This window comes from Gavia stellata, chromosome 31 (genome assembly GCF_030936135.1).
Source record: "Gavia stellata isolate bGavSte3 chromosome 31, bGavSte3.hap2, whole genome shotgun sequence".
Classification (NCBI taxonomy): Eukaryota; Metazoa; Chordata; class Aves; order Gaviiformes; family Gaviidae; genus Gavia; species Gavia stellata.
In genome coordinates, this window is record NC_082624.1 from 3892076 (window position 1) to 4013971 (window position 121896).

Consider the following 121896-nt stretch of genomic DNA (forward strand, 5'->3'; position numbering starts at 1 on the left):
TCGCAACCACGGGTGGCTGCTGGTTTCATTTTCATTGAGGTAATTTCACATTCATCATCAGAGTGAGTCTTTAATGCAGCCCTGCTGACTCGCAGTGTCTTGGTGAGCGAAGGGCATTGACATCGATAAATAAAAGCCAGCGATGGTCCATTCAGAGGGTTTGTTAACACCGCCTTGGCTCTCTTCCCCTGGCCAGACCCAGATGCTGCGGGGAAGGCAGCAGGTCTCAGAGCAGCCTTTAAACTCACCCTGATCCATGTTTTAAATCAGGAGATGACTCAGCAGAGGCAAGAGCCTATTTTTATCTTCTTCCAAGCTTTCCATGTCAAGCTGAAATTTTATATTAATCCTTTCAGTGCTAGTCCCAAAATAACGTCGCCTTCTAACTGCGAAGCCATTCATACCAGAGGACCTGTGCCCTCCGGGAACCCTTCTGCTAAAAGCCAGCCTGGCTCTTCCCCACTAAGGAGGGCACATTTTGGCTGCAGTCAGCAAAGCAAACACTGCATCCAGGAAGCCGAACGGCGGCATCTGACCACAAGTTGTTCAAAGGAACCGCACAGGGCTGTGTTTATACACCTGAGAAAATCAGCCTTGAACCTGCAGTGCCAGAGGCTGTTAGACTGTCACATGTTCAGTGATAAGAAGAGCCAAGTGATGGTGTGATCCCGCTCCTGCTCCAGACAAGAAACTCCCTCCTGGAAATTCAGCTGTGGAAATAACTGTGATACAAGATATAAATTAAAATATATGTTGGCTGAAAAATGTATCCATGTGCTTTGAGAAATTGGGGAAAAGATTCAAGGCACCCTCAGTATATAACCCCCAAAGCCAATTTTTAATTTGCTTTTGTAGCTGTGTGAGGAGATACAACAACAGCAGCTCAGTCCCTTCGTGGAGTCCCAGGGTTTACATGTGGCAGGGGATGAGACTGGTGCCTCCGGGCAGCGGTTTGGCAGGAGGCGGCTCTGCTCTGCCAAGCCTGCGGGTCTTGCTGTTACAAACTCCTTTCCTAGGAGTTTGTAACATCCTAGCTTCGCCCCACGGAGATTTAACCTGGGTTGGGACTCTCCAAGGCTGAGCAGAAAGCTGGATTTTATGCAAGATCAATCATTTCAAACCTCGGACCTGCCGAGCCAGAGGCTTCTGCTCCAGTTTCTGCTCCAGTTTTGAAGCAGGCAGGTGCCTTGGTTTGGATACGGAGCCTGAGCTGAGCTCACAGTCTGCAACACCCTCACCCCTCTCCTTCGTCCCAGAGCTCCTTTTAAGTCCCGATTCAAGGGGAGGAAAGGGAGGAGGGAAGGGAAAGGGGTAGATCTTAGTTCAGACTCTGCATTTGCTGTTTAAAGTTTCTCCTTGCTTTTAGGAGCAGTCTGCGTTGGCAGGGGAAGGAAAAGCGTTTAACCCTTTCCACTGCCCAGTGGCTTTGTGCTCAGAGGCGGGGAAGCTGCATCAGGGAAGGTGAAGGGAGAAAGGATGAGGAAATCCACCCACTTGCCCTGAGCATCTCCCAAACCCCAAAGATAAAGCAGGCAAAGGGAGTGAAGACAGAAGTCTGAGCATCCCTCTGCCGCAGAGGGGAAACCGAGGCACCGAGCGACTGGATGGCTTGCCCAGGCTTGCCCAAGGAAGAGGCTGCGGTGCAGTGGGGAATTGAGCTCCGTTTTCATGAAGTTCACAGCCTGGACTGTCCGTAAGACCTTTTCCTCCCTCTTTTAAAGAGGAACACGGAATTTCTGAGACAAATCATTTGTTTATCCAGATAGGGGAAGGTCAAAATTATCAGGCGGCTTCAGATCCCTCCCAGGCACAAAAACAGACAAGAGGCAACAAAAAGCTGAATGTAAAACTGAATGCCGATGTTCAAAAATAACATATATATAGGCACGTACCCCATCACTTCCCCAGGGTGTGCTGAGGATCACAGTTAAAAGCAAGATGCTCTGGAAGGGGAGATTAGAGCCTCCTTCACCCCCCCAATCTCTTTTAAAGGTGGACGATGAGCAAACAGACACCGCATTAGCCAGGACATGAGTATTTCAAGGGTCTGAACCGTCGAGCGCCGCAGGGGCAGCCAGCTCGCGCGAGGTTAACCACTAACCGTGGCCGATAAGACTAGGTTTCCCCAGACAGCCGGCCGTTTATTACGGCTGTCCTCTGTGGGCAGTTTGGGCTCCAATCTCCCTTCTCCCGGCGGCGAGGGAGCGGGAGCCGAGCCACGGTCCTACTCAAACCCTTGCGCTCATTTTATTTTCCACTTGCAACAGAGCTGAGGAAGCAGGGGCGGAATTTGGTATCCCAAAACCACAGTGGGTCCCCTCTTCTCAATGTGCTTAAATTTACCCCTGATGCTTCTGTTGCGGTGCAGCCTCCCTGGCTCCCGGGGGGCTCCTGGTTCAGAGGGAACCACGGGGATGAGCAGGCTGCTGGCGATAAGGAGTGGGTGCCTGCCGGGAGGCCTGTCCCTGGGTGATAAACACACACCCCTCTCTCTCTGTGACCAGAGCCTGCCCTGCAAATCAGCCTTAAATGGAAACGATCGACATGCCAGCATGGCCGGGGTGGAAATTCTTGCTTGGCGGGTGAATGACGTATCTGCCGGGGCGTCCCACCCCTCGGGAGGGCTGGGGAGAGGGAGAGGGCGAGCATCGCCGACCTCGCTCAGTAGTTTAAATACCCGCGGGCCGGACACAAAGCCATCTTTGTCTGGAGCTGTGCAAAAACATTATCTCTGTGGTTTGTCAGTGCAGATAACTCTGTTAGATTTTATAAATGGGGAGACTGAGATGGACGGAGGAGGCACTGCGGCTTCGTAACAAGTGTTTGGCAGGAGGAACATGAGGTCTTGGGGTCTGGATGCTGAAGGTTGGCCTCCCGCTGCTGACATGTGTCTGAAAGCCCAGTATAAACTATGGGGCAAACTGGGAAGCTCCACTTCTGTGTCCCCCTTGCCCCACGTCCAGCCTCCTCCCATCCGAGTTTATGCACGGCAGTTCCCTGAAGGGCAACAGGCTGGTTTTTCGGAGAGTGAGCAGTCCGGGTCTTTCCCCATCCCACTGAATATGCACAGAATATGCAAATGCAGTGGACTAGCTTTTATTCTGACCTAACTGAAAAATTAATTGTTCTCTAAGGACCTGAATGACTTCAGCTGAAGTCAGTGGTATCTAGAGCACAGAACACATGGTTTTGGTTAAACAAAGGGCCCTGCATACTTTTGGGGCTTGTAATAGAAGTACCCACCCAGGAAACAACCAGGAATTCTTCTTCTCCTTTAAATCACACTTCAGCTTAATTATTTTTGGCAAAGACAGGCCCTAACTTCTGCAAGGAGAAAACCAGGTTTCCATTGCTCAGCATGGCTGGGCGCACAAGCGCTCACTCTACCATGAGTGTGGTCACCAAAGAGAAGATGCTTCCCAAATATCCACGTCTTGAGTGGGTTAGCCGTGGCTCTGCTGATCCCGTTGGACTGGAGGAGCCTCGCTGCCTTCCTCCAAGTCCTGGGGCTGACGATGACACCGACGAGCTGGTCAGCAGCCCTGTTGGCACCCAGCGTCTCAATACACTGAGCTTTGTACCTGGCGAGCAGCTTTTTTTTCCTGCAGCCCCACCTGAGCCCTGCCACCCACTTTCAGGCTCTTACCTGCGGTTGCCTCTGCCTTGGGCAGTGATAGAAAAGGATCCGTAGCTCACGAGTTATTCATCCGCAGCCTCCGGTGAGTCACAGCATTTCCGAGGGAGGGAGCCTGCTTGAAGCCTTGGGCTGTTGAATCCTGCTAACACGCACCAGGATTAGTTAGCTCCGAGTTCAGGGTTAGGAAAAGATTAACAAGTCACCACCTCTCTGCCTCGGTTTTGTTTTGTCCGAGTAATTTTTCTTACACGCTATCCAGATAACCTGACTGCAGAAGAGCTGGTTGTGTAATGGCAGAAAGTCCAAAGGTTTAACTTTTTAAATTTTTTTCCCTTTTAGCTCTAGTTTCCCCCCCCAAAAAAACCCCCAAACCCGAGGTGGAATTTCCCCGCTTTCCAGCTCAGAGGCGAAAAAGATGACTGTTTTGCAAGACAGGCGAGCGTTTTGGCCGAGCTGTGCCGTGCCTTTGCACCTTGCGCCACCGCGGCCCCCCCGGGAGCCCTGGCAGTGGCTGGGATTTCTCACCAGGGCGTATTTGTGTAACCCCCTTTTCCCTGGAAAACAAAACCCTGTGGCTTTGCTCGCTTGAGGTGGCTGCTGCGTGATGGGGAAAAAACGCAAGCCGGAGAAGCGAGAACGCTCTGGGAGAAGCATTCCTGATGGCTGCTATCTGATTTGGGGGCTTCGAAACCAATTTTGGCAGAGAAAAGAAAAAAAGAGAAAAAAAAAAAAGACGAGCTGCAAAATAAAAGTGCTGTGAAAGGCGAGTTCAGCTTCCCCGGCGAAGCGGGCTGCTCCCAAACCCCACGCTGAAACCCTGGTGTGGTTTCTCGGTGGTGGCAGGAGCACGAGGAGGTTTGGCAGAGCCCTGGGCCAGCCCTCCTTGTCCTCTTCCTCCTCCTCCTCCTCCTCCTCCGCCCACACCGGCTATATAAGCGCGGTCCGCCGCGTTGCTCCATACATTACCCCGTTCGCCGCGCTCGGGACAGGTCGTCCCGTGGTAGTGAAGCTGTTGCCGGGCCTGTACCGAGCCGTGCCCGGTGCCGCGCCCACCCCCGAGCCGTGCCCGGTGCCGCGGCCGCCGCGCTCCGCTCCCCTCCCGCGCAAGATGCGCTCGGCGCTGCGCGGCGCGCCCCGACGGGGCGGCCGCCGCCTCCTCCTGCTGCTGGCGGTCACGGTGCGTGGGGCCGGGTACCGGTCGTGGGGAGCGCGGGGGGGGCGCCGGGGGGGCCCGGGGACCCCCGTGGGTGCTGCCCGGTGCGGCCGCGGCATGCCCGGGCTTGCCGCGCCGTCGAGGGGCATGGTCCGCCGGGCTGGGAAAGGGTCCTGCGGGCGGGGGGTAGGGTGGGGAGGGGGCTGCGGGGGTGTTTGGGGGCTGCCCTGGGCTGGGGGTGCGGGCTCAGCCAGGCAGGGGGTCTGTGTGAATGGGGGGGCACCCCTGGGTGTAGCGGGGCTGGGGGCTCACCTGGGGGAGAGCAGGGGACTGGGGGGGGTCCCCTTTACCAGCGATAATGGGGGGGGGATTGGGGAGTAGGGGGGTCATATGGGTCAGAGGCTATGGGGGGGAAGCTGGAGCTATAGTGTGGGCTCACCTGGTCCAGGGGCCGTGGGGGGAGCAGCGGTTATGGGGGGGCTCCCCTGATCTGGGGGCTGCGAGGGGAGCAGGGGCTGTGGGGGCTCACCTGCTCCAGGGCATGGGGGGGCTGAGGCTCTGGGGGGTCTCACATGGCACAGGGGCTGTGGGGAGAGCTGAGGCTATAGGGGGCTCACCTGGGCACGTGTGGGTGGGGGGCTCACCTGGGCAGGGCCCATGGGTGGGGAGGGCGGCTATGGGGGCTCACCTGGGGATGTTTGCAGGGCACGGGGGATGTTTGCAGGGCACGAGGGGGGGGGTGTGGGCCTGAGGCAGTGGGGCAGGGTGGAAGCTGCAGCGTGGAGGTGGGACGGGAAGGGTGATCTCAGCCCTCCTGGGTGTGGGGCAGCGGGCAAGCGCGCAAGCGCTTGGCTGGGTGCATGGTGCGAGGGCCGTGGGGCTCGGAGGTGACGTGGGGCTGGAGGCTTGCCCTGTGGCGCTGCCTGTGCCGGAGGGGATTTCCGCTCCCTTCGCTTCCAAGCCTTGTTTGCCATTCGGCGTTGGGATCTCATGGCAATGCCAAGACTGCGCGGGGTGTTTGCAAGCATCAGGGTCGGATGCGGGCAGCTCTGGGCTGCCTGGTGCAGGAATGCTGCCTCTCCGACTTGCCCAAAGGATGTCCAAACCCTTAGCACTGCTGGCTTTTAGGACAGAAAATCCCACCTGCGCGTATCATATTTCCCCATGGATTGGGCGTTGCTATAGAGCTCGGAAATACCTAAAGTCTTATCTCACCTGAAGTCAGTGGGAGCCTGCCCTGAGCTTTATCGCGAGGCTGGCCTGCGATCCCTGCCGCCACGAGGGAGCCCAGCGCGGCCGCGGGACACGTGGTTGCTGCTCCCGCGCTGGAAAAGCTGTTGCTGAAATCAGCACTGCCCGTAACAGGTTTTAAGAGAGAATTGGCTCCAGTTCCGTCCCTATATTGTTTATGAGAGTTTATTTAGACTTGTCTTATAAAGTCAAGCCTTACTAAACCCGTCACCTAAAGCCACGCTCTTAACAGCGTCTTTCTTCTCACTTTTTTTTCCTTTTTAATAAAAGAAAAGGGGAGGGGGGAGCCGATCAGGACTAATGATGCCCCACGTGATAATCATACGATATTGTGGCTGCAGTTCCTTCCTCTGCTCACCAATGCTTGTTGCATCATGCCTGGACCTGGGCCACAGGCTCCCGAGGAAGAATGCCGCTGGATCTCTGCGTTTGCGGGAGCTCAAATTCCATCTGCGGAAAGTCTTGGGGGGAAACCCCTGCATTCGTCAGACCTGTGCCCTTGGAGCAGAGGCACGTCGGGTGTCTGCCTGGCGTCTCTTTTATCCCTGGTCCTTAACGCTGTTGGCTAAGAGCAGTATTAATGCTGCACGGATGTTCATTGATGGTCAGGAGTTCAGCGAGGGGTCTGTCTTCTGCTGTAGGGTCCAAATCCTTCCTGGGATCACTTCGGGAGAAAAACAAATTGGGGATGGAAGAAGGGAAAGGTCAAAGCTTGATGCTTCCCAGAGCTTTTTTCCAGACCTGATCATGCAGAAGGAAGAGGCTTTTAGCTGATGAGGGTATTGGGGATTCCTGAGCCTGGTAATTCCTCTGCCTTGAGGCAATGTTGCTTTCTTGGGATGTTTACTGTGGGTGAAAACTATTGAATAGAATACCATTGCGTCTCGCCCACGGCTCCCAGCCTGGTTTCTCCCCGTGCTTCGCAAGGCTGTTAGGTTAGTCAGGGGAGGCAGCCCTCGCCTGCCGAGGGCTCTGTGGTGGGCTGATGTACTTGAACTGCACTTGCTGGGGAAGGTGGTGTGGGCTGATAACCTTATCGTGCACTTGTGCAAGCTCTGCTGAGTCGCTTTTTCATGAAAAGCAATGAAATCCTGTGCCTAAGGGGCCTTTCCAAACAGCAGATAACGCTGTGTTGTTGCTCTGATCACCTTCATGGCCTGGCGGAGTTTGAATGGGGAAGAAAGACTTTTTTTTTTTATTCCCCCATGGGGACAGTGAGGTGGGGGACAGGTTGCCCAGTCTCGGTCCCTGAAGACTTTCAAGACCAGAGTGGGTAAAGCCCTGAGAGCTGCTTGTGGCAGGGAGGTAAAAGCAAGGCTTATCTCCTAAGCTGGATAGAAAAGCACTTTATAAACTTGCAAACCCTCCCAGCTGGAGAAAGCAGCAGGAGACGTGGAGCCAGAAGCTGTTGGAGGGATGTGGGTTTGATTCCTCCAGCTCAGGGTCTGGAGATGGCCCCATTCCCGGGCCGGACGGGGCTCGGGGGGTCTGTGCTGTGGTGGATCACCCTCTCCGTGGCCTGGCTGGTCTCAGCAGCGTTGTTTGTGGGTCTGCGTCACCCTCTGTGGCCCTGTGACCATTGGACCTGCTGCAGCCGGTTTAGGCGTTCACACCCTTCCTTGTACAAGCGCGGGAAGTGTCCGGGGAGGAGGAGGGGGGGGATCAGCTCTATAGATGGCCAGGCTGGCCCAGGGGACTGCATGCGTCTCTATTGTTTCAGCCTTTCAAGCAGCTTCTGACTCACAGAAGAAATATTTGCTTTTAAGAGGCAGGTTTCGTGCCCTGCGTATGGGAGGGAAAGGGGAAAGGGCCTCTGCCAGACCGTCAGTGCCGCGCGGCACGGCCGGGCATCCACCCAGCATGGCCGGGCATCGTTGCTCCCTGTATCCCAGGGCAGAGGGGCAGAGGCTTGGGGTAGGGACAGGTTTATATCCATTCATATCCACGGAGCGGCTGCGCCCTGTGCTGGTTGAGATGCCAAGGGCACTGTCCCCCTCGGGGACACGGGGTGCCCAAAGGTCCCCCAAACCCTGATGGGGTGAGTGGCTGTTGCTGTCGAGCATCGTCCCCCTGCAGCTGGAGCGACGCAGCCGGTACAGAAAGAGCTGAGCCAGCAGAAAGGTGTGCGGTGAGCTGACGGAAACGGGGGCCGTTGGCTTCCCGATCCGCAGCAAGATAAGGGGATAATGCGGAAACACCAGAGGCTGTGCTGTCCCCTGGGAGCCCGGAGCAGCCCGGGTGTTTCTTGCGGGCACAGGAGCCACGTACCAGCCTTGACACGGGGCTGGTTTCCTCCCCACAAACGCCCTCCCTGTTCCTCTTCCCTGCCCTTCCATTTTCTTTGGTGCTGTTGGTTCACGCGCTCAGAAATTGGGGAAGGAAAGAGGGCCTGATGTTATCCTAAGGAAGCATTAGTGAGCCTTTGCCTTGCTGATAACCTGGCACACGGGAATCCCTCTGCAAACCTCCTCCTTACGCTTTGCCAAGGAAATAACCACCCTGGTACGGGGAAAGTGCCTTTTGCTTGCATCAAGGGGAGGTTTGGCCAACAGGTCCAGCAGCTCTGAGCCATCCCAGCGCTCCTCTCCCACTTCGGCAGAGCAGCTCTTGCCCTTCTCTTTCTTCCCGTACTCTGTGGACTTGGGGTGGATTTTAACCCAGTTTTTTCTGTATTTTTAACAGGAGGCTGTATTGGGAACTGCTGCAGCAGCACTGTATAGGAGGGACAAGTTAGATCCCTTAGATCCAAGCAGGGGAGGGGAAGAGTTTTACCAAGTCCAAGACAGCGATCTCTATTGCAAGAAGTGCCCTGCGGGTAAGGTGGTCTCAAACGTCACACCACGTGCAGCCTTGCCCTGTTTCTGCCTGCAGAGCTGGCGTCTCCTTGCGAGGAGGCAGTGGGTGCTCTGGCTCTCCCCTGCTTCGCTGTCATGAGATCTAAGGACTCATTATGTGACTGTTTTCCTTTTGACGGTTCCTAATTTGCCTCTTAACTGCACTGACAGCGGAATCAACTCCCTTTCTGCAAAGACATCTCAGTCCTGTGCCATATGTTCACAGATACACCCTTTTTTCTCCTCCACCCCTTTGTGCAGGCACCTACGTTGCAGAGCACTGTAAAGAGCAAAATGGTTCCAGCAAGTGCTTGCCGTGTAAAGAAGATGAATACATCGAATACCCCAATGACTTTGCCAAGTGCCTTCGCTGCCGGACGTGTAGGGAAGGTATGAGCTGGTGTGTAAGAGGGTGATGCTGGCTGATAGCGCAGGCTGGGTTCAGTGGACTGGAGACCTCTCTATTTAAGAGCATGGTCACCTGCAGCATCCCCAAAGAGTGGCTCAGGGTGCGGGGAGCAGGCTGGGTCTGGAATTGGTGTAGTGGCTTTTGCCAGACCTACATCTATTCAATGCAGCATCCCTTGTGCAAAGCTCGGACATGAGACCTCCATCCAGGAAGGACCAGGAGGATTGGGCTCACGGCAGCCTTGTAGGCTGCTGGTGGAGCTTTGATGCGAGCATTGCTTTTCTCTTGGGCGTGCTGAGGTGTGGGGCAGGAAAGGGAAGGCTGAAACTCCACAGCAGAGAGTGACTTGGTCTTCCCCAGACTTGTGGGTCAGCGTGGGTCGTTATCCACGTTGACGAAGGAAGTGGGTGGAGGAGCGGACAGGCTGGGGTAGAGCCGTCTCTCCTCTCGCCCACAGATCAGGTGGAGCTGAGTCCCTGCCGAGCTGTCAGCGACACGCAGTGCACCTGCAGGAACGGCACCTTCTGCTCCCCGGACCACCCCTGCGAGATGTGCCAGAAGTGCCGGCCCCGGTGAGCTGGGCGACGCGGCGGGTCCTGCTGGGATCTGTGCTGGGAGCCCCAGCCGCTGAGCCTGCCCTGTCTCCCCCTTTCCCAGGTGTCCCAAGGACGAAGTGGAGCTGGCTCCCTGCACGCCGCACAGCGACCGCCGGTGCGGTCCTCCCACCGGCACCTTCTCCGACTCCTCTAGTAAGTGCTGGGCTGCTGGAGGAGGGGGGACGGGCTGAGGGATGGAGGCGTGAGCTGCTGCGGAGGAGACCAGGAGCAGCTCCCCCCACACCCTGTTTTATCTGCTTTAGACAACTTGATCGTGGGCATCGTGGTGGTGGTAGTCGTTGTGGTCCTGCTTGTGTTCATCTCCCTCTGGAAATGCCACTGCTGCCGCTCCCCAGGTGAGCACCGGGTATGGGGGACCCCCGGAGCGCTCGCCCCGGCTGGGAGTGCTGGGTGGGAAGAGGGACCTGCCTGGGGGAAGAGGGATCACAGCACTGTTTTCTTCTTCCAGGGGACAGGAGAGACCTGAGCGGGAAGTCCTGCACTGTGGTGGTGAGCTGCCGGGATGGTGGGGGGAGTGGTGGTTCCATTTGCAGCGCTGGGGTGAGGCCCCCCCCCTCGCTCCCCACATTGCCTGCAGCTCCTGGGAAGGCTGGAGGAGCAGGGGGATGAGTCTCATCTCTGCAGGGATGTGGTAGAGCTGGGCCAAGCAGAGGGGAGGGTCTCTGGTAGTGCCCTGCTGTATGTGGGGTGCTTGCGGCTCCCTCCCCAGTGCCGTTATCGCTTCCCTGGCAGCGGTGCGGCACATCCAGGGTCCCAGTGGGGACCCCGGATTAAAGGGAAGGCTGTGCTGTACCAGGGCCCCTTCAAGCTCAAATTGAGCAAGCGAGCCATGCCCTTGAAACCAGGGCAGGGTGGATGCCGCTGCCGTAGATGGCATCCCTGAGGGGGCCGGTGTGAGCCCTGCCCTCCCAGGACCACCCGACTCAGCTGCCTTCTGCTTCTCTCCTGCTGCAGGACTACCTGCTGCGGCAGCTGACGAGGTACCAGAGGGGGGGCCTGGGGACGCAGGACAACATCCGCAATGAGCGGTTCTCCCAGGATCAGCTGCTCCCCACGGCGTCGGGTTCGGTGACTCCCAGCGCTCCGGGGCTGGAGGTACATGAGCATGCCCCTCTGCTCCGTCGGGCTCGGCTGAGGTCCGATGCTTTCCTCTGCCTTCACCGAGCTGATCAGCTTGGGGGGGCTTCCAGTTTCTGCACAGAGATGGCGAGGGGTCTCTTCCTGTTTTGGGTTCAGGACTGCAAAATCTCATTGCAGTCAGCTGCCAGAGTCCTCTGCAGATTTAATGCTGATGCTGAGCAAACAGACACCTCTTCTCCCTGGCCGGGACCCACGAGGCAGGTCTCCCCTGCTCGTGGCCTGCTGTCATCCCAAAGCTAGGAAATGATGGGTGTCTGGGAGGGGTGTGGTATTCTCCTGCCCCAGCAGCCCCCGGAGAGAGGGAGAGGGTCTCCAACCCCCCCATTAATGGGGCTTGAGACAGCATTTGTTCTGGGGCTTGGGGGGTGCTATAGGACGTTGTCCTTCCAGGTGACGGTGCCGAGGACCTCGTATCCCGGTGTCAAACCCAGGAGGAATCTGGTTCCAGTGCAAGGAAAAGACCCCGTTATCCGTAAGTGTTGGGGCCCAAGGGATGTTCTGGGGGGCAGGGAGGGGGTGAGCCTGCTGGATGAGCTTTCCGGGCAAAATCCTTTCTGACCCAGGTGTCCGTGCTCTACCCGGTTCTCTGAGCTTTTCCCTCCTCCCCTCTAGTTTTGCGACGCTCTTTTGACATCTTTGCCCGAGAGGTGCCCTACAAGGACTGGAAGAGATACGGCCGAGCCCTTGATCTGCTGGAGAATGACATTGCCCTCGCAGAGATGAACGACAAGTATTCGCTGGAGCCCTTCTTCCAGATGCTCAACATGTGGCAGAACAGACAAGGGATGAACGCCTCTGTGAACACGCTGCTGGAGACCCTGCACCAGATCAATCTCGGAGGGATTGCAGAGGACATCTCCTCCAAGCTGGTCCAGCAGGGATCTTTCCAATACGAAGGGAGCTGAGGAGCAGGGCAGGCCCTGCATCTCACCACTTCAAGGTGAATCCATGAATACCTCTAAAAAACACTTGAGTTTTAGCTTTTTATAGCTCTCTTATGGCTCTTCTCTTTTTGAAGCCATTGTACAGTTCAGCTGAGCCCGGAGGAGTTGATCCTCTCATGAAGTACAAGCCTCGTGGCCCTCTCTGCCGAAGCTACAGGCTCGACGTCGGTGCTTCCTTACGAAATCCAAGCTGGTGCCTTGATTTCTCTGGGTCAATGCAAAGAGCCTAAAACTATCGCAAGCTGCCTCGGACTGTCTCACTTGGAAGCACTGGTACTATATGGACATCTTCAGGATTAGTGCAGAGAAGGGCTTTTGCAAGATGTAGGCATCCCTGTGGTTTTTAACTGGATCATCCTTTCTTGGGGGGGTTCCTGGCATCATGCAATGGCTTCTGCTTGTAGAAGCAAGCTTGATACTGTATGCTCGGTGGGCAAGCATTAACTGGGTTCTTGGGTTATTTTCTCAAAGCTGTTGACTGAATTGCATTTTAACTGGTAGTGGTTCTGCTTGCTGTTAGGAATCAGTTTGAAACTGGACTTTGAGGGGAGGGTGGGAATGATTTACTTGCTCTGTGATCACTGGGGTTGCCTGAGAAAAGGGTCAGTGTGGGGAGCGTGTGAGCTCCTCCTCGGAGCAGGATGGGGAACGTGGGCAGCAGACTATCAGGGTGCTAGAAACCTCCTTCTCCATGACCTTGGTCAAGTCTGTTAGTTCCCGTCCTCTTGGCCGTGGGGTGGCTTTGCTGTCCCTGCCTGTCTCCAGCCAGCATGGAAAGGTGAATGCACTGAGGTCCGAGCGTGACTGTGGGTACCTGCCATCCGTCCTCCAGCTGGATGGGTTGCTCCTCAAACACTTTGCCCCTTGCTCTGGCTCTCGCACATAGCTCAGGGACAACTTGGCTGGAAAAACTACTGCATTACTCGAGCTGGCTACATCTGCTGCCACCCCGGTACAGCTCAGCCCACCAGGACCTTCCCCAGGGCGGTGGGAGGGTGCGAGGGGCAGCGCCAGCCCCTCGCTGCAGCCAGGGCTGCCCTGTGCTGCAAAGGGCTTGTCCCTCCCGCTGCTGCCCCTTCTCACCAACACTTAAAAAATCCTGTCTATGAAACACAAGCAGAAAGTTTGTATTTATGTATTTATTTAGTAATTGTAAACGTGTACATATATTAACTTAAAAGCTAATATAAAAATAGTATTGTTTTTTTTTACTATGCATGATTGTGTGTTTTTATACAGAGCTCTGGCCCAGCCAGTTGCCTATTTCCAGTTTTTACATGTCTCTTTATGAAGGAAGAATAAACTTTTAAAAAAAAAAGCCTCCTATTTCTCATCTCTTTTTTTTTTTCCCCCCCTTGCTCTGCCATAACACTGGCAATGGTCTGTTCTAGGTTTCAGTGGGCACCAAAGGAGCAGGACCAGATGCTCAGCAGCCACTCTGCGTGGCACTGAGGACCCAACCGGTGGTGTTAGTGCTCTGCCACGCCAGCATCCTGCCGGGAACGGTCCCCACCAGCCATGCTTCTGCCAGGGAAAATCCCCAGCAGCAAACCTGGGCTCTGCCTTTACACCCACGCCCCGAGTTCCGTGCTCTCTGCAAAAGTAGGAGGCTGAAATCTCAGTCCCTCGATGGCGCAGGGGCTGCGACCCCGGGACCAAGCGATGCTGCTGACCCCTGTGATGAAGCCGCTGCTGTCGGGGGGCCGCAGTGCTCCCCGCTCCGGCTGCACCCAGCCAGGGCTCTGTGTGTTGCAATGGCTGCGTTGCAAATCCATGCAGTGCTTAGTGAGAAAAGGGCTCTGCTCACCCCAGAAAGGCCCCTTGAGCTGCCCCCCAGCCTTCGCGCTGCAGTGGGGTTTGTTGGGAACGCAGGTCTGGGGCGAGTGTTAAAAGCAGAAGCTTTCGGTGACCTGCCATGAGGCTTCACAGCCAAGGTCCTGTCCCGGGCAGCCCCAGGGTGCCTCCCAAGCATGCAAACCTGGGCAGGGAGCTCCTGCAGAGCCAGGCACATGCAGGATTTAGTGCCGGGACGCAGGGGCTCAGGTCCTGGCCTGGAGAAGACAAACAGGACTCAGAAGCTGCAGCGAGTGCCTGGATTTGAAAGGGCAAGAAACTTCATTGTCCTACCTGCTCGCTGGTGCTGCGAAGTGTGAAAACACCGAGTGTAAGCTCCCTGGAGCCGCAACCTTGCTCCTGCATCCGTGGCCGAGGATAAGCACGTGAAACGAATGACTCCAAGATGCTCTACCGAGGGCGGCTGGGAAGAGGAGTGATGTGGAGCAGGAGGGGACGCTGCTGGGAGCATCTCTGCCAGGAGCATCCCTCTGTGCTTGCTCCAGCAACAGCCTCTTTGCCAGGGATGGGCTCAAAGGAGCTTTCCCCTTGTTGGCTGGGGAAGGCGAGCAGAGGTTTGGGTCCCTCCTGCTCTCCTGCCCTGCCTGGCAGTCCCTCAAAGCCCTGGGGCCATGCTGCCTTCTCCTGCTGTGTTTGTGCGCCTACAAGGACACAGGTGGGACATACAAAGTTAGTCCGACGGTAAAGCCACCTCTCGTTGTACAAGGATTTTTTGATGGCTGGATCCTGCAACGCTTCTCCGCTGTCCCTGTCCATCGCGGGAGCGCTGGTGGGGCGGTGCGGGTGTCACCCCAAGCAGGGCACAAGGCTGCCCCGTGTCCAGCTGCCTCCTCTCAAACACACGGACCACGCTGGGCTTTTAAAATACCATTTATTACAATGGAGCCTTCCAGGCTAAAATCCCAAGCCGGGGGCCTGGGGTTGGTTTCTGGGGTGGCAGGTTGGGGGTGGGGGGGGTTGGGTGGTGTTTTTTGTTTGGTTTTTTTTTTTGCTTTAAGTTTTCTTCTTAAAAAAAGATGAAAAGTTAGAGGCAGGAAGGAGAGGGCTCCTGTCCCCTCCCGCTCCCCGAATTAGGACAGACCCAACTTGTGAGCAGAAGGAGGGATACTGCAATGCTTGGAGGCATTTGGGGACCGGGGTCCCCTGAACCCTGCCTGACCCTGCTGCAAGTCAAAGGGGGAGGCAGGACCCCCGCAGCGGCTCCGGCTGCCCGGGGTGGCGAGACGCCGTTGGACAAACAAACCATATCCCGCAGCTTCTGGTTCCAAATTAAAGTGGAAGCGGGATGGGTTTCTTCTTCTTCCTCATGCTGCTGATGTTCAAAAAAAAAAAAACAACCCCAAAACCCAAAATAAAACCACAACACAGCCCTCGTGCTCCTGTAAACAAGAGTTTCTCCTGCTGCTCAGTCTCTGCCAGTCCTGCAGCGCGCTGGCAGCCGCGGCGTGGGGAGAGCAGGGCTCCAGGAGCGCCCGGGGGCTGGCACCCCGCCCCGAGCCTCTCCGCAGGGACGGGCCCCTGCTCCCACCGTCTCCTCTGGGGCTTCAGCCGGTGGCGTCTGCTCTACACCTGACGCTGGGGCAGGTCATCCCACCCTTCCTCCTCCTCCTCCTCCTCCTCCCCTTCTCCTCCCAGGGATGCTGGAGCCAGGGCAAGGACGGGCTTTCAAACCACAGCCGAGGAGGAAGAGGAGGAGGAAGAGGAGGCTGTGGCTGCCGACGATGAAGGAGAGGAGGAAGGGGAGGAGGAGGCATTCCAGAAGAGCCATCGCCTCTTGGGCTGCCGTTTGAGGTGGAGGTAGTCTTCCTTCTCCCGCTCCTTCTTCGCCCGCTGGTAGTGATCCTCCTCCTTCAGGTACCACACCGGCGGCCAGCGATGCTTCTCGAAGTACTCCTGGTTCTCTGCAGGGAGAGGGGGGGGGTGAGGACAGCACTGGGACCCCCAGGACCCCCGTTATCCCACCCTGGCCCCCGCTCACCTCCCGACATGGCCTTCATGTCCCGGGGGAACTTGCGGCAGACGTTGTTGTAGTTGGTGCAGATGTGATGGAGGCACCAGTCAGCGAGCTGGTAGGCGCAGTGGAACTGGAAGAGATGGAGCCCGCGTCAGAGCCACCACGGCACGGACCACCGGGGAAGCAGGAGGGATTCACCCTATTCCTCCACGGACATCCAGGACCAGACCTGGTTGTCCTCTCCGCCAGGATAGCATCACCCCCCAGAGCTGCTGGACCCCTCTGCAGAGCATCACCCAGCACCTCGTGCATCCCCAGCCCTGCCAGCACAGGGTCCTGTCCCACCATGTCCTACCTGAGCCAGCTCCAGGAACACCAGCACATCCCCATCGATGTCCACCATCATCTGTGCCGCCTCCATCAGACCGGTGACGGTGTACTGCTCTGTGGGGGACACATGGGGTTACTGAGCAGCTGGGAGAGGGTGACAGTGGATACACCGAGCTGCCACCAAGCTTGGGGACAGGGACGGGGGACACACACCAGTGAGAGCCACCAGATGCGGCAGGCAGAGGCGGTTGGCGAGGATGATGAGCTTCATGTCGTCAAGGTCGGGGCTGGAGCTGAACTGCCCGGTGTAGAGGTACTCCAGCACCGCCCGCATGCAGCTCTTGCTGGTGTAAGGAAGTGCCACCTGCGAGACACGCACCGCCTGTCACCCCAGGACTGTCCCCAGCTGTCCCACCCTCCCAGGACAAATCCCGGGGCCCCTCCTCACCTCGTTGGTGGAGCTCTCCACGAAGGGGCCACCGAACATCGCGGCCATCCAGTCGCAGCTGGAGATGAGCAGGGGCTTGTGGGCACTGATAGCACCGTCATCCAGCACGAAGGTGACATCTGGGGACAAGCAGAGGCATGCTACTGGCACCGTCCCCATCTCCTGGGGCTCAGCCACCCCCTGCCACAAAATGTCTCGCACCGGGGACAGCAGAGGGAAGGGGATAGAGCCTGGCACATCCTGTAATTTGTCCTAAAGATCTCTATTCTTTTTTTCCCCAGCATCCCCCTCCGGCTCAGAGCAGCTCAGGGCAGGGCCTCGACGGGGCTCCGGCTCTTCCCAGGGATTTTCCCAAGTCATACCATGATACGTTTGCAAGCAAAGGGGAAAACCCAGGAAGCAAATGTCTCTCCCAAGCTTGAGTCCTTGGGAGAGCTGGGAAGGACTCTGGGGATCTCCCGCTCCCCTGCTCTGCTCTCCAGCCCAGACCAAGGCTTCTCCCCGAGGTGCGCCAGGGGCCAGCACGCATCTGTCCCCTGACAGCGGCAGCTTGACCACATCAAGGTCCATCCTCGTGAAACACGTTCAGCCGCAGGGAGGCTGGGACGCTGACAGCCCTGCCCCGGATGTCACCCTGCAGCATCGTGGCACAAGCCGGTGGCACGTGGTGCTCGGTGGAAAGCCAGGGAAGTCCTACCAAGGGCACATTGCTCCTCGTAAATCAGATGACCCTGTGAAAATCTGGGCCCGGGAGGGAAGGAAGTTGCCTTTGCTGCTCTCCCGTAAATAAACAGAGCTGTCAGGCGGGCTGGGGAGCCGGAAACCCTGGGGAAGGGCCATACACTCACACTTTCTGGGAAAAAAAAAAGCTATAAAAATCCCAGAAATGCAAAGTGTGACCAAAAACCCCAGGGCAGGCGAGCGAACGCCTGCTGATCTGCAGCACAGCCGCCCCAGTCACACACAGGACAAAGCCAGGAGCTCCGAGTCCCCCACCCACCCGGCAGAGCCCCCCCGCAAGGGAGAGAGGGTGCTGCGGATGGTCCTCCCCCTCGGCCTGGAGTCGTACCCGAGAAAGTCCCCTTGGCCAGGCATTCCTTCACCCGGTTGGTCCTCCGGACGTGGAAGGCTTTGGTGATCTCCTGGTTCATGAACGCCTCGTTGTTGAGGATGTTGGCCACCATCATCCGGAGGTCGAACACCTCCAGCAGCTCAGCGATGTGAGCAATGTGCATGAGGTCCCGCTCGTTCTCATCCAGCTCCCCTGTGTACAGGTACTTCAGCACGGCCCGGAAAGGACCCGGCTGGATGGAAGCATCCATCTTCACCACCACCATGAGCTTGGACTTGTAGGTCAGCGGGTCTTCTGCCATCTCCTCCTGGATGCTGGTGAAAGCCCGGCTCCAAGAGGAGAGGTCCCTTCCCCGCCGCAGCCCACGCTCCCCATTCTCGTAGCGGTTGCCCCGCAGGATCCCATCACTGGTGGAGGCTCTAAGGCACGGTTTTCGCTGGCCGGATCCGGCCTCCTCGGTGCTCTCGCAAATATCAAAGCTAGCAGCTCGGAGGAGGAAATCCCGCCCGTGGTGCCTCTCCTCTTGGTGCAGCATCCGCTCGGCGGCCGCGGTGACGGCCACCCCAAAGCCGTGCCCCCCGGCGCTCTGCTGGTCCTCCTCACTCAGGTCCATGAGGAACAGGTCGTAAAATTTGGAGGAGGAAGTGGAGAGGTAGATCTTGTGTGCGTAGATTTTGATCTTCTCTTGCAGCACCAGGATGACGTCCGCACACAGGGGGTCCTCCAAGAGGTGGGCTGGGCGCTCCTCGTTGTTGGAAGGGGGGTCCGGGACGATGATGATGGGTGGAGGGGGCTTGGGGGGCAGGAAGGGTGCTTGGAGCAGGGGTCGCTGCACGTTGCGGAGGTGGGACTTCCAGAACTGCAGGTGACGGCGGGAGATGAGGGCGGCACGGATGGCATTGTCAAAGACGTCCTTGATGCCAAACTGGGCCACCACGCTCGTCTCGTAATAGGGGATCCCCAGCTCCTTGGCTACCTCCCTCCCCTTCTCTGGGGGAAGGATCTCGTTAGGTTTGATTGGCCTGAAAAAGAGGGGAGATAATGAAGATACCTCTTCAGATGCATGGTAAAGAGAAAGCATTGGGCAAGCATGGACATCTCCAGGGCACAAAAGTCCCACCTGGCCAAGGGGCGCCGTGCCCGATTGACGGCCTCCAGGTCGGCGTATCGCAGGTCGAGCTGGCAGCCCACCAGGATGACAGGCGCGCGGGGACAGAAGTGCTTGATCTCTGGGTACCACATGGTCTTCACATGGTGCAGGGAGTTGGGGTTAGCGATGGAGAAGCACAAAACTACAACGTCGGACCTGCGAGGAGAGGAGGGTCAAGGTCCAGCTTAACGATGGAGCCAACCCCACCGTGCTTCGGCATTGCCCTCCCTCCCTGCCCAGGGCAGCATGAGGCTCTGCCTCTCCCCTACCTGCCATAGGCAAAGCGCCTGTCTTTGTGGTGGTCACCAAAGGTGTCCCAGAGCCGCAAGGACACGCTAACATCGTCTACCACATCCCGGGAGCGCTCCAGCACCTGCAGGAACAGAAACACCATCCAGCTTCTGAATCCTTGAGCCCTGCAAGAGCAGGGCTGTCCTCACCGCATGCAGGGCACGGAGGAGTAATTCGCAATTCCCCCGCAGGGAGGATGCATCTCCATCTCCTTGGGGTCCCCACGGGGCATCCGTGAGCCCAGCCCCCCTCGGCATCCCTGCCCTGCTCCCCGGCAGCTCTCACCTCCTGGCAGACGCGGTACTGGTCGATGGCCCACACCGTGGGCACGTGGGTGGCGAGGAGCTGGTACTGGGTCAGCGTGGCGTTGCAGGCACGGGCACAGATGAGCCGGGTCTTGCCCACCGCGTTGTCCCCGACCACAACACACTTGATAGTTTCTACGTTTGGCCTCTCATAATCCATGTCAGAATCCATTAATTGGGACCTGCAGGGGCAAGGGGGGGGGTCAGCAAATACAGCTGGGATGAGCTGGGGGGGGCTGTCTCCAGACAGGACGGGATGCCGAGGGGGGCGAAGCAACAAGATGATGCTGATACTCACGCTCGGAGCCGCCAGCCGGGAGCCCCAGTGCAGGCAGGGAGGGAAGGCAGCTGCCCACCCCTCCCCGGCTCACGCTCCCCGCCAGTCCCCTTTAAAATTTCATGTTCTCGTAGCAGCGTGCGTTGCTCTGCCGCGCGTCAGACACATGCCCTGCGTTAGATTCGGCCCTCCTCCCTCCCCGTCTCTCCGGCCCTGGCTCATGCTTGTTCATGTGAGATGAGGCTTTTTTTTTTTGCTTTTTTTTTTTTTCCCCTCCTCCTTTCCCCTTTCTCCCTCTCCAGCGTTTGCAAGCGAAGCTTCCAGATCCGCCCGACCGAGCGCACACCCGGGCACTGCCAGCCTCTCCAGCTGCCTGTCTCAGGGGAGCACCAGGTCTGTCCCTCGACACTGACCTGCCCCCCTTTTCCCACCCCGTTCCCGGAGCGGATATTTGCTCCCAGCTAAGAGTAGCAAAGGAGAAGAAATGCGTTATATTTCCAGGAGGCTCAGCAGCCATCGGGTTTGGGAAGGCTCCCAGGACCAGGCGTGACCTGAACGCTCCCGGGAGGGAGGTTGGTGCTATGGGTGCTGCGAAGCCGATGCGATCCGTGCCCTGTGAGCAGGTGTACCAGCCTTTGCCTGTTTGGAGCCCCGGAGGCTAAATCAGCCCGAATTAACTCATCACAGCACTAAGCCAGGGATTTACGTGATGTCCAGGGGGAAAAGCAGGGAGAAGATTGAGGGAAGGGGAGAAGGGGAAAAAAAAAAAAAAAACAAAACCCCAAATCCCAATTGCTCTGAACTTCCCAAAGCCGCAGATCTCTTTCCCCTTGTCACCCCCTCCTGGCACCAGCCTCCTGAGCTGCTATAATAAACCACCAGCGCAAAGGCTCCGTGAGCTAAAATACCCGGTAACGATGGCAACCGAGCCCTGCACGCGGGGACCACGGACGCAGCTCCCTAAACTAGCAGCCTGGCAAGGACTTTCCAATGTTAGCACCTCCCTCCCGTGCGCAAGCTCTCTGAGCACACCTGGCTCACACCAGGAGGAGACGGCATGTGAGGGGGCTCAGCACCCTGCAGGATTGGGCCACAAGCCTTGCGGGCAAGCGTAGGCAAAGGTGGGTGGCACAAATCCAGGTTGCTTTAGGTGCCAGCACTTAGACATCAGCGGGTCCCAAGGCAAAACTTCTCCGAGTAGTTGTTACTGCATGCCATGTCCCCTCCATCCTTCGGGATGCGGGGAATGCTGTCTGCTGCAGGCATTGCAAACCAGGAATAGCAACCTCCATGGGCTCTGCACAGCAAAAAGGAGTCAGGGCAGGATGTCTCCTTCCCCGTTAGCCCCTGGAAATTCGTTTCCATCTCACGCATCCCTCTCCACTGCCGTCCCCGGTCCCCTGCTCCTCCCGGGGATCGGCTTTGCTCTGTAGGGCCAGGAGATCTCCAGGGGGGTTGTTAGTGCCTGGGCGGCTTCGCTGTCGTTATTTTTAGGGCCAGCCGTGCTCCCAAGTCAGCCAAGCTCATTCAGTCGGTGGGGGGGAAGGCACATGGAGATGACAACTGCGGTTGGCAGTTTGGATGCTTGCCCCGCGTGGGGAGCACGGCCCGCACCCAGCCGAGCACCCGGGACTTGGGAGCCTGCTCAGAAAATCCGTGCCCCGAGGGAATTAAGGGATAGGTGCTAACGGGATCAGTGCCTGTGATGAGGAAAGGAAGAGGAGGACAGCAGCGGGCACAAAATGCAGGCTCCGAATAAAGCAGAAGCACATCGGGGAACTCCGGCAGCCCCGCTGGGGGTGGCTCACAGCCCCCCACCCATGAGACACCATCCCGGGAGGGGGCTGAGCCTCTTTGCAGGGACAATTTCAGCAGCACCAAGCTGCCACCTCCGCAGCCCCCCTCCCCGCCTTCCCCACCACCGCCTCTCCCCCGGGGACGGCTCCGAAACCCACCGGACAGCAAGAAATAGCCCGACATGCACAGACATCGGAGTTCCCCCCCCAGCAAAAGCCCTTCCCTGGGGAGCAGGGCTCCTCGGGCCAGCAGCCCCCCAGCCCCGCTCTCCCTGCCCGCTGCAGCCCCCCACCCAAACCACGGGCACCCAATTCACACCCCCCCCCCCCAAGGAGAACCCCCAAATTGCTCCTTCTGGGCTGCCCAGCCTGCGGTTGCCAAGGCAACTGCACCATCACCCCGGGAGCCGTCGCCTAGCAACTCCCAGGCTAAAAATCCTCCATCCCGCACCTCCCGAGGGGAGGAGAACCCCCAAACCGGGGGGAAACCGCCCCAAAACGGCGGCAATGCCCCCAAATAACGCGGCACCTCCCGTGACCCTCCCGGCGGCCGGGGGCTGGGGGCGAGCAGGGCCCGGGCGGCCCCGCGGAGGCAGCCGGGGCTGTGCAGGCCGCGGCGGGGAGGCGGTGCGGGAGCGGGGCCCCGAGCGGGGCTGCAGCACGGCCGGGCCCGGCCACGGCACCGGCACCGGGGGACGCGGCGGGCCGGGGGCACCGGCAGCGGGTGCGGGGCATTGCAGTGGGGTCGGGGGGGCTCGGAGCACCCAGATCGGGGGTGCGGGGCATTGCAAGGGGGGCAGGGGGGCTGGGAGCACCCAGATCGGGGGTGCGGGGCATTGCAAGGGGGGCAGAAGGGCTCGGAGCACCCAGATCGGGGGTGCGGGGCATTGCAAGGGGGGCAGAAGGGCTCGGAGCACCCAGATCGGGGGTGCGGGGCTTTGCAAGGGGGCTGAGGGTGCTTGGAGCACCCAGATCGGGGGTGCGGGGCTTTGCAAGGGGGGCAGGGGGGCTCAGAGCACCCAGATCGGGGGTGCGGGGCTTTGCAAGGGGGGCAGGGGGGCTCAGAGCACCCAGATCGGGGGTGCGGGGCATTGCAAGGGGGGCAGGGGGGCTCAGAGCACCCAGATCGGGGGTGTGGGGCATTGCAAGGGGGTCGGGGGGGCTCGGAGCACCCAGATCGGGGGTGCGGGGCTTTGCAAGGGGGTCAGGGGGGCTGGGAGCACCCAGGCCGGGGGTGCGGGGCACTGCGAGGCGGCGGCGGGTGCACCGCGAAGGGGCCGGGCCCTCGCCGGCAGCCGGGCCGGGCCGCGGGGCAGGATGCGCGGAGGCGGAGCGGGGCGCGGGGGTGGGCTCCCGGTACTTACACCAACACAGACGAAGCGGCGGCTCCCAGGGGCCGGGGCCCGGCTCGCCCCTCCGGACATGGCCACGGCGCAGGTTGCGCGGCTGGGCTCTGCGCGGTTCGGCGCCGCGCTGCGCGGCTCAGGGCCTGGGGCGCGGGGGCCCATATCGGCACCTCGGCCGCCCCGCTCTCCGCATCCGCGGCCCGCTGCGCTGCGTTGCGCGGAGCCCTGCGCGCTGCCCGTCGCTGCGCGGAGCCCTGCGCGGAGCCCTGCGCGGAGCGGCGCGCTGCAGTCGCGGCCGCCCCGCCTTTCATTCACAAAAAACAAGCGGCCCCGCCGAGGCCCCGCCCCCGCCCCCCCCGCCGCCGCCGCCCATTGGCTGAGAGAGACGGGAGGGGGGGGTACCCGGGGGGGGGGCTGCAGGCGGGCAGCGGGGCCGGGGCGCTTCGGAGGGGGACCCCATCCTGCCGTGCATGGGACCCCCCCATCCTGCTGCTAGCCCTCCCTCGCAGGGGTCTCCATCCTGCCCCCCAGTCCTGCCCCGCATGGGGGACCCCCATCCTGCCCCCCAGTCCTGCCCCGCATGGGGGACCCCCATCCTGCCCCCCGGTCCTGCCCTGGATGGGTCTCCATCCTGCCCCTAACCCTGCCCTGCATGGGACCCCCACCCTGCCCCTAACCCCCTCACCCTGCCCTCCATCATCTGCTGCATCCAGCCCTCATCCTCCCCCTGCATCTCACCTCCATCCTCCCTCTGCATCCCACCTTCCCCGCTCTCCCCCCCGCTCTGGGAAGGGGTGCACCCTCTGCCTGCCCCCTCCTCTGAGCACCGTTCCCCCTCCCCTTGTTGCAGGGGGGGCTGCACAGGGCTGCCAGCCCCCAGGGTCCCAGCCGGGCCACGTGCGGTGCTGGTGCCAGGCCAACAGCCCTGCTGAGGATGGGGCTGTGCCGGAGGAGACCCCTCGCGTGACCGCTCACAAGCCCCAGCCCCCCCCAGAGCACCCCCAGCCCCTTGCAGGGCTGGTTCTCCCGGGGGGGGGCAGAGCTGACCCATCATTCATCCCTGCTCTCTGAGCACAGGCCACACGCTGCGGTACTGCCTTTGAACCCCAGCCCGCAGTGCTCCTCGCAGCCCCCTCCTCACCCCATGGCCCCCCAGCGCTGCCCCCCAACCCTGCCAGCCCCGGGCATAAAAAAATTCAGAGTCATCTTTGCAGCGTGGCTGCCAGGAAGGCGTCCGGCACGCTGGCCCCGCTGCTCTGACCCCGTATATCCGCATCATGTGATGCCTCGCCATCCTCTCCCAAGGCTTTCGGCTGCCTTTCCCCCCCGCATCGCCTCCGCGGAGCCACGCTAAGCTCGGCCCCCCGCTCCCTTTCTGCTCGGATCAGGCCAGCCGGTAGCCCGCAGCGTGGCCGGCACTGATGCAACGCCGCGTCAGCCGGCGTCAAAACCTCAGCGCTCACCTCACCTCGCACCTTTGCATCACAGCCCTGGCAGCCGCCTGGCACGGCCCCCCCATCCCGGCCCCCCGGCATCGCCCCCCGCCTCACCTAACTCGCAGGACGGGGATCTCTCTCTCCATAGCAGAAGGAGACGGGGTCGCTTATTTGGGGAGGGGGGAGCCCTTTGGCTTTTGAGCCGGGCATAGGCAGCTCTCGGCGCTGCCTCCGTGCCCACACCGGGACCGCGAGCCAGCGGCGAAGCTCTCGGCTTCACGGCGAAGCTATTTATTCCCCTGCAACGGGAGCTGCAAGCAGCCGAGCTGCAGCTTTGAGCTTTCTTCTTCTTGGAGTGGGTCACGGGGAAGGAACACGTAAAGCTTGTTTGCCAGCCGCATGATTTGGCTTATTTGCTCTCTTGTAGCAGGTGCTTAATTGTGGCATAAAGAGTTCCTGGCAGCTTTCTGGGCAGCCGAATTCCCGCCTGCCCCCCTCCCTGCTAGGCAAAACAAAAGCACAATTGTCACTTGCGGTCGAAACACCCGGGCTGCGGTGCTCGCACGGGCCCCTTTCCCGGCAGGAGGCTTTGCCGGGAGGAGAGAGCTGGTGGTGGGAGGCACTGGATAGGGGAAGGGGCTCGGGAGCATCTACGGAGCATGTGGCTGCTGCTCACAGCCCCTCTCCTGCATAGGAGGAGAAACACAAGTCTCAGCCAACTCGCTGCATCCCACCGCTCCCCAGCGAGCCCACGCCGTGGCACAGCTGCAAGGCGATAGCTCCCCTCCCTCAGCACCGCTGCCTCTGGCAGGGATGTAATTAAAAGGCCGTTCACTCCCTGCTCCCATGTCTCTCTCCGATTTAAGCCCCTTGAACTCATTCCAGAAAGCTTCCATCTGCATGGCTCCGTAATCACCCTCGCTCCCAGGCAAAGAGCTCCAAACCCGACGGCTGAGCACTGGGGAGCTCACACCGCTGGCAGCAAGCACCCGTTTTCACCCCGTGGCATCCTCCTCCCTCCGTCTCCCCCTCCCCAGCAAGGAATGAAGAAGCTCTCCAGATACAGAGACACGAGTGGGCAATGCTCCGGCCGTGCCCTCCCCTGGAAACTTTATGACTCTCCAGGGGTTAATGCCTGGAGCGTTTCCATCCCTCCCAGGTGCTCCCCGCACCCCTGCCCAGCCTTGCTGGGGGCTGGCACGCTGGGTTGCACTGCTGCTCTCCCGTCTTGCAGGGGGACGGATGCAGGGATGCAAACCCATTTTGCTTTCGCTCCTTGGAGCAGCCAGCAAATGCTCTGCAACTGCTGCAGCCCTCCCAGCTCTGCCCCCACCGGTGCCCCCCACCCTGATCCCCAAATAAAGCTGAACTCAGCATTATTTACCTTGCAGAGGGCTGAAGGGCTGCAGCAGGCCAAAGGAATGCATCCCTCACTGGCAGCACCCCGGCAAAAGCGGATTTGCAGTGGGGAGACACCCCGACACGCTCCGGCAGCCCCGGCCCGCACGTTCCCACAACCCCCGCTGCCGGGGACCTGCCTTTGCCTTGCTCTGCCCTAAGCCCTGCCGCGAGTTTTCCGCCTTATCCATGGGGGAACAGAGACGTTGCGGTGGCGTGTGTTGGAGGGGAGCAAAGAGCAAAGTCCCCTGGAGAAAGTGGCCGGAGGAAAAGTGCCTGAACCGGGAAGCTGGAGGAGGCAGCAGGCAGGTACTTACAGGCTGTGCGCCATCGCAGTCATCTTCCGGCGGGGCTGCCTTTCCCTTGCGTTTCCATCTCTTTCTCTTGGCAGACTCTGAAAGGAGAGGGCAGAAGGGGTCTGTAAAAACACCCCAAACATGGGCTCTCCCCCCTCTCCTGCACGGCGTCACCCCGCTACCCTGGAGACCGAAAGCCTTTGGGAAGGCAAGTCCCGCACGGCCACCTGGGCTGGCCAAGAAGTGTCCTTGCATGGGGAGAGGGCTGTCCCTCATCTACCGAGCGGCTCTGCCCGCTGCCCCTACGTCTCGCTGCCAGGTCTGCTCTCCCCATGCCACCACCTTCACCATACAAAGCACCGAGGGGGAGATAACTAGATCTATGCAACCGGCGTGCGCAGACCCGTCCCTTTCCTGAAGCCCTGCGCTGGCTTTCACAGTGACAGCCTCCCCTCGGCCCCAGGGGCTGGCCAGGGTGGTCAAGGGGGCCCCCAGTACCACTCCCCTGCTCCAAGCACCTTACCCTTGGGCTAAGAGCCTTCCCTGTGGGCACGTGTGCCCCGAGCAGTACCTGGCTCCCGGGGTGGCCAGCGGACCACCGAGCCCGCCGGCGTGTTTGATTTGGGCAACGCTCCCCTCCTGCGAGCTCCGGAGCGAGGCAGGGCAGCAGGGCTCTCCCCTCCTTCCCCTGTCACTGGATCAACGGTGCCTGCACACGTCAGGCTGGAGCAGAGTCCAGCCTGGGCTTCGCTCCTGGCAAAGCCAGCAGATGCCTGGCTCCTGCTGGGGAGTGGGTTTTGGAGACCCACGACAGTGCTGGGTCCTTCCCTGGATCCACTCAGGAAGAGCGATTAGAGTCACCCCTCCATTTTCCTGCTCTGAAAACCCCAAATCCTCCAGCTTTTCTTCCTGGGTGATGCTACAAGGGGTCTCCTTGCTCAGGGCAGCTGCCCCAGGCATCCACGTGGGCTCCCCAGCCCCATCGGCAGGACCAGGGGAGCTCAGCCTTCCCTCGCCGGGCAGCCAGGGAGGGAGGCAGCAGCTCAGGCAAATGGTTTTTACGGGCTTCGTATCCATTTGGACCCAGCAGGCAGGAGAAGTCTCCAACCAGCACTTTGCAAAAATGGCAAAACCCAACCCGATCGCCACGTGGGGGAACAGCGGGAGCAAAGGGACCCTGTGCCGCTGGAGACGGCACGATGGCATCTGCCACCGCGCTGGTGGGGAGCAGGCTGGGAAGGAGAGTCCAGGAAACAGCCGATACCAGAGGGAAAGGTCTAAAACAAGTAAAAAGACCATTTCTGCACCTTCCATCCCCTGTCCTGCCAGAGCAACAGGGTCTGTCTCCGAGCCAGGAGATTGGGGTGCTCTGGAAATTCACTGCATACGCATATTATGACCCAGCTACACGCCTGGATCCCCTCTCCCAGCCCTGAAATACAGACACCTGATATGCCACGGGTGATAACTCATCCTGCCATCGATACTGCTGCAGAATTTCAGGGATTCATCACTCAGTTTATAAATATTTAAACCCAGAAGGAGCCACGTACTCCTGTAAAATGCAACATATTATACAAGCAAAGCATCCCTCCCTTTACCCCAGCGCAGAGCTAATGAACATCTGGAGTTCTCCAGACAAATCTTTTGCAGCTAGAAACTGGGTCAGGGCAAAATTCAAGGTCTTGGGCCACGCGTGCAGCATTTCTGCACCCTCCAGCTGGGATATATCGGATTTACTGCCCTGTTTGGTGCAGAAAGTGCTGCTGATATGAAATTGCAGCTAAGGCTGCTCCTCCAGCTGCTTCCCCCCGCCACCCCAGCCAGGTTTTGGGCATGCACGGCTGGCCCCGCGCTTGCAGGAGGGCTGCAGCTGCAGCCTGAAACATTTACAGGCTCCCCGCCGGCCGGCTGCTTCATGCAGTATTCACAGCTTCATACAGTATTAAGAGCTGCTGACGCCTCGTGAAAAAACTGTGAAAAGCTTCTATTTGGGGAAAGTTCCTCTTATAACGGTGCATCCTGTGGCTTCTCTGTTTCCCTTTTCTCCTGGTTCTCTTGCTAGCGAGAGCAGGGCAAAAATAGGCTGATAGCGTTGCCAACGAGCCTGGGCTCTTCATCAGAAGAGGAAAATAACCCCCCGAGCAAACAACCCCAAGGAATTAATTCTCACATCGCTCCCAGGGAGCCGCTATGGGTGCGGGGTGGGTGTCTGCCTGGCTTGCTGCAGCTTGGGGACCGATGCTCAGCGAGAAGGGGGAAAGTGGAACCTTGCTGGGTCTTGTCCCTGGGTCTGGCTGCAGCCAGCACCCGGCACGGAGCAAGGCGCAGGGTCTGGGGGGGCTCGGTGGGGGCCTGCGTATCTCCGCATTAAAAAGCAAATAATTAAAAAATCAAAGAGCAAGTTATCTGTTTCTAAGCAACTGTCTCCAGTAGGGATGGAGAGCAGAGGAAGAAGCAATGCTGGGTAGGGAGAAAACTTCTGGGGTCCCAGAGCCCCCGGCAGGACGCGGGGGGGTGAGGGAGGGAGCGGAGGAGCTGCCCGGGTCTGTCTCAGCAGCGACGGCTCTTTGAAAGGCAGGAAAAGAGGGGACGTGGGGGTGTCAGACCAGCAGGCCAGGACCCCCCGGGGCAGAGACTCACGGGTGGGCGAGCGGGAGCATCACCCCCTTTCCCCACCACAGAACCCGGCTGCAAGTGGTGGCCCTCGGGAGAGGGGCCGTGCCTCGTGCCCTTGCTTGTGAAACAGCACCCCAGCCCCCCAAACCGCTTCCTGCCCTAACGGCTGCCGGCCAAACGACGCGGCAGCAAGGCTGCCCATCGCCCCTGCCGGGCGGGCTGCAGGCAGCAGGAGACTGCCAGCAAGGCAGTAGGCAGGCGGGCAGGGAGGTGACGGCAGCATCGGGTGGCTGCACGGACGTCCCGACTACCTGCCAGGAGACATCAACACCCCTTATTGAAGCAGCAAATAGCAGCCATGGAGAGTCACCGGTTTTATCTGCTCCGTTCCCGTGGGACAGCAGGGTGGCATCCGTCCCACGCTGGAAGACTCTTTGCCCCCACAACTTGGTGTCTTCTCGCACGTGGCTCTGCCCGAGCACCAGCCATGAGCTACTCGTTAAACCCTGATTGCCACCAACACGCTCTGCAGAGCCCCGTCGGGGTCTGACAGCCCTATTCTCGACAGCTCGAAGGGAAGCGAAGGGGCAGCGAGGGAACAAGGAGCTCAGAGCATCACCCGCTCCGGAGGGTCTGCATCAGCCCACAGCCCACGGGGCTGCAAACGGGGTGGCACTTAAAGCTACTCCTGTGGCACGAACCGCCTCTGTTCCAGTGCAGCCCACCAACCCGTTTCCAAACCCTTAACCCTCCCAGCACGGGGCAAAAGCCCTCAGCCTCGCCATACCCCATTGCTGCTACCGGGGCCGGCCTCAGCAAAGACCTGGGGAAAAAATATGGGATAAATTTGCTCCGGGCAGCCGGTGCGGTTACCTGTGTGCACCAGCTCTGCACCGTCCAGCGGCTCTCCCCTTCGGTCCAGCAGCCGCCTTCGCTTTCCTGAGGCGTTAACTGGCCTGGACAGGTAGGACCCATTTTTATATGCTCGCCCATGTGATCCAAACAAATGCCCTAGGGATGAGTTTTTGCACTGACACAAATAAAGGGGCTGGGACTAAAACCTGTTGAACCACAATCCACGCTCAACCGACAGGAATTTTCCACTCAGAGCCGTTCAGCCCAGCTCCAGGTGCGCCGGCGGCACGGCACGCGCCAGGGCCTGCATCTCCCTGCTCCCGAAAATTCCATTTCCCTACACTTCCAAAGTATTTCAGACTCATCCCTAAATGATTCCTGTATTGCAGCTGGAGAAGATTAACCTGGATGGAGGGATGGATGGGAAGTGTGAAGGAATATGTCAGAGCCATTGATTATATCTAAATGCTGCTATTTCTCCCACGGTCTGTGGAAGAAAACACAGCAAAAGATGCCAGCCAGGGTGAGAAACGGGGGGCAATCCTTTGCCCCCCAAAAAGCCAACAATCCTTGCAGCCTTGGGGCTTGGCAATGGCGCTTCTGCACAAGTTGGAGGGTGCTTTTGGGAGCCACGAGCTGCCCAGCATGTGGGTCCCTCACCGGGACGCTCCTCACAGCTCATCGGGGATGCTGCCGGTGTGGTCCTGCTGAGGAGGAAGGCAGGTACCAGGGCAGGGTGAGTCAAAGTGACCAGAAGTGACCAGGACGGGAATGGAAAGGGGAGGGTGAGCTTCGGATGAGCAGCCGTGAGTCAATGGGAACCAAGGGCCTGGGGAAACGGCCACGGAAAGGAGAGGTGGCTCGAAGGGGTGACTCAGTGGGATCAGCTGGTGAGTCAATGGGAAAGGAGGGAGCTAATGGGCTGATGGGCAGCAGGTGTCCGTCAGGCTTAAAAAGAGGCAGGAGAAAGCCCTAAGACTGACCCAGCTCTGCTTGGGCTGCTCTTCTTGGAGGGACTGGAGCACCTCTGGAGAATGCTGTCTGCAGGTACTGATTTAGCTGATAACAGGCAGGAACGTGCTGCTCAGCACACACATGGCATTTTTTTGCTGGTGCAGGTCTTGCCTCACCTTCTAATTGAGATGCTGTTATGCCCCAGGCGCCTCTGCTGCCGTGCGTGGCTGGCACCCGGGGCTTACTCATACTTGCAGTATGTTCTCACAGGAGGCAGAGCCACTTGCTCTGGCCCAAGCTGAGCTAAGCTAGAAAGGGAAGGCAGAGGGATTTTTATGCTTTATTCTGTGGCAGGTACTAAAAAGGCTCCTGCTTTGCTGGGTCACAGAGCAGGGAAAATGCTCCCTGCCCAGAGCAATGCCTGGTTTGCAGCTGCTTGCTCTGTGTGTCTCAGAGCATCTTGCAAATGGCCCTGATCTCCGCAAACTGCAGCGGTAGCTCATGTCCCAGCTGCGAGGGTCACCCCGGGGGGGTCAGCCCTTACCTTTGCAACTACCCTCTGCTCAGCCTCTGAGCCAGCTCCAGGGCTCAGCCCTGCCAAGGAGCCGGCCGTGGGGCTGGGGCTCTGCCAGCCCTGGCTGGGCACAGGCTCTCCTCTGCTGCTGCAGGACTGGGGATACTGGTGGTGTAAAGAGGGGTAGGTGGAAAAGGGGGGGCTGGCTTGCTCTGTCCTGGGGGGTGTCAGGCTGTTTTCTCTCTTGTTTTGCGGCTGGTTGGTTTGTGGGGGTGTAAGGGCAGGAGCTCTGGTAGCTCTGCCAGTGTGGGGGGGAACAGTAAACAGGGGTCATCTTGGGGGTCCCCTTCAAAGCCAGTGTGCCAAGGGTCTGGGAGCAAATGTTTGGGGAGGGGGAAGCTGGAAAAACCTTCTGGAAAAGGTACCTGTACTCAGGGGTTCCCCCCAACCATGGGTGCCTGCGGGATGTCCCCTTGCCTCCTTCCAGCCCCCAGACTGGCTTGGGGGGGATGCCCTCTGCATGGAGCTGTGACGGGGGCTCAGGGTTTCCCAGGAAAGCACATAGCGGAGCTCATTAAACCTGTACAAGCCCCCTGCGGCAGACCAGTTAAACCCATTTAAGGAAGGGTTAAGCCAGTTTAGTGTGATTTAGTAGTGCTTTGATGCGAAGGTTAATCTGGTATAAGTGCATTGACATTGGGGATTTGGACCAATTTAACTAGTCCATCTCCCTGTTTTGTCCGTGTGACTCAATGAAGGGTCCAGCCTGCGCTCCCCTTCATCTCGGGCTGCAGCGATCTGCTGAAAGAGGGAGAAAATAAACTGGGGACTGAAGAGAAGAGCTACATGCGGGCTGAATCTGAAACAGTGCTATTTATAGACATCCCTGCTCAGCCAGCCTAAATTCCACATAGGTCCCCATGCCTTGCTGGCAGGGTGGGCAGTGGGTGAGTGAAGCAGATGGGTCCTGCCTCTTGTGCCTTGATGGGCTGACTTGTGGGTCCAGGCTCAGCCTGACCTGAGTCAGAGCAGAGGATGCTTTTCCTCATCCCCAGCTCCTCATTAACCTGCTGCCCCAGGGCTTTCCCACGAGCATCACCCAGCCTGGCTGGTGAGATGTCAAGGACCGGGAATGGGTGGTTGTTTATTTTTTGCTGTCATCCCTAAAGGGCTGTAATCACAATTGGCACATCCATGAGGCACAGGGCAGAGATGCACCTCCTTGCCAGGGTGCAGTGCCCAGCAGAAGGTGGGAAAAAGAGGGAAGACAGGTGAAAGTGCCTGGGTGACCCCTCCATAACCCAGTCCCCATGCTGTACCCTGCCCAGGTAGCACCCCTGGGGAGCACGGGTGGTAGGTTGAGCAGAGGCCCCACCTGAGGGTTTCTCAATGCTTTACCTCCACGCTGCTGTCGCGTGCCGGTGTTTGCAGCAATGCTTAGTGGCTTCCCCTATCTTTGGGAGCAAGGGAGGGTCCTCATTGCTGAGCCAGAAGAAATTTAAAGAGGAGCTGAGCAGCTCCCTAGTGGGTTGCAGCAGCCTTTCAGCAAGTGTGTGAATGGAGGGGTGCAAATGGGTGCTAATTGCATTAGGCAGTGCCCTGGTGAGCAGCGGGCTCGGCTGCGTGTGCACCAGCACCGCTGGGATCCGGGATCTGCCAAGCTGCAGAGTTGCTGGCGCTGAAGGGAAGGAGGCTCCCGCACAGCTCTGCGCCTGCCTTGTGACTGCGAAATGTATGTGCTTAATATAGGCCAAATGAAAACATTCTTCCCAAAATAGAAGACCTTCTCCGGATAGAGCTGCAGCTCCGGCAGGAGCAGTCACAAGGTGCCTGCCGTGGTGGGGTGGGCTCTGCCAGGTGTGGTTGTGCAACGCTGCACATCCAGCCCCTGCGTGTGCAACGGCTGGCTGCCAGCGATGCCTGCCACCAAGGTCACCTCCCCCAGGCTCCGCTCCCGAAGCTGCCGTGCACACCGCAGCTGCCCAGTGACCCTCCCCAAAAGGTGCCAGCCAGCTCCTGGGTGCCAGATGCTGCTTCAGGAGAGGAGTTTGTGGATGGGGCAAGAGCCCATGTGGTTTGGATGGGGTGCGGAGGCGGGTGGCCCCGTCCCTGAGCCATGCAACATCATGGGTGAGGGTGCTGCTGTGTCTTGTGCGCTGTGCTGGGCTGAGCGCTTGGGCTCAGGGCGGTGTCAGGAGCTGAAACACGTTACTGCATGTGGTGCTGCTGGAGCTGAGGTTTGGGAAGGGGTTGGGCTGGCAGGAGAAGGGGTGAACCCCATGTGCTGCAGTGCAGGGGTGGCTCTGTAGGCTGCTGCCAGGCTCAGGGGACTGCACCCAACTGTGTGCTTATTGCCTGGCAAATACTGACTATTCCTCCTCTCCCGAGTGCTCCTGCAATGCCCACCTGAGGGAGAGGGGCTGGTGTTTGGGGGGCTATGCTGCCAAAGAAGGCTTTGGGGGTTCACAGCAGCCCTGGGTCTGCTCTGGTGCTCGGTTTGTGCTGCGCTGCATCATCTGTTGGGATGCGAGTGCAGGAGCCTGCAAGGTGCTAGCAACTTCAAAGGGCAAAAAGCATTGTGCATCCCTTCCCTCATCCCATAGATTCCTGCTCAGAGGGGGCTGCAGGAGGAGGTGGATGCTGCAGGTCCAAACCCCCTTCCAGGGCTCTGAGACTTCCCCCTCGGTCACTTGGGACTTTGTCCAGTGCTGGTGTTGACAGTGGCAGCATTTAATCCAGCTTGACTGGACACAGCTGCCTGCTAAGGAAATGGGGCAGGCAGGGGTGGGAGTTCAGACCTGGGGCTTTGGCAGGTAGAAAGAGAAAAGCCAAAAATCCTCTCTGTTAATCCCTCAGGCTGTGCTATGGATCTGCACCCCGCGTTTTGCAAAATGCAAAGCTCTGCTGTTTCAGTCTGCTGGGGGGGTTGCGAGGGGTGAATGCAACCATTGCTCTGTATTTTGCCCCAGCATCTTATTGATGCTGTGGAGACCCAGAAATACAGGCTCAGCTCTTGAACACTTACATGATCTAGGTAGGGATGTAATCTGTCTCCCCTGAGCAGTTCAGGTTCATCTTATTCCAGTAACACATGTGAGGGCTGGTGCTGCTGCTGGGCAGTTAGCTGAGGGAGCCTTTGTTTGCTGCAGTGACAACCTGGGTCTCTAACTCCTGAGCTGTATGTGGCACTAGACAGACCCAGGAAAACCGGAGACCGCCTGAGCCGAATAAAGCTGTCACATCCCCTAAATCCACTTAACTCTTCCCAAAACCTTAAGATTGCCCAAGAAGGAGAGCTGGCCCCACAAATCAGTGCAGATGCAAATTTATGGTGTGTTCTGGGACAAGTGCTTTTTCAATTCACAAAGCTCTTGCCCCACCAACCCGCAGGGCAAGGTGAAGATGACCTTGTGGTCATTCACTCGAAGCCGGGAATTAAATTGTTAGCCATGCAAAGAGGGAAATGTGAGGACAGCCTATGAAGAGGTGAGATAAGAGGCACAGCGTGGCCAGGGCATGGCTGGAGGTGCAGCAGGCTGTGAATGGAGGGAGAGGATGTGGTTTTCTGTTTCCTTTGCTGATTGCTATGGAAAAAACATCTGAAAAATTGGCTTCCTGCAAGACAAAAATTGAGGGAATTCCCCTGGCTGCTGAGGCTCTGACAAGTCCTTTACTTCCTACAGTCTCGCTGGTGGGTATCGACAGCGTAAATAGTCTTTTCACTGTTGTTCAGACTGTAGGAATTGGTTTCTATGTGAGTGCCTCAGGAGCTTTGCTCGCAGAATCTCTGTGCAGCCCCATGGGGAAACTGAGGCAGAGAGGAGCCCAAATCAGGAAAATGCTGGACCTTGAAGGAAGAGCTGAGCTCTTTCTGCAGCAGCTGGGCTGGACTAAGCTTGGGGGGTCTTGGGTGGGAGTGCAAGGAGCACATTTATTCCCCAGAAATGCCTTTGCTCATGCAATGCAGAATAGATCTGTGTTTTCACCAGAATTAGAGCAAAGCAACAGTCTTGGCTCTGTGGCAAGAAAGGGATAGAGTTTCTAGTGGACTTTAGTGGTGAGCTGCAACTTTGCTGCAGCCTGAAACAAACTGGGAGGGGAAAAAAAAACCATGGTGCCAGGCTTCCTGTGTCATGGGGCTGGGGGAACTCCAGCCCAGTGACACCTCCCTGCTCTGCCCCGTGGGCAATTAATGTCTGGGGAGAGCTGAGGTTGCTTAATGAAATGGAGGTAAAATTAGATTCCATGAAATAAAACTGCTTTTTATGGCGCAGGGACTTAGTGCTGGGTGAAGTCAGAAGAAATGCTGAAGCGGATTATAAATGGCACTGGTTAATCTTAAACTAACATCAACAGGAAGCCAGCAGCTCGGGTGGGAAATTCCAAAGCTCACAAACAATATGGTTTTTGGTCTGTGTCAGAATAAAAAGCTGTGTTTTTATGAACATTTATGGGGAAGTTCTGACCTGGAAACACTTGTTTTGCATTAAAGCCCAACATTAAGTAAACAAACTGCACCAGAGCTGGGGGTTTTGCATGCATGTGAAAGCTTTAAGTGCCTGTCAGATTTGGCTGATGTCCATGGGGTTCCTTGAAATACTTTGACTTCTGGTTGAGCTGTGGCCTAAGACTCTCACTGCTCCCTGGCATGTATTTTGGGACCTGGGCAGCAGCTTATGGGGCTTTTAGGAGAGCATCAATTGGGCTGCAAAGGTGTGATGTACTGGGGGGCTTGGCAGCATGCAAGATGGGCTGTTGCCTCCTCTGCAACAAGTCACCTTCTTTCCTCTGCGGGCACCTGTTTTGTGGCCCCATGGATCACCGATGTGTGTAACTTGGCTCCCAACACAGGTGCTTTGGCTTTCACATGTGCTTTGTTGCAGTTGTTAAAGCAAGTCACAGACTTTCCCTGTCCTCCTACTCTCAAGGTAGTTTCCTTTATTAAGAGCCTTTTCATCTCTAATATTAATAGAAAATGAAGATTTCCTTACTTCTCTCTTAGCTTTGCCAACTGTGAAAGGCTTTTCAGTAGCTTTTTGGACCTGACTTGGTTTGCTGGAAATATATATTGCATTTGTATCTCTTCCCAATGAACTGAAGTGATAGTGGGACTGCAGCATGTGTAGGCAGCACTTTGCTTCCTTGGGCTTCATATCATTGCTTCTCTTGTCTGATTAACCAAATGAATGTATTCAAAAGCCACTGGCTGGACTTGGTACCTTAGAAAGCTTTTTCTTCCCAAATATTGGTTGCTGCTGGAAGTTGGGAACCTCCTGGTCCTGTGACCCAGGGCTGTGCTCCCTGCCTTTCCCCATGCCCATGCGGCTCTATGCCAGGGCTGTTTCAAGCCATCCTCCAAATTAACAGGGGCTTAAAAGCAAGTCCTCCTTCTCTTTTTCTGCTGGGGTTCAGAGGAAAGGGGGGGAGAGAGAGGCCAGGTTGCATGTGCAGAGATGCAGTGTGTAGTCTGAGCACGGTTAAATCCCCAGGGTCATGTTCGCTGCCTGGCAAGGCAGACCTGCGTGTGGTCCATGCAGAAAAACTGAGAAGCAGGAAGGGTTTTACAGTCGTGTTTTCAATAATGGCTTTGCAAAAACAAGTATGAAGCATCTGTTTCTAAGTGAGGGCAGTATCTCATTCTTGAGTGTGTGGGGAAATCCTGGATGAACATAGTTTCTGAGCTGCATAGCTGCAGCACCGTGCCGGAGGCTTCCCAGCAGCTGGAAAGACAAGATTCCTGCAGTCCTGCACTGCTTAGTCAGGAGAGGCAACATGCAATCACACCGGGGTTGCTGGGAGAGGAGGCTGGCTCATGCTCCGTACCTGCCTTGACACCACTAGAGGTGTATTTTCCCATGGGAGGATCCTTCTCCGGAGCGGAGGCTGCTTGGTGCAGGCTCTCGGGCACATAGTTTATTGGTTCTCCCTGGTTGTGATACCTCCTGGAGCAGGCAGACCGGAGGAGATGGGTGCTGGTGGAAATTACCCATCCCCTGCGTGGGCTTGCCAGGCCTGGAGGATTTGTGCAGGCAGGGTTGTGTCAGGGCGGGTGTGCTATCGCCTGGCAGCAAAGCCGGCAGTGGTGCCAGCTCTTGAGTCACAGTGTCCCGTGCATGTGCCTAAAGCAAATAATCCGGTGGCTTTGTGCCCCTTGGGAGCTCATCTGACCTTGCAGGAGCATGGCACAGGAGCTGTTGTCTGGCTGTGGCAGTGCAACTTTCCGTGCATTTTATATCCTGGTGATGTGGGTTTGCTGCACAGGCTTCCTGCTGCCTTTGCAACTCCTGAGCAGGAGGAATAGGATCTTTGTAATTACTCTGCAAAGAGCTTTTAGAGAAAGCCATAGTTCATCTTACACAGGATGCTGCAAGAGATTGCTGCTCCCATGGGTTTTTCTTCCAGAGCATCCCTGGGGATCCCTCTGCACCTTGCCTGTCGGCAAAACCTTTTATGCTGATCCCATTTTGTGACAATCCTCTTGGGATATCTCTGGATGGAAGTGGCTGACATTGCCTCTGTGTGAATGGCTTCTCTCTCTGCCTCTAGGCTTAAAATAATATAAAATACCCCGGTTTGGTCCATTCAGAGCTCATCCTGTCTCTGGCTTTTGCTGTTATTTGGCTAACCATGGCAAAGTTGCTGCAGGAACCAACTGGAGCTGGTTACTGCAAAGTACTGATGCTCCTCTGCTACTGTGGGACAGACCTGGGGGTCTGAGCTGCCAGGGCTGCAGCAATGCAAGCCTTGAGCCAGCTTCACTGCTTCCAAGCTTAAACAAACAGCAAAACCAGATGGATTTACCGTGGTGAGAGTCACTTTGGCAGGAAGAGCCCTGTGTCCGTGTCTACAGCTCTTCTGGTGTCCAAGTCCCTGTGTCTGTCCTGGTCAAAGCCACTGTCCCTTTGCCTGTCACCCTCTTGCCAAGCTTTCAGCTGAGCTGTCAGCTTTCCAAGGGAAGTCCTGCTTTTCTAAGAAATCCACCTTTCTGTGGTGGAGAGTCTCCGGGCAGCTGTGGTGATTACAGTCCTTGGGCACGCCTTGGCTGGGGCTGCGATCCCCCTGCCTGGCTCCCCTGGCTTGTGAGAGCGTGCGAGGATGTAAAGCCCATTTTAGTGATCCTGACTCATGCAAACCAGTGCTCCTGACTCTGATGGGAAAAGGGTTATTCACGGGAGCCTGTTTGCAGGATCAGGGCTCTAATTATGGGGTTTGCCCATCCTGTAAGTGTGGGAACTGGAGCCATTAGCCCCTAAACCTCCAGATCATTCCCAATACATTAATGTTTCTAATTAGTTAAGCCTGATGCCTTTTTCTCTCTGTAATGACAGTGGCGCTGTACTTACTCGTGTTCGCTCTGCGTGCTGGGACTTCATTATATAATGATACAGTATGTGTTGTAATACCTATTCCCAACTGACAGCGGGTTTTTTTGCATATGCCTCATCCAGAACTGATTAGGCAATGGAGAAGACAGGCTAGTGCAAATAAATGTTTGGGTTGCCTCCTTTCTAATTAACTGGGAAGTTGTTAGTGGAGGGGGGGGATTAGGGCCGGGTGAGGACCCAGAGCTGGTGGGTCAGATGAGGAAGGTTGCTGTGGGGTGAAAACCCATTGCCTGATTTCATGCTCCTTTAGGGGATGAGCTGCCCCTTCCCTGGGCTGTGTCTTCATTCCCAGTCCCTTCTTCCCTTCCTTCCAGGGAAACTATCTCCACGGCAACCTCAAACCTCCAGGCTCTGCCTCAGAGCTGCTCGCCCATCCCTGGGACACGCTGGGTAAGTGCCTCGGCAGGGCCAGCTGTGGTGGCCCTGGCCACCGGGTCCCTCAGGCTGCTGCGGGCACCTCGGTGCCGCCCGGGGAGGCGAGGGCTGGCGTTGGACTTGGCGGGGGTGTGGGTATATAAACCTCAGGGCTTGGCTTCTGCTTTGCACAGACATAAAAATGGGTGGCCACGGCTGTCCTCATGTGGGGAAAAGCTCTGCCCTGGCTCTGGAGGGGGTGGCTGGGTTCAAGGTGAACCTTTGTGCTCTTCCCCTGCAGATGCTCTGCCTGGGGTCAGGGATGTGTTGGTCAGTGTCGCGGCTGGTCGTGCATCCATCAGTAAAGCTCTTGGTTAGCCCATGGCCAAGCCCCATACCAATTTTTCACCTTTTCCATCGCGTTAGGACCCTAGGGAGAGCAGCAGGGCCAGCACCTGAAGGCAGGACTCTGTCCCCTCTCCGTGCTGCCTGGGCTTGGGGTGCGGTGTCAGTGGTCACCGTGGAGGTGATCATTGCTGGGCTGCCCAGCTTGTGACATCATATGTGCACATCCCTGGTGCTGGGCAGGAGGGTGGCAATGTGCTTTCCTTGTAGGTGGGTGGAAATGGGTCCTCTGAGATGTGGGTTCTTGCTGGGGGCTCAGTGTTCCCTGGCACAGGGTGGCAGCAGGAAACATGGTTCATTTCTGGCATAATTGGGATTAATGATGTGGAACTGGTGAAAGTGGAGAAAAGGTGATGTGTAAGGATGGGTGTGCTTTGCCTGGAGCTGGTTTCTGGGGGGGCGGGGGCTGAATCAGAGCATGGTATGGAGGGTGTGCTGTGGGTGCTAGCAGGTGCTGGGGGGGCAGCACTGGGTCACAGCTCTGCCTGTGGGACTGACCCTCTCTGTCCCTTGGTCCCCGCAGGGCAGGATGAAGCTGCTGGGTGCTGTGTTGCTGGCTGCTGGCCTGCTCGGCACTGCTGCCCGGGGGGAGCAGCCCCCCTGGCCGGACGAGCCTTTGCGGACCTGCTTCTTCCAGATGCTCAGCAGTGTGGACAGCGAGTTCTGCAGGTGAGTGGCTCCCTGTTCTCTCCTTTCCAAACTGCACCAGCCCTGGCCATCCAGTCATGCGCTGCCCTTGCCTGTCCAGCATGTCACCTCCTGGCACAGTTAATTCCAGTACCCCCTTTGCCAGGGCTATAAATATTAGTTGCTTTTTTCCTTTTGCCAGGAATCTGGGCCAGAGCGAAGCAGGGCAGTGCTCGCTGCACTGTGCACCTCTTGTTTTGTGCAAGCTGAGATCTCAAGGTGTCCAGAGACTCTAAGATGTTCCTTGGTCCGTTTTGCAGAGGTTTTTGAAGCAACTTACAGAATCAGATGCCAAATGTTTTCTGCAGAAAGTTTCAGAAGGAGGCTACTTTTGGGGAAGGGAAGTGCTAGAACAGGTCATCCCACAGACCTCAAAGCCCATCCTGCAGAGATGCTAATGCTTGAGGTGTGGGCCTGGGGAGCTTCTCCTGGAGCTGCAAACAGGCAGCTTGCTGCTGTACCAGCTGGGCCCCCCAGCTGAACAGCCACCGAATGCATCCCTTAGCAAATGGTTTGGTACTGAAGGTCTGCGGTGTCTCTTCAGATTGTATAAATCTTTTGCCTTTCACTAAAGATTTCCGTGGAGAGGAACGGGCATGAGTGTCAAGGAATTTTTTGAGGCTCCATTTCAGTGTTAATTTTGCTCTCTACAATTACCTGAAAAGGGGTTGTGGTGAGGTGGGTGTTGGTCTCTTCTCCCAAGTGACAGGACGAGAGGAAATGGCCTCAAGTTGTGCCAGGGGAGGTTTAGACTGGATATTAGGAAAAATTTCTTCACTGAGAGAGCGGTGAAGCACTGGCAGAGGCTGCCCAGGGAGGTGGTGGAGTCACCATCCCTGGAGGTGTTCAAGGACCGTGTGGACGTGGCACTGCGGGACATGGTTTAGTGGCCATGGAGGGGTTGGGGTGGTGGTTGGACTTGATGATCTTACAGGGCTTTTCCAACCTTCGTGATTCCGTCCTTGGCTTAAACTCTTGTTGCCTGTGAGTTGCTGGAGATGGGAGGCAGGGCTGGGTGAGCAGCGGCAGTTCTTAATATCCTACATCACTGGGATCTTCTGCACCAAAAACATCCTTTCTGCTACTTCTCAGTTAATGAAAATGCTCTCCAAATATGAGCAACTTAAGCTTCTAGATTAAGGGAAGTGGAGACTTCACTTGACTCCAGCTTCCTCCCACAAACCATGAGTAGAAGCACCTTGCTTTGAACTCTCAGCCTCCTTTGTGCCGGCCCCGTTTGCTCAGCAGCCTCTCGGGCTGCAGGATTTAATGGCCCATCCTGCGAGGGTCACATCAGTGGCAGCTAATTGTCAGGGTGGCCTTGACTTGCTATCCACACACTGCAGTGACCTGACAGCTTGCTCCGGCGGCCCCTTTCTCTGTTAGATAATGCAGAAGGGGAAAGTACTTCATGCAGAAGTCAGAGCTGGAGATATCTGACCTGTTATTGCACTATCGGTGCCCAAAACAGAGGTGGCTTGTCCCTGCGTTCATATCGCAAGTGGGAGAAGGGGGCTCAGAGATCAAATGGCTTGCCAAGGGGAACAGGGGTAATTCTGCTCTCCAAGCCTTAATTAAGCCATATGGGCCATGATTTTTAAAGACTACAAAAAATACTGGGAACAATCCGGGTCTTGTGCTGAGCCATAATGAATGTTTAAAGGCTCGCTGCTGCTTGGAAGAGGGAGCAGACCCATGGTTATGTTACAGCACGGTGGGATGCTTATCCTGGTGCGCAAGGTGCCCAGCACTGTGGTGACACAGGTCGGATCCTGCGTCTCTGACCCAGTATTGCAACTGCAGCTCAAGCCTGGCTGGGAAGTGGCACTAATTCCCATCCCTGGCATGGTGCAGTCTCACCCTACATGCTCTTCTCTCCCCTTTTTTTTTCCTCAGAGGGGATTTAGAAATTATCTACCCGGAGCTGGGCGATGTGGGCTGCACGTACATCCCCAAGTGTCACCAGTACCGGCGGCGGATCAGCAGGGAGTGGGGCAGCCCCCGTGTTCGGTACCCCCAGGCTGAGAAGGTGAGTCCGCACTTGCGTCCCTCATGGGCAGCTGCCCTTGCTCCACACTTCTCTGTTAATTAAAGGTGTAGCCGGATCACGGGGGAAGAATTCACTGGGAAAGGCTTGCTTACACACGTGCGCGCTTGTACTTTGAGCCTGGCCTTGGCACCCTGGCTGGGAGCTGGGCCAAGCAGGGACACCCAGCGCCTGCGCCTTGGGTGCTGGGGACGGCCCGGGAGCCGTTCACCCTGTGCTATGCGTGGCTTGGCACTGCCGTCCCGCTGCCGAAGTGCCGTCGGCTGCGCAGGTTGTGTTTGTCAGACTTGTGCCTGAAATTAGGGTGGCTGTCTAACTTTGTCCTCTGCTGTCCTGTTGCTCCAGGGTTTTCGTTTGAGGCCGAGCTGGGGGTAAACTGGAACTCAAAATAGGGGTTTTTGGGCTACATCGTGGCCTCTTCTCTCCCCCCCCCTTATTTTTGGGCTACATCGTGGCCTCTTCTCTCCCCCACCCCCCCTTATTTTTGGGCTACATCGTGGCCTCTTCTCCCCACCCCCCCTTATTTTTGGGCTACATCGTGGCCTCTTCTCCCCACCCCCCCTTATTTTTGGGCTACATCGTGGCCTCTTCTCCCCCCCTCCTTATTTTTGGGCTACATTGTGGCCTCTTCTCCCCACCCCCCCTTATTTTTGGGCTACATCGTGGCCTCTTCTCCCCCCCCTCCTTATTTTTGGGCTACATCGTGGCCTCTTCTCCCCCCCCCCTTATTTTTGGGCTACATTGTGGCCCCTTTTGGTTTTCTTCTTTTTCGTCTACCTTGCAGCACACAAAAGGGGGGGGGGGGGGGGCGTCGAACACCGCCGTTTCTTTTGCAACCACTTGTAAACTTGAAAGCGCAGCGGTGCTCACCGGGTGCTCCCGCCCGCGGCTCCCGGGGGAACCGCCCCCCCGGTCCCACCCGCCCCCGGGCCGCGCATCGGTGATGCGGGGTCAGTGTGTGACCGTAACCGGTGACGGGGGATCCCCCCCCGGGGCCGCTCGGACCGGGCCGGGGCTGCAGTTCCCGCCCGCCACCGCCAGGTGGCAGCATTGAACTTCCCGAGCCCCCGCGCCGCCAGCACTGGGAGCACTGGGAGCACTGGGAGCAGCCTGGCCCCCTCCGGGGTGCTGCACCCTGCTGGGGGGTGTCCTGGGTAGGGGAGGAGAAGGAGGACAAGTGCGGTGCTGGCCGGGTCTTTGCTGGGTGTCGGGGTGGCACCCTGCACCCCCAGTGTCCTGCTGTCACCTGCCCAGTTTGGGGACCACAACCAGTTGGAGGGTGCTGTGGCACCAGCTTGCAGGGGAGACCCTGTCCCAAATCCCCAGTGCAATCCTTGTTGGCACCCTGATAACTGCCATGCGGCACCAGCTTGCAGGGGAGACCTTGTCCCCAAATCCCCACCTTGTCCCCAAATCCCCAGTGCAGTCCTTGTTGGCACCCCAATAACTGCCATGTGGCACCAGCTTGCAGGGAAGACCCTGTCCCCAAATCCCCAGTGCAATCCTTGTCGGCCCCCCGATAAATGCCATGTGCAGTTCCCCATCATTAACTCCAGCCCCGGCAGAGGCTTCAGCCGTAGCTCAAAGGGAGAAACCTGGCTCTTGTGTGTCTTGGCTTTACCTTGAAGTGCTAAGAGTCAGTTCTTCTGGCTGCTTCATCGCCGTCTGGAAAGTCTCTTCCCCCTGTTGATCACATGGTTGGAAGTATAACTTTTGCTTAAAGATGCTTGATTCTTCCAAAAAATAATCCTCCCTGGCAGAGGATGCTGTGCATACAATCATCCATCACTTGTGCATTGCTTTCCAGTAGTTCGAAACTTCCCAGGGATGTAGGCAGCTGCTTTTCTTTTTATTTTTGTCCTGGAAAGCAAACTACGGCAGGGAGAAGGGAGGGGACTTGGCTGTGGTGATGCAGGTGGGTGCTGCTCCGTCCATAAAGGATGCTGCTGTCTGGGGGGGGATTTTGGGGACAAGCAGAGGCAGAGCCTTGCCCGGCTGTGCCTTTGTGAACCTGAAAACAAGAGCGGGCGAGTGAACCTGCCCAGGCTGGGCTTGGGAGCTGGCTGCGTGAGTTGCCGGTGCAGGTTTATTTTGGGATGGGATGCCGGCTGTGGCACTGGGTGGGGGGCAGGTCCCTGGGGAGCCTGTTGTAGAGGGCCGGCGGCTCCCGCTGGCATCGGGGCTGGCTGATGGCTCATCTCTGCTGGCAGATTTGGCACCGTTTCCTTCCAAGACAACTCGGCACATCTTGCGCTCAGGCGGCATCTGAGGACACGGGCCCCGCTGCTTCCCTTGGTTTGCATTTATTCTCTCCTCCGGCCTTCGCCAAAACACGTCCCCAGCTCCGCACAGCCGGCAGCCTCCCAGCTCTTGCAGGGTGCAAACTGGGGTTTAATTTTGGGCAAGGGCTGGATGGCCTTAAACTGGTTGCAAAGAACTGGCTATGAATTGCTTCAGGCTTTCTTTATAGGAATATATGTATTTTTCTTACTCTTGAACCTGTGAGGATGCTTTGGGATAACCTTCCCCCCCAAAAAAAATCCCCCTAAAGTGAGTGGGAACAGGAATTGCCTCATCCTGTGCTGGGGCCGAGGTGTGCACAGGCGATGGGAATGATTTTTATGGTTTACAATGGGATTTCTAAGGTCAGGAAACTTGATATCTTTTTATGCCCAACTGAGAATGGGAAACCTCACTTTGCTAAAGTTATCTCTATCTATACATGATGCTTCTCGGTACGGCGGGTGCTACGGCCCTGCCAAGGCTCGGTGATCTCATGGATGGAGAGGTGAGAAGGGCTGGCTACGCTTTTCCTGTCAAAATCAGTGGCAGAAAAACTTGGGGTTTGAGTATGAAAACTTGTGTAGGAAGTGTCTGCTTTCTGTGGAACACTTTGTCTCTTCAAGAAAAACAACCACCAAAAAAGCCAAATGTGGAGTGTTTGTTTTTATCTCCGGAAATATTTATCAGTTTTCCGAGGCGGGAGGGAATGGGATATTTCCCATCCTTGTTCCAGGTACCGGTAGTGGGTCTGGTGGGGGCTGTGTTTCACCCAGCCTGTGCTGAAGGTCTCTGCTCACAGCCTTGATGCTCCTTGGTGAAGGTCCTTAAAGTGGGGTGGCATCTTGCAAAGCTGAGCTTTGATAGGCATCTACCGCTGCTTGGTGTGGGGGACTTGAATTCATCATCTTCTGTGTGTTTATAGGGGCTTTTAATATCCATTGATGCTTATCCAGCTTAGACACTGGGGCATGGCAGCCAGCTTTATCAAACATTGCTTTCACCTCCCAGAAGACCCATCTTTGACTTTTTTTCATGCAACAAAGGCAGCCGTTACATCTGGCCACTATCTCTGTGAGCAGCATGCTCAGGGCTGTGCGGAGGAATAACAGATGCATCGCCAGCCCTGGGGAGGCCAGTGGCTGATGGTTTGGGTACCTGGAAACCCTTTAACTGAGCACAGATACACAAACCTGCCCTGTGCGGGGCTTGGGTGTGTGGGAAGCCTCTGTGTCCCAGCCCTGTGCTGGAGCGGAGCAGCCTCTTGGACTAACCTCATGTTGCAGGTGGGTGTGAGATAACAGAATCACTTAGGTTGGAAAAGACCTTTTAGGATCATCAAGTCCAACAGTAAACCTACCACTGCCAAGTCCATCACTCAACCATGTCCCTAAACACCTCATCCACATGGCTTTTAAATACCTCCAGTGATGGTGACTCCACCACCTCCCTGGGCAGCCTCTTCCAGTGTCTGACAACCCTTTCTGTGAAGAAATTTTTCCTCATATCCAGCTTAAACCTCCCCTCGTGCAACTTGAGGCAGTTTCTTCTTGTCCTGTCGGTAGTGACATGGGAGAAGAGACCAACACCCCCCTCACCACAACCCCCTTTCAGGCAGTTGCAGAGAGCGATGAGGTCTCCCCTCAGCCCCCTCTTCTCCAGACTGAACACCCCCAGCTCCCTCAGCCGCTCCTCATCAGACTTGTGCTCCAGACCCCTCACCAGCTCCATCACCCTTCTCCAGACACGCTCCAGCACCTCAATAGTGCTGGAGCAGCACAGCCCTGGGATGCTGAGGGTGTTCAGTCCTTGTGGGGAGACCCCTCTGAGTGTTGGATAACTTGCTCTGTGGGCATCCTGTGCAGCCTGTGGGTACTGCTGCAAAGATGTGACATGGAGCAAGCACCAAATCCAGCTGTTAAAGTATCTGTTAGCATCTTCCCAAAAACCTTGGTAGAGGAGCTGCTGCCAGGCCAAGGAGGAAGCAGGAGCAGTGGAGAACATCTGGATAGATGGGAAATGCACCCTCCTTGTCCTGCCTCAATATTGCTTTGCTCAACCAAAAATAAATTGGAAAAGAAAATTGGACATTGCATCAATTTGGGGCAAGTTTATAAATTCTGCAGCTAAGCAATCCCAATAGAAAATGATAGATCGCCAGCGAGCATGCGGCCCCTGCCGTGATGTATAGTCACATTAGCCGAAACGCCGTGTTACATGATTCTGTTTTATTACCACTGTTGGTGGCAGACAGAAAAACAGATTACGCCCGAGATCAAATCGATAGGAACTTTATTTACTGGCCTTTTAAAAACATATTTCTGCACTTTATAAAAACATACGGTAGATGCTATTGATAGAACTTGTCTGCTTGTTAAAAAGCAATTTACCCACCGTGATGTTCTCAAGCTGCAGTTTACGGCACTACCTTTTACCTGCTCTTCCAGGTTTGTTACTATCGTGGGGTTTGATGACTTCCTTAGAGCTTTCTTTGGGCTGTGCCATTGCTCTTTTAGGGTGCAGGGAAGGGGTAGGACTTGCTCTCTGGAGCATGGGCCAGATGCCTCAGAAATAAAGTGCTTTTCTCAGGGTTCCTACCCCAAACTGAACTTTTTTCAACTTAAATTGTTTTTGCAAGAACCCTCTCCTGTCCAAAGCAGCCTGAGAAGACAGCTTGCACATCTGCGAAGAACTAGAACCTCTTTCTGCAGCTGTACAGATCACCACTTTTTCTCTGCTCTTTCAAGAATTGTACCTTTTCATAGTATCTTATTTAAAACCATTTCCATGGCAGAATGAGCTGGAAAGGCAGCTGGAAAAGCCCCCGAGCCGTGCGAACCATGGGATGATGTCCTCATGGGTTGCATCAGGCTTAATGCAGCAGCAGCTCCGCATGCTCCTTGTGCCTAAACCTGCAACCAGCACCCCGGGGTGCTGCTCTGGGGCTGGAAAGCCACGGCCATGTACTGCCACGGCACCAGGGATTGCAGCCGTGCCCAGGGTGAAGGGCAGGAGAACGAGCTTCTCCCAGGAGCTTGGGGCATGCCTGGAGTCCACGGCAAAGTCCGCTTGCTGGTTATGTCCCAGCCTTGGCCCTGACTCTCTCCCTTTTGTGAACACTTGGTGGCCGGGTTGGGGACAGTCCTGATTTATAAAGGTTTCTGTGCTTTAGGGTCTGGGACCCATTATTTGGAAAACTACTTGTACGAGGGAATTCATTAACTGTTAACAAAAGGAGGAGAAGGTCTGTTTAATCTCCTAATGGGGATGTGTTCTAGTTGTGTCAGGCGGTGATTTGCAGCTGGCAAAGAGGGGGCTTTTGAGCAGTGCTCAGGTTAAATTCAAGTCTCATTAAAGAAGATGGTTTTAAGCAGAAGATTTCCTGGCAGTTTGCGTATCTTTGTTGGCTGGTGGAACCGTCTGGGGTTAAGGAGCCACCAGCCTGTTTTTTCTCTCCATCCTGTCTGGGCTACTTAAAAAAAAACAATGGCCCAACATTCCTTCCCGATGCTGTCAGCCAGATATTATGGGGATTAGCCCAAGTCCCTGGTGACGAACCCCTCCCTTTTGCCCTGCTGGTGGTGGTTTGGGTTCCCATGCCCCGGGACCATGCCGTGGCATACCAGCATCCCCGACTTCAGAGGGCTGCCAGCCCCGCGGCTCCCCGGCGCCTGGGACCCTCCCGGCTTTGCAGTGACTTCTGAGCGGAGGGGTTGGTGCGAGGCCTGCGAGCTACCAAAGTTCCTCTTTGAGGGCTTAAGTATGGGGTGTTAAAGCAAAAAAAAAAAAAAAAAATCTGTGTGCTGCAGGCTCTTCTGCGCTGCATCAGCCCTGTCCTCTGCTGACCCGCTCCCAGGCAGGACCACGCAGGGGCTGGCACGCTGCAACCGCCTCTGCTTCAGTGGAGGTTTGCATGGGGATGCGATACCCCACGTGTGCCTCTGAGCCAAGCACTGCTTTACTTCCCGTGCCTCTCAGGGAGCAGGAGCGCTTCCCGGGAGAGCATTCTTGACGGAGAGCACTGGAGAAGTGTGGGGTGTTATTCCACGACGGGCCCGTGCCCCACCGGAGGGGACCAACGGGACAGCTGGTGCCACATGCCATGAGAGCCTCTTTCCATGAGCAATCTTGGCAGAAATGTCACTTCGCATCCGTGTCATTACCTCCACGTTTGCTGGACGTTTAACCATCCTGGACAAATAACGTTCCCCTTCAGGCAGAAGGATGGGCTTTGGCGATGGCAAGAACCTGCAGGTCATCAGGTCTGCTCTCCTCATTGCTTATGTGTTGGCATCCACGCGCGTGCGGGACGGGCGCTTGTGCCTATTTCAACAGCAAAATGTTTGAAGCGGCTGACGATTTTACTTTGAACCCTGTAAACACTATACAGTAATCAAAGTTTAAGTTGCTTTGGATGAAATAATTGCTTAACGATCATATAAGACAAAGTGATTCAACAAATGACAATTAGGACTTGTGATATACAGAACAGATGCATTCAGTGTACCATATTATAATGTGCTAATACAAGATTGACAGCACAATAATAGGAGAGAACAGCCACTCAGCCTATAATTCGAAACCAAATGTGAGGCTGTCCACAGAGCTCAAATCCTAACAGGCTGTAAAATTAGAGGTAAGAAGGCACAAGGTTCACAAAGCCTCATTAGCAGGTTGGCTGTGAATTTCCAAGGGGGGGGGGGGAAATTTCCTGCTGGAGAATTACTTGTAGGCTGCGATGCGAAGAGGGAGGGGAAAACCTCAACCTCCTCATGTCTATATGTTGGGAAGCGAGTAACCTATATCTCCCTGGTCTCAAACAGGCTGTAGCTGCTGCTGTCCCCTGTTAACAGCCAGGTTTTGGAGCAGAGGGTTGCTCCTGTGCCGTGGCAGCGTCCACGTCCTGGTGCCAGGGGATCGGACGCATCAGATAGCGTTACTGTACAGCACGGATACGTGAACCAGACAATGGTGTTAAGGACCGAATGAAATTAAGACTGATATGAACACGGAGCTCTACTGGGCGTTCCCCATGGGAGTTGGGCACTTCCCAAGCCCTAAATGATACTGATGGGTGACAGGGGCACCCTTTAGCCCTGTCCATGGCAATTAAGGCAGTTGGCTTGTGCTTGCTCTTCTCTTTGGGTAAATCAAGAGTTGGGGACATGTGCAGGAGTGGAGGCTGTCAATCTCTGATGCCCTGCGTGAGCGGGGAGCACGCCAGCACGTGCAGAGGCAGGAGCTGGGGTCCACCCTCCCCAAACCCCCGCCATGGGCTGGACGCACCTTGCGACGTGCTGCATCCGCTGCTCTCCCCTCCTAGAACTGCTTTGGAGCCAAAGAGATCAAAGGAGCTAATATTTTCAGCGCTGGTGACAAAACAGACTTCAGCTCATCTTGTACTTTACACACACCATGCGCTTATTCCACTAACATATAATTTTATCATATTTTATTACTAAATAAACATGCCAGAAAATATACTTTTTGTGTGTGGGGGAGGATGAAAAGGTTTGGTAATTAAAACTTCTATCCATCAATGCTTAACTCCAAGAGATAATTGTGTTGCTTCTGCAGATGTATACTTCGTGTTGAATCACCCAGTTTTGTGTTAAAATTGGAGCCGGTGCTCATGTGCGTGCGGAGCCGGGACGTGCCGTGGGCTGTACAGGATCCCAGCGGGCACGTCCCGGGGAGCGTGTGATCGTGCAGCGGCCAGGGAGTCAGGAATTCAGCTTTTTGTCTCGGTGATGCCAGTTTATTGCATGGGCAAGTCCTCGCCGTCACAGGGCACCTTTGTAACCGCATTGGTTTTAACCTCTTAATCCGAAAGCTGCAGCGATGTACCCATTGGGTGCGTCTGTTGTAAAGGAATAGAGATTTTTTTTTTTTTTTCCAATTGCGAAGCAGATGTATCTATTGAAAACAACCTAATTTTTTTTCCCCCCACCCTGTGTTTGGTATTTTCCTGGGATGCTCCCCATCCATTTAATCTATTTCCCCCCCATTTAATCTCCCTACCCATTTTATTTTCGAGGAGACCCTTAGGAAGTGCTGCCCCCACAAAATGCGGAGCCAGATGCCAAAGCCCATCTGGGGTTTCAAAGTCAGATTCAACACCACAGTCGATGGCAGATCAATGAGCCCCGAGGTGAGGTGTCACACTTGTCGCATCTCCTGCCATCCCCAGGACCGGCCTTGACTTTTTCAAAAGAAATTAGCGGCGTTTTGGGTGGGCAGGAGGGTTTATAGCAGGAGGCAGGCTCCTCCGGATGCTCCTGGCACTTGCGCCTTGAAAATTGAATTTGTGGGGTCTGAACTCATGTTTAAGCAGGGGGGTGAGCTGGGCACGGCTCCCTTGCACCCTCCTCATCTCCCCTGCGTCCTCCCCAGCTCCTCCGCGCGCTGCTGGCACCGACTCCATGGTGGGTTGGTACCCGGAGGGGAAAACACCCCTCGTGCCTCCCTGCTGCACCTCGTCAGCTGTAACGAGGGGTGAACCCGGCACGCTCTTGCCCTTGCTCCGCAGCTCCGGCCTCGGACCTTGTTGGGGCTGGGCAAGGCTCTGGGACCAGACCCAGCAGTGGGTTGGGTGTACTGGGGGGGGTCTCTGCTCCGTCGCAGGCAGGTACTGCCCTCCCTGCTCTTTGCAGAGGGGCCTGGGTGCAGCCGGGCTCTCGTGGGTCTCGCTGGGGTGTGGGGAGCTGCCGAGCACAGGGATGAAAAAGCCGTGGAGTGCCGGGTGCTGGTGGCTTTGATGCAGGAGGAGAGGGAGAGGGGTTTATCCATAAAACACACCCTGACCCTGCTGCGCTGCTGGAGCCCTCCCATGGGACTCTCCCAGCATCTCCTGTCCTCTCTCCAGCATCTGGAAGGGCTCGAGCCTGCTCTGTCTGGGTTCAATTTTGGCACCGGAGGGTACTGATGCCCTTCAGCAGATCAAGGAGCAGCCCTCGCGAGGTCCCTTTTCCGCAGGGAAACCCGCTCCGGCTGCGTTTCCCGAACATCACCAGGGCAGCATCCCGGGGAGCTCAGCCTCGCTGCCGGGCTCTGAGCCGGAGCATCCAGAGAAGCCATCCCCGGGAGCCTTCCTCCCCTGCAGCATCTTCCCCGGTGCCTCCCCACCAGCACAGGAGTCTTTTTGACGGATGAGTAATTCTTCCCAATTTGGGGGCTCTTTCCTGCGCTGTAACGACCCTGAGCTCACTGCCTCTTTCCAGCTGCTAATCTATGGCAGAAATTTCCCCTTTTTCCCGGCGGAGGGGAGGGGAGGGGGGATCTCGGTTATACAAGCCGGGGTTGGGGCGACTATTTTGGATCCCTCCTTCCTGCCTCCAAATTACAGCTTCGAATGTGACAAGTTACAAAACACTTGAGTCATTTCTCTCTCTTGCCCGCTGCCTTTTCCCCCACAAGGAGAAGCTTGTTCGGGTTTGGGTTGTTTTATAGGGGGGAAAAAAAATGGGGTGGGGGGGAAGGTGGCTCCCTGCCTTCCCCCCCACCCCGGGCGGCTGCGTGCAGCCCACACGCAGGGTAACTCTGAGCGCTGTTTATGTAAGCTGCTCATGTTCTGCTGAGCTGCAAGCGAGAGCTGTTGTCAATTCAGAGGAAAGCCCACGTCTGCCCACGTAGGATCTCCCGAGCAGGGTTGTGTAACGGGGAACCAGGCAGCCGCGCTGCGCCGGGGGGCTGCCATGCCATTGCCATGCCGGGGGGGCTCGGGAGATCCTGCTTGGGGGGTGTCTGGGGGTAGAGGAGTGGAAAAAGTCCATAGCGCCGTGAAAAAGTCTGTTTGCTCTGATGTGCTGCGGGGAGAGGAGGCAGCTCGGTCCCCGCCGCTGCTGCTCCCGGGGGGCTCGGGGATGCTCGGGACGTCCTGCCCCACACGTCCGAGCGTGCACGGCGTGTTTTAAACCAACCGAGTCATCGGGCGACATCCAGCACCTCTGTTTCTTGGGTTTTTGGAAGCAAAGGGGCTTTTCCGGCAGGTGAGATTCGGTGCCGGGCTCGAGGGAAATATTTGTGATGTCTCCAGAGCCGCTTGATGGAGCGGGTGGCCTGATCCTGAGCACACCTGGAGCTCGCCGGACCGGCACGCTGCCCTCTCCGGAAGGCGAGCAAAGCCTGGTTTTGTCACCGTCACCAGTGGGTTTGCATCGCTGGTCTTCGTATCTGGGGAGGGGGGTTGCATCCATCCCTACAAAAAGGCTCCGCATACCCCTGTACGGGGAGGGGGCCGTGCATTATCATTTCAATGGTTCTTTACATAAATACCGAAGAATAAGAAAAGCTGGTGGCTTGTGTTGCTCCCAGCCTCTGAGAAGCACTATCTCGGTTATCGGATTTGAGTTCTTTGCAGCGTTACATTTTTATACATATTTATTCATGCAGAACAGAGGCACCGAGCGAGTCGCCCTGCCACGGGGCTGCTGGGTGCACTGCTATACATAAGAATGCACCTTCATTTACATCCTCACTACTTCCCCACAATTGAACTATCTGGGTTATTTTTATTCCTTGTGTGTATTTTTTTTTTAAAGGTGGGGGAAGGGGAGAAGGAAAAAAACCCACCCTTTAAATTCACCTTTTTTACTTCTATTAAAATTTCCCCTCCTGAATTTTTATAAGCCATAGAAATGTGGCACATGAGTGAGCTCCACCAGAGGGGAGAGATGGAGCCCGGGGATGAGGGGGAGGAATGCGTTTTGGGGCAAAGAGTAAGTTTATAACTATTTTTCTCTTAACCGGAGCAGTTAGCTGCACTGCAAGCCATTCATCTTCTGATTTAATAACTCATTCTCCCTGCACGGAGATAGGGTATTATATTCCTGGATATTGCTTTTCTTGGTATCAAGTATCAAAGACGAATCCACATTTTCTAATAAAATACATTTTCATTGTAATTGAAATAATCATTTTCTGCTCCCTGCTTTTTCCCTTTATTTTGGGTGCTAGAGCTCTCCTTCTCCCAAGTCCCTCTTTCTGGCCTGACATTTATTTATTTCCCTTCCCAAGTGACGGTTTCGGCGCTGGCAATACAAACTCCCTCGTTTTCCCCCGCGTGCTCGTGTGATGGGAGAAGTGCCGCTGTTTCCCTTGGGCTGCCTCTGATCAAATAATAATTCAGATATTATGTTATAGATAGGATATTTTGCACCCGGGGGGTTTCCCCTGTTGCAGGGGCTGGTGCATGGTTGGGGTACCAGGGGGTACCAGCCAGCTCGGGGGCTTTTTCTGACCATTTCACACTCGGTTGACACTTTATTAGCAGTAACTCGTCCCCTGGAGCAAGCGTTTCCCTGTGCAGCAGCTTGTGCCCAAGGTCCCTTCTCCCTCTGGGGTGTGATGAGTTTGCAGGGCCTCGAGGAAGGAGCAGGGCAGGCAGGTCCCGGTGCGGAGGGTGCGTTTGTGGTCGTGGAGGGTTTTCTGGGAGCAGAGGGAGCTCTTGGCTCGCGGCTCTGCCGCTTCCCGCGCCGCCTGGCCGGGGTTAATAGCCTTAAACAAAACTTCTCCCTTTCATGTTCTCCTCGCCTGACTGTCTCTTAACTAATCATTTGATCTCAGCATCTCCGCGAGAAGGTTCAGAGCCTGATCAGAAATTAATGGGAAGGAGGAATTAAGCAGCGGATCAAAGTAGCCGTGTCGCGGGCTGCGGTTTGGGGCTGAAAGCAGGGGTGGCCGGCGGGGCGACGCGTGTCGTGATGGCAGGGGGGGACACGGGGGACGCTTGGGGACAGCAGCTCTTCGTGCCCTTGCTCTGGCACAGCCCTGGTGCTGCAGCAGGGAAGCAGCAAGCTGCAACCCCTATGCAAAGGGTCTTTGCACCGCTGCAAGCGGCCATCACCCTTGCACCAGGCCTGGTGTCGGTGCACCGAGGGGCTCGTGGCTGTCTCCGGAGGTTTCCCTGCGTTTGAGGATGCTGCAGGCAGCCGCGCTCCCCGCAGCGCCGGAGCCCACGTATGTGCGACAGGAATTCCCTCATTAAACAAATATTTGGCGAGTGGGAGGAGGAGGGGAGGCGGCAGCGCTGCCGAGCCCCCCGCGATGCTGCAGCCCCCCGCGATGCTGCAGCCCCCCGCGATGCTGCCCGGCCCCTTCCCAGGCAAAGGGCAGCTGGGAGGGAGGGTGATGCCAGAGCAAACTGAACCTGGGGCTGGGGGCACGGCGTTGCACCCACCAAGTTTGCAAAAGCAGAGCTTTTCTCTACTAAAACTCTTATGATTCTTACTACGCTGCGTGGACCCGGCTGCTTTTTCGGGGCGATGAGCCAGGGTGGGAGCGGGGGGCACACGCTCGCCCTGTGGGTCAGGATTCGGTTGCTGCTCAGGGTTTTGCCCCCGGCTTGTTCTGCAGCCACCGAGCTTCGTCCCGTCCCTCCGGGATTCACTGCTCCCGGGAAATCTCCCTCTTCTCGGGGGGCAGGTCGCACGCAGTCGATGGATTTGCCACATTTCTTCCAGGTGGAGTGAAAAGCTTGGGAATTTGGGTGGAAATCTGTCCGTGAGGAAGAAGGAGGACTCTGGCAATTGGGGAGCAGATCAGCTTGGCTGGCATCGCTGGCTGCTCCCGGCCGCCTCTGGGCTGATGCTCCGAGTTCAGCCTCTCCTGGGCCATCCACGAGATGAGCCAGTCCGGGCTCAGCTGCCCTCAGAGGGGGAGACCGGAGCTGACCTGAGCGCCGGGAGCTGCTGCCGTGCCAGCCTGGCACCTTTCCCCATTAAAAAGGGAAGGAAGGCTTGGAAAATAGTACTTTTGCCACCTTTTGGTCTTCTCTTGCTGGAACATGACCGCAGGTGCCACTCGCTGCTGTTTGGCTGCAGGGACCTGCCGGGATCGAAGGGGAGATGTTCCCAGGGAGGTGCTCCTGGAGCGCATCATGTGCAAAGCCTCTCTGTCCCCTGCAGTGACCGCAGCCTTCGCACGCTTAGTTTTCCCGGCAAAGATCCAGTAATCGGGAGAAGGATACCTGCAGGCGGATGAGTGCGGGGATTCCTGCAGGACCCCTGCCCGGGCGATGCGACCCGCATCCCACCCGGGCAGACGGCAGCAGCCACGCTCGGGGTTTGAGCTCCGACATGCACCACCTTTCCAGGAAAATGCTTTATTAAACCTCAGCCTTGAGTCCTTTAATTATCTGCATCCAGGGTATAAATTGCACGACGCTTAAGGGCTGTTCTCAGCAAGAGCCTGAGGCCACGGGGTAGGGCTGTGGCCGAGGCGCTGGGCGAAAGGCTTGTGCCCCTCTCCTTTGCACACCCAGCTGTATTTCAGCACACACACGTGCTAGTATGTAAAAAAAAGCTCTTCCAGGAGGGAAATATGCAATTAAAATACCACCACCACACACACAAAAAAAACCCCCCCGTGGCAGTCTCCAAACAGTGAATTAAATAAGGATGAAAGGCAAATGCTAGCTCTGGCAAAACCCTAGGAAAGGAGCCATCAGCTATCCGCATCGTCCTGGGATTTCAAACCACGCCAATGAAATTTGGCCGCTTCATTTCATTCACTGTCAATCAGCGTCGCTGCTACTGATGCTTCCTCCTCTTTTTATATCCCCCGTTTCTTTTGGCGATGCCCAGAGCTCAGTTGTATCCCAGCCAGGCAGCCCTCATCACCAAGCGATTAAATCATCGTTAAAAAAAAAAAAAAAGGAGAGACGTCGCTTCTCAGACATAATAGTAAAAAGGGGGCGGCGGGGGGGACGGCGGCTCCGGGTCTATTTCTGCTCTGATATGTCCTGGCGCCGCTGGCGTGCGTTCCCCAGCCGCCGTGCGGTGCTGAGCTGTGCCGACGGTTCACCTGCTGCAGGTGGCAAAACGCGATGTGCAGAGAGGGCTCTCGCACTGCGATGGGTTTCCATGAGATCCCAAAGCCCCCAGTACCGGGGACCGGTCCCGCTGTGGTGCCTGACCCTGCCCTGCCACAGCCTTGCCGGGCTCCCATGAGCTTTGTCCCTGCGTGGAGCAATTGGGATGGCGGTGAAGGTGGCCCGTCGCACCCGGTCCTGGAGCATCCCTGCCTCCAAGCTGCCCTGCCCCTGAACATCCCGACCTTCCAGCATCCCTGCCCCTGAGCATCCTGGCCTTCCAGCATCCCTGCCTTCCAGCATCCCTGCCCCTGAGCATCCTGGCTTTCCAGCATCCCTGCCCCTGAGTATCCCTGTCCCTGAACATCCCGGTCTTCCAGCATCCCGGCCTTCCAGCCTTCCAGCATCCCTGCCTCCGAGCATCCCAACCCCCAAGCATCCTTGCCCCTGAGCATCCCTGCCCCCAAGCATCCCTGCCCCTGAGCATCCCTGCCTCCAAGCATCCTGACCCCGGAGCATCCCTGCCCCATGCCTTTCGCGAGAGCAGCTGCCTCCCAGCCTGTACAATCTAGTGCTTTAATAACGGAGCTCTCGGGCTGTAAAGGGACTGCAGAGAGAGGGGGAAATAATTGTGCGATTGGGGGTTATTGGTTCACAGAGTGTTCCCTGCCCTGGATTTGGCTGTTCCCAGAATAAAACTGAGCGACGAGGGCAGGGCTGCCTTAATGAAAATGTGCCTAATGGCCTGTCCCGGGGACCACACACCAGCGGGCTGTGACCGTCCCAGCCCCGCTGCAGCCAAGGGTCCCTGAACCCCCTTTTTTGTGTGGATGTTTGCAGCAGCAACGTGGCCCCGGTTTTGCACCGAGCCTCAGCGCGTGCCGTGCTGCTGTGTGCACCGCTCTCTGGCAGAGGTTTCGTCTAAGTCCTGGGCTGTTGGAAATACCCAACAGGTTGCTTTTATTTATTTTAAGGGGTTCGTGTTTGAACGCGGCACTCTAGGAAATCCCGCCCGGCTTGTGACATCCCTGGGGCTGCTCCTGCCGCCTCGGCACAGGCGGACACGACACCCGGCTCTGCCCCCAGGAGCAGCCCGGGTGGCAAAATTGGGCTCCCATCCCAGCTTTTCCCACGCAGGAAAAAAAACCTCAGGGAGCGAATGCAAAACCTGCCGTCCCAGGGGACCGTCCCTGAGCGGCTGCATGAGCGGGGTGGGGGGCGATGGGCCTGGGGGGTTGTTTGTCCGGGAAATCGCATTAAAAATAAGTTGCGCAGGGCTCGTGTGGCCGCTGAGCGGAGCAGCGAAGGGCTGGGCCAGCGACTGCTTTTTAATTTCAAAAATGTCACTGAGTCACGAGTGACTCATAATTATAATGGGAGACATTTCCAACCCGGTGCATGAGTCGGAGACGTCTTCCAGGGATATTAGAGCTGTTTGTAAAAGCCAGGCCTTGCCCTGGCACTCTCCCCCACCCCCGGCTGTTTTATGTGTGTGTCCCCCCCCTTGCCAAGGTGACAGCCCGTCGTGCGGTGGCAGCAGGGATGCGGATGCTCGTGTCCGGCGGGAGCAGGGGGACGCATTAACGCTCCCCATCAGGTGGCAGGTGTCTATTAAAGTGACTCCCATCACCGCGGCGTCTGGCCTGCCCTTGACTCGGGGCTGTCCCGGCAGACAGCTCTGTGTCGGTGGTTTAACCTCAGCGCCGGGGCGGCCGCGGCTCCCGGGGGATCGGCAGGCAGAGGGGCAGTGGCGTGTCCCCCCAACCCCGGGCTGCGCTGGCTCCTGCCGCTCTGCCTCCTGGGGACGGGCGGGTCGTCCCCTTTCCCGGCGTTCTGGGTACAAAGGTGGCTTTGCGGATTTTTGACGGTTGCAGCTCTCGTGCGACGCGGAACAGCGGCATCACTGCCTGCGACAGGGTAAGCGGGCGGCACAGGGGGGTGTTTCTGTACCTGAGCATCGTCTGGACTATCCCTCACTCTGTCACCGTTTCCTCCTCTTCCCAACCAGGGAAATTCTCTTTCCCGTTCCTGGTGTGCTGGGAAGGGGATAGGTCTGTGGTTGGGTCCCTGGGCAGCGCATCCTCAAGTGCCGGTGGGTGGGTGCTGCTGTGGGCACCCAGGGGTGATGCTCCCCCTCGGAGATGCTTCAGCACCTGGCTCTTCCCATGGCTCAGTGCTATGCCTCCAGACCCAATTAATTAAGCAGGATTGGTATGAACTAAATTAGGGAGGCGTTTGATCCAGTCGGACCAGTTCCGAGCTCCCAGGGTGACTGGTGTGGGTCCGTGCCAGCATCGTTCCCAGTGCGATGCCCCGGAGCCAGGCTTGGGGAGCCGTGCAGTTCCCTCCTTGCTGGAAATACTTTCTCACCAAATAGCATTAAATATTCCTGAGCTGTGAACATCTTGGACTGATTTTATTTTCCATAAATAAACTTGTTGGGAGATATTTGGAGATGGGCCTAAGCTGCAGAGCTTGGACTGGGTCCCAAATCTCGTTGCTGTTTGGGCTCGAGGGTTTGGTTCAGGATTGTTTCGAGCTTTATTTCGGTTTTAAGGGTTTGAAATTAAATAGCTGCCCTCAAACGGGACTCTCTCAGTGCTTCCCCAAGCTCCCCGGTCCCCCCATGGGCTGCTGATGGGCGGAGAGGGGCTCACAGGCATCACCTCGCATGAGCCCTAGGGTTATATATATATAGGCTGCTATAGGGGCTGGGGTTTGCAGAAGCGGCCGCTACCGCTGGGTGTTTCCAGCGTGGCCGGCCGGACGCTGTACGTGTCTTCAAGAGGTACCAAGCCCCCATTGCTTGGGCTGGGACCGCAGATGCTCGATGTTTTAGGCAGCTGCCTGCACCGGCACCGCGCGTTTGCAGGGTGCAAACCCTTCCCCGTCGCACGCGCAAGGTGCCCCTCGCCGAACGGCTCCGAGCCGACGACGTCGCCGGTCTGTCACAGCTTCTCGCTGGAAGCGGGTTGCTTTCCAGATTGGGCAAAGGAAGGGAAACTGAAAAAAAAAAAAAAAAAATCAATTCTGTTTGTTTATTTTAATGGGGAAATTAAGTAGGAGGGCTGTAAGGATGTGTTTGCAAACCCGCTCCCTGCGCGGCGCATCCTGGGGAGGCCAGATCTGTGGGGCGAGGAGGTGAGGATTTAATTCCCTTCCCTTACCGGAGGGGCCGAGCGCTTTCTGCTTGTCTAACATGTGCCTGATTAATTATGACAAGTACAGGATTGCTCTTTTGGTGAGCGCACAGGCTCCCCGAACCCCTCGCGGTCCCTCACCCTCGGCTTCCCTTCTTTTCCCTCAGTTTTCAGGTTTATGCCGAGGACAGCCATGGGAAGAAGAGTCTAATCTGACCCGTAAACTCTGTCACATCCTCATTAATTTGGCCATGTCTCCCCTGGTAGCCTTAGGGAACCGTCACATTTTTAACGAGGCTCCGAGGAGGCCGGTGCGGCGACAGCTTCATTTTGACAGCTGCGATGGCAAAGGTGCAGCGTCAGGTTTTGCGGCGGCTGCCGGGGCTCCCGGGGCTGTTGCCGGCTGATCCATGCGCAGGATTTGGCCCTCGCCGGCTTCGTTTCACCCGGGATGCAGCCGCTGCTCCCGAGTTTGCTGGTGGCTTAAAGCTGAGCCTGGGCACGGACCCGGAGCGAAGGGATGCTGCGGGTCTTCCATCGATGCCGTGGGTTGGCACCAGCATCCCAGCGTGGGACACGTCCCAGCCCTTGGGAGAGCTCCGGAGTTTCGGCACCACGGCTCGAGATGAGCTACCCAGGGCCAATTCTGCTCTTTTTTCCCCATTTTAGCTAAATTTAAACGTTTTGTAAGTAAATCCCATGGCAGGGTGCCCTTCCCGAGGAATATTCCCCACTGCAGGCCGGCAGCCGGGGGGTCAGAGGCCATATCCATGAGCGGTTTTGTGTTCAGGATGAGGATCGGTCGCTGTTTTGTGCGAGGACAGCTGATCCGGAGGGATCTTGCTCCATCCTGGGAGCTCTTCTTGCCTATTCTAATGCAAATGTGCGTTAGCTGATAATCTGAATGTTGAGTGGATTATTTCACCCCCAGATGAGCTGCTGTAAGGCAAATTCTTTTGCTTTCAGTATATTGAACCAAAAAAAGCCCACCCCACCACAAAGAAACCCACCTTGGAATTACGTTTTATTGCCAGAAATCCGTGCAGGAAGCGCACTTCTCTCTTCCCCTCGCACACCCTAAAATAAATGAAGAAATATAACCTAATGACACCTTCTAACAGCTTTATCACATATGCACGATAATTGCATCAGCAAACGTTTGTATTGCAATTAAAGCGAGGAGGCAATAAACCACGAGAAATCAATTAAAGGAGGATCCCGGCTGCGGGAGCAGCATCCCATCTTCCCGCCTGTCCTGCTAAGGTGCAATAAGACCCAACCATCCTGCTTCATCCTACCCCCCAAAAAAACCACAGCAGTTCTTGTCCCCCCAGGGTGGGGCTGAGCAGGGTGTTGCTTTTTCTCTCTCCGAATTTCCCCAATGCCGGAGCATCGCTGCCGGCTTCGCGTCATCATACCGGAGCATCGCTGCCCGGTGGCGTCACATCATCGCTGCCCGCTGTTGAAGCCGGTAGTTTTTGGTTGCTGAGGGTTTGCCCCGGGCGCTGCCGAGGCAGGGAGCGGAGGCAGCACCCCTGCACCCACACGATGCGGGGATTCGGGTTGGTTTTCGGGGCTCGGACCAGCAGCAGGTTGGGTGGGTCGTTTAAAGCCGCCGGGCTCAGCTCTTGCCAGGGCGCAAATGGAAACGTGCAGGAAATGTGCATTGAAATGTGCATTCTTTAAAGCAGGCTTCAGCCTTTTGGGTCTAAGCAAGCAAGGGAGCTGCTGCTGCAGGAATCCAGCCCCGTGCAAACGCTGCTACCGGCAGCTGAGGCTGCTGCGGGCTCCTCCGGCCCCTCGGCGTCTGCCCCTGCACCTTCCCCGAGAGCCTCCCTCACCCCTGGACCAGCTCTTTGCTCAGTCCATCACCCCAAATAACAGAGGTTTGGCCACAAGATGCCAACTCCCCCGAGCCCCCGCTCCAGCCAGCACGCAAAGGGCGCTTTGCCCATGGAGATGCATTTCCCCCGAGATGCATTTCCCCCCCCGTGCACCGCTCCCTTTGAAAAAAAGAAGATAAACCCACCAAAACAAACCCTTCCCCTGCACGTGCAGCTCCTTCCCCCGGGAGAGACTGAAAGAGAGACTGAACCGCACGTGATAGATGTTAATCGCATCATTTAATGCGCTCCTGGAAGGCACTTGGATACAAGGGCTGGGTAGGAACCCGCACGGAGAATAGACTATTGTCTCTTGTTTCCGCCAGCACCCACGGAGGAACAGATAACCCCACGATACACAATTCACCCGGGGTTTTATATGGAGGTGCAAATCGCAGCTCTGAAATTGGGGAGTTTTCTAATCCACGCAGGGTGAATACGCCCATGTCAATACAAATAAATAAAGAAAAATCAACATAAAACCAGTTTGGTTTTGTCCGCAGCTCCCCAAAGGGCTGTTTGGTCTTGGGGGGATACAGGAGAGGGGAAAATAGGGATGGAGGGATGACACCTGATTCACACCCGAGCACCAAAACCACCTTCTGCGCGGCCTGGGAAATACTGAAAAACCATCAAACACTCCTTGTAGGTTGGAGAAGGGCTATTTGCCGCGTGCGGCTGCCGGCGGCAGGGAATTGCGTTTCTGAGGCAGAAGCAGCATCCCGCGGGCCGGCTCCCTGATTGAATTCCCCCTCGGTGACCCGGGAAGGTAATTGCAGCGAAGGGGAGCCGGGGCAGATCGCACCCGCCGTGGAAATCAGCATCTCCATCCATCACCCGACCCGGGAAGAAATTGAGGCAAGATGACTAAAGGTCCATAAAAGTAGCAAACTTATTGACTAATAGATTTCTTAGTCATGAAGTCCCTGTGCTCCATATGTACCGAAATCAAAGCAATTACGGATTTAAATGAAGCTGGAATCCGCGGTGCAGAAAATGCTTGTTTTAGCGTAAGATTGGCCAGAGGTGAATGACCTGTGAAACCCCTGGTAATGAAAGCTCTTCACAGCTTGCAGTGTTTCACTGGATGGTAATTGCTGCAGTCTGTGATATGGATCTGGCTGTGTTAATGATGCACTGTTCCTTTTCATAGGACTCATTTAAGCTTCCCATTTTTCAGGGATTTCAAAGCAACAAGGCATCGTGGAAATTAACACATTAACGTGGACGTTTTCTCACTTGGAGTATTTAAAATATTATTTAAAGCTTTCGACCGGTATCGATTAACAAAGTGATGGGGGCCGGGGGCCTTGGGAGAGGGTGGCTGGTGCGTCTGTGTGCTGGAGACAAATGGAGTGCGACACGGGCGTTCATCGCTCCCGGTTGGGCTACGTCGATACGATTTGTATTTTATTTAGCATGACAAGATGGATATATTAGAACAAAACATACATTAGGAAAAAAAAAAAAAAGAGGTTTTGGATGGGAATAAAAATCCTATTAACTTCCAAATGCAAACCACATCCAAGGGAGACAGTTGGCTTCTCTTCTTAGTTTATTATTAAATATTTTACTAGGGAGGGAAGTTCTGAGCTGAGCGTCTTTTCCCTCCTGTTCCTGGCAAGAGCGGTTTGCGTAGCGGGGAGGGTTATTTCTTGGCCGTTTTGCCAAAGCAGTTTCTGGGTGTAGATCAACAGGTTGTGAAGGTGCAGCAGGGGTGGGGGTAAGGCCCCGGCCGCACGCTTGGGCACTTGCGACCGGGGAGCAGCAAATTCGAAATGCCGGGGGGTGAATGGCGGCAGGTAAATGGCTGCGGTGGGAGGGCTGACCTTTCATCCCCAGGGATGGAGACGGGCAGAGCAGCTCCCACCGCTCCTGAAATGCTTTTCTTTTTCCCCGAATGGGGAGGAGAGGTCGTCTTCCCTCCCAGCCCTTGCAATCTCCGCGGCCGAGGCGCGAGCCCGGCTCCCAAGGGGCTCCGGGATTAATTTCTTTCGGTGACCCTGGGGGCCGCTGCAGCCTGACCCCGATGCCGGAGGGGAGGCGAGGTCAGAGCGAAGGAGCAGAGGGGACCGGCAGCAAATGATAAGAAGCTTGGGGCACTTAAGAGTTTGAACAATACGGAAATGGCATTTCCAGTTAACTTAATCATCGCGCCGGCTCCGGCTGAATATAAGCGCTGAGATTCAATTACCGTCCCTGCGAGCGCGGTCCCCCGGGAGCAGCGTGTCACCGTCCCCCCGCAGCCGCCGGTTGCCAGCGCTGCCTTTCCACACCGCTGCCCCCCCGGGACCCCCGTCCTCCGGCACGGCCTCGGGGGCGGCTGTGGGTCCCTGCGGGCATGCCTGCGGCCGGCGAGCGGGGTCGTGGCTGGCAGCGAGGGGTCGAGGCGTATTCAGGAATGATAAATAAGGAGGCTGCAGAGCGCCGGGCGCTTGTAGGAACATGAACTTACTCTGCCGTTATTCCTGTATCCTGGTGTCCCTGCTCAGCATCATCCTGTGTCTCCCGCATCGCGTAGGGATGAGCATCACCTAAAATGAAGCGAGAGCAGGGCCTGGGGCAGAGCCAGGCAGCTCCCCACACCTGGGGCCATGCCAGTCCTATCCGTGTCTGGACACGTTTTAAGGCTGATCCTGGCGGAGAAGGGGATGGGAGAGGAGCTCAGGAGGCACCACTCGTCCCCACATGCCACGGGGCGTGATGAGCCCCAATGCGTCCTTGCAAAGACCATGGGGACATCCGCTGTGACAATGGCCACGTGGCTAAAGAGGGGTAATTATTTTCCTGCCACTCACCCTTTTCTCCGTGGCCGGTTTGGCAGTGGGACGCACGTGCCGGGCGTTTGGGATCAGCCACAGCCCCGAGCCCAGGCAGGGAGCTGTGATTGTAATTGTGGGATAATCAACTTTTGCTGAAGCTGCCCATGAAACTGTTCTGTATTTTTATAGAGAAAAATCTAATCCAGATAATAAGAAAACACTCGTTATTTAATTTTCCCCAGTATTTTGTGTGCTTATGGGATTTTAATAATATTAATTATTATTTAATTTGCGCTTTGGCAATTCATTTGTGCTGAGCTATTATTTTATCAGAAGGGCAGCAACACTCAGTCCACTTTTGCATTCCCGCCCGTCCTGCCGGCCTCAAGCCCTTCCTCCCGAGTACCCATCCATCTCCCCATCCCGCCCCATGCAAAGCAGCCCGACATCTCCTCATTATCCTCCTCCTTCTTCATTTTATTTTCTTTTTAATCTCTGGCTACCAGACCCTAAAGATCAATCTGGTGCACGTGTCGCCGGGTGCTCTTTGCCTGCACAGGTGGGAACAGCCGAGCAAAGGGCTTCCAGGATCGTCAGCTCGGAGTCACAAAACGGAGGAGCTGGTCCTTCCCGGCTGTCCCTGGTGCAGGAGCATCCCTGCGCCCCATCCCCGTGGGAGCATCCCTCCATCCCCATGGGAGCAGCCCTCCATCCCCATGCAAGTATCCCTCCATCCCCACGGGAGCATCCCTCCATCCCCATGCGAGTATCCCTCCATCCCCCATGGGAGCATCCCTCCATCCCCATGCGAGTATCCCTCCATCCCCATGGGAGCATCCCTCCATCCCCATGCGAGTATCCCTCCATCCCCATGGGAGCATCCCTCCATCCCCATGTGAGTATCCCTCCATCCCCATGGGAGCATCCCTCCATCCCCATGCGAGTATCCCTCCATCCCCACGGGAGCATCCCTCCATCCCCATGGGAGCATCCCTCCATCCCCCTCCATCCCCGCCAGCCACAGCCCCACTTCCCCAGATAATGAGAGCGAGTTTAAAAAACTTCAAGCCTCCTCCTGCACGCTGGTGACTGACACAAATGGAGTTCATATTTAATCATCTGTTAACTCGTTGTCTATTATAGCTCTTTAATAGCACCATAGATATTCTTAATGAAGCATGATTTAAGGTATTTACAGCGCTAGGACCGACAGACATCACTCACAGTGTGCAGGTAATGAGGCGTAAAACAGCTCTGGAAACCGTAAAAATGGGAGAGAGAGAGCGAGGAGGGAGAGAAAGCAGGCGAGGAGTTAGGAGCTGAATTGTTCCAGGGTTTGTTTTAAAATGTTTAGGCATTTAAAGTCATTTCAGCTTTCCCGGGGTGTCTGGTAGCACAGAGTTCAGCAATTCCCAGTGCTGGTAACCCCTGCCTTGCTGGGGAGGGCTCCGGCCCCCCGACGCTCCCAGGCCAGAGCTGATGTTGCAGCGGCTCCTTCCCTTGCACGGGTGGGAGCAAGGGGGGGAAAAAGCCCTTTGAGGGTCCCCAAGGGCCGTGCAGGCGCATCGGGTGATGCCCTGGATTTTTTTGGTGCTTTTGTCCTCACTGCTGCTGTTTGCTTCACCCACCCAGTGGCACGGCCACCGTGACCCCTCTGCTTACGGTGGGGAAATGATGACCCTTTCCTTTGCTCGTTTGCAAATGTCACCCTGCGCAATCCTTTTTTTTTTTCTTTTTTTCCCACCCAGAAAAAAAAACAAACCGAAAAAAACCCACCCGAACCCAAGCCAAGATTCGGAAAATAATATGTGACGGAGGTGCCATTTTGCATCAAAATATTTTGTAGAAAATGTCAAATGTCACCAATCCATGTGTCCCCTCGTGTGATAGTAATTGGGCTGGACGGCTGCGCTCTGCCACCGCGGCCGCTCGCCGCCTCCTCCTCCTCCTCCTCCTCCTCCTCGCAGACCGCTCCGCTCGGGAAATGTGTCGCTTCCCCCGAGTTGGTCCCCGGCTCCCCTGCCTGCAGAGCGGGCAGCGCTGCCGGCCTCCGCATCCCAGCCCAGGGACGAGCGCCGGGCGCTCCTCAGCTCGTCCCCGAAGCCGTGCCACCCAAATGGCCATCAATAGCTCCTGGGAAAGGGGGGGACGGAGCAACAGCTCGGCAGCCGGGTTGGGGGGCTGTTGGGGTGTTAATGCCCTTTTTGCTGGTGTTCTCTGGGTTTCTCTTCTGGCTGGAAGACGGGCAGCGGTGGGGCTGAAACGCGCAGCCCCGTTCCCCCAGTGTTGGGTGTCTGGCAGTCAGCTTGCAGGCGGTGATGATGATTTAGATGGACCTCAATTTTGGGGAAACCCAGAGCGTGACCTGCAATGGGGTGTCTGAGCGAGGAAGCCCAGCCCGTTGCTCGCCTCCCTCCCCGAAAGCGACCCGGAGGCGCAGCCTCCTCCACAGCCACCTCTTGCAAACCTCTACTTCCAGCGTCAGGGACCCCTTGGAAGATTTATCCCCCTTTCTGCTTGGTTACGTTAGGCGCCCAACACACCCATTGCAGTTTCCTTGCGAGGAGTTGGTTTATTCTGCTACAGGGGAAAACAAACTGTTCTCCTTTCATAGCAAATAAGCCGCTCCTTGAAGCATCCCAAGACCTTAATCTGGGAACAGACCTTTAATGCGTTTGCTTTAACGATCCGGGATTAATCAATTCTTATTAGAACATTAGGTTGCATAAATATTTGGCCGGCTTCGCTGCGGCGAGCCCCGGGGGAGAGCGAAGGGATGGGGAGAGTTGCAGAGTGTTCCAAGTCAATGAAGTTGCCTTCGGCAGCACGGGGCCGGGGGGAGCGGAGACCTGCGGCTGGGGGAGGTGGGTCGGGCATTCAGGCGGTGCCGCTTGTCCCCTTGGGCACGTCCTGCGGAGCAGGGTTAATATTGCTGACCTATTTTTTGCAAGGGGAGAGGAGCGGGGAAGCGGTGAGGTGCTGGTTTAAAATAAGAAGGTAAAATCCTGCCGCGCTCTGCAGCTCTTTCCCAAAGCCACAATAACGGACTCGGCTGCAAACAATTTTTCGCCTGCCTCACCCGCCCCGTGCTGTTAGCCACCGAAGAAGGAGCTAGAATTTCTCTTTGGCGAAGCATCAGCAGCAGAATTGCTAACTATGTGCCCGTTATAGAAACTTTTTAGTACTGGGGACAAGCCAAGAAAGAAGCCCAGATTGACTCTCAGCTCTCAGCTGGTGCTCGCAGCGCTTCCACCTCACAGGAGGAGCAGCTTTGACTCTTGCACCAGCGGGACGCAGGCTGGAGCCCTCGAGCCGTCACCCGGGAGAGCCGGGATGATGTTTCCTAGGACGCTGGGCACCCTGCCCACCTCCCTGCCCGTCCAGGAACTCCCGCTCTGGCAGGTTGTTTTGGGTATATTTAGATTTTCTGGTTTGCAATTGCATAAACCGAGCTCTCCCCCGGCCATCGCGCTGGGGTGCAAGCTCCAGCCCGGGTGCTGCGGGCTCGGGATGCGTTGCCACATGCCATCTCTGCACCGGAGGGACTGGTCAGCCTCGGTCTGCACCATCTCGTGCCATCAGTCATCCTGAAATCCTTTGCAGCGAGATAATATGGGCTATTGCAATGCCGAGCTTTAGTTCTCCGGGAGGCGGAGGGCCTTTTGGCTCAGATACCGTCTTAATCTGTCAGTGCCGTGGTTTGCTTCTGCAGCAGCTCCCTACCTTGGTAAATTCCTTCGCAGCTGTAAAGGACACGGGTGGCAATAGGTCAGCTGGAAATCTCTCCTGTTCCCTTGCGTGGCGAGGGGCTGGGTGCTACCAGCAGCTTTTGCTGTGAGCAGCGTAACAGCCCTTGCCCTGGGCGGGAGGGAATGCGGAGCAGCCCCGAGGGATGGATGAGCTGGGGAGGATCCAGGCGGACTTTTCAAAATCAACGAAACCCGCTTGTACCCTGTGCTGGGAAGCAGGCGCTGGGTTGGGGGCCTGGCTGGGGCTTTGCCCATCACTGCTCCTTAGTTTTGGGATTGATTTCTATGGCGAATGGGGCCAGCAAAGCTGGGCGCCGTCCGCTTTCCCTTCGCAATCAGGAGAAAGCGTGTTTGATGCCATTTTTCTCCGTGCCCTGCAGCAGGCACGCTGGTGGGACGGGGCTTTGCTCTGGCTCCATCCAAGCGCGGGCATCCCCGGCAGGGCAGAGCCCCGCGGCCGCCCCGGCGCTGCCGAAAATGCCGGGGCGCTGCATGTGTGCCGCTTCCATGTGCGCTGGTTTCCAAGGAAACCGCTCGCTCTACATGTGTGTCGCTTAACACCCTATTTGCTTTCATTTGGATAAGTCTTTAATTCCTGTGCAGCCCCGGCTCCGCGGGATCTATTGAGCTGTGTGTGTATCCTCAGCGCACAAATCCCTCTCCTGCCTGCTTGCCTGCCTCTTGAAAAGTCCCTGCCTGCTCCGAGCAAGTTTCCTAAACCTGTGGCTAATCGGAGTAGCTGATGCTTTCTACAGTAATAACTGGATATATCGCTGCTGCTTCCCTCTAGAAACAATTAGCAGGGAAAAAACGACACGCAGCGCTGCTGTCATCTGCCACCAGCTCTGCTGCTCTGGCTCCGTTCCGGGTGTCGAGGCAGGGCAGGACCCTGCGCCCAGGGACGTGGGGTGCAAAACCGGGGGGTAAAGCAACGGCTTCGGCTGCCACACCGACCCCTCGGGGAAGGCAGCAGCTCGTTGCAATGGTTAAATGCTAATTGCAAAGGGCCCCGGCCAGAGGAATGGCTGGGGAGCGGGGAGGGGAGACCCTTGGAAGGGTGTCCCTTGCATGAGCCCGGAGGTGTCCCCATTGGCGTGACACTGGTGGGACACACCGTGTCCCTGATGCGTCCCATGCGCCAGCAGCTCCCCCCTGCCCCGGGCTGAGCAGAAAGGGGTGACTGAGTGTTGGGGGTGCTTTGTCACCTCAAATTTTCAGCTGCGGTGACCCGAAAGGGCTTTTTCTTCCCTCTCCCCCTTCCTTCCCTCCGCAAAATAAGATGCTGCCCGTTCTTCTGCACTGGAGGACTGAGGAATTTTCTGCTCTAAACCCACTTTCCTCCTCTCCAAAAATCCCCGGGGCTGGTTCTTGTGAAGCTGAGCGGCTCCCGTGTCACTCCGGGCTGGCTCCTGTCTGGAGCCCTGACAGCAGCTAATGCTGTTAGCCTGTGTCGAGGGGGGATTTCAGCATTAACCCCCCCTAAAATCACCAGCACTCGGGCTGCTCTGTTGCTTGCACGCAGAGCCAGCGAAAACCCACCTACCCCACGTCTGGGGTACGCAGCACCGCTCCTGGGCACCAGCCAGAGGGTTTGCCCGGCTTTCGGGGTGATTTTGGGGGGCTGCTGCACCCCCCGGAGCAGCGCCCGGCTGCTGGCACGGGATGCGACAGCACCTAAGCGCCGGGAGATTAACTCGGGTCGTGGAGGGCTTTGCTATCTTTAGGTGGAAGGTGAGGGATTGTGCCTCTTAGGGTGGCCCGCAGGTAATGAGGGAGAAAAATCCCGGTCCCAGCCCGGCGCGGGGCCGCTGACCCCGGCTGCTGTCCCCGCGGGGGTCCGGCCTCGCCGGCCCTCGGCCGCGTGCGCCGCCACCTTTCTAGGCCACAATCTGTACCGAATTGCGAGCCTGCTGTTAACTTCACTTGCACTCTATTCTCGTGTTTGCTGTTATTTTTTAACACTTTTTTTTTCCTTCTTTTTTTTTTTTTTTTTTTTTTTTGCATAAAAGCACTATCCTCTCCCCAGAGCCTGCCTGTAGCGAAGGCATGGTCTGTACAACTGCAATTATTTCGAAGAACAGATGGAGTGAGGAGCAGAAAGTCTGTTAATAGTAATAGAAATGCTACATGTTAACCTGGACAGCACACGATGACAGTCCCATGACTACACGTTCTGTTCCTACCAGCTGGGCTCCTGAGCAGAGACGAGAGATTCAGAAATGCCGTGCTCGGCTCCGCACCCTCCCCAAAGTTAGAGCTCAAATTCCTTCACACTTCCAGCGTAGGGTTTTTGGGTTGTCGGGCTTCTTTCCCCCCCTCTTCCTTCCCATTAAACGCCGATTTCGGTTCCGGCAAGGAATATTGCTGATTTTTTTTCTGGGATGCTCGCAGCGATGCTGCCGGCTGCAGCTGCAAGCGCCGCGGGGAGGGAGGTGGCAGCTCTGCTCTGAGGTCCCAAGCTTTGGCCTCGCACGGTCACACCATCACAGCTCCTTTTCCAGGCACTCATCTGCACGCTTGGCATAAACCCCCCGCGACGCAAATGCCTTGAGCCAGGCTGGGATTAATGCACCAGGGCAGCAGCAGCACCGCGCCGGCCGGGCTCCCAGGCGGAGCGGTTGCATGAGCTTGGGATTTTCTTTGCAACTGTTGCAAGCTCTTTGCTAAATGGGTTGAAATCCATGTTTTCTGCTTAAACCGGTTCTTGCTGTGGAGGTGGTGTTTGCAAGGGGGGCTGAGCGATGCACGGCTCCGGTGGGCTCCAAAGGAAAGGGGCTATGGGGGATGTCTGGGCATGGCAATACCCCGGAGGACTTGCTTGCCCCGACCAGGGGTTGGGAAACAGAGTAAGAAGGTTGTCTCTGCCCCGACAATCTCGCTGTGAAAATCCCTGCCTGGTTTCACAAGCGACCAGGGGATTTAACCGCAGAGCTCCAGCTAATTTCGGTGGGAATTGCATGGCTAAATCCCCCAGCCGTTTATGAAACCTCAGCCCTCGGGCACGCTGGAGCGGTGCCTGGCACCGCTGGCGAGCTGACAGATGCACCTGGAGGTTTTATTAGGATATAGATCCCTTAATCTGGGTGCTTGCAGGATAAGCTGGTGCCTGAGGTCCTGCCAAATCCCCTGAGATCAGCAGGTTTGCTACCCGCAGTCTCCAGAGGTCACTTCAAACCCAGTTCCATCCTCGGGGACCCAAAATATCTGCTTTGTCTCACTGTGCCGGTGGCACCCTTGGGTGCTGGACACCCTTGGTGGGGACCCAGGGTGGGCTGTGGGGGACGCTGGGGGGCTGAGCCAGCATCGTCCATGAGTCCCTGCTCTCTTTGCCTGGTTGCCATCGCCCAGGAGAGGTACCGGCACCGCCGGGTGCGTGGCGAGACAGCGGCTCTGCCTTCTTGCAGCATCCCTGGCGCATCCTTCGCTTGGTTTGGGGTTTCTTAGGTAGAGCTTAGTGCCTTGCAGCCGCTCTCATGGAGGCTGCGGCATCCAGCCTGGCCCTGGCCACCGCCCTAGGGCTGGAGCTGCATTTGAGTCCCCAAAATGTCCCGTCCCCCTCTCCCAGGGACTGCAACCCTCGGCAGCAAGTCCCCTGTGCTGTGGCGCATCGCTCTGCCCTGCGCCGCTGTGGGATGTGGTTAGAGGATGGCTGGCAGGGGAGGAAATTCTCTTCAGTGCCTTTTATTTGGAGGAAGCAGAAAACCCCTATTCTTCCTCTCTTTGAAGAGATTTCCATCATGAGAGGTAAATCGTCCCGAGCGGGTTTGTGGCCCTCGCGTTCCCCCGGTGCACGTTCATCGCTCACCTTCTCTGCGCGTTTTGCATGAACGCAACCGTCAAACTGTGCATGTATGGGAGAGCGTGAAAAAAATTATGTTTTGGGGGCTGATAAAGCTCCTGGAGGGATGCTCCTTGCTCACACGCCGCCGGTGCAAGCCCCCGGTCCCACACACTGTGCCCATAGCGCTCTCCTCTCCTCTTTTGCAGAGCAAGAAGTACGTGCTGGTGCTGGTGGACCCCGACGCTCCCAGCAGAGCCAACCCCAGGAACCGTTTCTGGAGGCACTGGCTGGTCACCGACATCCCAGTGAGTCCCCCGCAGGGGTCCGCGTGTCGGGGTTCGGCAGCTCGGGGCTTCCCCGAGCACCGGGGTGCCTCAGGCGTTCCTGCCCGGGAGGGTTGGATTCCCATGGGATGCGCGTCTCTCTCAGCATGGCAGCATCTCGGTGAAATCCCGAAGGATGAGCGTTTGCGAGAGAAATGTAAATGGTGCTCGGTGTGTAGGTAGGGGAGTGCTTCCTCCGGCTATATAGAGCGAAGCTGGTCCAAAAATATTGCTGGATTTTTTTTTTTTTCCTTCTTCTTCTAAGGAAATGCTGAAAAAAACCCGCTTTGAAAACTCCCCCCCACCAGTTTTCTCTGCAGAGACATCCGCTCGTTTCAAACATCTCTTGTTGCCGGGTTTTTTTGGTTAAAAAAGTGGTTTTGGTGACAATCTAGCCAGTGCCAAATTTTCCCTTTCTTTTTTTTTTTGGTGAGAAAAGTGTTTCCAGCCCGGGGAAGCAAATGGGGGGAAAATGGGTTTGGGCTGAATTCCCACTGCTTCCCATTTCCGTGGCCACGGGACAGACAGACGAGCCCTTACCCCTGCGGCCGGGCATCGCTCCGGACCTGTCCCAGCATATCGCTGGTTTGCTTCCCGAAAGGTTTTGGGAAATCAGTTTGTTCCTCTCCTGCCTGCTTTTCTCTTTTAAAAGATGCGGTGTTTCAGCCCTGAATCAATCTAACTAATAATCTTAGTACTAAAGTCTAATTAAGATATCAATTAATTTGCAGCATCCATTTAACAAGAAATATCTCGTCATTCTCCTCTATTATGCTCTGAAATTACTGCTCAGGGCTTTTTGTACGGATACCTTAATTAGACTTTTTATTGTTAATGGGAATATTGAGCAAATTAAAATTGGATATTAATACTTTCCATGAACTTCATAATTGGCTGAAAAATATAAAGCATTCAGAATAATTGCAGAGATTTGTGTACAGGGCTTTTTTTTTTTTAATCCTTCACAGAAACCCTTCTGCATTTCTAACAACAGGGTCCTGAAAGTCTCTCATTAATTTTAATATTTACTAAACGCAAAGAAGCCCAAGCTCTTGTTTTCCCTTCTGTACACAGATCCTTCTGAGGCATTCGCTATCGCTAATTATTGTGTTTTTCTTTTCTTTTCTTTTTTTTTTAAGTATAAGATCATTTAAGCAAAGAAGGGAAATGCGGGATTAAAACCAGTTCTCCAGCGCAAATGGGAGGTGGGTTTTTTCCCTGGCATTTGGGCGATGGACTTTGCGGTATAAAAGGTCAGAGCGCTCCTTGCCAGGCCACGCAGGAGGGGAAAAAGGGGATTTTGGGGAAGGAGAAGGGCTTTCCCATCTCTAGGTGCCGCGTCTCTGCCAGCAACGGGGCTGACCTCAACCCCACCTATTCCTTAAGCATTTGCATCATGAGATAAATACATATATAGATGTATATGAGCATATATAGATGTATATGAGCAGGGAGTTGGACTCGATGATCCTTATGGGTCCCTTCCAACTTGAGATATTCTGTGATTCTATCATATATTATATATAAAATACATATATTGATACAATATATGTTATATATACATATATATAACGATACGAGGTATATATCACATATATACATCTCATGTATCTATCTGTCTCGTGTATACACACACACATCTATACGTCTGTATCTCCATTGCACTACAAGACACCACTAAACCCGTAAGACACCAAACCCAGCTCCATCCTCGCAGGGCACCAGGACAAAATCGGCTCGCCCCAGCCCCAAGGTCGCTCCCCGGTGCTCGGGGGGGGTCCCAGCATCCCCCCCCGCCTCCCGGGGCCGCAGCCGGAGCGCTCCCCGAAGCGCCAGCCCCAAATCGCTTCTGCGAAGCTCCGCGGGCTCAGACACATGGCGTCTCGTTGAAATGCAGATCGTTGGGGGGTATATGGAAGTCTTGGCTCCGAGGAGCTTCAGCTGACAGGCTTATTTGCACACTGGCTCTAAAATAACCGTGTAGGCTTTACATGACACCTTCTGTTGCTTTGGTGCGGAGAGGGGGCTTTCAAGTGCCTTTCTCCGGGAGGGATGGGGCAGCCGGCGCGATGGCTGGGGGGCTGCATCGCCCCGGCATCGCCCCGGCATCGCCCCGGCATCGCCCGGGCTTTGCCATCCCCCAGCTTTGGAGGGAAGCGGCTCTGGCAGCGCGAAATGCCGTTACGGGTGCTGCAGCACCTTGGCACGCCACCAAGTTTGGGGTTCGGCTCTGAATTTGCTTCCCCAAGGTGGGTTTGGGGATGGAGCCATCCCATCGCCGGCAGTGCCGCTCGCCGTTCCTTATCAGCCGCTGCTCCGCCGCTCCTCCGATTGTCAAACACGAGAGATGCTTTCACTCCCATTCAAAATAATTTAAATAAAAATGTTGCTACAAAGTGGAATAATATCTTTTGATGAATGTTTTTAAAGCCCTTTAGGTTTTCGTGGTAATTTGCAGTGTAAAATTATTTAGAGATAAGAGCCAAATTAGCTCTTATAGGCGGAGGTCGATATGTCCCGTTATCCATGCGAGCAGTGTTTAAATATAATCAGCCTTTACTCTAATGCAGCATAATTGTTCATTTGAAATAGCTTTTTTTTTTTTTTACTCCATTCAATGAGTCATTAAAATATTCAAAGGATAATGCAGTGAATTGGAAATGAATTTGTCACATTATCCTGTATATACTGTAGAGCATCAGGTAACCAGGCAGAGTCGGAACCAGTTTACAGAGAAATCCAGTAAACAAGGCTTTCCATTTTGTATTCAGCGGGGGAAAGAAAAAGAAGGGAGAAAATACTGCCCTTCAAATGGAAAGCTTTCCGTCTTTATTCCCCCTCCTTGGGGAGGAGGAAGGGGGAGGGAGAGAGCAGCAAATTTGTACTCCACTAAAGCCTCGCTGCTTTAACTTTATTTTTATCAAAATATGTTTGTAACAGAAAGTCGTTATGGAAACCAGTTCTGCCAGCCGGGAGAAATCCTGCGCCAGGCTGGAGCCGAGCGGGACCCAGCGGGCGCTGCTGCCACCCGGCACAGTCCGGCTTGCTCCGCCGACCCCTTTCCTGGGCAGGGGGGCTTGGGGAAACTGAGGCACAGAGCTGGTCGGAGGCAAGTCTGGGGTCAGATAGGGGAAATATGTCAACACGGAGTTTGAAGGAGAGCTCCTTCTCACCCCATCGCCCATCACGTTAAATGGCTTTTCTCCCCGCGGTGGGTGCGCTTGGGGTGCAGCCCCCCGGGGCTGCGGTCGCTCCCGTGGCTTTGCAGAGCGGGATGGGGAACCATGGGTGTGGAACCAGTGGGTTTGGGTGCCGGGGGACCCCAGCATCCCTGCTCGATCCCAGAGGTCCCGGCACCGCCGGCGGTCCTCGCCCGCGGCACCGGCTTCTGCGGTTGCGTTTGTCAGAGCGTTTCTCCTTGCTGGCTGATAAACAGGCTCTGGGTGGCAAGTGTCACCATAGAAACTGGTGCTATCTTAAGCAAACAAGGGCTTTATTAACCTTAAAAGTTACGGGATTTTTGCACAGTTAGAGGCTGGGAGGGGAGCTGCGGGGGGCCGGGTGCTCGCCCATGCACATGGCCCTGCACCCTGCCCCAGCGAACGTCCCCGTCCCAAAGGGACACCGATGCGCGCGCGCCGAAGCAAACTTTTCCCCCGGACCATGTTTATACAGGGCATGGTGTGGGGGTCAAGAGTATCCAAAATGCTTGGATTTATGAAAAGTAATAGAGAGCAGCTGTTAATTGCCGGCCGCTGTTACTTCTGCTCCTCAGCTGCTGGGCAAAGCGCCGTACGGACGCGCCAGGGATGCTTTTGCAGAGCGCTTGCGATCCGGGTGCGCTCAGCATCCCAGCGGTGCCAGCTCCGGCCGGTGAGGAGAAAAATCTTGTAGGGGCAGGGAATGCTTTTTAACAGGTTAATTGATGGTAGCAGGGAAAAAAAATCAGCTTTTGGGTATCCTGCGGGCAGGAGGGATCCTCGGTCTGGGAGATGCCAGAGCGCCGGGGCAGGTTTCCCCACCTGCACCAGGCCTGATCCTGTCTCCATCCAGCATCCACAGTCCCCATGTCCCCAAGCCGCTGGTTGGCTCTGCGACGCCGTGGGATCGCTGATCCCCGCTGTGCCGGTGGGATCCGCCGCCTCGCCCAGGGGCGGACGGGGCAGATGTAATAGTGAGTGCTGCGGTATTGTTCCTTCTCGCTGGGGCTCTCTTGACTCCCCTTCTTGGTTATTAAACCGAGGGCTTGAAAGGGAAAGAACAGAGAGAAATGTTGTAATTGATGACTTGGCTCCTTGGAATAGTCAGTTCCCCGGTGTGAATTTCTGTCGCTGCTCGTTAATGAAGCCTTTATTAATAAAAGAAAAAAAAAAAACTAAGGAAAAACAAAATAAGCATAAGATGTTGCTGCTTGGGTGTAGTTTTCTTTGCGCTTCAAGCTTCTTTGGTCCTCCCTAGGCACGTGGCAAAGCCAAGTCCCTCTGAAACGCCGGTGCCCAGCGGCAGGAGCCTCGGCACTGCCGCGTTTGCCGGGCCCCGGCGCCAGCCCCTGGGGCACGTGTTTCCCTGACGAGGTTTGTGTTGAGCAGGTTTCCCGTGAGCGGTATCCCGAGTTGAGTGTCAACCGCTATTATTCATGCTCTGCAAACAGATGGACTTAATTGCTGTTACTGTCAGGCGCTCTGCAAATATCATATGAAAAGGGCTTTTTGGCTAATTGTTTTAAAATAAAAGTCCAGAAACGTTGTATAGAAATTATAGATCAAATGTATTTTAAAGAGCAAACTGTTTATATTCCCTTTAAACATAGTCTTTAGTCAACAGCACTAGGATCGGTGAGCGACGGTAGATACAATGCCGCCCTAGGGCCTGCGATGCCGGAACAATACGAGAGCAGTCACTGACTGCTGCGGGAAAACCGCCACCAAAGCAGGATTGGCCCGGGCTGCGGGAGGATGGAGCTGCTCAGCTGGGGAATTGCTTGGGCAGCATCGGGGCAAAGTGCTGCCTTCCCCGGGCTGCAGCCGGGGGAGAGAGAGAAGGGAGCTCGGGGAGGGCCAGAGCGCCCGGGGCGAGCGGGAGGTGGGGAAAGGTCTCTTTGCACAAGCGCGTCTGGTTGCACGAGCGCGTGTGTTTGCACAAGTGTGTATCTTCGCACAAGGACATGTTTGCACGGTTGTATATCTTTGCACGAGCATGTGCGTTTGCACAGGCGCGTGTGTTCGCATGAGGCCGTCGCAGGCATGAGCCACGTCCCCAAGTTGGCCACGGCGCTTCACCTCCTTGCAGCCTGTGCTAACCCGTTGCAGCTGCTCACGCTGCAGGGAAACCCCCTCCCTACGTTTCTTCTTCCACCCCTGGTCCAACGGCACGACTCCGGCCAACCTCGGTGCCGGCTCCACCGCCGGCGTTTGGGCCGGGAGCAGCCCAGCCCGTCCTTGCGCTGCTGTGGTCCGTCAGTCCTGGGGTGCTCCGTCCCTTCCCGTGCTCTGCCCAGGGGAAATTCGGTCTGCAAACCCCCAGTGTGCAAGCGAGTTAAACCCACCGCCACGTCCCCGCAAACCCCGGCTTCCTTGCCCTGCGCGAGCTGCTGCTGAGCTCTCGTGGAGCTGCTGCTGGGGCTTATGCTCGCCTGCCTTGTAATTAATGCTCCCAGGTAATTACACTCCCAAACCCCCTGAAAAGCTGCCACTAAGCAATTCCCCCTGGGACACAGCAAGCGCTGCAAGCACATGGGGGGACGTGCAACGGCTCTGCTGTGTCTTGGGGAACGGCCACCCCATAACCCGGCTGGCGCAGCGGGGACGGGGCTCCATCACTGGGACCGAGCGCACCTTTCCTTGCTGCAGCCCATTTTGGGATCGGGAGGAAAGGGGGAAAGCGCCGAGTACCCCACCACGTCCAGCTCCCAGCCCGTCCCTGCCCTCCCCACTGCGGCTCAGCCCCCGGCGATGCAGCACCTTCCTCTTCTGCATGTACGATGCCGAGCAAAGCACTCAGGGCTGCGCTCGGGATGACAGGCTCTGCACAGACGTGTGTTATATGATTATTATCATTATATTGCCAAGGATCCATGATGAGAGAGATGATTACAACGGCTACAAAGAGGCCCTTGTAAGGAGGGGCTGCCAGCAGCGAGCTGCTCAGTTTTTTCCGCTCAGCCCTGCGCAGCCCAGCCCTGTCCCGTGGATGCTCTTGGTTTTCCTCAGGCCCTGCCGTTGCGTAGGGGTGAATTTAGGGTGAAACCGCGGTGCTAAAGCATTCCGCATCCAGAAACATGGCTGATTTGGGGGTTATTTGGGATGGTTTTCTATGCGAGACGCGTAGTTTGTTGCACTTGCAGGGAGCTGCCCCGTGAACCAGTCCCTCTGCCGTCATCTCCACAGCAGGTATCGTCGTTATGCAGATGGGAATTAAGGTTTTTTCCTCAATGCTTCTATTTCATTTAACATGCAAAGGCTAATAATTTGTCACAATTCAATAAAGCGGAGGTTACAAACACTCTCGCTGCTGTTTATTTAAACGATGGTTTGTTAATTAGCTCCTCTTAACGAGGAGAGAATAAATCAGATAAAACGTACCAAAACGCTATGGAGATATTTTCCAGATTGATTTTATTTTCCAGCTGAGATGCTCTCAGCAGCCGGGCGCTCACTGGCTCCCGGCTCCATCCCAGCCTGCTTCCCGAGCCGCGGTGCAGGTATCGGTGTGCGACAGCGCGTCGTGGCCAAAAAGGACTTTTCTGGCTCTTTGCTGCTGCTGCTGGGCTCTGTCCCTCCGGCCTGGCCGCGGCGGTGGCTGGCCCTGCGGCACGCCGGGTTTCCCTCCGGTTCCGCTCACCGCTTGTTTAGTCTAAGGCAGTTGCGGGGGGAATCAGAAATTAGGTCAAGAATAAAGTTGTGCCGATGCAATTGGGAGTTCGGGGCAGGTTTGCCCATCGCCGTCAGCCAGAGCTGGGCTCCGATTTCATCGCCGGCCCCGTGGAGAGCGCTTAGCTCCCATCGGCGTTGTGTCCCCGCCACCCCGGGGATATTTCATATATAGTTTATGAAAAGTGTCCAGAGACGGAATTTCTGGCAAACTCTTGTCCGCGTCCCCCGCGAGCATCCGGGGACCCCCGTGGTGACGGGCCGGAGGAGAGCGGCGGGACCGTGCGCTCGCTGGGTCTACCTTGCGGAAGAGATGCTAATCAATGATTAATCGGGCATGTGTGGCTGTGTGGGAGCGATTTGTGTTGGAGGAGGGAACTCCTACAGCACCCCGGTCATGAATCATTTGAAAGGCAAATTTGTACAGTTACCAAGGGAACGGAAGAAAGGAAGGGACTTCCCTTGCCGAAATGACTCGCGCTCTGATGCGGCTGAGAAAATCGCTCCAAATAAAAAAAAAAAGGAAAAAAAAAAAAAAAAGAGTCGAAGCTGTGACTAAGCAGCAGAAGTTATGTAAAGCGCTTGCTGGGAAGTGCAGGGGAGGGACAGCACATCCTGCTGCTGCCCACGGCGGTGGCGGGGGGCGGCCGCCGGCCCCCTTCTTGCCTCCCCGGGGAGCGGGGGCGAAGCCGCGCCGGCTGGCCTGCTCCTCGCCTCTTGCCCTTGCTCATGCAGGTGCTTAAAAAGGCTGGGCACCCTGCCTCGGTGCCCTCGCTGGAGTGGGGCATCCTCCGCGGGCTGAGACCGGGCACCCGCATCCCCCACCTCTGCATCACCCTCGGCCACGGTCCCCCAGGTTGGTGCTGCAGCCAGCATTGCACCAGGAAAATGTCCTTGCTCCGGCCAGGGGGACAGTTCTGGGGGGCTCTGGGGGATGCTGTGCCCCGTGGTGGGCTGCGGCATCACCGTCAGCTGGATGGGCGCCTGGAGCCGGGCTGTTCCCACAGGGAATGGGAGGATGCGGGAAACGATGCTGCAAACTTGGCAGTGGGGCTCACAGTGATGCTCTTGGCGATTCGGCACAGCTCTGCCAGGGCCAGGGCTGGGCTCGTGGCCGAGGGTGGGATCCTCTGCTCTGCTCCCTGTGGGAGCTCAGTCAAGGGCCAGATACTCGATTTTCAGCTTGGCATCCAAATTTAATGGTGCTCGCCCAAATTTAGGGATGCTCATCCAAAGGGCACGTGCACGGTGGAGGCACCAACCACTCCTCCGTGGCAAGGGGATGCGCGAGGCACAAACAGGCACCTTAAAAACTCACAAATCTGGTTTCCCTCTGAAAACGCGACCCCGGAGCTGTGCAAGGGGGAGTGGCAAAGACCCCCGGGCCGCGGCAGCGAGAGCCGCAACAGCATCTCGGCGGAGCCCCAGCCGCGCCAGGAAGATGCTTGGGATCTTTCCAGCTTCCGCCTGGGAGCCCCCGAGCCCGGCGGGGAGCTGCAATATCTCCCGAAAAGGGAATGCAGAGGCAGCTGCACGGTGGAGGAAAACCCTCTCCCTGCCCTCCCCTGGTGCCACAGACAACCGGTGTCTGAGCGATTAGTCACCGCGATAGCGCCGAGGCTTCCCTCCTCCACAGCAGAGCCTGTCCCCCCACACAGGCAAGCCAGCTGAATGCTTAATTGGAGTTCCTCACACCTACCGGGGTGTAGCCTTAAACGAAGTGACAGTGCGATCAAAGCGCTGGAGTCAGACCCTGGGAGCTGCGGGTTGCTATGGAGTTTCTGGCTTCTGATTTTAAAAGAAAGGGAAGGAAAAAAATAATAAAAAAATAGAGATATCTGTAGCAATCCCAACGCCAAAGCTGCGGATGCTGCCGGCGGAGCGGTGCGGTCGGGGTGGGGAGGCTGCGGGGCTGGTCCTTGGCGGGGCTGCTCCTCGATGGGGATGCTCGGCCCCAAAAAGGTGCTTTCTGCCCCGTAAAGCTGACAGCAGAGCCGAAGGAGATTTGGTACTGGCTAAAAAACCACCGTAAGGCTCCTGCATCCCATGTGTGGGGAGGGGGTAGGAAAGCTCGGCAGGGCAGGGAGCATCCCGTGGGACCTGCCCGTGGCTTTTGCTCCCAAATTACTTTTGGAGCCGTCTCGGATGCATCAGGAACCAGTGAATGCATCTCCGGGGTGGGAGGGCTGTCCCCGCACCGGCCCTCGCGCCTGGTTTAGCTCACCCGGAGGTGGCAGGGCTGGAGTTTGACCAAAGGATTAATTTTCCTGCCTCAAATTTACAGTGAGGATTTTAAGCCGATAAAAGCCGGTTTCTCGCCCCGGTGAGGCCACGCGCCGCGGTGTGGTTTGCTCAGCCAAAGGACAGGGCAGCATTGGGACCCCCATAGATGGGGACGCCCATGTCCCTGCGCTGAGTAACACCCCATCACCCACCACCTACAGCTTCATCTTCCTCCGAAAGATGCTCAGGCTCAACTTTCAGACGTCTTAAAATGCGGTGAGTGGGTACCAGGACCTGAGCCCCCGACGCTGCCCATCGCCCGGGGGAGCCAGGAGGTTGGCTTTCGCTCAGGAGAGGGAAATTACGGCTTCATTCCCGTCAGGAACAGCTTCTCTTCCCCAAAACAGAGGCACTGTGCAGGAGGGAAACAGGATATCATTTGTGGTTTCGTGAAAAAGTCATCTTTTTTTTTTTTATTCTTGTCGCTTTGGGTTCTATTTAAAATTTGGGTATTCTGAGATGGAAAGTTATTTCAAAAGGACAAAAATGCGTTAAGTTCCAGAAAATGGTGAGATCAGCTCAATGTTGGCTTTTTTTTTTTTTTTTGGAAACACAGTTCTCTCCCAAATCCCCCCGGATCAGTGCTGTGGCTGGCGCAGGATCCGGCCCCATCCCGCTCCATCCTGCCCTCGCTCCGGTGCTGCACGAAGGAGCGTCCCCAGTACCAAAATGCCATTTTTTCACCCCAATCTCTCTACCAGCCGGTGGCACGGATGCACTCCGGGGTGGGGGGGTGGTCTGCAACCCACCGCCGTGCCGGGGCCTCTCCGCTGCCGCGAGCCCGACCCCAAACACCCGTGCGTGGGCAGGGACGATCGTTGAAGCCCCATCGATCCCGTCTGCCAGCGCCCAGCGCTGCCCCAGCAAAAGGGCCCGTCATCGATAAAGCGTCAACTCTCGCGGGGCGCTAGCGGCAGGCTTAAAAAGATCATCTCGACGCGAGGGCTTTTGGTTCCCGCCGATTAATTAGTGCATTGTAAATGACTCGGAAAGGAGGTGGCCGGTAAATGCGAGAGCAATTAAATCTGCAGCGCCCGCACCCCTCCGACCCCTCTCCCGAGGCATCGATCGCGCTTGGCAGCCTCTGGGGAAGCGATGGGGCGGGCTGAGCCGGGATCGCGTCCCCCTGGCATTGGGGAAAAAAGGCTTTTCCCGCGCTGGGATCTGCTTCTGCCTCTCCGGGCTGGCGCAGCCGGCCAGCTCGCCTCTCCCCGGCAAAACGCAATGGTTTTATTCCCCGCTGTTTCTGAACGAGGGCCGCAACAAGGTAGGAGAGTGAGGAAAACCCTCCGTTGGCTTCCCTTGATGAACTGAGCTAATTTCTTTCTTAATGGTTAGCTACTGAGCTGAATGTGAGGCTTTCCTCCTGCACAGCAAACCCTCTCCCACACACAGACAAATAGGCTGAATATTTAATTGGAATTCCTCACACCTACAGGGTAAAGCCTTGTCAGTAGAAATATAGCCCATCGCCAGCTGGCATCCCCGCACGCCACCCACCTTATCTCTTAAAAAGAAATCCCTCCCCGTCCTCCCCCCTTTGCCACACACCCACGGGCCCCCCCGGCCGCGGGAGGATGCTGCCCTCCCGATGCTGCCCCCCGCTCCCCGGAGTGCCCTCTCGGGGACGGGGATGCTGTGGGAGGGTACCCGGGCACAGCCTGCCCGGTCGGCCGTCGTGCCAAGGGAGATGCCCGTCGCCCATCGTCTGCTCACCGCGGAGGCACAACCCTCGCCGGAACAGCCCGGATGGAGCTGCCGGAGGCAGCCGCCCTCCGGGGACCCCCGCCACAGTCCCAGGCTGGTGGCAGGGGACCGATAGCAGCAGAGGGCACTGCCGGTCTGTCCGCCCGCACCTTGCCCTGGCAGTGCCCGGGTGACGAAATGCCGGGCGAAGCGTTGCCCAACGCTCCGGGAGGGCAGGCGGCGTGGCTGGGGCAGTGGCTGGCAGGGGGGTGTGCAAGCCCCCCGTTTGCAAGCCCTGGAGCCTCCCAGGTGGGAAGGCCACCGTGTCCGCTCCCAAAAATGACTCTCCCTCCTTTCCCCATGCTGTCCTGGCCAGTGTGGGATGTAACCCCATGGCGTCGAGTGCTGCCGCAGAGCTGATGGGGATGCGGGAGCTGAAGCCCTGCCTGCAAGGTGCCCCCATCCCGGTGGGCAGCGGTGGGCTGGGGCCCTGGGCTCTGCCTCGTGGCTGCGGGTGCCGATAACCCAGCCCGGAGGAATCCCCCAATTCAGATTTTCCAGGGATGGCTGAAGCGGGCGGCTGATGCGGGACGAGGAGGGAGGCACGCCGTGTCCTCCCCGTGCCCCGGCCAAAGCCCGGGGAGCACCTGGGTTCAAAGGCAGAGTGTGGCACCAGCCCTGCGGCAGCATGGCACAGCTGAAACCCTAACAAACCAGCCAGACCCTCGCCTTTTTTCCTGGAAAGATAAGGGCTGGGGCTGTGTGTTCCCAGCTGGAGCACACCGGATAGCCGAGGGTTTTGGGAGCCCGATGTTGGCTGGCCGTGATAGCAGGGCAGAGATGGGTGCTGGGCTGCTTGTGAGGGGGATGCTCAATCCCGTTTCGGGATGCATCTGCCTGACCATCCCGAGTTGGGACCACCGTGGGGATCACCGTGTCGGTGCGGGGATGGTGGCAGTTGTCGTTAATGCTTCTCCCTGCCCTGCCCCTTCCCACCTCCGCCCAGGGGTCTGCAAGAGCCCTTCATCCCGGGGCGCAGAGCCGGCTCCAGAGCATCCCTGGGCAGGGAGCTGGGGAGCGGGCAGCCGGGCTCGGCCCCCAGCAAAAGGGCTCTTCCCCAGGGATGCGGAGCCTCCAGCACCCACGGAGGAGGAGGAGGAGGAGGGCAGCGGGTCGTGACCCCCAGGAGCTGGGGGAGACGGCAGCACCATGCGCTGCCTTTTGTGCTGCTGGGCTCCGCTGGCGAGGGCAGCGTCTGTATCCCCCCTCGTCCCCCCAGTATCTCCTTCAGTTTCTGAGAGAATTGCTCTTTTCTCATCTCCCATCTCTTCCTTTTTTTGCTCTTTCTCCCTCACTCCTTCTCGTACCTCTCTCATCCCAGGTTTCAAAGACCCCCCCTCCATCCCCTGCAGGGACCTGCCGCCATCTGCGGTTTTCTTTCCCTCCCTTGTATTTTTTTTTAAAGTTTCCCCATGTCTTTGTCTTAACGAGCCAGGTTAAATATTCCATAATCAGTGTAATAATACACCTGGACTCGTTCGCGAGATATCTGCCTTTTGTACTGCGACAGGACATTAATAGTAATTATTCTGCTTTGTAATTGGAGCTTTAAATACTAATTCAAACAGCCAGAGGAAAACCAATTAGTGCTAATTTATCTCTATGTGTTTTGGAGAGCCTGTGTCTGTCATACTGTGAAGAAATAGGTTGGTAATTAGTACAGTTGGGTGGTAGATAGAAGTAATTATCAGATTCTTTCATGTTCTTTAAAGGAAAAAAAAAAATCTAAAGGCTGCCTGACTCTTCCTTTCCGAGGAAGTTTGCACCTCGAAGGAAGGCAGTGCACGGTCCCAGCCAGCTCCGGACTCGCCTGCTCTGCGTGAGGCTCCTGGCCAGACCTTTTGGGCGCCTTGTGCCGGACGAAGCGATGACTGATCCCGGGGATGGGATGCTTTGGGCATGGCCAGAGCACCCGAGGCCTCGCGCGCTGGCTTTAGCTCGGGCAGGGGCGGTGGGGTGTCCTCGGAGGCAGCGAGCGGGACCGGTGCTGCTGGGGACGGCGGGGGAACGCCGGTGACAAAGGCGTCAATCGCCAGAGGAGCCGCACCTTTGAGTGCAGCTGGAGGAACGCTCCCCGCGTCCCGGGCATTGCCCGGGTAATTGAGCCCTGGGCGGCGTGCTTGAACCATACCCTGCTCAGCTGAGCTGTACCATGTGTGTTTGAGCCAGACCCTATGCATTTGAGCCGTACCCTATGTATTTGAGCCATACTCTATGCACTTGAGCCGTACCTTATGCATTTGAGCCATACTCTATCCTATGCATTTGAGCTGTGCCCTATGTATTTGAGCCATACCCTACGCATTTGGATCATACCCTGTGCATTTGAGCTATACTCTACGAATCTGAACTACAGCTATGCATCTGAGCCATACTTTGTGTGTTTGAGCCATACGCTATGCATTTGAGCCGTACCCTATGTATTTGAGCCATACTTTGTGCATTTGAGCTGTAGTCTATGTATTTGAGCCATACCCTATGCATCTGAGCCATACTTTATGTGTTTCAGCCATACCCTGTGAGTTTGAATCAAAATCTATGCATTCAAATTCTACTCTGTGCATATGAATCCTACCCTATGCCTTTGAGCCATACACCCTGCTTATGGAACCTATCCTGTGCATTTTAGGTGCACCCTATGTGTTTGAGCCATACCTTGTGTATTTGAGCCATACCCTATGTATTTGAGCCAGACCCTATACATCTGAGCCAGATCCTATGTGTATGAGCCAGACCTTGTGCATTTTAGCCAGACCCTATACATTCGAGCCGTATCTTGTGTATTTGAGCCATACCCTATGCGTTTAAGCCATATCCTATGTGTTTGAGCCAGACCCTATGCATTTGAGCTGTACCCTATGCATTTGAGCGGTACCCTATGTACTTGAGCCATACCCTATGTACTTGAGCCTGACCCTATGCATTTGAGCCAGACCCCATGCATTTGAGCCATACCTATGCATTTGAGCCAGACCCTATGCATTTAAGCCAGACCCTATACATTTGAGCCAGACCCCATGCATTTGAGCCGTACCTATGCATTTGAGCCAGACCCTATGCATTTAAGCCAGACCCTATACATTTGAGCCAGACCCCATGCATTTGAGCCGTACCCTATGCATTTGAGCCAGACCCCATGCATTTGAGACGTACCCTATGTGTTTGAGCCAGATCCTATGCATTTGAGCCAGACCCTATGCATTTGAGCCAGACCCCATGCATTTGAGCCATACCTATGCATTTGAGCCAGACCCTATGCATTTAAGCCAGACCCTATACATTTGAGCCAGACCCCATGCATTTGAGCCGTACCCTATGTGTTTGAGCCAGACCCCATGCATTTGAGACGTACCCTATGTGTTTGAGCCAGATCCTATGCATTTGAGCCATACCCTATGCATTTGAGCCAGACCCCATGCATTTGAGACGTACCCTATGTGTTTGAGCCAGATCCTATGCATTTGAGCCGTGCGCTATGTATTTGAGCCGTGCGCTATGTGTTTGAGCCATACCCTATGCATTTGAGCCGTACCCTATGCACTTGAGCCAGACCCTATGCATTTGAGCCATACCTTGCGCATTTGAGCCAGACCCTATGTTTCTGGGGGGCCATCGGCAGAGGCCAAACAGCCGCTGTCCCCATCCCCATCATCCCTGTCCCCATCGGCTCCTCCTGGGCCCAGCCCTTCGTGCTGGGGGGAAGCAGCATGTTCCTCGAGGACGCTGGGCCCTGCCACATGCTGCTCCTTTTTTTTTTTTTTTTCCTCTTATTGGATAAGAGGATCTCGAGGTTTTCTGTGCAGGGTGGATTTGGTTTGTGGTTACTTTGATCTCCACCCCCCCCATGTCGTGCTATTAAAAAAATAAAGCATGGAGGAGTTGCTCACCCCATCGGGATGTCAGGCTGAGCCAGACCAGGAGTGCAGCAGGGTCTGCAGGAATTCATTAATGGCCCATTCTGTATTTCCTTTTCTCTTTAAAAACCCAGTGGAGTTACCTTGGTAATAATAAAGTGCACGGTTCCAGGAGGGAGGGAACAGATTCTTATTTTGATTAAGCGGATTTCTCCTCCTCCCCTCCTTGCCCCTTTTATTCCTGCCAATTTAAAATTTTCGTTTAGGAAAAAAAAAATATTATAAGCAAATGCTAATGATTGGAAAAAAGTACATTTTTTCAAGGGAGGGGAGAAAATGCCATTGGAAGTCGTCTATGTGAAGAGATGCCGGGGGGCACAATATATCAAAGAAAATATAATACACCCAGGTTAAAACTAATGATTGCCATATAATTAGATGTGAACCATTGTGCTATAAATGTGTATTCTTCAGCGTGCTGTGATTTTACTGTAAAAGAGAGAGAGAGTGAGCGCGAGAGAGAGCGCGCAAGAGAAAGAAAGACAGAAAAACACAGAACCCAGCAACATACTATAAAAAGCACTCTGTTGACTTTTCTGCTGTTTAGTATTCCTTGCCCGTACTCCCCCGGGAGTATGTAATTAGTGCTTTATGAAGAGTGCATTTAAAGCAGTTTAATATTCACCTCATTCAGTCTGAAACAATGTGATCACTGCTTAGACAAATCACTGCTCCTTACTGACATCCTCTGTCAGTACATTACCTCTGAAAAGACCTTTCAAGAGGCTTGGATGTTAATTAGTTGTCTATCATGTATAAACAGAGCAGTGAGCAGAAGGGCTGCACCAGGCCAAAGACACGGGGGGAAATACTGGAAATACTTTTTTCTTTTTTTTTTTTCTTTTTTCCTCCCCCTTTAATGAAAATTCCTGGATTTCTCATCCCCCGCTCCCCAGTTCGCTGGCGCTTCGCAGAGTTTTGCGTGGCCCGGAGTGGAGCCTGGGTTTCCCTGCCGCTCGGTGCCCTCCCAGGGATGCTGAGCCAGCCTGGCCCCGCGGCTCTCCTTCGCCCCGGCTCTGCCGGCGAGGTGCTGCCGGACCCCAGCCGGCCCGTGGAGCATCCTCCGCTCTGGCCGGGCACCTGCTGAGCTGTCCTCAGTGGGAGCATCCCAGCCAACACTCCAACCCGCATCCCAGCCCTGCATCCCAGTGCTCCATCCCAACCCTGCATCCCAGCCCTGCATCCCAGTGCTCCATCCCAGCCCTGCATCCCAGTGCTCCATCCCAACCCTGCATCCCGGTGCTCCATCCCAACCCTGCATCCCAGCCCTGCATCCCAATGCTCCATCCCAACCCTGCCTCCCAGCCCTGCATCCCAGACCTGCATCCCACTGCTCCATCCCGACTCTGCATCCCAGTCCTGCATCCCACCCCTGCATCCCAGTGCTCCATCCCAGCCCTGCATCCCAATGCTCCATCCCAACCCTGCATCCCAACCCTGCACCCCAGTGCTCCACCCCAACCCTTCATCCCAGTGCTCCATCCCAACCCTGTATCCCAGTGCTACATCCCAATCCTGCATCCCCAACCCTGCATCCCTGTGCTATATCCCAGCCCCACATCCCAACCCTGCATCCCAGTGCTACATCCCGGCCCTGTATTCTGGTCCTATATCCCATCCCACATCCCGCAGGTGCCCTCCCAAGCAGACAGGGATACACAGCAGAATTCCCCTCAGCTGCCGAGCCCTGCGTTGCCACTCCCTTTGGAAGCGCGAAGCTGCCGTGCTTGGTTGAACATGGAAGCGCCCCAGCCTAACGAGCTGGCCGAGCCGCTCGGCCGGACGGGGCAGGGGCCCCCCATCTCTCACGGCAGCACCTCGCCATGGTTAGGGATATTCCCACCGGCACACGGCGATGGCAATGCCACGGGGCCGGGGCCGGGACCAGGCACCTGCCAGCGCGGAAGGTGCTTTAATCCCAGCGCTGACACCAGTTTAGTGACTGAACACGCTGAACTAGCGCTTCTGCACCTATAAAATGTGGTTACTGACACCCACCCACTTTCCTAACATGCTTGGAAATGAATGGATGGAAAATACTATAGGAAAAGGAAGTATTGCTATTTAAAAGGGAGTTTAGCTTAGCACAGGGGCTTTACCCAGTGCAAAGCCCCGTTGGTTTGCTGCGGTGCTCGCTTTATTGATGGTGATAAGCAGCTCGCGCCGGAAGGGATGCGCCGGCCGTCGCAGCCCTCCTCCACGGCACCAGCACGGGGGGACGAGGGACGGGGGAGCGTGTGAGGGACCTGGCTTAGACACCCTTATTGCACCCCGAAGCGGCTCTTTAGCCGTTCTAAGAGATTCTTTCCATTTTCCATCGCTGCGCCCTGCCGTCCCGGGTAAAACGTCTGGCAGATGATGGTGGCCGCCTCACCCTGCCTGCCCCCGGCTTTATCTTCTCAGGGAAATCCAGCAGACTGGGGGCAGCGCCGGGCCCTGCTGCGCACCCCTCGTCCCGCATCCAGCCGCACGCCTGCAGGATGCTCCCCATGCTGCCTGCCGGCTGCCAGCCCCGAGCCCTCCCTCCGTGGGGCAGCTTGTCCCCCATGCGCATCCCTGCATCCCCCCCGCCGTGTCCCCCTGCATGTCCCCCATGTCCCCCCGTGCCCTCTCGCTGGGTGCGGCGGGTGCAAGGTGGGTGCAAGGCACCATACCGGGAGCTGGTCCTGACTCTGCTCGTGGCTCCTCAAGCCCGGCCTCTGTGGCGGGGACGGAGGACCAGGAGCCATGGGAATCCTATTATGGGTCTCCATCTGGCAGCCCCCGTTTGCTCGCCCGGGGGGCTCATGAGCCAAATCCTGCAAATCCAACACTTCCCGGGGCCGGGGCAGCCGCTCACTCCCCGCGGAGGTGTTTAAGGGGCAGGCAAGGTCTGACGCCGTCCTTTCCCTTTGACAAGCAGCAGACACGGACTGTTGCTCGCTCTGCTCCTGGGAGCAATAGCCAAGGCTTGAAACCACGGGTGTTTTGGGGTGAGACCCCCCGCACCCCATGGCCGGGCTCCCCATGCATGCATCGCCGTGCACGGCCCTGCGCCACGGTGGGGACACACCGAGCATCCCCGTGGGACGCCTTCCTCAGCCTCCCTGCCTGCCTCGCCACCGAGCAGCAGCTCCACACCCTCCGGCTTGGGGTTTTTCCCCCTTTTTCTCCCTTTTCCACCAGTTTGTTTCCCTGGCTCTCTTAGTCACGAAGGTGAGGCACTGACAGAGACACAGACATCAAAAACAAGAGGTGATGAAACGCCGGGAATAATTAAGTTGCACTAAATCACTGGGCCCCGGTGGCACGCTGCCAAGGCACTGAGGAAACTGGAGCACGAAGGAGCTGAGTTATTATTAATAATCACCAGCGCCCTCGTGAACAACAACCTATTTTGCACCTCTCTGTACCAAAGGAGTGGGAAGGGAGCAACCGGCCGTAGGGACCGGGATGGGGAGAGGACAATCAGCATGGGGACAGAGCAGGGGACGAGAGCCCCAGGTCTCCTTCCCGCCGGCTCTGCCGGTGCACGGCGCTGCACGTCCCACCGTGCATGGGCATATGTGGGACCGGATCCATCCCGGGGCCATCGGCACCGGCCGGGCTGGGCTAGCCGTGCTGCAGGCAGCCCAGGGCCAGAGCAAGTCTGCTCCCGCCGCGCATCCTCCACGCAACCCCGAGCCTTACGTAAGGGCAGCCTTATCCGCCTGCCATCAGGGCTCATCCTCGCACCGGGCTGCGAGCAAGAGCTCCCGTTCCCAGTGTGTGGGTGAGCCTGCTAGCCCCGGGCTGGGCATTGCACAGCTCCTGCACCTCTGCCTGGCCTTGCTTGCAGGCTGTTTGCACGCTGCATGCAACAGGCTGCGATTGCCTGCCGTGCAAGACCCGATCGGCAGCCGATAGCAGGCCAGCGCGCAGCCGGCGTAGCCCCGGCTTTGCAGGGTGTTTGGGACGCGTTTTCCCTATGTCGTGCCAGGCTGTCACCCTTCAAAGCTCTCGGGAAGGTGCTGCTGGGTGTGCAGGGCTTGCCGCCTTTGCTGTTCCGCAGCCCCCTCCGGGTCTCGCCTCGATTATGTGCTTTAAGGACCGAGAGAAGAACCCCAGCACCCATCGCTGGTGGAGGTGCTGGTGGAAGGGATGCTCTGGCTCCCACAAGCCTTCCTGGGTACCGCTGTGCTTTTTGGGGAGAGAAAAGAGACCTCAGTGCAAAGAATCCTTCTCCAGTGAACGCAGAACCCATGGCTTTACGTTACACGGCAGGGCAAGGCTCGTGTTAAGGTTGGATCATGCTCCGCTCCATCTCCGCAAGAGCCCGCGCAGGCTCTTTGCAGGGCTTGGGGTTGATTTTGGATGCCATGTGGCCGTGGGCAAAGCCTGGGCCCCAGCTCCCACCGCCGTTCCCACCGGCACGCGTTTCATCAGGGGAACCGTCCCGACCTGGTCCAAATCCTCCCTGGCGGGGTAAACCCAACGGTGTCGAAATTTCGGAGAGCCGTAAATCTTAATGTGTTTGTAAAACCTTTAAGCCTCCATCTGCAACGCGCAGGTAAACCTTTAATTCCCTGACAATACAAAGCTAACTCCCAGATAAATCCTTAATTCCTGTGCACCGTAGCCCCGTGAATCAGCTCTCCGCAGCCCAGGTCTCGTCTGCAGCGAGCAGCATCAGCTGCCCGCTGCAGCATCCGCGCTCTTCGGATGTGGTCTGTGTGCTCCTGGTGGAAAAGTTCCCTAAAATAGCTGAGCCCCAGGTTCTGGTGCTTTTACTCAGTTGATCAAAATCTTTTGAAATGCCTTTTGCATCTCCTTAAAATAGGAATAATGACAGTTCCTGCATCCTTGCAGTGCCCTGCGGTCACCCTGAGGTTGCAGCGTGCAGGGGGACGGAGAGGCAGGGAAGGAGCCACCCAAACCCGGTGTCCCGGCTCCAGGCCAGCACTCCCTTTCCCTAAAAAAGGCTGAAACGCTTCCAGCCTATGTGACATGTTGGAATGAGCCCATTGCCTGCTCCGGCGAGTGCTGCGAGGCTCGTGAAGCACCGCCAGCATCTGCTGAAAGACTTTCCCCCCCGGAGCTTGCCGGAGCCGATCCCCGTGCGATAGCAAGAGGGTGCAGCTGCGGAGAGACCCAGCCGGCACGGAGCAGGCGGTGGGGACACCGAGGGAGCCCGACGGGTTTGGGAGCTCATCAGCATAATGATGACAGCCCTGGCGATTGCTCCACGTGTTGTACAACGCGGGTCCCAGCTGCTGGGAGAACGTTTCCCAACCTGGAGAAACCTGTACGAACGACCACCCTTTCTTAAGCAATTTTCCTGAGTCAAGATCCCACCCCGAGTCAGCGGGAGACGGCTCTCTGCTGCCTCTTGCAAAACATCTCCATCCAAACAGGTTTCCCCATTAATCCCTCTTCCAGAGATTTTTTTTTCCCTCTTTTTTTGGGTGACCATGGGTGCTGTTGGCTCTTCAGGAGGGGGTTTGGTGTCGGGCCACAATGCTGCGTTGACATGGCTTGGCTTTCCTCGGCTCGGGGGCTGAGGCCAAGCACAGATTAGCCAAAATTGTGCCTTTTATAGGAAAGATGTTCCTGAGGCAGGAGGGAAGGGATCGGTTCCTCTGGGAACTGGGGAAAGCCAGGGGAGACACGGGGAGGGACCATCTGGCAGTGCCAGGGGATGCTCGGCCCTTTTGTATATTAGTGGCCCAAATATTGACCTGGAGCAAATCCAGAGGACAACAGCATGTCCACCTCCCCTGGATCTACAGCAAATTTCTAAGGGGTAAAATACTTTTATAGATGAATGAAAAGTTGCTAATTTATTTCAGTGCTCAGCAAATGGTCCTGGTGGGCTAAAACCCATCGGTAACGTATCCTGAACGTGTGTATGGAAACATCTGCAGTCGTTTCTAGCCTGTTCAAGACACTTATAAATGCATTTTTCCCTCTTGGGGATGACCCGTCGCCACCTCACGCATGTCCGGCCGGGCTCTGCGACCGGGTGCCGGCAGGCGAAGGGTTACGCAGCCCCATCTGCTCGGCTCCCCATTTCACAAGGGCGGGTTTGGAGTTTTACTACAAGTTTCAGACAACGAAGGTGTGTCTGCGCTCGGTGCCTGGTTTGCCCATTGTGTAGGCGTCGGGTTCAGCGCCGTCTTGTCAACACTTGAATATGTTGAGCATCACTCACGGGGCATTCTGTAAGAAACCTATTAAGTTAATTACCGAGGCTCGGTGTGTGTGTGTGTGTGTGTGAGCGTGTGTGCCTCTCCTGTAAAAATTTGGCTTTCTTCGTTGCAAGACACTTCTGATGCAAGCCCTGGCCTCTTGGTGTGATGACATCTTGTCTGCTGCTGTAACTGATACAGGGCTTGCATCGTGCTGCCTGCAAGCCAGAGAGGCTGTGAGCTGGTTGTGGGGTCAGGCTGGGACCCCCTCCCAACCTGCCTTGGGGACGCCCACCCAAACGTAGGGACATGCTTCGGCTTCATGCGGTGGCCCTGGTTAGGAGTTAGGATGTAGATCAGTCCTAAATCTGTGGGGTTTGAACTCAAAGCAGGCTGCGCTGCCTGCGTGGGGCCAGCCCGAGCATCCCTGTAGGTACCAGCAGCTCTTGCTGTTGGCTTATATCATCATCTCTGCTCCATCCCAGTAGCTGGGAAAATGCAGTTTTGACCCCTTGGTTTGGGAGGAGGGCTGGGGAGGGTCCTCTTGGTCTTTATATTTGCACCACCACCAGCAAGTGCCCCAAAATAATTGGGGCTGGAGCAGGGGAGCTATTCTTGTTGAGGCTGGGGGGGGCTGTCATGGCCCCAGGTGGCAGGAAAGCATGGTTTGTGCAAGGAGATGGTGCAGAAATAACCTCCAGCAGCACCGATGGGCATCCCTGGGGGAACACCGCCTCCGCTTCTCCTCCACAAGCCTCTCCACCACCTTTGCATCCCCCTGAACAAGGAGCCGTGGGTCTGAGCCCCAGCCTGGACACGGGCAGGGCTGCTCGAGTGATGCCGAAATGCCGTGAGCAGCAGCACGTGTCTGCGGTGCCCAGCCCCAGCCTCGCCATCGCCTCCCGGCTTTCCCCACGTCCTCGCCCAGCTGGGCTGAAACGGGGCCGCCGCATGCCTCACCGCCCCCAAAATCCATAAAAAATGAGTTTTCCCTTACTGGAGCCCAAGCCAGGGTAGGGAGCAGGGCGAGTGCTGGCTCCTGGCTCTCAAGGTGGTTTTTTTGGGAGGCGCATGGGGCATTGCACAAACAGCCCCCGGCGCTTGCACGCGCCCCAGGTAGGGTGGCTCGGCCCCCTCCTTCCCGCGCCAAGAGCATCCCACGGGAGCCCGGATCCGGTGGACTTTTATGGAAGAAAGGGAAGTCCATGGCACCGCCGGAGCAGCCTTGGCAGCCGCAGCGCTGAGCGCCTGCCAGCCGTGCAGCAACAGCAGCGCCGCTGCCGTTAACCCCTCATCCTCGGGACAGGCGATGCCAGACCTCTGCCCGCACGGCTTCTGCCCGCAGGCAGCTGCTGCCTGCTGGGGTGCGGGTCTGCGGGGGGGTCTGCAGCCCCGGTGAGGGTCTGCCTCGAGCGGGGGGCCATAGGATGCTCAGCAGCGAAAAGCGCCGGCGAGAAGGCGCGCCTGGCTCTTTCTCATCATCTGAATCAATGCAAAGGGCTGGTGAGCGTCCCAAAGCTCTCATCCTTCAAGAACTCCCCCCTCCCCGAAAAAAATAACAAGTAGGAGGGAAGCGGGGGGAGAACTTGCGCTGCTCCAGCGAAGGATGTTTCCTGTTGGAGTTTCTCCCGTCCCAGGGGCAGCTCTGGACTCTCCCTCCGCACGCTGCCAAGTCCCGCCGTCAGGAAGCGGCTTGGGGAGCGGGGGGACGGCGAGGCCGAGCCCACGGCAGCCCGGATGCGCTGGCGGGGGCCAGACAGCACGTTCCCCTCCCGGCGAGTCCCCGCCGGGGCTGTCGTCATCAGATGCAAAGAGGAGACTTTTTGGCCAACGGAAGAAGAAAAAAAAAAATTTTAAAAATTAAAGAAAACTCAACCCCCCCAACCCCACGCTCCTTCCCCAACGCTCCCATCAGATTAGTGAAGCCGAAATAGCCAAATTGGCCCAGAGCGGTAGCAGGGCTGGCACGCGCGGGCTTTGATCCACCCCCACGCCCGGGAAGGTGGCTGGGCCGGGGATCAGACACCCCAGGGAGGAGGAATTTGCAGGGGAGGTTTGCGGCGTGCGCACGCACCCACGGCCGCCCTCCAGCCCCGGGGTGCTCCCCCTGGGCCGGGGCTTGGCTGCCAGGGTGGGATGCAGCATCCCCGTGGCAGCTGGGGGAGCGGTGAGCGCAGCATCCTACCTCCCCGCTCACCAGGCTCGATTGGTTCTCATCAGCGGGTACCACCCCCCAAAATCTGGGCTCGTGCCCCGGTTTCATGCCCTGGGCTTCCAGCCCCGGTTGTTGCTGGTGCATCAGCACGGACCCGGCTTTTGCATCGTGTCAGCAGTGCAAAAACCCGCTCTGAAACGCGGGACCACCCCGGAGAGGCGGGAGGGGATGCTTCTTTCGGGAAGGCTGGCTGCTGGCTGGAAAACATCAGGTTTTTCTGTCCTCCCAAAGCCTTGGAGCACGATACGAGGTGGCGGGGCTGTATTTTCACCCATAAGAGCCTCCCACCGTGTCTGAGAGTAGCCACGCCATGTCCTGTTCACCGAGCATCACAGCCTGCAGCACCCACCGGGTCCTGCCCTCCTCACCATCCTTTCCCCTTGGACCAGACTGAAGCTTAGAGCATCTCTGCCAGCCTGGTTATGCCTCGCAGAGGGATGCGCGGTTCACACACGAGATGTTCAGGCCCACGTGCCCCACAGACGTGTTTATTACTGTTTACTACTGCTTGGACAGTGGCAGCACTGGGAACGTGCTGGCGCTTTGCAGCCGTGGAAGCAAATAGATTCCCGTCCCCAAAGGCGAAGCAGCCGGCAGCGTCTCCCCATGGGTGCATCCTCACGGCTGTCCTGCGCCTGGGCCCGGCGAGGGTTTCAGTGCAGGCTCCGCTCTCATCCGCACAGAATCGGGCTACAGGCCTTTAAATGACTGAATTAGGCAAAATTTGGTGTTTCTCCAAGAATCCTCCGGAAATCTGCTGCTGGAAAAGCAAGCTCATCTTAAAGCTACACGCACGCAGAGCAAACAAGTTTTCCAATCTCAAGAACTGTAAAGACTCGGGATGGAAAGGACCTTTTCAGTCCTACCCAGCCCTTTTTCTGGCCAGTCCAAGCTTGTTCCCCACATTGAGATCTCGGGGGCTTTGCTCGCGGCTTTGAAACCTCTCATAGTGCACCTTTCTCCGGAGTTTTTGCGGTGTTTTGCAGATGCCCCATCAGACCTGGGGGCGATGGGGGTGCCCCAGAGAGCACTGGGGACACCGAGAGGCATCTGCCCCCCGGCTCCATGGGGTGAATGGGGGGAAATCCTGGTGGACCTCCTGGAGGAGGACCAGGCTCTTGTCGAAGCCCAGCGCAGCAAAGCAGCCGTGCGGAGCGATGCAGGTGTGGTCCGGCAGCTGCTGGGAAAATCGGTGTTGCAAGCGGCACGTTTGAGCAGTGCCACCCTGCCGAGCAAAAACCCGGCGAGGTGCAAAAACTGCCCTTCCCCTTCTGCCCCCTTGCACCCGAGCCATCCTCAGGCCTTCCTCCTCCTCCTCCTCCAACCCCAGCGCCAATTCCCACCCCAGCAATGCAGCATCAGTCATTATCCCACCGGCACTGAGGAGGCAGGGGATGCTTACGGGGGGTTCCGGCTGGATCGTGTGTGGGACGAAGCCCACCCCAGCCCTCCCCTTGGCCGGGCAGCACCGGGCCAGTGGGTCAGGGTGACTCATCTGGCAGACAGCTCCGCCGTGAGCTCGCCCGCAATTGCAACACCACGGGGATATTAAATCCAGCCAGCCGCGGAGCCCGGCATCCACGCAGCTTCCTAACACGCCCCTGGGGTTGCTATCAACATCCCTGTTGTTCTTAGCAATCGCATCCATCATTTATCATCCCGGTTTACAACAGAGGCCCAGGGGCTGGGAGACGGGGTGTAACCGCGCAGGACGCGATTGCAACGCTCTCCAAAAGGGTCTTTTGGGTGCGCCGGGGTTGCAGCCACCCCACCGTGTGCTGCCGCCTGCCCGCTGCCACTCCGGCTTTCAGGCACTGTGAACGAAAGCAAGGCAGAGCCGGTGCAGACAGCAATCAAAGCATGTACAGCCCTTTCCATAAGCTGATTTAAATCATCCTTTTATTCAACCGGTGCAATTTTCGCGCTTAAACGAACCCTGACGCTTCTCCGCCAGGGACCCAGGAGAGAAGGGGTAGCAAGAAAACTCTTTCACGCAGTTTCTTGGCAAGCCAGCCAACCTCGACTCCCAAATCCATCACTGATATCCATGCTGCAATTGTCCAGGCAAAACCATGTCTCGCGTGCCGTCGTGCAGCAGCTTGGCTGCACATCTGGGGCCGGAGCCCAGCATCCTGCATCCTGTTCCCCCTGTCCCAGCGCTATCCTCTGCCTCTATAATATCAGGGGTGTTTTTTAAAAAAAAAAAACAACCAAACACCCTCCTTTTTTCAACAGAAGTGTTTTGGGTGAAGTTTCAAAACCATCCAAGTGTCATCACGGCCTCCGCCCCGCTGGCTCGGACCCCTCACCTAGATGGCTAAGGAAAGGTGCAGATAGGCAGCGTGCCTGTGCCAGCAACGCCTAAGCCAGGCAGGTATCTGTCGCTCGCTGGAAATCCACCCAGCAGAGCCTCCCTCTTTTGAAACGGGGTGTTCTGGCGCTGGAAACGCCATCCTTGGGCTTCTAGGAGGAGGCAGGAGCCCGGCGAAGGTCTCCGCAGCGTGCGGATCCTGAACGGTTCGGGTTATTAAGTGCAGCATTTTGTCTCTGCTGCTTTTGTGCTCCTAGATTAAAAAATCTTGCAAAAAGCCAAACACCAAGGCGATTTATGTTTATTTTCCTTACTTAATAACCCTATAGCATGTCCTTCCCTGGGGCATTAGGGTGTATCAGACAAGCAGTAATTTAAATTACGACCGTGCCTGATATTTATTTTTTAATATATTTTTATGGTAGCCTTCCCCATTTATAGCAATCTAGAAAAAAAGCCGGGCCACGCCAAGAAGCCATAATCGCTACCTAATAATCCTAAAAGCAATCGGGGTAAATCGTCGGCGATGCTGACCCCGGAAAGCTGGAGGAGAGGCTCTTTGGAGCCGTGTCGGAGCGGTGACATCCCAGCGTGGCCACCCGGTCCTGCTCCAACCCGGGCAAAGCAGTGCTTCCCTCAGGGACCCAGGGGTGGCAACAGGATCCCTCGAGCTGCTTCTGCTCCTTGGGGACCCTCCGGGACTCGCAGTGAGCTTTCCCAGGGGCTTTGACGAGCCTCGGTTCATTTTTATGGATGAGGCTGTGTAGTGCATCGGTGCGGATTCGTGCAGCACCGTCTATTTGGCAGTCGCTGCCTGCTGAGAAATGGTGTCCTGGCACGATGCTGATATTAAAACCACCCGGTTTCGGTGCTTGTAGCAGTGTCAGTCCGCAAACGGGCAGATCCGCCGGCTGTGGGGTACCAAGCCACCCGGTTTAGCTTTTTCTCACCACTCGCTGAGGTTCTGGATCTGCCCTAAAGAGAAGATCCCCGCAGAAGGAGATGCACCTTTTCCATTCTTTCCGTGCCTCTGTGTGGCTCGGATGTAGTTTGTCAAACTTTCACGCGCAGACTGACAGCGAACAAGCCAAATATCACCCGGAATGGTGAAACTCTGCGAGAATTAAAGGAAATAAAAATAATGGGCTATGGGTGATGGGGGACCAGCAGCTGGGGCAATTGCATGTATTTGTCCCCGTGTAGCTCGGCAGGTTCCTGGGGACACGATGCTGGACCGCGCTTTGCCGGAGCCTGCAGCGAGGAGCAGGAAGGCTCTCGAGCAGCAGGTTAATCTGCTGTCACTCGCACGCATGAAAAGCAAAGCAGCTGGGCAATTAAGAGCCAGGGGGAAAGTTAGGCTGGAGGCGTGGGGTACCCGTGTTTTGGTGGCAGTGAGATGCCAGGGATCATTTCTGCCTCGGGTCCGGCGTCGCCTGTGCCACGTCTCCAGCTGTGCCAGGGGCGTGAAACTGGCTCTGAGCAAAAGCCGAGGGCCCTGAGTCATCCCGAGGATCCGGGAACTGGTGCTACGGGGAAGCACCAGAGAGCAGGAGGCTGAGGATAACATCTGGGGTTGGGAAAGCTGGTCTGGTTCCAGCGGGAAGGGGAGGTTTCTCTGGATTTGGGGCGCGATGGGATCTGGCACCGGCTCGGGGTGCTCTGCCGGGCTTCGGCGTGGGTTTATCTGTGGTCTCGGGGACGCAACCCTCGGTGTCCTCTCTGCAGCAAGGTGACTGTGGTTCTCCCAGCTCGGGGCTGCGCATGTGGAGATGAAGCAGGAGAAGGCACAGGCACCCCTGGGACGTGCCGGGGAGCAACAGGAGGGGTGCTGGGAGCTGTTTCCCGGGGCTGGGCAGCCAAAAGTGAGGGGGGCTGTGCCAAAACATTGGTAATCCTCGATTTCCTGGCTTCCCTCCTGATTTACCTGGTCAGCAGTGAGCAGGCAGAGCAGCATGGTAGCAGCCGGGATGCGCACGCACTGAGCTGGGTCTGCCGCGACACTGAAAATTGCAGCCTTGTTAAAGCCAAACTGCTGAATTTCTAATGCAGAAAGGCAGGGAGGGGGCTCTGGTTTCCTCCGAAGTGTGCAGGTGCGGGTGGATTTGGGTGTACAGGGCCAAGCACGGACCGCGGCACGGCGCGGGGATGCCGGGGAGCATCCTTGCTCCCTGTGTGCACGAGCTCCCCACAAACCTCCGTTGCCATGAGCACCCGGGGTCTCTTCCCACCATCGCCTGCGCCAAGTCATTCCCTGCCCTGGGAATCTGCTGTTAAAACACTTTTCTGAATAATACAGTAGCCGGGAGACCTCCTTCCCCACCATGCCCTTCCCCTCCCGGCAGCACAGGGACCTCTCCGGCCGGAGGTGATATCCCCACCTTGGTGGGCTTTTCTTCCATGAACTCCTTTCATGTCTTTCTCCGTATATTTCTATTTCTGCTAATTCCTTTCCTGATGGAGAGAACACAATGTGGATGCACCAAGCTTTAATTCAGTGGCATAACAACGTTGGCATAACGGGATGTGACATTTATAATAAAAAAAGGATTTGCATGGTAGGGGCTGACAGTCTCCTTCGGGCACGAAACCCCAGCTTGATGGTGATCCGAAAAGCAAGGGTGGTCTGGAGCCGTGCCGGCAGGGAGAGGGTCGGCATGGCGTGGGCGAGCTGGGGCGGTTCGGGACCATCCCATGCCCCGGTGCCGGGATCCGAGTGGAAGCGAGCTGAAATGCAAATGGGCAGCTGAGCTGGGAAACGCCAGGGTTTGGGAGTGCTGAGAGCTCGCCGGGCCCTGCCCTGCTCTTTCACGGCCTCCCTCCACGCAGAAATAATTGGAGGGAGAGTTTCTCTTGGACCAGTTTTTTTCTCACATGCTTTTTGTTGGAAAGCTCGGAGCAGGATGAGCCCAAATGTTTCTGGGAGCCGGGATAGGAGCAATCCTCTCCACTGGTGCTGGCTTTGGTGGAGAGGAGGAAAACCCAAAGTGTGCACCTTCCCCTGCAAGGACACGGTCGAACAGATCCGTATCCAGCTGCAATTCGCATCTTATTCCTTTATTCCATGTTCGAGCCGCCGCTCTGCTTGCAGGAGGCTGGATTGCCATCCCAGCGCCTCTGCCCTTCCCGGGATGCTCCCCTGCGCTCCCAAGAGCCAATTCGTAAATCCTGACCTCATTATAAAGATCACAGAAAGAGAGAATAACAAATCCGGACTCCTGGCTGTGCCGGCTTTGAAGCCGCCTTCCCCCCGTCAAGCTAGCGTGCCGTAAGCGAGCAGCGCAGGAGGAGCCCTGTTTGTTTGGGGATTAACTTCCCCACTTGGATAATTGTTGGTTAATCGTATCAGCGATACGGCCCGGCACCTTGGCTGCGGCCCCGCGGGACGCGGCCCCCAGCGCCGGGTGAGTCCCATGGGGTCCCCGGGGCCGGGCTGGGGCGCGCTCCCTGCGAGGCGGCAGCAGGCCAGCCCCGCTCTGCTGCGCAGCCCTGGGTCCCATCCGTCATCTGTTTGTCCTGGTCCCCTGCCAGCGATTGTGCCGATTCCCACACCCACTTTCCATAACCCTCCGTCCTCGCCCGGGCGAATCGCTGGCGCGCTCGCCACCCATCCCTTTCCCCTCCTCTCCGATGGGATCAGACACGTTCTGGAGAGGGGGAAGAAAGGAAAGGAAGAAAAAAAAAAAAGATCAAGAGGAAAACAAAATGTGACTCACTGCCTTCTTAATTTATTTGTATTTATTTATTCCCCCCCGCCCTACGCTGCGATGTGCAGCAGGCAACACCGAGGGCTGGCCGTGATGTACCGGAGAGCCTCGGCACGGCCGGTGTCCGGCTTGGCAAAGGGGTATCAGGAACAGGGAGGGGAATAATTCTCTCCACTCTTTTGGACAAGGAAAAGAGCACGGAGAGGAGCTCCTGGCACAGGAATTGTGTGGTACAGATTTTTAAGGCTGTCCAGGTCTCTGTGCGAGCAGCCCGCCAGCATCCCGTGCCCCACCAGCACTCGGCACCGCACAGCACGGACCGGAGGGTGGAAATATCTAATTCCACCTCCTACACTGTGTCCTCGGCAGGGGAAAGAGAGAAAGAGAAGATAAAAGGCTGGGAAGCTCAAATAGTGTCATTAGGAACTATTAATGCTCTCATAAAAGGGCATTAATAAACACGGCAGCTCGTCAGTGTCCATTAGCTCCGCTCGTGGCAGGGATCTTCGGGGGCTGCCGGCGTGCGATGCTCCCCTCGCCCTCGCCGGCATTTCAGCAAAGGGGCAACGGGCTGGAGGGAGGGTTTATTCCTCCCTGCAAACCGTTCCGCCCCACTAACCGAAGCCCACTTCCCAGCTGCAGGTCCCCCTCGCTGCGGGGAGGCAGCAGGACCCGGGAAGGAAAGCCTGTGGGACGAAGTGGGGCCTCGCACCCGATCCCGTCGGCCTCTCCCGCAGCCCAGCAGCCCCTTGCGAGCAGAGTTTGCTCCCTTGCTTGCAGAATAGCTGTTTACTATTTAAAAAAAGAGGCAGGGTTTACAGTGCTCGTCCCTACTTTCTCCCTCCCGCCCTCTTCCTGTTCTCGCCTCTTAAAAGGAGCTTTATCCTTTGACTCTCCCATCCCCGGGGCTAGCCAGAACCCACTGCATCTCGGGGCAAGCAGGCAACCCACATCAGCAGGCAGGAAAACAGGGAGGAGGCCCGGCCTCTCCCGATAAGCCCATGGCAAAGCCAGGAATAGCAGCGAGGTCCCCGCACGGGAGCAGCCCTACCCGGAACAGAAAAACCCTCAGTCCCTGCCTTTGAAGAGCGGGGGCTGGCAGCCGGCCCAGCCGCATGGCGAGCTTGGGGTTTGCTACGAGGTTCCTCTGCCAGCCCGGCCCCACAGCCGAGACCGGCACATCTGGGGGAGCAGGCACAGCTGGAGGGGCTGGGCATGCACGGCTGGGTAGAGCAGATGTGCACATCTGGATGGAGGAGGCATGCACTCCATCTGGGCAGAGCGGGCATGCACGTGTGGGTGGGCTGGTAATGCGCATCTGGATGGAGCGGGCACGAACATCTGGATGGAGCAGGCACGCACATCTGGACAGGTTGTGCTCGCACATCTGGGCAGGCCAGGCAGGGAGAGAGCAGCCCGCGCAACCCCACGGCCTCGTGTCCCCCTCTCCGGCACACCTTGGGGTGCTTCTCCCCCGGCAGTCTGCGTGCCGCCTTCCCTTCCCCCTGCGAACCAAGGCATCCAAACCTGCCAGTCACTGCCCAAAATCTTAGTCATCACCTCTCTGTCATCGGGATATTTTCAGCTCCGGCTGCCAAGGTGGCGAGCCAGCGTCGAGGAGCCGATAGCCCAGGACCCGAGCGGGCACTTGGCTTCCCGGTGACCTTTGCTGTGCCACAGGCAGGTCGCAGGAGGCTGTCGCCAGCCGTGACTCAGTGCAAAGCAGGTTTCTTTTTGGAGAAAGCAAAGCTTTGATCCCGAAGAGCCGGGGAACCAACCATGTTCCCTGCGTGCACTTTTGCTTGCAGTTATCTGATGCATCTTTTTTTTCAGGGTAATAACTCCCAGGGCAGGTTAGGACGGAGGAGCCCTGGCAGCAGCGCGTGTGTGGGCAGGACTGGAATAACGGGTGCCGTAGGAGAGGATTTACGAGCGCTGGCAGCATCGGTGGGAGGTGGGAGCTGGCTGGGAATAGCACAGCAGGTCAGGGGTGAGGTGGCTTGTGCGGGGCCAGGATGCGGCCAAAGCTCCTGCCGCTGTTCCCTTGCCGTTAATCCAGTCCCCAGGGGATGCTCGCTGGTCTCGGCAAAGCCTCCTTCCTCCAGGGAAGCATCCCAGGCCCAGGATGGAGAGCCAAGCCTGCCGGGCGGTGGGGCTTGCTCACCAGGCAGGAGTTTCAGTTGAGAGCAAAACCACCACGATGGGGCAAAGCTTTGCCACAGGAACGCCGGTGCAAGTCACCACGGTCCTCCACTGCCAGCCCCGTCCCACCCGGCATGGATCACCCCTCCCAAAACCCTGCATGCCAAGCAGCACCGAGGCTTTTAACGGCGCTGTTGCGGCTTTCCCACTGTGCCACTGCCTGGATGACCGGTCTGGATCACTGGATCACTGACAGCCCCTGCATGCGGGTGACAGCACGGTGACAGCATTGCCTGTGTGCCAGGGCACTGTGCATCGAGCCTCTAAATCCCAAATAGCCAAAGAAAACCCCCGGAGCACTTCTTCCCCCGCCGTCCTGGCTGGCTAATGACCTTTGCAAGGAAAACACCCGAAATGTTGGAAAACGAATCCCTGGGGAGAAGCGGGTGCAGCCGCGGGGGTCTTGGTAGCACCTCACCCCCCTCTTCTTGTCCTTTCAGGGTGCAGATCTGAGGACTGGGGCCATCAAAGGGCGCGTGCTGACGGGTGAGTGTGGACGCTGACGGGGCAGTGGCAGAGCTGGCTGTGCCCGGCGGGGACGAGCACACGGGGCTGCGAGGGAGGGACACGAGGGGTTCCTGCAGAGCGCAGCCGAGCCGTGGTTAGCTGGGCGCTGTCTGAAATAGGAGCCACTTTGTCTCTTCTTTTTCTAGAGGCAAAAGTGGTTAAAAAACTCCCCAGCGGTTGGAAGAGCTCCAAACCAGGGCAAAAAGGGGTGGGGGGAAATACAACCAGAAAGAAAAACATGAGATAAAAGCGGGTGAATCCCAACAACTTCTGTGATGTTGCACAAACAAAGACTTTCAGTTCAAAATAGGCCAGATGCGGCTCACGGAGTTTACACCCCAAGGGAGCGGGGGAGAGGGGCTGGGGGCTCGCCCGGCTGGGGGTGACCGAGTCCTGGAGGAGCTTCAGCCTCTTGTCCCTTGGCATCACGTCATCCCATCCCCGATGCAGGATGAGGGGTGGCTGCCGGGATTGGCAGCACCATGCATCGGGGGGTCTCTCCCCGGGATGTCCCCCTCCCGGGGACAACCAGCGCTCTCTGTCCTTGCCAGCTGGCAATGATTCAGCTACGGCCCGAGCCAGCTGCAGGTCACCACATCTGGGCAGCTGTGCACTGCTTGCTCCCACTTTGGCTGGGTTAAGGGCATGCACGCAGTGTGGTGTGCACCCGGGGACGTGCCCACCTGCGCGCTGAACATCTGCAGCAACGTGGGGAAACGACCCTGGACTTCCAGCACCTGAAAGCCCGCTGCTTCGACCGCAAGAGCATCCTCCCCCGCCAAAGTTGGGTGTGGGAGGACTTCAAAAGCCGGGCAGCTGGAGACCCGGCGGTGTGCCACCCGGACCCCCATGGGGGAGCAGGAGGGCGAGGGGTGCTGGCCATGCACCGGCGGGGTGCTGGGAGTCTCAGGCTTGTCCCCCCCACCAGGTCCCCACATGGCTCTACCCAGGGGAAGCTGCATCCAGCACGGGGGGGACGGGGAGGGGGCTTGGCGGGGATGGTGCAGGGATGGGAAGGGTGATGGAGGAGAGGTCGAGGCGCTCCGCACGGAGGCGAGGAGCACCCTGGGGCTCTGAAGTTGAAAGAGGAGGAGGAGGAGAGGGCGGTGGCTGGCGCAGCGGGAGGTTGGGGGGAGGTTATTTCAGGAGAGGGAAAACAGGAGCTGGCCCCCCAGGCAGATGGGGGGGGATCCAAGCAGCAATAAGGGAGGGGGTGGGTTTGGGGGGGGCATGGCGCGTGGCGAGGGGCCTTGGTGGACGGCGCTGGGTGGGAGAGTCGAGCCCAGCCTGGAGCAGGGCGTGGGCGCGTGGTTATGATGGGAAGCGGGTCCCGCTCCGGCGGGATGCTCAGCCATTGTCTTTTGCATCCCCAGATTACGTCCGGCCCACGCCCCCGCCCCGCAGCGGGTACCACCGCTACCAGCTCCGCCTGTACGAGCAGCCGGCTCACGAGGCCATCGCCCTGAGCCCCGAGGAGCGGGTCTCGCTGGGTAAGGAGCAGCCGTGCCCTCGCTCCCAGCCCTGCGCCGTGCCCCGAGGGGCTTTCCCGGGGGTACGGATGCATTTGCAGCACTAACGCCACGTGTTGGGGTGTGCCAGAAGTGCTGGGCTGGGGATGCTCGTTTGGTGCAAAGGGACTTCAAATCCTTACCTGGGACGTGGCTGGGGTGGGAAGTCCTTGCAAGGCAGCAGAAACCCTTGGCAAAACGGCTGGCAACTGCCTGGCTAGCGGGATTGGAAGCAGGGAGAGGTCTCATCGGCTGTGAAATCAGGCCGAGTCCTCGCTGGCAGGTCCCCCCCAGCCTCTGGAGTTGCACCACCGCCACCTCAGAGCACGAAGATAAGGATCAGACGTGGAGATGGTTTAGCAAGGGATTGCTCAAACTGAGCTGACACAACGCCTGCCAACTCCCTGCTCCCCTCCGCCCCGCACGGAGCAGGGACAGGGCTGCTGCCTCCCAAAATGCGGCACGGCAAGGATGGAGGCAAGCAGCCGAGCCCCCCAAGACACGATGGGACCATCCCCACTGCTACATTCAGGATGGGTGCACCCCGGGGCAAGGGGTTACCCCTGGGACCCCCGGCAAGGGCAAGGAGCCATCCTGCAAAAGGCAAAGCGTGGCTTCCTTCCCCGGTTGGTGCCAACACAGCCCGGGCTGGTGCACGGGGCACTGCAGCGCACGTGGCCTCGGCAAGGGAAATTTCAAAACTTTCCCAGCCGGGACCACATGAGCGCAGCTCAATAGGCAGGTCAAGTCGGTGCGTCTCGTCTGCGCCGGCCTGACTCACCCCTGTGCGGTGTTAACCAACGCTGCACATCCCGGGGGAAGGCGGGCAGCAGCGGGGAGCTCACTGCTCCCGGACCCCTGTGCCAGGAGAGACCCCGAAACCTGCCCGGCGCGGGGCCGTGGTGCTTGTCCCTCGGCCGGAGCGGGCTGCTGCTGCGAGTCTCTCTGCGGGTTATTTCTGCCCTTCGGTTTGCTTTCTGGCTCATTAGCTCTGCTTCTTAATGACCTGCATTGAAGCCACCCCCCTGCCAGCGGAGTGGGGCACTTCCCCGGCCCCTCATCCCCGGCATGGTCAGAGGAGGGGGCTCCAATCCTGTCACCCGTGGCCACACACCCGTGTCCCCTTCGCAGCATCCCCTGGCTGGGAAGGGAGGCTGGGACACCCGCCAAAGAGCTTTTTCCAGATAAATCCTCTTATTAGCAGGACGTGCCACTCCAGCTCCCAAATTTCTTACCCAAAGGGGTTCAGCCACCAGACCCATGTGTCCTGCAGAAGTTCCCCACCCTGGCCCCCGAGGCGCAGGGTGGCCGGGCGCTCCCAGCCCCGCGCCGTCTCCATCCCATCCTCAAGTTTCTCAGCCCTTCCCAGGCTCCCTGGGAAAGACCCGTTAAAACAGCAGCAGATATTTTCTCCGCAACATCTGAGCTGCGGCTGTCTCAGAGGAGGCTGTTATTTAAGTAGTTGCTTGACGGTTATTTTTAACCATTTCGCCGCTGCGTCGCAGGCTTGGCCTGTCCAGCCAGCGCTGCTGGGTTGAACCACCACACACCGACAGCCCATCTTTTTAATTGCCAGGGGAACCAGAGAATGGGGTATGAGCCCTAAAAGCAGCCAAGAGAGGACCACATTTTGGTGTCTCAAGGGTTTTAAATAAATCCAACCCCAGGGACCGCAGTGGGATGAACACCGATTGAACCGAATCCAACCCTGCGTGGCTGAGCACTGGGGTCTGGCCCCGGGGTGCGAAGGCAGCGCATGGGGGAGAGAAGCAAATACCTTCGGCGGCACATGGAAACAAGGAGGGCATGACTTTGACCCCAGCGGACTGCGGGCGAGAAACTCAGCCAGCTCCCCTGCAGCTCTGGCTCGGTCCTCTCCTGTGGTACGGGAGATGCGGGTTCGCCCAGCGATGCTGCAGGCACAGCTTGCAGCCTTGCTCGGAGTTTTCGTCTTGCTTGGCCTTGAACCAGCCCCTTCTCCTTGCTTTAATTTTGTCCTACATCTGGTGGCACCGACACCTCCATCTCACCAAAGATGGTGGCACCCGTCGTCACCAGGTGCTAACCTCGGAGAGGGAGAGATGTCCTGACCGGAGCACCCAGCGGGCGCAGGGAGTGGTGCTGGCCTGTCCCAGCCTCCGGATGCATCCAGCATCCAGCCTCGCATCCCTGTGCCGTGCATCACCAGCGCTGTGCCGTGCATCACCAGCGCTGTGCCATGCATCCATCCCTCTGGCAGCTTGTCCCCTGGTAGAGCCCACTCGGGGAGAACACGGAGCCCCACGAGAGCGTTCCTCTCGCCGCTCTGCTCGGGGACAAACTCCCTCCTTCACCCTCCGCCCAAGCGCATGGGCTGTGCGTTGGAGGCCGAACCGGGAAAGGTCCTGGGCCAAGCGGGGCCAAACCAGGGAAGGTGGTGTGTGCCAGGCGGGATGGATGGCAGGAGCTCGGCGGCGGAGCAGAAGGGCTGGAGCCTCCAGGAGAGGGCACTAAACCGGGACCTACCCATGCACCACGTTCCCGCTCCTCCGGAAGGGCCAGTCCTGGTGCAAATCCATGGGGAATTAAAAAGCGAGGGGCAATGGCGAGTGCGGAAAATACATCTGTGCTACTTCTTCCCCTGCAGCCAGCTCCGTAATGCCGGCAGCTCAAAGGGAGCGAGGACGGCTCCACGGTGGCTGGTGGCTCCGGTGCCCACCCTGCCGTGGCACCGACGGGCAGTGGGTCGGGTGCCATGCCCAAGGGCGCGCGGGCCGGCAGTGGCGGAGCTGGAGGAGGGCTGCAGCACCCTGCTCGCGTCCCCCCCGCTGCCACTCCCTGCAGCGAGCCTGGCGCTGGTGGCAATGGTGAAATCAGTTGTTTACGGCAGAGGTGTTTCTCCAGGGTGGCTCTTGAGCAAAAAGACTTGTTTCATCAGGAAAAAAAAAACCCTGATCCTTCCCTGTGAGTGTTTCTGATCGATCCCTGCACCAGCCGGCTCTCTCGCTGTGCAACCTCAGGCAAATAACCCTCTTGGAGCCTCAGTTTCTCCCCTGGAGTCTGATTCACTCCACTTTTCGGCTGTGCCACAGCCTTGCAACTAAATTGTTACTGGGCACCAGCTCTGTCCCCGCTTGGGACCGAAGATGGAGGTGCTTGGGGTGTCCCCCAGGCCATACAGGCACCCTCATGCAGCACAAAGCCCTTCCGCCCCGCTCGCCCCACTTCCCTCCCAAGGAGGGTTACAAGCCGTGTTTGTATTTTGACGAGATGCAAGATAATAGTTTGTGGTCTGCAAAATGTCAAAGCCACCCGTCGCATCCCGAGGCGTTGGCACCCGCTGAGAGCTCTCAATCCGGCCGTCGGGGTCTACTGCCCGCTGCAGTGAGCCACGGGAAACTCCCTCGGCTGGGGGAATTCGGGCGTCCGGCGAACCCCGGCCGCAGCGGCGTGGCACAGAGGTGCCGGGGACCTTTTTGCCCACCTACAGCCCGCGGGAGGATGGAGACCGTTCATTTTCCCCCTCCTTCCTTTCCTTTGTGGGGGAACTTTAATTAGCACAAGACCTTAAGGCTTAATTGCATCTGCGGGGTGGTGCCCTATCTCCCTCTGCTTCCACCCTGCCGTGCCCTGGTGCTGGATACCCACCAGGTCCGGTGAGCGTGGGGAGATGCTCCCCAGCATCCCCAAACCTTCTCCTGCCCCGGAAAGGCATTTTACAACTGGGAATGGACTTTTGCCTCCCAGAAGTGTTGCCTCCGGGAAGCAGCGAGTCCTTTGGGGACCAGGCACCCGGGAATGAGCCTGGCCGGCTGCCCTCCCCACAGCTCCATCCCTCTCCAGCTCCGGCTTTGCATCGGGGCCGCAGCATTGACTCACGAGCCGACCTCATGCACCTCCGATCCACCCAGCTGGAAAATCGGGTCGGACCGGGCCCCGGTGGGGAGGGAAAGGCTGCGGCTGGGATGGGAGGCAGTGAAGGGCTGCGGGGAACACACGGTCCCGGCCAAAGTCCCTGGGTGTCAGTTAATGGTGACCAAAGCAGCCAGCGGCCTCCCGCCTACCTCCAATGGGACATCATTAATCTTGGCAGAAAAGCATCAGGGCTCCTATCAGGGAGAGCGGCCCCGCTGATAAGGCTGATAAATTACAGCTGGCAACATGCCCCCAGCACTGCGGGGCCGGGGAGAGGCGGGGACCGGTCGTTTTACTGGGGGCAGAGTGTGATGGGAGGGCTGTGAAATAGCCCCATGCACCCATCGCCTGCGGGGCCAGAGGGTCCCTGAGCTCCCCGAGCCCAGCGGCTGCCTCGTGCCTCAGTTTCCCCACCTGGCACTTAGGGATCAGGCGGCCACCACGTGTGTGGGTGTCAGCGGGCGCTCCTTGTCCTCCGGCGGGCGCTCAGATAAGGGCCAAGTGCGATGATATAATCCTCCGGGAAATGAGCTTGAAAATGGACCAAGCCACGGATGAAACGTCATATTGTTTTGGCGGGGACAGGGGACAGTGGCACCGTGACCTCGGCTCCCTGGCCAGTCCCCCGCTCTCCTCCCAGCTCCGTGGTCCCAGTGACTCATGGCCTGCGCCAGTGCAGCAGCATGTTTTGGGATGGTTTGCAGAAGGATGTCACCCCGTGCTGGGGGGTGAAGGCGGTCATGCTGGGATGGGGCACCCAGTTTGGGGATGCACCCAAGGGGTTGGATTCGGGGTGGGGGCCACGGACCCCCAGACCTGGTAGCCACCCGGTGCATCACCCCCTTGGCCACACCGGTGGCTGTGCCCGGGGCTTTCCCTGCGGCCGATCCCGGCTCCCCCACAGAGGGACGGGCACAACCGGTGCGATGGCAGGTAGGAAAGTAGGTCAGGAAAAACCCTCGCCCCACGCGTGGCGGTGAGAGCCGGGGCCGGCGCCTGCAGCCCTGCAGCGGCTCTGCCTCCTCCCGGCTCCTTTCATCCGCGCCTCTCCGGAGGCTTCAGGAACATCAATGACAGCTCCCAGCACCCATGGGAGTTGGGGGGCCGCCGCGTCTCGCTCTCACCCCGGTCCCGCGGGGCACCGGCCGCTCTCCCCCCGGGGCTTTCCGAGTGCTTTGAAACCCTTCGGATGAAAGGCACCCACAGCAGGGGCGCGGGCGCAGCGGGAGCATCCCCCCCCGAGACCCCTTCCCCTGGCACCACGCTCGCCAGGACCCCCGGAGCTGGAAGAGGGGTTGGATTGAGACCCCAAAGCGAGTGGCTGCCCCTCCTTGCTGGGGGTGTTATTTGGGGATGGACGTGTTTGCGGCACATGCCGGGGCCCGATGGCCGTGCAGGAGCGCGCCGGGGCTCGCAGCCATTGCCTGGCTTGGCAGCGCTGCTGGCAAACCCGGAGCCCCCTTGGGCTCCTGCGCGGGGGCATCTCCCCGCTCATGCTCAGGCTGCAGCGATGAGCCAGAGCCGCTGGAAATGGGGCTGCGTGCCCCAGCTGGCGGTGACCCCAGTGCGGCACGGCGGGACTGTCCCTGCCCTCGGCTTGGTTTGGGTCCTCAGTGGGTGGCGGTGACGATGCGGAGACATCTGGGACCCCCCCAGCCGCACGCAGCCTGATGTAGTTCAATACCTCCTCCCAGCCGGCGTGCCGGGGTGCAGGATCCGGTCCCAGCATCCTGGGACCTCCTTCCCAGGCACCCGAGTATCTCCCCGGCCACGTCGTCTTGCAGCTCTGGGAGGTTGCAGGATGCGGTGCCGGCACTGGGAGCGTCTGCAGAGCCCGTCGGGGGCTTTTCGGCTGTGGGGTGACTCAAGGCAGGGCCTGACTCAGTTCCCGAGGCGGGGGGCAGGCGGGGGGAGCTGGGCTTCGCCGGCACCCCGAGCCATCGCTGCCCCGCACGGGTGATGCAGCAGCTCGGGTTTTGCTCAGCGCTTTTGCAAGAGCAAAGGGGACGGTTTGCTCTAGTTGGGGCTGAGATGTGACGGCAGATAAGGGCTGCCAGTCTGCAGCGTGACATTAAAGAGCCGTGCCAGGAAGGGGAGAGGAGGGGAGGACGGGTTTCAGATAAACAACGGGCCCCTTTCCCTGCCCTGCGATGCCAGGGCCGTGTCCCATCCAGTGTCCCACCAGGCAGGGACAGAGGTGGAAGCATGAGCTGCGTGGGTCCCGCCATCCCCAGGGAAAGCCCCTCTGGCTGGGGCGGAGGATGCTCCACCAGCCAGACCCATGCTCGACACTGAACCCTGGCAGGGTGCAGGGGGATTTCTGGCCCACGGGGCCGGGCAGAAGGGAATCCCTCCTGCCTCCCACCCTGGAGAGGATTTCCCTGCCGCCTCCAGGGCAGGAAAAAGAGGCCGGCTCCAGCCATGAGCTGCCCCCGGACCTCCGGCATCCTCGAGTCAGGGCAGGCAGCAGAGGAGGGGGGTCAGGAACGAAGACCCTCCTCGGCTCCAGCCGAGGAGCAGCAGCTCAGTGCATGTGTGTGAGGGGACCGGGGGAATCTCCTGCCATCTCCCCCACGCACTGCCGGGGGATTTCCAGGCACCCCGGGGTGGGCTTGTAGGAAGCCATGGGAAGGTCTGCTCCAAGGGTCGGCAGGGGCGGAGGGGGGGCATGAGAGGGGCCAATGCCCCCGGGGATGCTCAGGCTGGGCTCCCCATGGCTCCCTGCCCACTGGCCCCGTGGAGCAGAGCCCGGTGCCTCCCCGCCTGCCGCTGTTTGCAGGATGTGGTCTGCAGCGCCTTGGGCAGAGCAGCAGCCAGCGCATGGCATGCAGCGTGCAGCCCCAGCCTGGATCTGGCCCCGGAGCATCCCCACCTCCGACCTCCTCGCAGCCCCACTCACCCCCTCTCCCTCTCTCCCCAGGCGCCTGGGCGATGGAGAGCTTCGTGGAGCAGTTTCGGCTGGGCTCCCCGCTGGCCTCGACACAGTTCCTCACCAAATACTACGAGGATTAGCACCAGCCAGCGTGCTCTTCCCCTGCACAGCTGCATCCCCTTCCCCGCACCTCAGAGCCACCTCCGCCCGGACCCGGAGGAGACCCCGGGACCCTCCGAGGACGCACCCACCCTTCTACCAGCCCAGATTCACAGCAGAAACCCCAGAGCCTCCTCTTCCAAACCTCGGGGGGGCTTCTCTTTCCCTCCCAGGGTAACATCCCAAGTGGTGTCCTGGCTTGCCCTGGGTGTCCCGGGAAGGATGGTGTCACCCTCTTCTCCTCCCCTTGCCCCATTTCTGGCCTGACCCCCAACAAGTCCCGCCTGCACCTCGGGGGTCTTGAGCTTTAAAGCCTGCAGCTTTCCGAATAAAACACAGATGGAGCGCACGGAGCTGCATGGGGTCCTTGCCAGCAGCGAGCGCGGGGCAATGCCGGGCCAGCACCGCGTGAATCTGGTTGCTTTGAGATCCGCACCAGCTGCATGGGATGGAGCAGACCCCCCTGCAGCTGGAGGGGGGGCTTTGCCAGCAAGACCCGCGTGCAGGCGATGCTGGGCATGGCCCAATGTCGCCCAGGGGCTCGAGCGCAGGAGCAGGACCGTGGTGCCCGGCCGGAGGGTCCCTCGGCAGCACCGTGCAGGGCGGCAGCGTGGGAACCGGGTGCTGCCCCGGCCTGACTCGATCCCTGCCCTGCCTGTGCCCTCGCTCGCTGCCTCAGCCCGCTTCTCTTGGAAAGCAAAACCGAAATTAAAGCCGTAAATCAGAAGAGCTCTGCCTACTGGCCACTTAGCCGGACCTCCCCTTTAATTAGCTCTTTAATTAGGCTTTCATCTAAGACTCGGTTTTCTCTGAGGCTTGGATTCACCCGCCTGCAAGTCCTTGCAGCGTGTCCTTGGCAGCTCCGCTGTGACAAAGATGATTTTGTCCTGCCGATGGCCAGGGCTGCATCCAGGAGCACTTTGAATAAACCATGGGGAGAGAGACCCTGGGAGGTATTTTGCAGGCAGGGGAAACTGAGGCACGAGGGAATGACTTGCTCACGGCCGTGCAGCACGGCAGCAGAGCTGGAGCAGGCATCCCCCAGGGAGGTCTGACATCGTTCGGAGGGGATGGCGATGCTCCTGTTGCTGCATCTCACCCCTGCATCGGTCCCTGTGTCTGTCCCAGAGCAACCTGCTGCCGATGCAAGAGAGAAAACAGGTCTGTGCCATCCCCTTCCCGCTCCCTGCTCCCGGCTGGCCGCTCTCCCCAGCTCCCCGGCAGCGAGAGCGGCTTTCACTCCATGCCGGGGGGGGATTAAACATGTCCGGGACTTTCCCTCCAGCAGGAAACGGCTGTTTACCTCGCAAGGGCTGAATCACGCCGGCCGCATGCAGGCGTGTCGCATGGGTCCCGCAAAGCTCTGCCGGCCTCGCGTCCCCCGCCGGAAAGGGTCGGGGTGACGGGCTGCAAGGTGCGAAGGAGGATGCGGGACCCGGGGGTCCCGGCTCGCCCTGGGCACACGCCGCTGGGTGAAGCTGCAGGACGCGGCAAGAAAGAGAACAACAACAAAAAGGAAGCTGGGTAACATACCACAACCCAGGAAAAAAATACAAAACACGCTGCCCGGCTTGCCATCGGCACTAAAATTAGCAGCAGAGGAAATGACACTGAGAGATGTCATGGAAGTCTGCTAAAGTTGGATTTCTCCTTCTCTTTTTCTATACTTACCCTCGGTTGAGGGTGTAATTGGCCCGTTAGGTTAATGCGGAGGGACCGGTGTAAATGAAAGGTCATGCTTTGTTGACATCCTGCAGTCAAACTATAGTCATCCTTTCCTCCCTGCCTTTAATTCCTTGTGGCTCGTGTGTTTATTTTTGGTGGAACGGGAGAGAAAAGGCAATCGGATGTTTATCCTTCTAGGAAAGTATCACCATCATTCTTGGGTTTAATTTGAGCTGGAGGTGAGAGGAGTTAGACGCACGCCGTGTCTCCCCGGTCCGAGCCAGGCAGGCTCTCGGAGGGTGCTGCGAGCCCAATCTGATCCACTCCCCTGCGTGTCACTGATGGGGATAGGGATGGAGAACAGGGATGGGGATGGAGAACAGGGATGGGGATGAGGATGAGGATGGAGATGGAGATGGGGATGCAGATGGGGATGGGGTAGGGATGGGGATGAGATGGGGATAGGGATGGAGAACAGCGATGGGGATGGAGAACAGGGATGGGGATGAGGATGGAGATGGAGATGGGGATGGGGATGGGGTAGGGATGGGGATGAGATGGGGATGGGGACAGGGTAGGGATGGGGGTGGAGATGGGGTTCGGGATGGAATGAGGATGAGATGGAGATGGGGTTCAGGATGGAGATGGGGATGAGATGGAGATGGGGACAGGGTGGGGATGGGGGTGGAGATGGGGATGGAACGAGGATGAGATGTAGATGGGGTTCAGGATGGAGATGGGGATGGGGATGGAGATGGAGATGGGGATGGGGATGGAAAGGGGATGAGATGGAGATGGGGTTCGGGATGGGGATGGGGATGAGATGGAGATGGGGATGGGATGGGGATGGGGATGGGATGGGGATGAGGATGGAGATGGGGATGGGGACAGGGACAGGGACAGGGATATTCCAGAGCACGGGTCTGTCTGGGTGGCTGCAGCGGGCACGGTGGCGGGACGATCCCCTGCCGGGACGCAGGACGAGGCACCGCTGGCCTTGCACCGCGTGCCCAGGCACATGCAGGGCTGCGGATGCATGGTGCGGCAGGAGCCCCGGCCAGCCCGGAGCCACAAACTCTCACTTGGATGCGCACAAGGCCTTCATGGCGTGGAAAATATTAATTGTGGTTTTTTGGTTCACTTTTTGATAATTTAGAAAGAAAGAAGAAAAAAAAAAAGGAGGAAGCCACGTACAGTCACTTTGCGCTGGTCCCACCCCCTTTATCTCTCCTTCCATTCGCTCACCATCGGTGCGAGAGAGAAAAGAGAAGCTGAGTCTCTCGCTGCCTAAATGTAGAAAGTTTTGCTTCTAAATCAGTTTGTGATGGAAAGGAAATACGTCACGTCCCTGGGGAAGTGGCTGGTTTTCAGCAGCCACAACCCCAGCGCCGAGTGCTGCAATGGAACAGCCCAGCACTGAAATAGCTCCGCGCTCTGTTATTGTCACCGATATAATTTTTTTCTCTGTCTACGTGTGTCATTTTTAGCATCCAGAGGAAGTTTTATTTGTATTTGTTAGCTCGACTTTCCACTGTCGTGGCTTTTTTATTTTTTTTTCATCTGAAGGTCCAGGAAGGGGGCAGGAGAAAATAGAGGGGGGTGAGCTCAGGTGCGATGGGCTCGATGGGGTAGAACGTGGTACCCACGACACCGCCGGCCTCTCCGCCTGCATCTGCCGGCCATCCCGGCGTGCGTGCACCGGCCTTGCAGAGCCCAAGGGAGCTGAAATGCCACAGGCCCACGGGAGCACATGTTCCCGGGGATTTTGGGGGGCTGCAGCAGCGAGCTGAGCCCGGGGCTGCCTGCTCCTGGCACGGCTGCGGGATGGAGCCAGCTCCCCTTTGCTCTCCCCGGGACAGGATTGTGATGGGGTTTGGATGCTTCCAGCCCCTTCCCAGAGCAAACCCACCCGCTCAACGGGATGGCCGAGGAAGAGGAAGACTTGGGGTTTAAAAAAATAATAGCTTGTGAAAATAGAACGTTCCTGGTGAGCAACGGCAGCTCCCAGCAGCGCATGGGGGGTGTTTCTTTCCAAAACTGGGCTGGAGGCCAGAGGAAGCCTGCGCTAAACGCGATCCCAAAGTCAAGAGGGTAATAATTACCTATTTTTAATGATTATCGAAATAATTACTCTAATGAGAAAAAGGCTCAGCCCCTGGCTCAAGGGGAGGCAGCCCTGGGTCCCATTCCCTGATGGAGAGCAGGAGGCATCTCCCCTCCAGTGGGACCACCCCGGGAAAATGCAGATTTAGGGGCAGGGGATATTAAGGAACAGGAACTGGGGGCCACCCCTTGCACCCCCCGACCTCGGTGGCACGTGGGGACAACGTGGGGACAACCCAGCTCACTGGGAGCGGAGTGATGGCAGGCAGCAGCTCCCCCTCGCACAGGTACTTGCACAAGAAGGGATTAGCAGGATCAGCTGATGATGATCTAAGCGCATAACTATATCAACCTGTGAATTAATTAATGATATCTCACACTTTATAATGGCTCTATCTGCAGATCTTATGCACTCCTCAAGCATTCAGTGAATTAAGCCTTGCTGCACCCCCCCGGGAAATAGGTCAAGATTGTTAATCCCCATGTGCCGGTGGGGACGCCGCGGCACGACGCGGGGATAAACAGCGCTGCCCGTTTTGGGTGCCAACGCGGGAGGTTTTCCCGGTGAGCTGAGTACCGGTGTCCCCACGGCACCGCAAAGGGACTGGGGTCTCCGGATCGGCCACGGGGTGGGTGATGGGCACCGCTGGTGGGATGCTCCGATGCCCGGCGCTGAGCTCCCAGCCCTCAGCCTTGTACTGCGGATACACAAAGCCCCCAGCCTGGGCGTCCGCACACCCCGCGGTGCACGCGCAGGGCTGGTGTTGGCGATGGGTGCATGCACTGGGAGCCGGCTACTTGGCTTCGCCAGCAGCCACGAGGTGCCGGATGCGGCGGTTGCCTCCCTGCTGCTCCGTGAGCCGTGACCCGGCAGTCGGGCGGGCCCTGGGAGAGGCAGCCTGGGCTGCGGCAGGAATTTAGGGCTCCTGAAGTAATAGGGGAAGGCGGGCGAGGCGAGGATGGGGCCGCATCACCACCTCTGCGTGCCGTAACAGCACCCGGAGGGGGCCGGTGGGCAGCAAGGGGCACGCAGGCTGCTCCTGGCATGATAGTTCCATTAATTAGTAATAATAATTAATCCTTCTTGGGCCTCCAAAATGCTGCATATCGTCGGAGGAGCTTTGTGGGGCTGCCTGGAGGAGCCCAGTCTCCCTCGCTGCCCCCTCAGAGCTTGCTTGGCTTGGGGGTCCCGGCCCCCCATCCCGCTCGCAGGGGCTGGCGGCCGTCCAGCCGGGCTCTTGCAGCACCCTGGGGTGCAAACGCCGGCTGTTATTGAGGGCAAGCGGCTGTGCCTGCCCGGCTCTGCCCAGAGACGCTGCCCTGGATGCCCAGACATCCCATCAAGGGATGCTCAACAGAGACAAACTGTGTTGGGGTTTTGTTTCCTCTTTCAGCTCACTCCCCGAGTCGGCTTGGGTTGGGTTTGTCCGTGCTGAGCCGCGGCAGTGGGAAGCTCACAGCCTCACCCGCTCCGCCGGGAGCACGAGCACCTTCAGATGTGGTTTGCCCCAAATGCTCCTCGGTAGAAAAAAAAAGGCTCGTTGATACGGTGGTCCCGGCCCACCGGCTTTGCTCCTGCCCAGAAGCAGCCGTCACCCTCGCTTCGTGCCCGGGTGCCCGGTGCTACCCTGTTTACGCCCGGCTGTCTGCGGGGTGAGGCAGATGCCTCTCGGGGTTTGCATCCAGAGGTGTGGTGGAAGGTGCTGGATGGCTGCGCGGCTCTGCCAGTCTCCCCTGCCTGCACCACGGGCAGAGGACCGTCTCACCCCGCAGCCCCCGGCCGGCTTGTCCTCACTTGTCGGTAGCGACTGGCTTCCCATTCCCTCCTCGCAGCCCTGCAGGTCTTCAGCTAACCTCGTATTTCCTCATTGCTAGGAAATGGCTAATTCCCCCCGGGCTGGTTTCAGTGGATGTGCAGATCCCTCGCCTTTGGCCTCTCACCAGTTTCTCCTTCGGTGGTTAAAGCGAAGCGCTGCAGCCCTCGGGAGCAGCGCTTTCCCAGGCTGCGCAGCCTTCGGCTTTGGCTAGCCGGGAGGACACCCAGCCCCTCGCACTGCATCCTGAGATGGATCCCCCCACCCTGCCGGGCGCTGGATTCGCCCCCTGCTCCGCTCTCCAGCCTCTGTGCCATGTTCACACAAGGCTGAGCCTCGTCTCCGGCACCGCCGTGGGACGCGGTGCATTCGGAGAGTCTCTGCCATGCTTTGGTCCTGGCTGTGCCACGAGCTCCGCTCCCATTGGGGAACCGCTCACGTCTCCGGAGTTGTGTGTCATGGCACAGAGCTGAAACGCAAGCACCCGTTTCCTCTTCTGTTTCTTGGTTTCAGGTTAAAAAAAGCCTTCATGGTCTCTCTCTGCAAACCCCTCGCTGGGGCTGCAGCATTGCCCGGTCACTCCGGGATTCCTGGCCGGGGCCACAATGCCGAGGTTCGTGCTTGTCCCATAACATCAGCCCTGCTTTGCAGCCCCGTCTCTGCCACCTCTGTGCCTGATCTCTGCTAGCAGACCTCTGGCTGGAAACCCCACCGTTCCCAGTGGTACTGCTCCCTCGGGACCGCTTTTCGCTCCGGACCTACTATTTAGTTTTCCTGATAATCACACTGTCTCCTTATCTCTGGGTCACACTGCGCTGGCCGCCACCGCTATTGTTCCCCTGCTGCGGGCTGGATAATAACAGGAAAGACCTCCGGGCTTGCAAATCAAAACCTGTCTCGGACTTAGATGACCCAGAGGTTCCCGGCTGCGTACGGTGGCGTGCCCCTCGCCGCCGCAAGCCGGAGTCGCCCACCGACCCCAGGCCCTGGGAGCAGTGGAAAATTGTGGGATGCTCTTCATGGTGGCACAGCGCAGCCGGCACATCCTTGCAGCCGCAGCACCAGGGTGATGCGGGGAAGGGGACAGCGCTGTGGGGACCAGGGGGGTGCAGGCAGAGCCTCCCCCCACAGCCCCCTCCGCACCTGATTCTGCAGCGGGTGCTCCCCTGGTCTCCAGCCGGTTCCCAGTGCTGCCACCTTCAGGGACCGACCCCTGCCACCCAGCACCCATTTTCCTGTGCAGGGTGCCCGGGGGCTGCACAGTGGGGTGGGTTTGCAGCTCCTGTCTGCTCCAAAGGGCTTCCCCCCCCCTCCCCGAGCTTTTCATACTGCTGCTGCTGCTCAGGGCGAGGCAGGGCTGATCCCTCTCTTGCCGCAGGGGAAACTGAGGCAGGAAAGGGCCTCCCACAGCCACCCACGGTGCTCCCGCAGTACCCCGCTGCCTGGCTCCCCCCCACCAGCCGCCCTGGGGTTCGGCACACGGGGACTTGTCCTTTGGGACCGGACCAGCAAAGCAGGTAGCAACACTTCAGGGCAGCAAGTTCTGCCTGCGGGTCCCTTCACCCCCCGAAAGAGGAGGGAGGAGGCAGACGGCCGTCTCCTTTGCCATGCATATTTCAGTGTGAGTGTTTCTGAATATTTCCGGAGGAGGAGGGTGTGTAGTTTTCACAGGCAAATCAGGAAAACCTAGGTGAGACGGGAGAGAGCTTGTGGAAGGACGCAGGCCGTGCCGGGAGGGTGTTGGTCCGGGGTCAGGAAGGCTGCCCAGCAGTTTCTCCTGGCTAGAGTTCTCCCAGCCAGAGTTTGGCCTGAAACGAGGATTTCCCACGCCCAACAGCAGCAGAGAAAGTCTCTCCTCCTCCAGAAATTACAGATCACCCTGAATCCCATCCCTGCCGGTGCCGAGCATCTCTCACATCCAGGCCCCGGGCTGCCGAGAGAATAAATCGCTGCTGATGCAGCATCTCCCACATCTGGGCAGCTGGTGTTTGCCGGAGAGAGCTGACACCCCCGAAGCACCGCATCCCGCCCGTGCAGCCTCACCGCTTGCAAACAAAACACTCGCAGCCCTGAGAAACGACGGTGGCTTCATCAGATACCTCCCCAACACCCACCTCGCGGTTCGGGTGGCTGAAAGTCTCGGGGTTTATTTGTTCCCCTTCTCCAAGCTGCTCGAGAAGAGCTGCTGTTGTCGACCATCCAAGCAGCTGCCTACGCATATGGCCCCAGTACAGTCATGCCCGGGGGTAGGAGGGAGGTGACCTTTCAGGTCCCCACCAACCACACTCTGTTTACGACTCAGTGACCTTACCAGCCCCAGATTTACATCTACAGCAAATCCAAGGGGCTGGGGAGGGAAGCCTCCACGTTCTGGTAGTGTAAGCACCCCAAGCTTCGTGCCTGAGCATCCTTTGCAACCCAGGACCGGAGGCACCACCATGGCAGGTCCCCAGAGCCTGAAACCCACAGCCGAGCACCGTGCAGAGTCTCCCAGAGCTCCCGAGACCCCAAACCACGTGGTGGGATGGTGATGAGCATCTCTACATGTCCATCAGCTTCTGAGGCTTGGCTCTGTCCAAGCTCAGCTCAAGACCACCAGCGAGGTTTAGGCATGATTTTATTGGGAACGAGCATCTCATTTGCTTCGCCACGAGGCATGAAAGCCAGCCTCGTGTTCTCCTCCCTATAAGTACATCTATGCTGTCATTAATCAGGTGAAAAAAACCTGAATAGTTCCCCTTTTAAAAGCCCCAGCGGTCCCCGGAGAGCCAGCGTGCAGCGTGGCCTCTCGCCCCGGCCGTGGCACAGCCCGGTGCACCTGCGGGACTGACGGCACATGAATCACCCGGCGGGCGGCAGGTCCCGGTCACAAGACCGAGAGGAGCGGGGAGAAATCACCCATCAGCTGACAGCACCCAGCGGGACACGGCCCCGGCCCCCTCGGGGTGCCAGCAGGGTTTCGGGTGGGTGCCCGTCTCCCGCTCTCAGCATCACGTGGCCCCAAAGGGAGGACCAGGGGCTGGGGGCAGCGGGAGCTGGGGGCTCTCGGCACTCGCACGGGCGGCTGTGTTTGCTCCCTCGCTAAGGGGAAGGTGCCGGCACTTTCCTGGTGTGGGTATTATGGGGACTGAACCCTCTGGGACACTGTTAAATCGTGTCAGGGCTTGTCCCAACCTCTGCACAGGCAGGAGGGGAAAGCCGAGGCGCAGGGGGATGGCGACGGGTGCCGGGGCGGAGGAGGTTGGGCTCGCCCGCACTGCCTGGGTGTCACGGCGTTATTCCTCCCGTTATCTCTGGGGTTAACGAGGCAGCCGGTCCAGGGGCCAAGCCAGAGGCTCTGCCAGCGCTGCCTTCCTCGCTTTATTAACATGACGAGCTTTCGAAACGCAGGGGCAGCGGGCTGGGACACTCGGCATCGGCTTTGAGGAAGGGACCGCAGCATTCCATACGCACGGATACGCGCTACAAAATCACTGGTGCCGGTGGTTATTTGCGTTACTGAGACACCCCGCTCGGGATGGGGTTCACATGGCCTAAGAGTGTGGGATGACCAAAATAAGTGAAAGCTGTTGGCTGTGGACTCCCTCCAGCCCAAGCCGTGGTTTAAAACCATTCAGAGCATCTCAGGTGAGTTGTTTTTTTTTTTTTTGCTCCCTTTGGGTAAACTACTCTGCTCGGGACGATCCAAACCATTAAGCTGAGCTGTAACTAAGCCAGTCCAACCCCCACGCGGCCGTTTTCATGCCAGTCTAAGGCTGCCTCGGTTTATTTTGGCTTAAGGCCGTTCCCCATCAATTGGCATCAAACCACTATTAGTAACCGAGACGGTGTCCGTGCGGGATTAGGCCGTTCTCACAGGCTGGCTTTAGCGGCGTGCCTCCCTCCTAGCCCAGCTCCTTGTGTAAACCGGGCCCTCGTGACTCAGGAGCTTTGAACCAGGCTTAAACCCCGCCGCGAGGCGTTGGGGCGTTATCGTGGCACCCGCAGGCCCCAGCCGCCCGGTTCGGGGGGGGGGGGGTGGCTGTGTTCCCGGCGGGGAGCAGGTGCCACGCGGGGAGGGGGTACGGCTGCACGTTCCCGCGCCCGTGGCACCGTCACCCTTCCGCCCACGGCGCAGGGGGTGGACACCCACCCGGGTCGGTACGAGCCACACGCGGGGCTGGGCCGCCTGGCACCCACTGGGATGGCGGGCTGCTCCGTGGCGGGGCGAGGTGCCGGGCCAGTGCCTGCTTGCTCCGGCGCAGCGATTCCCATGGGGAGCCTGGATGGTGCGCGCCATTAGGGCCGAGCGAACCCGCACCCCCTCCACTATAAGGTCTGGGGGAACTGGAGCGGAGCGCTGGTGGTGGGGGGGTTGGTGGTCATGGGGTTGAGGAGGGGCGGCTCGATTTTGGGGACACACACACCCCCCTGCTCTGATCTGCGTGGGGCTGCCGGTGCCCGCGGGGGCCGTGGGAGCGGGGCGGGCAGCGGGGGACCCGCAGCATCCCCAGCCCCCG

General features: G+C 57.5%; 3 protein-coding genes and 1 non-coding gene across 4 annotated transcripts; 3 read left to right on the forward strand and 1 right to left on the reverse strand.

Annotated features, from left to right (window-relative positions):
- The first annotated feature begins 4745 nt into the window (after positions 1-4745).
- LOC104258706 (tumor necrosis factor receptor superfamily member 10B) lies at positions 4746-12534 on the forward strand. The gene is made up of 9 exons (XM_059831394.1): positions 4746-4814; positions 8724-8856; positions 9137-9265; positions 9742-9856; positions 9942-10033; positions 10144-10247; positions 10856-10996; positions 11432-11513; positions 11654-12534. The coding sequence occupies exons 1-9, from the start codon at positions 4746-4748 to the stop codon at positions 11944-11946; spliced, it is 1158 nt and encodes a 385-aa protein (XP_059687377.1). The 3' UTR covers positions 11947-12534.
- A 2906-nt stretch (positions 12535-15440) lies between these two features.
- On the reverse strand, positions 15441-22856 carry RHOBTB2 (Rho related BTB domain containing 2). Its single transcript, XM_059831482.1, has 10 exons — positions 22827-22856; positions 19370-19571; positions 19063-19166; positions 18764-18949; positions 17641-18665; positions 16572-16690; positions 16337-16487; positions 16149-16237; positions 15818-15923; positions 15441-15740 (listed from the first exon to the last, which is right to left on the reverse strand). Exons 2-10 carry the CDS (start codon positions 19559-19561, stop codon positions 15505-15507), a joined length of 2208 nt encoding a protein of 735 aa, XP_059687465.1. The 5' UTR covers positions 19562-19571; positions 22827-22856; the 3' UTR covers positions 15441-15504.
- A 16694-nt stretch (positions 22857-39550) lies between these two features.
- PEBP4 (phosphatidylethanolamine binding protein 4) lies at positions 39551-112136 on the forward strand. The gene is made up of 6 exons (XM_059831566.1): positions 39551-39693; positions 41608-41740; positions 71369-71467; positions 103316-103361; positions 104756-104872; positions 111705-112136. The coding sequence occupies exons 1-6, from the start codon at positions 39554-39556 to the stop codon at positions 111794-111796; spliced, it is 627 nt and encodes a 208-aa protein (XP_059687549.1). The 5' UTR covers positions 39551-39553; the 3' UTR covers positions 111797-112136.
- On the forward strand, positions 40237-40350 carry LOC132319826 (U5 spliceosomal RNA). Its single transcript, XR_009484542.1, has one exon. It is a non-coding gene; the product is annotated as a U5 spliceosomal RNA (small nuclear RNA).
- Positions 112137-121896: the final 9760 nt, after the last annotated feature.

What these genes read in the sequence shown, in the direction of transcription:
- PEBP4 (XM_059831566.1), top strand. Translation starts at nt 39,554, where the DNA reads ATGAAGCTGCTGGGTGCTGTGTTGCTGGCTGCTGGCCTGCTCGGCACT. An exon ending in GTGGACAGCGAGTTCTGCAG is followed by an intron (nt 39,694 to 41,607) that starts GTGAGTGGCTCC and finishes TTTTTTCCTCAG; the next exon opens with AGGGGATTTAGAAATTATCT. An exon ending in CAAAGGGCGCGTGCTGACGG is followed by an intron (nt 103,362 to 104,755) that starts GTGAGTGTGGAC and finishes TTGCATCCCCAG; the next exon opens with ATTACGTCCGGCCCACGCCC.
- LOC104258706 (XM_059831394.1), top strand. Translation starts at nt 4,746, where the DNA reads ATGCGCTCGGCGCTGCGCGGCGCGCCCCGACGGGGCGGCCGCCGCCTC. An exon ending in GCTCCCCAGGTGAGCACCGG is followed by an intron (nt 10,248 to 10,855) that starts GTATGGGGGACC and finishes CTCCTGCTGCAG; the next exon opens with GACTACCTGCTGCGGCAGCT. An exon ending in AGGAAAAGACCCCGTTATCC is followed by an intron (nt 11,514 to 11,653) that starts GTAAGTGTTGGG and finishes CCTCCCCTCTAG; the next exon opens with TTTTGCGACGCTCTTTTGAC.
- RHOBTB2 (XM_059831482.1), bottom strand. Translation starts at nt 19,561, where the DNA reads ATGGATTCTGACATGGATTATGAGAGGCCAAACGTAGAAACTATCAAG. An exon ending in GGCCAAGGGGACTTTCTCGG is followed by an intron (nt 16,691 to 17,640) that starts GTACGACTCCAG and finishes GCTTGTCCCCAG; the next exon opens with ATGTCACCTTCGTGCTGGAT. An exon ending in TGTTCCTGGAGCTGGCTCAG is followed by an intron (nt 15,924 to 16,148) that starts GTAGGACATGGT and finishes CATCTCTTCCAG; the next exon opens with TTCCACTGCGCCTACCAGCT.